Here is a 144179-nt window from a genome sequence, read left to right as displayed (position 1 = left end):
TTAAATATGATTTTAAGATCATTTACCAAATTCTAGATTTAATTTTTTAGCTGTAGTACATCATATTATTTCATAGAGGCAACAATCATGGCATGCACTGGGCACTATTTCACTTAATTACACCATTGTAGGTAACATACCATCCTCCATGCACCTCCATTCAACACATCAATAAGAAATTTTCACAGAGTTTAATCTACACATATAAACTCATCGCACCTCTTACATCAAGAAAGTGACTCTCACGTGATCACCAGTTTCCAAGTAAGAAATTCAGAAAATTTTGTGTGGAGCCCAGATATTCATTAGTATGTATCATCATCATGCCTAGAGAAACTGCTATGTGAAAATATTTCAGCTTAGAACTCTGATCAGAAAGATTCTGTCATCTAAAGATAAGTACTGCAAGAACTATATCAACAAATTTTGGTTCTAAGTGATACATGTGCTGCAGGTCAGTATTTCTCCCTCCAAAATTTTCACATAATGGTATTTTGAGGTGTAACAACAATATGTTTTTCACAATTTAAGTCTGAGGTTATTTAAAAGAATAAATATCTGTGGTGTACTGTAACTTACAGTATTTCTTTGTATGAATCTGTGTTTTTCACATTTCAGGTGATGCTATTACTTGTTTTATTGATGTTATTATGTTCACTTAAAGCTTTATTTAATAATTCACTTCCAATTATTCTAGTGTCACTTTTGCCATACAGTTCCTTATACTTCTCACAAAAGAAGAGTGTTATTTTGTATCACTTATGTTTCTGATTCTCCATGGAGCAAACTAACACATTCATAGGGCTCAGGTAATTCAAATTAATCTTCAAGAGACTAGTGACTCAACTTAAGAAACAAACTAAAACATATGGTGACAATTCTTGCTAAGTAAAGAACAAACTAACAGTTACAGTTCACCAACAATTTCATGATTTTAGACAGTCCTTTGTTTGGATGTACATTCTTTGACACTAACAAGACCAATGAATCTCCCAATCATTCAGAATCAAGTACAAGGAAGTATGTTGTGATCTGGTCACCTATTACAGTGAAATGAAATGGTGTATGGCTTTTAGCACCGGGAGTGTCCAAAGATATATTCGGCTCACCAGGTGCAGGTCTTTTGATTTGATGCATGCAGGTTACCTGCACATCATGATGAGGATGAAATGATAATGAAGATGACACATACACCTAGCCCCTCTGCCAGCAGAATTAACCAATGATGGTTAAAATTCTCAACCCTGCCGGGAATCGAACCCGGGATCCCCGGGACCAAAGGCCAGCACGCTAACCATTTAACCATGGAGCCGGACGTCACCTACACTAAAAGCTTCAGAAGCACAGACTTCATTGACTTGCTACTGGTTAGAGTAAGTGCCATTTCGCACTCTTGACATATGAGTTACTGAAATTAAAAAAACCGAGCTTGAAAGCTGCAGTCGCTTAAGTGTGGCCAGTATCCAGTATTCGGGAGATAGTGGGTTCGAACCTCTCTGTCGGCAGCCCTGGAGATGGTTTGCCATGGTTTCCCATTATCACAACATTCCTAGCCCTTTCCTGTCCCATCATTGCCATAAGACCTATCTGTGTCAGTGCGACATAAAGCAACTTGCAAAAAAATGGGTATATCAAACATTCTCAAAAGTTTCAGCTTCCTTAAGAAAATGAAAGTGTTAGAAATATTCCATTCATATGTAGGCCTAGCTGAATATATCTATCCAACAATTCATATATGAGGGTTATAAACAAAACAATAGTAACAGTGTCAGGACAATGACAGGCAGTAAAAGGCTTGTGTTAGTGCCTGAAGCAGTCCATACAGTGAGTGTTTGTGTCTCTGTGAGAAGTTGCATGCTGCAAAACCAATCAAACGCATGTTTATAAAGGTATAATAGTGATATTGGATTAAAATACAGGTGGTCTGTGACAAAAATGTGCAATAAAATTATCTAGGCCAACAAGAAGCATGTGACAATGAGGAAGTGTGTGTTTTGTGGGTGGAATGCATCCATGAATTTACCCTGTACAAGTCAGCTGTTGATTTATGAATACCAGATAAAGTTGTTGCAAGGCCCTTTTCCGTATATCACCAATGGATTGTCCAAGAATTATCCTTGGAAGTTGGGATAATTCATCAATCAGTGTGGCATGTGTTGAAGGGCAGCTTTAACCTGACAAAAATTGTATCCTCTTGGGCTCATCACCACCTCACTGAGAAATAGAAATGACACTATTCTGCCCTAGCTGGTGCCTATCTTGTCAGATACCACATTGAAAATGGTGCATGTCTCCAGTTTACTGTAGCCATCAGAAAAACATGGGCACGGGCGTATGAGCCCTAACTAAAGTGGCAGTATCTCGGTAGGGTGAGGTTCACTTTGACAGTTGCATATGATGTTGAAGGTTTCACTATTAGTCAACCTACACCCAAGATGCAACTCTTAGTGCAGTATACTATCACAGTTTCCTGCAGCATTAGTTTCATCCAGCTAAGCAGTTAAATTTCCACATTTTTTATGGGATAATCCATGTCACACCTTGCTTGGCAGTGCATATTATTAAGTGGCAGAATCTGTGCAAGTGGTGCTGGGAAATCGTGGCTCATCCCCTATATATCCCTGATGAGTTTTTTGTGATTTATTCCCTCAGTTGAAAGACTGATCTGAGACATCAGATTTCTTAATAATTCATTACTGCTCCAAACAGTAGGGTGCTCTTTTGCAGTAATAAACTGAAACCCTGCTGATGGCATAGTATGGCTGCATACAGTTGGAGGAATGTCCAGAACTTTGCCTATGATTACCATATCAAAAGGATGTAAAAGAATTTTCCTGATGACCACAAAATATCCCTGGTAGTATCTGTGTTGTCTGCCAAAAGGCCAAACCATCATTCATGTTGTGAGAAATGCACAATATTTAGAAGTAGGAGAGTGACCTGAAAATGTGAAGGATAATGGGGACCATAATGAAAGGTGTGAAGGCCTTACAGCAGCCCTGAAAGTAGTGGCTAATGCTACTCTGGTGAAGCTGCTGTCTTGCAGTATATGGAGGGATGAAGCTGTGACAGGATGTCAGAACACCTAAATGAAATAGGAGGCAACTCTCCCACTTGTCTGTGGAGCTGTGGGCTAATAACTTACATGTTTGAGCATGAATGTAGAATCACATACAGACATATAAAAGAGGGATATCTTGATGAAAGATAAATTTTGGAATGTAAACATGAATATGAATGGTTTTTATAAAATACAGACAGTATAGGAAGCAGAAAAGTCAGAACATATTTCAAGGGCAATAGACCATTATAAGATTATGGTTCTTGGAATGAGTGAAATACAACTGAGTACCTAGATTTAGATAGTACCAAGTAAGAGATGTTAAAATACTATTATATTCAGGAATGGAATAAGGTGATGACCATCAAAGCAGAAGCAGAGTGGGATTTTTGCTGATAAGAATGGAGAAAAGACTTCTAGACTGAAACACAGTTTCAGATCACATCATTATAGTATGAAAAGTGATAATTATTTACCTTGAACATTGCTATACTCCAACAGAAACAGAAACAGTGACGAGGATTATTTCAATGGACAGCTGAAAATTGTCCCAACAAAAGGACAGGAAAACGGAGATCAAAATGCTAATGGGAAATCTGAATGTCAAGATTGAATACAAAATAATGGGATGTGAAGAATGCTTGGGAAACTTGGAGTCCAGAATGAAAATGGGAAGTACCAAGTTAATTTTTGCCTGAATAAGAATCTCCTTATAGGTATATCAATGTTTCCTCAGAAGAATTGCTAGAAAATGACATGGAGTCACATCCAATGGAAATATATCAAATCAAAGCAACTATTTAACAATCAGCCAGATGTGGGGACATGCACACAATGGAGGCAGAGATTGTGGAGTTCACCATCACTTTGGAAAGGCCAAAGTTAAAATGAAGAGTGCTGGGAAAAGTAGGAGAAAGCAATGAAGTGGAGAGGAGAATTTCAGTACTAAATATCTGAAAGATACTGACAATAAAAGGAAATTTGTAAGGGTGCTGAAGAACAGATACAGTTTACTTGGGCTTGATGGCACAGGTGAAGACCTAAAAGAAATGAATCACAGATGGAAAAGATAAAATCAGCCTTCCATAGTACAAGCAGGATGATATTGGGATTTAAGCAACAACAAAAAAAGGGGAAAGCCTGGGATACTGTATAATACCCAGAAGAAGACAGAAGAAATATCATAGCACAGTTAAATCACTGCAAGGATGAAATGAAGAAGATGAGCATGATGAAACTTTAGAGAAAATTAAATTAGCAATTTAAAAAAGCAGCAAGAGGTGATAGAAGGAATGATGTAAATAGAGTAGTGGAGAGAGCTAAGTAGGCAGCACTCATTGGAGATTCATAGCAGCTCTATAACAGAAATCAGTTCTTGAAAAATGAATAAGTGTAGGCCAATAAAATTTAAGGAAGAAATTTCACAAATACTGAATAATGAATGAGAAGATGGAAGGAGTGTTCCAGTGAGGTGCTAAATATTGTTGTTATTGTTGTTTTTGTTGTATATGAGAATCAATGTGAGACAGACTGTCAAAGGGTCCTGGAACTGATCAACCTGGGATTTAAGCAAAAGAAAGAAAAGGGAAAGTGTGGGATATTGGATAATACCCAGAAGAAGAGAGAAGAAATATCATAGCATGAATGAAAAGAAGAAGACAAGCTTGATGAAACATTACAGAAAATTAAATCAGCAATTAAAAAGAACAGCAAGATATGATAGAAGGAATGACATAAATAGACTAGCAGAGACAGCTAATTGGGCAGTACTCAAGGGAGATTCATGGCAGCTCTACAACAGAAATCAGTTGTTTTGAAAACTGAGTAAGTGTAGGCCTATACAATCCAAGGAAGGAAGGCATTTCACGAATAGTGAAGAACAAATGAGAATATGGAAGGATTGTTTCAGTGATTTGCTAAAGGTTGTTGTTGTTGTCATGAGAACCAATGTAAGACAGGCTGTTAAGGGGTCCTTGAAATGATCAACATGCTAACAAAAAGTGAGATCATGAAGGTGCTATCAAGCTACAAGACTGGCAAAGCACCTGGCATGAATAACATTTTGACAGGGTTTCTGAAGGCAGGCTACATTGTGATTGTAGAGATGCTGTTGCCATTGTTTGAAAGTGCATGGAAGACAGAGATAATTCTGGAGAATTGGATGAAGGTCATTTTGACTTTCAGCAACTGGTGCAGAAATACACTCTTTTTTATACCAAGTAAAGTATTTTCCAAAATCAAACGAAATTGACCAAGAGAACCACTGGATGCTAATAGCTGAAAAGGGCAGGTAGATTTAAGAGAACACCAAACCTGTACAGACTAAATTAATAGCCTAAGAATCAAAGTGGTTCAGTCCTTGGAATATAAGTCCTTACTATACTTTATATTTGCTTTCTTTGGAAGTGGCTTTGGCAGTGTACATTGTCAAACGTACTGCAGAGCAATTCCATGGTTATTGGGTTCCATGAAAATAATTAACATGGTAAAAAGGTTTTACAGAAGTTGTAAGACTACCAGAGAAGCGGAACATGATTTAAACATTTCAGAGCCCTTTCAAGTATAGTCAGGAGTGAGAGAAGGATTACTTTCACCTATGCCATTGTTGCTGGCACTAGATCAGGTCATGAGGGATATTGTTGAAGGAAAACAAGAGGAATACAGAGGGGCTCACCAAATGTCTGGAAGGTTTTAACTTTTCACATGAGTTATTTGTACTATTGAAAGACACTGAAATGGAAACACATCATGTGAGACTCAAGAATAAACATTGCCAAGACCAAGTAGCTAAGGGTACTGGTACTAGAAACTTAGAGAGGGTGAGTTGACTACTTCTGTTGCCTAGGATGCATTATTTCCAGAAATAGAGGGGCAAAATAAATGGCCAAAGTGGCCAACACCCAGCTCCAATTATTGTGGTGGTCTGAAGAATGTAGGATGAAAATAAAATTGAGGACCTCAGAGTCGAACATAAAATCAGTACTCTTCTACTTGACAGCAGAGAGGAAGGTGCCTGGAGATATATCACGTAAAGTCCAGACTTTCATTAACAAATGTTTGAGGACCATCCTAGTAGTGCAATCGGCTTAAACTATTTCAAAATAATGATAGTGAGAGCACACCCAGCAATACATTCCTGAAATCCAGATAACCAAACATAAATGGAAATGGATAGTTCACACATTGCAATGAAGTATGGACTGCATTCTAAAACAAGCTCTTGAATGGAATCCCCAGGGAGCTAGAAGAAGGGGGAGACCAAGAGTAACATCCTGATAGACTGTGGAAGTGTAGGTAATGATGGTTGAGGAGTCCTGGAAGAACATCAAGGCAATTGCATCAAATCAAGTCATTTTCCATATGCTCTGCCCAGATGTGACAAGAATTAAGTCAAGTAAGTCAATATTTGTGTTGTCATTATTTTATTTACAACCCTTGTATACATTCATGTCAGATCAAACAACAGTTCTCTACAACCTGGAAGTAAATATGGCTATATCACTGGACTGTACAATATCTTGAACTGGGCAGTTCATCAAATAATGTAGATCTTGCATAGTACAAAATTTGCACTGAACGTCCGCATAAGCTGTTAGGAGACCCCACCTCTTCACGCTGGTCTTGAACTGTGCTGCATCCACTGGCATGTGGTTCAAAGTCATTCGCACGAGTAGAGTTGATCACCGCTGGGATCTAGTTCTTCTTCCTCCTGTATGTTGTAGTAGGTCAGTTCAATACTCCACTTCATGATGAGGTTCCTTTCATGCATTCCATCCAAAATCTGCATTGTAGATAGGAAATTCTTCCAAGATCTGAGTCACCGAGCTGAGGATTAGTGTCTATAAAGTGGATGGCAGGGATCTGTCTGCTGCTGCCTTCTCTCCACATCAGCAGAAATGTCTCTCTGTATAAGAGGTAGTTATATTCCAATCAGTGGATTTAGTTTCTGAAGAGAAGTTTGTATTGGTCAGCATAATCTGCAGCAGAAATACACTAAACAAGCGATGAGACTGTTAATGTTTGGGGATTAGTACACTTGTTCCTATTTGTTGGCTCCTTAATGATGTTATTTTGAGATACTACTTTCCCCTAGTACTGGCACAGAGATGTTTGAAAACTACAATGCAGTTCAGTACTTATTTTGTTGCCTGGTAGGGCTGGAGATGGTGCCTTGTTACACAATTTCTGGTCTTTTTAATCCAGAGTTAATCCAGAGCTTGCCTCAGTTTCACCTTGAATTCTGAAAAACATGAACCCTGAACAGCTACTGTATCATCATCATCTTGTATGTTTTGACAAGAGGCTGCTTGTTGGTGTGGTTATTGTAAGATGCTGGAAAAAGGTTACTCCTCTGAGGCAAGAAATTCTTATTTCTCCATTTATTCTTTTTCCTATTCAAGACAAAGTATGCTCTAGTATACTGGAAGGTACTAATCAATGAAGTAAGTCAATAGACTTCTATGGACTAATATACTTTCTACAAATATTTTCTGTGATTTACATTGATGTGACAAGACATAAGATCTAAAGAAACAACTATTGGGGCCTTCCATTTGTTTAAAAGATACTGAGTGAGATTTATGATCTGACCAACACAAAATCTTCTGGGTCAAAATTCTGCTTGCTAGTTGTAGATAGTTTCACATATTATCTTCCAAAATAATAAGCTGGAGAGACACAAGAGCTTTAATAAATGATTTACCTATTTCATTAATCATTTATCCAATTGCATTTACTTAATTTGTAACTTAATGTTATGAGGACACTTAGTCCTGGGTGGGAGCACCACGAACATAAGAACTTCGGCATTTAAGCAAGTCAACATTTAATAAACCTTTAAAATTAACTGGTAGGCCTATAGGGGTTAAGTTTGAAAGAACGTAACAGTTAGGTAGCAGTGAAACTTAAAATGAATATCAATAGTCATTTAGAAAACTGACAGCAAACTGAAATGAGTTATAAAGAGCTGTAAGGGATTAAATAAGTGACACTAATTTATAAACACAAGGATGAGAGAAACAAACATTAAATGGCATCAATTCTAATCCTAATGCAACGTATTTACCTTTGTTTTTCATCTCAATCTAATAAGTGCATTTTCAATTCACATTTCATCCAATTCATATGAAATTTTGTCATGTGAACAGACACTATAGTGCTATCATCTGGTATGTTTTGACAGTAACTGGTTATTGGTGTGGATGTTGTAAGAAGCTGGTGCAAGGTCACTTCTCAGGGAAAAGCCATTCTTCTTCAAGTGATTATACTAAATTAAAGTAGGCAACACTGAAAGAATTTATTTCTAACCAACAATGTGCCCAAATATCAGATATAAATTATTCAAAAGCCTCTCTTCTTGAGATGGAAGTTAGCTGTCTTATCTTTCTATTCTTCAAAGATATGATATTACATTATAGGCAATTGGACCTAAGAGGGTATAAATTATGACAATTATGTATTAAGGGCATTGAGCATAGCCTCATTCTCTCTCTATGTCTATAAACTTCAACTGTGTAATCCAGATTGTGATCTGCACCATCAAAAATTCCCAGAATATCTCTAAGTTCCTGATACATTTTCTTAATTCAAAGTTAGTAATAATATTGTAATGTGGTCATGAAAATGTCAGCCTTTGGTGTTTCCTGGAAGGGATGAGGAAGTAGGGATGCAGAGTTCTCAGCACGACTGAGGGCATGTGCCAGCCTCTGTTTGTCTTGCATCATCACGGATTTTATGAAAGGCGAAACTGGAATATTTGATTTCTGGCTGAAACCTGAAGACACTAGAACTTCATTATAAGATAACTTATATGAATCCAAGTTGCACGACAGGTAGTTGTCATTGTTCAGTGGTTGTAGCAGAGTAGTGTTAGAGAGTTGAGAAGTAGTTAAGTGAGTTGTTGCTGTATTATATTTTGTGTTGAGTATTATGTGCTTGCTAGTAGTAATTAAGAGTAGTAGTTAAAATTGAGGTGACTCCACTTTTTTATTACTGATCAATGTATTTACCTGCAGGAAGTACAATTATATTCTAATTATATTAATATGGGCTTTATCCTAATTTTTTGGGAAGTCTTCATCTATTAGAAGAATATTGTAAGATTCCAAAATATTATTTAAATACACGTTAAAAGAAATAGGTTAATAACTAATAAGTAAGCAATGTATTTAGGAAAACTTTGTCTGTTTAAATTTCCAATATTGTTAGAGATCTGATAGATTAATTAATTAAAATTCATTGTGGTTATTGATCTTGATGTAAGAGATGACAAATCATACATTTACAATTAAAAATACTTAATTCTCACACAAATGATTTAATCATCTTGTATCTTGCATAATTCAAAGTACCAAAATTCTTGTGTAGTACACAGTATTCCCTCCCTCTTATATATTCACAGAATACACTATCTATTTTCTCTTTATATTTTCACATTATCTAGTATTTCTGTGAAGAAGATGAATTAATGTCTTAGGGAGGCAACTGTAGTGAATGTGGCTGTGAGAGAGTATTAAGGAGAAAGGGAGGAGAGATAAAAAGTATGAGGAAGATAATTGGGCTTTCAACAGAGGGCAGGAATGATGGTAGGTCTCCCTCAATCAATGTACAGGGTATGGTAACTAGACAAGTGTGGAGAACTTGTAGAAAACAAGTGGACTAATGGTTTAAGAGGAAGGAAAATGAAGGCTAAGAGTATTCAGAAGAAAGTTAGTCAGGAGAAATGTCAGAAAGGAATCAGTATGAGTCATTGCAGGTAGAACAGTAGCGGGAAGTTTCACAGAGCAGGGTCTACACAATAGGAAAAAGAATGGCAGGAAAATGAAACAGAGTGGAGGATAGGAAGAAGGATGTGGAAGAATGGTCTTGAGAGGGAGAAAAGGGAGGAGGAAGTAAGTTCTGCATCCAACAGGGAAGTTAAGGGAGATCAAAGGAGGAGGGGGCCTAACTATTTGGGTGGGGATGAGGCTGTAGTCATGGGCAACTCTACAGTTAGGAATATGGGGAAAGAGAACCAGGAAAGTGTGTTCCCAGAAATTAGGTGAAGGCAGATGTTGAGGAAAGTAGAAGGAAAGGAATAGGGTAAGGAAAAGGTGGAAATTGTCCATGTTGGTAAAACTATGAGAGGCAAGCCATAACCACTCCAATTGGATAAGTGTGGGATCTGGTTACAGCAACATGGGAGAAGTTTAAGACAGTGAAGATTGTTATCAGAGGGATACAGTGTTGGAGGGATACTGACTGGAGTGTGATTATGGATTTAAATGAGACTACAAAGTGAATATTTGGGAAATTGGGAGTGAAATTTGTGGATCGTAAGCAGTGTGAAGGAAATATGGATCTACTCATATGGCCTTCACATAAACTGCAATGGTACATATAATTTAAGGGGTTTGTTTAAAAGGAAAATAGGGACATACATTAAGGGAAACAAGATGGACTAGGGAGTGGTGATGAGAGCTTATGGAGCTGGAAATTAAGGAAGAATGACATGAAGTTTTAGAGCTCAACTGTAGAAATATTTCAGAGAAAGGGATAGAATTTAATAGACATATATTTTCCAGATATAGTAACAGTATTTGAATCATGGCTGAGAAGTGATATTATATAAGCTGAAATATTCTCACGGGGCAGTACGAGGGAGAGTATTTGAACAGCTAAAAGAAGAATTTGTGAGCTACAAAAAGTTAAGGATGAGAAGCATGTACTTAAATATGTAAGGCTTACCCCTAAAATTAAAGACAACTTTGTGTTTTAGGGGTGTAAAGACCTGGAAATGTGACACCAATGCAAATTTTTTTTATAGGACGTGAGCTATGTTGGCAACGCCACAGAAAGGAAAGTTATCATAGCTGGTGATCTCAATTTATCAAACATCAACTGGGAAATTAATGCAAATGACAGAAAGCATGACCAACAAATATTAAGAAAAAGAGAATCTGGGAAAGATAGCTGAATCAGAAAGTGATGGAACTGACATGAGGGAAGAATATTCTAGATGCAGTGCTGATCAAACCATTTGAGCCCTACAGAGAAAGAGAAGTGATAGATGGTATATACTATCACCAAGCTGTTTTTGTTGTAGTTAAAAGTAAATGTGACAGAAGGGAATGTTGTAAGAATAGGACAGCCTGCCATAATCACATGGTTAATGAGAGAAGTGAGATTTTTAAAAAGCAATTGTGATCAGTGGAAAATAAAAAATATATATGTAAACAGTCTATGGGTTGGGATTAAAGTAATTGTTAATCAAACTCTTGTCCTTCTAGATGAACCTAGAACACTTGCTACAGTTCTGAATCACAGAAAACACTGGATTGAGATGGCAACTGTAATATAATCATCATTAATGGAGTTGGGATAGTGGCAAATAAATCCTAGTGTTATAGAACAGAAGGAATTGATGAAACTGAATCAAAAATTATAAAGTATAGTATCAAAATATTTATAAATTTGATTTGTACAGTGATGAGATTGGAATGGAATCTGGGGAAGCAGGCTGAAGAGAACATAATAGTACTATCTGATTGAACAAAACAGAAGTTAGATCAATTTATAAGCAATCAAATTGGAAGGTCTTCTTTAATTATCAATATATTCCTTTGACCGGAATAGAGGCAAGGAGTTTACTGGAAAATTGGAGTGTAAAATATCTTCTATGATAGAGAACTAAGATGGACAGTGCAGTTTTAAGACACATGTTTGTTAGGACCATATTTTCAGAATGAAGCATGCAAATGTGAAATTGGGAACAAAAAATGGGAGGAATTAATCATTTGAAGTCCTAAGGGTATATCTTATTAGAGAATGGGGAGAAAAACCATTCCAACTACAGCAAATCTAAAGTAGTGAGAAGGAAACACTTTTTTTGTAAGAAAGAAGTTAGTTATAACAAAATTATCATCAGAACTGTTTTCAAGTTGACTTTGCTGGATGAGAATGAAATTTGGAATGATATGGAAAATCATATACTGAAATAAAATCAACTAGAATTAATACTCATATATGTAGGAGGGAACAATGGCAGAAAAATATTTACAATAAAGAGACAGAGGTTTAAGAATAATAGTATTGGAAGAAGCTATGCATATTAACCAGCATTTATGATAGGGACTTACAAAGAGATCTGAGAAGTATTAACTCTACAGAAATAATGATTGAGGGTGGGAGATGTACTTGAGACCTAAAGAATGATGTGTGAGAAAATGAAAATCCATAGCCTGTTTCCAGTCATTCGACTGGGTCAGGAATGGAATGGATGAAGTCCTCATCCAGCGGCGAGGATAAAAATTGTGGCAGTTGCCGAAGCCTGTCGCACTCCTCTGGGGCAATGATTAATGACTGACAAATGAAATTATATTGGAAAGTGTCACTGGGAATGAAAGATGACAGAAAACCTGAAGTACCTGGATGAAAACCTATCTCGCCTATACTTTGTCCAGCACAAATCTTACATCAAGTGACCAGGATTTAAACCAAGGAATTCAGCAGTGAGAGGCCGGCATGCTGCTGCCTGAGCCACAGAGGCTACTGATGTGTAAGGTGCATAGAAATTCAATTGTTCATAGTACTATTTGCAAGCAGAATATTACAGAGGCTCTTATTTCATTCAAAGAGCTTAACATATAAAAAGTTAAAATGATCATTAAAAGTCATTATGTTCATCAGTACTTGTCCTGTATAGTGACAGGGTCTATTGTATGGCTCCAGGATATCCTGAGGGCTGTATTGGTATACTGACTTGCCATCCTCATATCATGCAGTTTATCAGCTCATTCCTTTATAGGTCGTTCTTTGGGTCACATTCTGGCAACATCCAATGGGGAGTCCATTTTTGCAGCACATATTATCCCCTGGATCAGCACATTACCAAATAGTTTTTCATATATCTATGGTGGTAACACAAACCTATCTAGTTACACCACCTGACCAACAATTACCTCTGTACTGTATTGTTGTTAGAAGGTGCAAAGCAATGTGATTGTCAGCCCCAGCATCTAGATATTCTTTCCTCTTTTTTCTTTGCTAAGGGCTTTACGTCGCACCAACACAGAAAGGTCTTAAGGCGACGATTTATTTCCTCTTCAATCTATTTCCTGCAGTGGAGAGGTGTTAACACCCCTCTTCAGAAGAGTATTTGGCTCTTCGTTCTATTGTTCAAAGTGCCAATGTTAAATGACAAAAAATAAAACAGAATATATGGTCAACTTGAGTAAATATCAGGATCTGTTTAAAGCTAAACCTTATATATTTATCACAGACATCTTTGTGCATTACTTACAGGGCATGCTCAAGCCTTTGACCGAAATATTTTAGACATCATTCTATAGAGACCTGCCAAAAAAAAAAATGTATGTTGAGTACTCAGTCTGAAGGCTTGTTTGATCCTCAACAACTCCACCATCAGCCGTCATAGATGGCCTAGGTGTCACAGATGAGGTACAGAATGGAAATGAGGTGTGAGGCAGTTTACTGCTGCTTTCCAGACAAGCTAGATATTGCTTCATAGACCTGGTTTGAAAATTGTAAATACTGGCAGTTGTCTGCTCCATGTGTCAGCACTAATGTTTGGATTCTGAAGGAGAAAGAAAATTGGCCTTCAAATATTTTATTGAAAATGATGTCTACCAACTTCAGTAAAATCTTCCAGTCTGCCATATACTGTAAAGACTGATGCACAATTTCTACTATTTCATCAGAAATTTTAGTGCATGTAGCAATAATACAATATTTGATATCATCTAGTGCAGTCAGAATGTCCTTGTAAACAGCGTCTTTCAGTATAAAGAAATAAATGATCTGGATTAAAGCCACCATATATATTTATTTAATAATAAATCCGAGCTTACAGCAAAATTACATTGGCCTTCAATAGGGCATGTGAAGTTCTGCCTCCGACAGTGAGCAAACAAATTCTTCCAAGGAACATGGAAGCCATGCCTGTACAATCCCCGGCCTACCCCACTAACTGGACTTAAGGATCATCGCACTGCGCTGTGGTGGTTGGGAGGGAAGTTACTGGTTCATCGCCCTCTGTTGACGGTTTCTTGAGTGGGTCCTGCTGTGCCATAGTGGTGTTATGCATGTATTTCTGCAGTACAGGTCTCCATGTATTTGATAATTTGAAGCCGTCTTCCCTGCTGATGTTATTTGGGCACAGCTCTATCTCCATGGCTTCCCTCACAAGTCAAGCACAGAAGTATTTTACAGGCATGATGACCTTCGCCTGGTCAAAGAGGATTTCATGGTCTGTACTGTAGAAATGTTCTGTTATGGCAGACTGGCTTATAGCATTCTCTGTGGAGGATGAAAGAGTGACATTCTTTACTGACCTGATGTGTTCTTTCACCCTGGTGCTAACAAGCCTTTTTTTCATGCCAATATATGAGCAATCACAACCACATGGAACTTCATACTTGCCCGGTGTTTTAAGATGTGGCCTTTTTTTGACTGATCGAAACAGGGATTTGAGCTTCCAGTCTGTGGTGGAAACTGGAATTATATTGTACTTCTTAAGAATGTGCCCTATTCTGTCAGATATACCTGCCATGTAAGGAAGGAATATTTTTTCTTTTTACTGTAGACCTGGTTGGTACTATCCCTCTTAGTCTCCTTGATCTTCACAGCTCGTGTTATGTCTCCAGATGGATAGCCTTTTTTTTTTTTTTTTCCTGCATGTTGTTAGTTCTCTTAATGCACTCGAGCGGTTATCATTGTCTGCAACAATATTCATCCTAGTAAATAACGTTCAAAGGAGAGCTGCTATTTGGCAGGGGTGATGATGTGAGGACTTATGAAGGTATCTTTCAGAATGTGTAGGTTTCTTGTACATTGCATGGCCTAGTGTACCATCATTCTTCTTGTATACTAATACATCAAGAAAAGGTAATTTACCTTCATTTTCTACTTCCACTGTGAACTTAAACTTACTATTAATGTAATTTAGGTGCACCAAAAATTCATTCAATGTTTCCCTTGCATGGGGCCAGACCAAAAATGTGTCATCCACATAACGATAGAAGCACTTAGGTTTCAATGGCGCTGTTGTTAATGCAGTAGACTCAAAGTGTTCCATAAAAATATTAGCAGCCACTGGTGTCAGAGGTGAACCCATTGCCACTCCTTCTGTCTGTTCATAATAATCCCTTTTGTAGTAGAAGTAAGTAAATTTTAAACAAACTGCTGCTAGATTGGTCATGTCCTCAGACAGGTATTGTCTGATGTAAGCAAGCATTTCTTTTACTGGTATGTTAGTAAAAAGTGATGTAACATCAAAGCTCACCAGGATGTCACCTTCGTCCAGCCATAGCTCTTGTAACTTCTACAAGAATTGTTTCAAATATTTAACGTGATGTTCTGTCTTCCCTGTTTCTGACTGTAGCAGTGATGTAATCTAGCGGCCTAACTCATGGGTCGCAGAACCAATGGCTCTCACGATTGGTCTTAGTGGCATGTAAATGTTGTTTCATCACTAAAAAAAGGTAACCCCAGTTGGTGGAGAACGCAGATGAAGAATACACGCATGATATCCCCTGCCTGTCATAAGAGGTGATGAAGAGGGGCCCCAGGTGCTCTCAACTTGGGAGCATGGGTGGCAACCACAACCACAGGTCCCTTAGCTGAGTTCTGGCATTGCTTCCATTTACTTGTGCCAGACTCCTCACTTTCATTTATTCTGTCCAACCTCCCTTAGTCAACACTTGTTCTTTTCCAACTCCAAAGGTATTGGTGTATTCGAGATGTGGGGAGCCCTTCATTTTCACACACCCTGTAGCTCTTCTTTTTCTTTTTTCGGTACTCCATTCTTCGAAGTGTCAGATCCTTTTCTTTCTACACCCTGTGGGTGGAGGGTGCAGATAAAGAATACACCCATGGTATCCCGTGCCTGTCATAAGAGGCAAATAAAATGGGCAATCAAGCAATGATACTTTGGGAACTATAAGACAATCTGTGATCAGTGCCATCATGTGATGAACACCATGGGTCAACTGTAGTTCAATTAATACTACTACACATGCCTGGTTGTGCTCCCTCTTAGAGCAGTAACCACTACTACCTGAGGAAAATGTACCACTACTACCTCCAGCTTGGTCTGTGGTTAGTATCACTGGGAGAAGATTACATTGGGAGTAGTACTATTATATGAAGGTCTGTGTTGTCTGTGGGTGGTGCCATAATATATGTTACACCATGGGTCTACATTGCCTATGATATGGTACCAGATGATTTGATCAGATGGCCATCGCTTCCCTACCACTATGCTAGCAACACCATAAATATACAAATCCTGTGATGAGTAGGCTACCACTATGTAAGCAACACCATGAGTATACATGGCCTGTGATTAGTACCACTATATGAAGAACACCATGGATCTAGCTGGTGCCCATGGTTAGTGCTCCTATGTGATGAACAATATGGATCTATGTTGCTTATGAGCAGTACCCTTATATGAGGAACCTCATGAATCTGTGTGCTTGTGAGTAGTGCCCTTATGTGTGGAACATCATGGGTCTCTGTTATCTGTGAGTAGTGCCATTATGTGTGATGTACCCTGTGATTAGTACCACCATGTGAGAATGCCATAATCCTTTGTTACCTGTGATTGTACCACTATAGGAGAAACATCATGTTTCAGCTTTACCAGTGATTAATACTATTCTGACGGGCTGGATTTTGTACCCCTTTAGACAACAAGCATCATCCCAGAAAATAAAGACATTGTGTATTGGATCCACTGATTGTTTTGGATCCATGGTAATTTTTTCATCATCATTCATTTTAGATTCTTGTCAGTGGATTCATTTTGAAGTTTTAATTATATTTCCTATTTGTTGCACCTCATATCATTAGGGGCCAATGATGTAGCTGTTAGGCCCCTTTAAACAACAAATGTCATCATCCACATCATCATCACTAAACAAGTGATAAATATGGTGTACCTTGTCTTAATGCCCATGTATAAAAGTTAGCATGATTTTCAAAACCATTTCCATGCAGCTCTTGATGGAGACATAATACAAATGGAAATTATGATGGTGGAGAATGTGTAGTAAACTTGCCTGACTCATGCCACTTCCTCATGCAATTGCATGGGAACTAACATGTGGATCTACAGCAACAGCTGCTAGAAAATTAATTTCAGCCAGTTCTGAAGTCACTCTTCTGTTTCTGTTACATTTTCTGTATTACACTTCCAGTTGGACATAATTGGTTAAAGGGGTTCACAAATAATTGTCGAGATAAGTGATGTGTATTGGAATATTGTTCCTCATACAGAGCACAGGAATGAACTGCTTTTTTTCCCAAAATTCTCCACACACCAATAAAATGTCAGTTCCTTTAACATTGGTAAACACCATCTTCCACCATATGTTACTATATGAACTATCACAAAGTAACTGACAAGGCAGTTGGAATGCAATCAAAATACTGTGAAGGAACCAACCTAAGAATATCATAGCCTCATAACTAAGCATTTGAATTGAGCAGACAATAAATTGTCAGTATTTACAATTTTAAACTACAATAGCTCATAAACTACTTTTACTAGAATCCTGAAGAAAAATGCCATTGACATTATTATTTACTCTAGTTTTATTTTATTCATGTCAGTAAGCATTGTTCCTTTTGAATAATGTGGCTTTCCAAAATAACATACATTTTAATAATTATTAGTATCCCTTTATGGGCTACAGTTATGTGCCCTTGGTTTACTTTATTTCAGGAATATTTGGGGTAAAATTTTTAGATGATTCACCCTGTATACCAAATGTAGTACCACGAATGCTAATATGGATGAATATGAATGGTCACAGCTCCAAACTAATATGCATGAAACATCAGTATTTTGTTGCAATAAGAGCTACTACATGTCATGGAATGGAATCAAACTGGTCTTGGATTTCTTACAGGTGCATTGCCTGCCTGGCTGCTTTTTTACTACTCCATAGTTCACTGGTGCTGGTAGCTAGAAGACTTAGACAGGATAGCTGTCAATTGACCATATCTCATACATGTTCAGTAGGTGACAAATTGGGCAAACTTGTCCAGCAAATAAGCTGGATCTGCTGAAATTCAAAGAATGTTTGAACACTCCAGGGTTGTATTGCTAGAATAAATTGTTTTAAGTTTCATGAATGTAAAGTATGACTTCTGCTGCTGCAACTTCAATAATGCACCTGTTGCTAGTGAAATTATCCTCAATATGTGGCAGCCAAGTTCATAAATGGTACCCAAAAGCACTCAACACCTTCACGCCTGGCATTTGGCCAGCTTGACATTGGACAGTACTATAAGATACCACTCATCATGATACTGTCCAATGCTTATATGACCACCAACATAATCCAAGTTAAAGTGGGATTCATCTGGAAACATGGCACAATGCCAGTCTGCGTGCCACTGTGTATGTTTTTCCATTGTCCCCGAGATATTGATGCTCAAGGGTATCTACCTCAAAGGAGTTTGTGTAACCTGTCCTCTCCAAAGCAAATGTTTTTGTAAAGTGGGAGCAGACCTGTTACAGTGCTCTACCATTCTTATGATAGATCTGAATGATCCAACCATTGCAACGCAGACAAGATGTCAATCATCTTGTGGGGTTGTCACAGTTAATGATCTGTTGTTACATTTTGGATATGCTTGGTTCTCTGCAGTTTACTGCTTCAACATTTGTACAACTGTTGTGGTTTTATGTCCCACTTCAGCAGCAGTGCTATCAAAACTTAATGATGGAAAGTACTTTCTAAATTTATTATAGATTACATGACGCACCCTGTCTGATCTGAAAAATTATATTTCTATAAAGAAGAAAGAACATGAAAGTATATATATATATATATATATATACATATAGGACTAGAGATGACAGTGAAATATCAATAAAAATCTCCTTTTACCACTTTACTGACAAATCTCTTTCAGAAATATATAAAATAGTTTCTCTTACCTCAATATAAGTATAGACTAATCTGTAATATTCAGAGAATAATTATATCCTCAAGCAATTAGCCTTTTCTAATGTCAAACTGAATTGGAATTAAACCAGTTTTCCATATAATTTTGCAGAAAATTCTATTTAAGCAGTAAAATGAATAGGAATAATGCTGAAAACATTAATATACATATACACTGAGCAGTCTGTCACAGACACCAGTGTTGCGAAGATGGCAACACCTCATGAGTTAACAGATTTTGAACATGGGATGATCATCACCGTATGGTCATAGCATTGTGGAGATTACACACAAATTCTGGTTTCTGAGGTCAACAGTGTTGAGGCTGGAACTTCAATATCGCAGAGTGAATGTCACCACCAGCATAAACTGCCACACAGGAAGACTACAAGTGTTTAACAAACGGACATCACGGCACCCCTGCAGAACCATACTGGGTGCTTGATGGGCTACTGTGAGTCAGATCACCACCCAGTTGAATGTTGGAAGTCAGGAACCCATTTCTACCAGGACTGTAAGGAAGCAACTGCACCGCATAGGCTTCACCAGCTGACAACTAACTTGTGTCCCTTTGCTAACACCTCAACACAGACCTCAACAACGTGCATGGGCTCGCAAACATTGTCAATGGATGATGCAACAGTGATGGGGTGTAGTATGGTCCGATGAATCCCAGTTCCAGTTCTATCGAGCTGATGTGAGAATGCGGGTGTGGCAGGAAGTAGCTCAATTCTGGCCTGGGCAGCATTTTATGGTCCCAAGTAGGCCCCATTGTCCGGCTGCAGGGAGTGCTGACATGTGCATGTTGTATGGATATTCTTTCAGACCATCTGCATCCTTTTCTGCCTCTAGAGAACCCTGATGGAGTTGCCAAGTTTCAACAGGACAATGTGCCATTTCACTGCTCTGTGGTGGCACACAGGTGGTTGGAAGAGCACTCCAGTGAAGTTACAACCATGGAATGGCCCTCCAGATCCCAATCTTAATTCAATCAATCATTTATGGGATGCTGTCATTGCTGGTATACACTCCATGAACCTCACACCAACTACAAAGGCCAATTGTGGGTAGCAGTGCAAGATGCAAGGCTTCAGGTCCCTCCAGAATTATTCCAATGCCTTGTAGAGTTGATGCCTCACCATATTGCTGCTGTTTTGAGGGCTCACGGAGTGTCTTCCCATGGCTTTTGGCCACTCAGTGTATTTTATATATGGAAAATCCTGAGCCAAAACTATGTTTTCCAAATAGCAATTAAAACCTCCCTCAGTGGTGAGTGAAATATATACCTGTATATGTTGAAAAATGGTCTAGAAAGCCAAGAATAATGGCTGAGAGGATTTGTTAAGCTGACCACATTAAGATCCCTCCAGAGCAATTCCAACACCCTGTAGAGTTGATGCTTGACCATATTGCTGCCATTTTGAGGGCTCGTAAAGTGCCTTTCCATGACTTCTAGCCACTCAGTGTATTTTATATATGGAAAATCTGTTTCAAAATAATCTTTTTCAAATAGCAATTAAAACCTCCCTCAGTGGTAAGTGAAATATATACCAGTATATATTAAAATGATCTAGAAAGCGAAGAATAATGACTGGGAGGATTTGTTGAGCTGACCATATGACATCTCGTAACCAGCAGGTGTTTGGGATAAGAAGCGGTTGTTTGGTAGGCCATAGCCCTTTGGTGCTGTTGCACCATGGGGTTTGGTCTGGATTTTATGTATAAAACCATGAGGTCTTTATGATGAGCTAACTTAATTTTCTCAAAGATTATATCAATAGCTAAGTTGGTAGCCACCATACAAGATTTATTTCACATGAAAACCTACAACCTCTTTTCCAGTCATTGACCGGGTCAGGGATGGAATGAAGAAGCAGACATAGGCTATTAGTATGATGGGGTCGCCACTCCCAAAGTGGTTTTTTATTAATGACTGATAGATGCTATGAAATGAGAATGGAGAGTGTTGCTAGAATGAAAGATGACAGGGAAAACCGGAGTACCCAGAGAAAAACCTGTCCCACCTCTGCTTTGTCCAGGACAAATCTCACATAGAACAACCGGGATTTGAGTCACGTTATCCAGTGGTGAGAGGCCGACGCACTGCCATCTGAGCCATGGAGCCTCGGTATTTAATTCACAAACTGGAGAAAATTATTTTGACATTCATGATAATAAGTCAAATCAATTACCTGACCTGATGTGCCACCTTGAGCAAAGTGACCTCCCTGCAGCCATCGTTCGTACGGAGAGATGCTTCCCGTGTTATAGGTGCTTGATCCATAGACAAAACTTTCAATTCTATTTTCATCCCATTTGCTCTTGGATTCCTAAAAATCAGAGATAATCTCATCAGTAATCACTTATGATATGGTCTGTTCACTGTGAAATTTGTTATTTATTCAGTCTACAGATTATTTAAACCTAAGAATTTCATGTTTTGTCCATATTGAACTGAGAATGGATGATAGGAAAACTTTAAAACGGTCCACCTTTTCAATACAAAAGGTGGACCGTTTTAAAGTTTTCCTATCGTCTACAGATTAAGCATAATCCGAATCTTACTGCAGGCCTTATGGGTACTTGGTCTGTTCACCAACAGCAGGCTTCCTTAGAAAAGGACGGGGTATCATTTGATCAGTAGGTCTCTATCAGTTTACTTTTAACGTTAGTAGTTCTAGCACCATGCAATGATCTAATTATCCTCACTAGGTCAAATGATAAATGATCAATTTTTGATACTAGAATAGTTGTGGTTATGACCTCTGGACTAACCAAATGGATCTACTTTTAGAAGTTGTGAAAATCTGACATTTTATAAACACCAAGAATAATTTTTGAGGAATACTTTTGAATAATGAATACTGCATACTGACAATGACAGTGGTAATTGTTGCTCTATAGGCCTAGATATGTAGGTTGCATTTAAATGGAGGAGTTAATGTGAATGTGGTGATCAGACATGTAGTTAAAAATAAGGATGGATATAGATTTATATGATGAATTGGACATACTTCCCTCATTGTTTACATTTTAAATATGACATAATTAATAATTAGCTTTATATATTCTAAAACCTTCCAAAATTTGCATGCAACTAATCAGCAAAATGTTCGTTTTTAACACCTTAGGTACTTGAGTAATTTACAAGCCCATTGACCATAATGTCAGGCCGTTGGTGATCTCCATTATTTTTTTACACCATCTTCAGTAAAGGGATTAGTTACTCCATGTCTCAGAGGCAAAGATCTTTGTATGACTATATCAGTTTCCATAGGACTTTGGGCATAAAATCTATTGACTAAGAACTGAAGAATTGATTCCAAAACTCACTCTGTCCATTTTTGTGAATTTTGTGTTTGATGTATCAATGCACTATACGTATAGTCTTGCTTCATTTGAATTGCCCTGTGTATCTCAAAACCAGACCAGAGTTTGCCTAAACATACAACGATTTTTGCATGGATCCTGAGAACTCAATCAGTCCATCAACTTTTGCACAAGACGACTTGCTCAGTCCTGAGTGCATGCGCAGTGCATGTTGTGACCAGCTGATTGTACTGGCATGCTTAGCAAGGAAGAAGATGGTTAGACTCGGTTTCTAACGATTTAAAGATAAGAGGTATAGAACTAAATGAGGCCACAACACTAGTTGCAAATTGAGGATTGTGGCGACGTTTAGTAAATTCGCAGAGGCTTGCAGACTGAATGCTGAAAGGCATAACATTCTATAATGATAATGTATGTATGTATATTAAAAATGAATTGGATATCAGTTTCCAAAAAACAATGGAATGATCAGTATTTGTGCAAAGTGCCAATAATGCACAGCCCTCTAGTGAAGCATCATCCAAGAAAGCAAGAAGTTTAGCAAAGCTGGTGAATTATTTTGTGGTAATACCTAATGGAGATGAATTCTACAAAATAGTTGCAAATGCTGCCTCCCATAATGACAGGAATTGCTGTGCTGTTTGGTACGCTGAAGATCAGCCTCTTGTGTAGAAATATATCCTTAGAAGCAGACAACACTGTTTGTTTGCGTATGACTTGGATGTTGATGTGGCGTCATCCTGTACGAGAATCCTGGCGTCCTCGAGGTCTGCGATGACTTGGTCCATCAGAGCCGATGGGCGCGTGGTGCGGAATGATGTGGGAGCGTGCAACGGACGGGGGAGGTGTACACCGTGTTGCATTATCTGAGTGGCATATTGCCCTAAAGGTGTGTCAAGGTATGGGACAGGATGTGCCAAGGGCACTGCTACTGAAGTATAGAACCGAGGAGGTGGTGGGGGCTGTAGCAGGGGAGGTTGAAGAGGATCTGGTTGGGGGAGGTGACGTGGGATAGGCCGAATAAAGCTGGGATCCCAGTCGAAGTCTTCCTCTTCGTCGTCTGAGTTGTCGGGGACACTGTGGGTGTCGTCTTCCCTCGTTGGGGATCCCGACCGCTCGGGGCTGCCCGAGCGGGAGCCTGGACGCGACGTCTCATCCGGTCCAATCTGAAGGTACCTTACCAACACTCCACGCTAATTTTACTACTCTATGAAGCCATTTCATCCCTGCCTTCCCACTATACTTCACCATTTCAGGTCTAATTTCATCTATTCCTGCTGCCTTATGACAATGGAGTTTATTTACCATCCTTTCCACTTCCTCAAGCGTAATTTCACCAACATCATTTTCCTCCTCCCCATGAGCTTGGCTATTTGCAACACCACCAGGATGATTTTCTTTTACATTAAGAAGATGTTCAAAATATTCCCTCCAGCTCTCCTGTGATTCCCTGGGATCTATTATGAGTTCACCTGAATTACTCAAAACACGGTTCATTTCTTTTTCCCTCCCTTCCTAAGATTCTTTATTACTGTCCAGAAAGGTTTCCCTGCTGCTTGACATAGCCTGTTCAGGTTATTACCAAAATCCTCCTGTGACTTCTTTTTGGATTCAACAACTATTTGTTTCGCTCTGTTTCTTTCATCTACGTACAAATCCCCGTCTGCCTCGGCTCTTGTTTGGAGCCATTTCTGATAAGCCTTCTTTTTATGATTACAGGCTGCTCTCATTTCATCATTCCACCAAGATGTTCGCCTTTTCCCATCTTTACACACACTTGTTCCTAGGCATTCTCTTGCTGTTTCTACTACAGCATCCCTGTATGCCACCCATTCACTTTCTATATCCTGAACCTGCTTACTGTCTACTGTTCAAAACTTCTCACTCATCATATCCATGTTCTTCTGTTTAATTTCCTCATCCTGGAGATTTTCTACCCTAGGCCTAGAGCTACTTAGTTCACTACAGATCAGATGGTGGTCTGTATCATCGAAAAATCTGCGAAAAACTCGTACATTCCTAACAGATTTCCTGAATTCAAAGTCTGTTAAGATATAGTCTATTATGGATCTAGTACCCCTAGCCTCCCACGTGTAGCAGTGAATAGCCTTATGCTTGAAGAATGTATTCGTAACAGCTAAACCCATACTAGCACAGAAGTCCAGCAAACACTTCCCGTTCCCATTGACTTTCATATCTTCCCCACATTTACCAATCACCCTTTCGTATCCTTCAGTTCTATTCCCAACTCTCGCATTGAAATTGCCTATTAGCACTATTCTATACTTGCTGGTGACCCTGACCACGATGTCACTCAATGCTTCATAAAACTTGTCAACTTCATCCTCATCTGCACCCTCACATGATGAATACACGGACACAATTCTTGTCCTAATTCCTCCAACTGACAAATCTACCCACATCATTCGTTCATTTACGTGCCTAAGAAACACTATGTTGCATGCAATTGTATTCCTGATTAAGAGCCCTACCCCAGACTCTGCCCTTCCCTTTCTAACACCCGTCAAGTACGAGTACAATTTATAATCTCCTATCTCTTCCTCATTATCTCCCCTTACCCAAATATCACTTACTCCTAGCACATCCAGATGCATCCTCTTTGCTGACTCAGCCAGTTCTACCTTCTTTCTTCCCTAAGCCCCATTAATATTGATAGCTCCCCATCGAATTCCATTTCGTTCGCCAAGTTGTTTCCAACGAGTCCCTCGCCTGTCAAATGGGAGTGGGACTCCACTACTCCCATAGGTCCGAGGCTTGCTTAAAATGTTCTGAGCTCGGTAAATTCATGAAGCAGGATGCTACCCTACTTGCAAGTACTCCAAGTGAGGATCTCTCCTCTAACGGGTTATGGACCACCGGTGAATTGTGTAGTCCTTGTCGCCTGAGCACAAAGAGGGCCATGACTCAGAATATGTCCGAGATGCCCACTCCCATTCCATAGCAACTGGTATCCCAACTCTCAGGACCACTTACTAGGCCACTCAGCCATTGCCATGGTTCACAATCTAGGACGTGACTACAGTAACCCACAAACATGAACCAATATGATAACTCCCTTTTATTTTTAGGATTAGCTTTAATTACTTTAACTATAATTCAATGATGACATGATATTACATGAGAAGAAACATATCAAGGCCTCCACACCCTACCAGTAAGTAAAGGATTACAATGAGGTATAATTTTATTTATTATTTCTGAAGTATTTTTCTTTATCTCCTTCTTCTGGGCTTTTTTTCATAGAAGCCTTTCACCCAGTATTGAATTAGGAAGACTTTGACCCCCTTTAGGTATTCAACCCTTTAATTCTCTCCAAATCCCTCTTCTCAATACTACCATTCTCCTTGCTTCAGGGGTAACTGTTACCTGAGAACACCATAGCCTAATAGAAGGAAATTATAGTCAAGCTACCCAAAGACTATTTTTCACAATCTTATTAGGTATCTACTTTACTATTCTACAAGCCTATGAATATATTGAAGCCCCTTTTACCATTAGTGATGCTGTATACTGATCAACTTTCTTCATAGCAACAGGATTCCATGGATTACATGTAATTATTGGAACTACATTCCTCTTAATTTGCTTATTACTACATTTAATATGTCATTTTTCAATTAATCGTCACTTTGGATTCGATGCTCCCACATGATATTGACACTTTGTTGACGTAGTATGATTATTCTTTTATATTTCTATCTACTGATGGGGAAGATAATTTATTTATTTATTTAGTATAAAAGTACATTTGTCTTCCAATCAAAAAGATTGTTTCATTCAAAATAAATAATCTGAATTATATTTATTGTATCATTGTTCACAATTATTCTAGCTTTAATTGTCATAGTTTTAGCCTCAACCCTCTCTAAAAAAAACCATTAATGATCGAGAAAAAGCTTCCCCCTTTGAGTGTGGATTTGATCCTAAAATTTCAGTCTGCGTTCCCTTCTCCTTACGATTCTTTCTAATTGCTGTAATTTTCCTTATTTTTGATGTAGAAATTGCCTTACTTCTTCCCATTATTATTATTATAAGTTGATCAAATATCCTATCATGATCAATTATTAGTACAATATTTTTACTTATCTTATTATTAGGATTATATCATGAATGAAATCAAGGTGCCTTAGAATGAGCATATTAGCATTGTAGTTAACTATAACATTTGATTTTCATTCAAAAAGTATTGATCTCTCAATCTACCTTAAATAAGAACGATTAATTGCAATCAGTTTCGACCTGATCTTAGATGATTACATCCTTATTTACCTTAATTGAAACCAAAATAGAGGTACCGTATATTACTGTTAATAATATTATTGAAATTAATTTCCAATTAAAGAAATGTGTTGATCAAATTAAAGCTGCTAACTTTTTATTTTAATGGTTTAATTCCATTAACATTTCTCATTTTATATAGTTTAGTAAAAACAGTATATTTTCATTGTATAAATAATATATTAGCCTACTATATTTATAAATACTTAAAAGTCAATAAACTTTCCCAACATCTTCAGTGTCGTGCTCTATATAAGCTATTTAAGTACAAAATCAACATAATCAGCATAATCATCCACAATACAAAACTAATTAAATAAATTTTAATACTATTATTTTGTCAATTTTGAATTATCATCGCTATATGACCTATCTGTGTCGGTGTGACATAAAGCAACTAGCAAAAAAAAAAAACCATTTGAATTTCCCGAGAAAATTGAACAGATTGATTATAAATTATCTGGCCACCCCAGTCCTCACTCAAAACTTGATCCATAGTCTTAAAGATTTGCTTCCCTAAAAATAAAGGTAGGTAACTTACCCCATAAGTTCTAATAAAAGGTATAAATCAAATTGATCCTAAAACATTAGATATCATAAATGTCTTCAGTGACAATAAATTATAAGACAAAGAAAACTTTGAAATCTCATATCCTAACCAACCTCCTAATACTCTTACAATCAATGCTAATAATTATAAAGTACCGGTAGTTGGTAAACAAATTATAGAAGGCAATGGAAATATAACCCAACTTAATATACATCCCCCTAAAATTGCTATTATAACCAATACTAGCATTCTCTTTAACAAAATTCACCTTTCATCATTTAATGGATGAAATGATGTAGAATTAAATTCACCTGTCATCGAATAATACACTAGTCATAAAGAATAATATACAGTTAAACCTGTAGAGAAAAAATATAGAAAAACTAAATAGATTAATATAAGATAACCCAACAATCTCTAAATCCTTGGAATAAAACCCGGCCAAAAAAGGTATGCCACAAAACGGAAGATTAGAAATATTAAAACAAACAGCCTTTAGTGGCATTTGATTACAAATATTTCCTATAAACCGAATATCCTGAGAATCCTTTATATTATGAATCAATGAACCAACACATATAAACAAAAGGGCCTTAAATAATGCATGTGATAAAAGATGGAAAAAAGCCAAATTAGGAAATCCTATAGCTAAAATTCTCATTATCAAAACCAATTGTCTTAAAGTTGATAAAGCAATAACCTTTCTTAAATCAAACTCAAAGTTAGCTCCTAGGTTCGCTATAAACATAGTAAGACCAGCTATAAGTAGTAAAAATTTAGATAATCAAGTATCAACGAATGCTCTATTAAACCAAATCAACAAGTAAACTCCCACCGTAACCAATTTTGATGAATGTACTAATGCTGATATGGTTTTTGGGAAGGCTATATCAGGAGCCCCAAATATTAGTAGAACTAATCAATTTCCAAAACCCCCAATTATAATAGGCACTACCATGAAGAAAATTATTACAAATGCATGGGCAGTGACAATTACATTATAAATTTGGTCATCACCAATCAAATAACCTGGTTGTCCTAATTCTGCTCGAATTAATAAGCTGAGAGATGTACACACCATTCCTGCTCAAGCACCAAAAATGAAGTATAATGTTCCAATATCCTTATGATTAGTTGAAAAAAGTCGTTGTTGCGGTAGGGTGGCTGAGATTATAGGCGGTAAACTGTAAATTAATTTAGGAGAATTTTCTCCCCTACCAGGCTTTATGGTCGATAATGACATTAGATTGCAATATTCTAAAGGAGTAGGTAAACTATGAAGACTTAAAGATTTCTGTCTTTATTTATAGCTTTGAAGCCTATTAGTTTCGTTAACTTAAAGCCTTAAAGCATAAAATAGATGACGGAGCTAAACGGTAATCCTACTGTTGAAATCCCGGTAAGGGTTAATACAAGAGTAAAAAAGTGCGATTAAAAGAACCAAGTAAGGTTAGTTTTAACTCAGTATAGGAGAACAGGAATGCAAGGAATGTTAATTGAAGATAATAAAATAGTGTCATGAGGGTTATAATTGCTATAATGATTATGATAAATTGATAATTTAAGTCAGTTTTAATAATAGTAACTAGGTTATTTCTAGAAAGTTATTACTATAAATATATAACTGTAGTCATTTAAACAAAGTTAGAAAATTAAAAATAATAATGAAAATGAATGGAAATCCTCAGCCTGTTTATGTACATTTAACCGGATCAGGAATGGAATGAATGAAGCCCTCATCTAGCAGCGAGGATAGGAATTGTGGTGGGTGCCAAAGCCTGTCGCACTCCTTTGGAGCAATGATTAATGACTGACAGATGAAATTATATTAGAGAGTAGCACTGGAATGAAAAATTACAGGGAAAACTGGATTACCCAGAGAAAAACCCATCCTGCTTTGTCCAGCACAAATCTCACATGAAGTGACTGGAATTTGAACTACAGAACCCAGGGGTGAGAGGCTGGTGTGCTGCCATCTGAGTAACAAAGGCTCAAATAATAATAATTATAATAATAATAATAATAATAATAATAATAATAATAATAATAATAATAATAATAATAATAATAATAATAATAATAATAATAATAATAATAATAATAATAATAATAATAACCTGAAGCATGATGCATGGAGGAAATGCCAGCCTGAGATGAATATTAAGTTCTCTCCAAGGCTTGCAACCTTGATAGTAACTTGGTTGGTGTCAAAACAACTGGTCCCAGTCAACATTTTTTCAACTGTCAAAAGCGCAGTGAAAAGTTCAGCGAAAGCTACTGCAGGTGGTAACAAATCCACCATCACTTTGAGTGACACATACAGGAATTTGGATTCTGTGCAGCATGCACTGACATGCTTGGAAGTATTGGAGACTCAAGGAATGTTCAGTTATAAACACCAGAATTTCATTGCTACGTGAATTTTTTTCTAAAGATTGGCAAGCTAAAGCAACTCAGTGATACCTTGTCCCAACATCAAATCTTAATAACAGCATTTCAGGAGACAAGATTGACAGATGAATGGGCCTTCAACTCACAAGGCTATAGAACATTCAAATGTAGGGATGGTAAACTTGTCATTAAATCTATCCCTGACCTAGATACTGGATTTGTAGTCAGCAGGAAGATTCCGTATTCAGTCACAGACTTCACATCACTCAACAACAGAGTTTCAATCCTTCCCATCCAAAGCACCAATAAAGGGTATACTATCATGAAAATGCATGCACAGATTAAACAGTAAAACAGAAAAGAACCCGAAGGAATGGATAAACTTTGAGAAGAGCTGAAAGACATCATATCTAAGATTCCAGACAAACATACAACAATCCAGGTTGGGGATTTCAGTATCCATCTCAGCAAACTGAAGAAGTTCCAGAACATTGTAGGTGATTATCTGGCTTACCAGAGAACAAATCACAATGGAGAGAGGCTTGTGAAACTACATAAAACCTGCAATCAAGTTCTGAAATGCATTCCAACACCTACCCAGAAAGCAGAAAACTTGAAAATCACAAAATCCATATCTTGGCAAGTTCCGAATAGACCACACTGCAATTGCTCAGAAGTCCAGAAAGAAATCCAAAATGTGAAAGTTCTAAGAAATGCTGTCCTAGTTCATATCACTATCTATCCAAAATCAAACGTAAGTTACTCCCATGCAACACTAGGAAGAGCCATCTATGGAAGATCATTAGATTTAATACAGAGAAACTGGAATCTAATAAGGAGTTTACCCAGAAGCTACAATCCATTGTCCCCTAGCAATGGGAAGAATTACAAGATGCCCTGGACATAACAGCTAAGGAGACAATCCCACTTAGTAAGCCATGAACACATGCCTGGGGGAACAGTAATTTCTATGCTGCAGTAAAGCAAAGACAGCTTGCGTGGCAGAATTGTAACTCTCAAGAGACTCTAACTGTGAAAGCTTCCTGAAATGACAGAAAACATGCTGTGAAAAATATCCCACCTTATTATAATAGAGAAATAAAGAGACTAAGGAGGAGAGGCAGATTGGAAAGAAATAGAGTTAGAAATGGCTGTGGAAGTAAGGAGAAATTGAAGGAACTTACTAGGAAACTGAATCCAGCAAAGAAGGCAGCTAAGGATAACATGATGGCAAGCATAATTGGCAGTCATACAATTTTTAGTTAAAAATGGAAGGATATGTATAGGTATTTTAAGATAGAAACAGATTCCAAGAGCAACATTCCAGGAATAATTAATGACAAGGGGAGTGTGTATGTGAAGATCTTCAAGAGTCAGAAGTATTCAGTCAGCAGTATGCAAAAATTGTTGGTTACAAGGTTAATGTCCAGATAGAGGAGGGGACTAATGCAAAAGATGTATTAAAATTTACATATGATAACAATGACATTTACAATAAGACACATAAGCTGAAAACTAGAAAAGCAGCTGGAATTGACAAGATTTCTGGGGATATACTAAAGACAATGGGTTGGGATATAGTACCATATCTGAAGTACTTATTTGATTATTGTTTCGTTGAAGGAGCTATTCCAAATGAATGGAGAGTTGCTATAGTAGCCCCTGCGTATGAAGGAAAGGGTGATAGACATAAAGCTGAAAATTACAGGCCAGTAAGTTTGACATGCATTGCATGTAAGCTTTGGGAAGGCATTCTTTCTGATTATACTAGACATGTTTGCAAAATTAATAACGGTTCGATAGAAGGCAGTTTGGTTTTAGGAAAGGTTATTCCAGTGAAGCTCAACTTGTAGGATGCCAGCAAGATATAGCAGATATCTTGGATTCAGGAGGTCAAATGGATTGTATTGGGACTGACCTGTCTAAAGTATTTGATAGGGTGGATCATGGGAGACTTCTGGCAAAAATGAGTGCAATTGGGCTAGACAAAAGAGTGACTGAATGGGTTGCTATATTTCTAGAAAATAGATCTCAGGGAATTAGAGTAGGTGAAGCTTTATCTGACCCTGTAATTATTAAGAGGGGAATTCCTCAAGGCAGTATTATTGGGACTTCGTGTTTTCATATATACATAAATGATATGAGTAAAGAAGTGGAATCAGAGGTAAGGCTTTCTGCAGATGATGTTATTCTGTATAGAGTAATAAATATGTTACAAGATTGTGAGCAACTGCAACGTGACCTCGATAATATTGTGAGATGAACAGCAGGCAATGCTATGTTAATAAACAGGGTTAAAAGTCAGGTTGTGAATTTCACAAATAGGAAAAGTCCTCTCAGTTTTAATTACTGCATTGATGGGATGAAAGTTCCTTTTGGGGATCATTGTAAGTATCTAGGTGTTAATATAAGGAAAGATCTTCATTGGGGTAATCACATAAATGGGATTGTAAATAAAGGGTACAGATCTCTGCACAAGGTTATGAGGGTATTTAGGGGTTGTAGTAAGGATGTAAAGTAGAGGGTACAAAGTCTCTGGTAAGACCCCAACTAGAGTATGGTTCCAGTGTATGGGACCCTCACCAGGATTACCTGATACAAGAACTGCAAAAAATTCCGAAGAAAAGCAGCTCGATTTGTTCTGGGTGATTTCCGACAAAACAGTAGCGTTACAAAAATGTTGCAAATTTTGGGCTGGGAAGAATTGTGAGAAAGAAGACGAGCTGCTCGACTATGTGGTATGTTACATGTGACACTTTCCATTTAATTTCCACTATTCAGCCCCTTAATTCCAATTATGGTCCTTCATTAAATTTTCAAAATAACTTTTTAATTACAGAATTTCATCACACACTTGGCTACCCACCGATTGACAACAATATTTCGTTTTGACTAGTATGCTCACCTCAACACATTCAACAATAAAGAGCCACACCTACCACAAACTCTTCCCACAAATACTACTTCAAAGAAGATGGCCCTATGACGTCTACACAAACTTCAGTATAGCCTACGACACCAGCATTCCAACTAATATTATCATCTTAAAAATAACCAGGCCATATGAAATTTATTCAAAATTTATACGCATATAAATGATAATCAATACTTTTTAACTTCAAGAACCAAAAACCACTACCAATGCTCAACTTTCCTCAAGTTTTGAACATGCCATTGATAATTAAATGGAATGTGCTTTCTAATTTTTATCTTTATTGTAATATCTTTTAATATCAGTGTTGTAATCTTCAAATGACTGTCATGTCTTTAGACTCAGATATTAACACAATAATGTTGAGTAATAATATACCACATTTTATTTTGTATTAATTGTTTAACAATCTCCAATCCATTTTACAAGACATACATAGTTTTCAACAGTATTCATAAGTCATTCCCAGTGAGGTACCTGATCTATTCCTAAGGTAAAAAATGGCTGATGATACCTACTATTAACAGGCGAAACATGTACCATCCAATGTATTAATTTATGTTAATATTTTGATAAGGACAAAGTCCTAGCTTTTAAGATTGTATTGTATTGTATTGAATAGGTGGGAGAACAATATAAACATTCTAGTGTTATTTGATAAGGGGTATGTTCCGAGCTGTCAGCGGAGATGTGGCATGGAATGACATTAGTAGATTAATAAGTTTGAGTGGTGCCTTTAAAAGTAGGAAAGATCACAATATGAAGATAAAGTTGGAAATTAAGAGGAAAAATTGAGGCAAACATTCATTTATAGGAAGGGGAGTTGGGGATTGGAATAACTTACCAAGGGATATGTTCAATAAATTTCAAATTTCTTTGAAATCATTTAAGAAAACGCTAGGAGAAGAACAGATAGGGAATCTGCCACATAGGTGATTGCCCTAAATGCAGATCAGTATTGATTGTATTGTATATCTACAGAGTGAAATGTGCATTTGACAAGAACCAGTTGGCACAGATTGAGTGGGATTTTAAGAAGAGCAAGGCACAAGACTTCCATAGAACATTCAGACAAAATCTAAACAGATATCATCCTCCTAACCTAAAGTTCACATACTCTAACAGGAAAACAGCACATAGTAACAAAGAAAGTTGCCCGATTCTGGCAGATTACTTTGAATCCCTCCTCAAATATGAAGCTCCAAATTTCACAATCACACTTGAAGAAAATGAACTTGTCCATCATGATACATCCCCACTCACAAAAGAAGAAATCAAATAGATCATCCACTCATTAAAGAACTATGTGGTAAGAGAACAGTTGAAGACTCAATAGTAGCTGAATTGTGGAAGTATACAAGAGAGAAAGTGACTGATAAACTCACAGCTATCATCCATGAGATTTGAGAAACAGAGAAACTTCTAAGAAACTGGAGTTCTGCACTGATTCACCTCCTTCATAAGTAAGGCAATAAAAGGAATGTTAACAACTATAATTGTATTTTCCTCCCCCTAATTACCTGCATGATTTTTTCAAAAGCCCTTCAGATTAGGGCACAAGAACAACTACATCCACAATAATTGGAAAAATAGTGGGTTCAGAGAAAAATGCCCTTGTACTGAGTTGATTATTATGAATCTAAAATCTACCCTTTCATATCTAAAGCTCAGGAACAAGAAATTCACAGTGATATTTGTTGATTTCAAAAAGGCTTATAACTTGATTGTTCAAAATGTCTAGTACAAATCCTAAAGGAATTTGGCTTGGACAACAAAACAAGAGTGATCATTCAGTAGACCCTGACAAACATTACTTCCTAAGTGAAGTTCAGAATAGCGGTTTCAAATGCCTTTGAAATCAGGACAGGAGTCAGGCATAGAGGCAGGCTTTCAATTGTGTTCTACAACTGCATTCTAGAAAATGGCATGAGGAAGTGAGAAATGAACGAGTTGACAGTGGGGTCAGACTGGGTTGCTGGAATATAAACCTTGCTTTTGCTGATGATTTAGCAATCTTTTCCAAATTGCTATACATACATATACATACATATCCCACGTCATTCCATCTTAAGCGATGGGTCGGCAAACGAGGCTTCTCCACCAGTTGCGGTCCCTGAACTTCTCTCCTTCTTCAATGCTTTCCAAAGTATGTTCTCTCTGTTGAATGTCAATCTTCACCATGTCCTTGTACCTGAGTCTTGGTCGCCCTCTTCGTCTTTTGTCTTCAAGTTTTAGATCATACATTTTTTTGGTAATCTGTTATCACCCATGTGTCGCATATGTCCATACCATCTCAGTCGCTGCACTGTTATTTTATCCTGCAGTCTTACAACTTGAGCCTGCTTGCGGATTTCCTCATTACGGACTCTGTCCCTCCGTGTTTTGCAGATCATGCTACGGACAAATTTCATTTCTGCTGCCTGGATTCTACTAACATCTTTATTTCTCATGGTCCATGTCCAGGGTCCATGTTTGTGAAACATGGTCCAAATTGCTACAGACAATTATAAAACAAATAAGGCAGCTTAACACACAGGTAGCAAAAGCAGGTCTTCAGATCTCCTTTGAGAATACACAATTTACAACAAATACAAATCTGGCATCAAAAGAGCTAAATATGGAACATGAAAAAGTTGAGTAGGTAGGAAAATTTGAATACGTAGGTGAGGGGATAGAATCCAACACATCTGTGAAAAAAGCCTTCATGTCACACATATATACAATGGAAATGGCATACCATCTAACCAAGGGTGTATACAACAAAGATCAATATTCTTGAACAAATTCAGATACTACTGCACTGTCATTCATTCAGAGGCCCCCTATGCAGTGGAATGCCTTGCAATTAATATAAATGGCCCTATTGAGAAACTTCATAATGAAGATAGAAATATTTTGAGGGAAATCTTGGGGCCATTCAAAGACAAAGGTGAATGTAGAAGAGAGCACAACCATGAGCTGTATTTCCATGTGGAAAAGGTAACTGATACAATAATAAAGAGAAGGATTTCTTTCTATGGTTATATGACAAGAAAGAGCCCTGCAAGGTCAACCAAGCAGATCTTCTCTTACTTCCAAGATAAGAAGACAAAATGGGCCTGGTTCAGGGAGGTAGAAAAAGATCTACAAGATGTGAGCATCACACATGATATTCTGGAGTGCAACACACTTAAGAAGAAACTTCAAGACTGCAAGAGTTTCCAAGAAAAACCAGAGCTGAAAACATGGAAGACATGGACTGAAGCAAGAAGGGAATAACACTCGCCAAAAATGTAGGAGTACTGGGAAAATACTGAAGCCTGGGAAAGGAGACATTTGAAATGATATGGTCCTTAGTTGGCTGAAACAACATTAATAAATAATAATAAGAAGAAGATTATTTCCATTTTATAATTAAGTGTATTTTAATTATGTTATTTCAGTCTAAGTGTCATGTAGAATAAATAACGTCTGTAGGTATATTACAATCTTCTCAAACATAATTCAGAAATACTCATGTGGTATTGTAAAAGTAAATTAAATTAATTAAGAATATGGAATGTGATATAATGTTAAGTGAGTGAAAACTCGATACGCCCATGGACATTGCCAGTTTTTCAAAATCACTCATCTTTTCAGATCATGATTATTGTATGAATATGACATCTAAGGTTTGAAAGATTGCTTTAAAACTAAGTAAATATATGTAATAAAATGACTAGTATTTGATATACCAATATCAGACTGTGAAGCTTCTCCATACATTGATTGCATTTCCTGTAAACTCACTCAGTTGGACTAGCACATTTTGGAGACTTACTTCTCAATTGTATACCACCTCATCTCCCACAATCTTGAACAACAATTTGATGGTAAATATTCTCTACCAACGGCGCTCACGTCAGCTAACTGTGGAGTCAGAACTAAGAACTTTATGCCTTAACAACTGTGACAGCCATGCAGGCTAGTCAGTAAAGGTATTATTTGGTGATGTATACTTAAATGTGCTGGTACTGTAATATATTTCTACATTGTACTGTACATTCCTGTATATTCAGATGCAAATACTGCTAATTCACTTCAGCAATTCATCCACACACATACACTATACATGCAATGCATTATTAAGCAATCAATTTAGAATGTAGGTAGGCTGTTTAGCAAGTCAAACACAGACAAAAAACTAAGATATAAAAGTTTAGAGATATATACTTTTACGTTATTAAACACAGAATGGCACATTTTGTCTACTCAAGTGGGTATTCTCAGGTACTTTATCTGTATCAAGGTTAAAAAGTCATAGGAAGAATACATTTCATTATCAGTGTTGTGAAGTAATTGACAAAAAGTAATTGAATTCCTTGTAAAGATTACATTCTTAGTAATTTTTACTGGTAATTATTACTTTCTACACAATAAAATTTTTACTTTTAATTTATTTCTTGAAATAAAATTTCTACGAAGTGATGATAGTCACTTAATGGTCATGTGCTAAAAACCACCCAAAATGAAGTGATATCTTCTACCTTGCAAACTTTTGTATTATTCCAGCCCCATGCAAAAATAATGTCAACATTTTCCTTAAGACTGCTCTTCTATGAAGCAATTGTAATTTTACTGATTAGTTATTCTAACAGTGATTTATGATTGGAATTAAGTAAAATATTTCTCATATAACTGTAGTGCAGCCCAACTTTTTTGAACGGAGAAATGATTTCTCCTTTAGCAGGTTAGCAAACTTGATTTGCTAACACAGCGAGGCCACGCAGTTTGGTCTGCTACTGCTAAGCAGAGTCCTGGAGGGGCGTGCCATTCCAGCTGATGAGTCCAAATGGCACGTCTGGACGAAACTCTGCATAATGCACACGGCCTAACCACCCAAAAGCGGGTTCTATTGCTGTGATTTTAAGATCTGCGGCTGTGAAAGCATTTTTTGACATTGTATCTCCAATGGGGGAGCATTTTTTGAATGGAGAAATGATTTCTCCTTTAGCAGGTTAGCAAACTTGATTTGCTAACACAGCGAGGCCACGCAGTTTGGTCTGCTACTGCTAAGCAGAGTCCTGGAGGGGCGTGCCATTCCAGCTGATGAGTCCAAATGGCACGTCTGGACGAAACTCTGCATAATGCACATGGCCTAACCACCCAAAAGCGGGTTCTATTGCTGTGATTTTAAGATCTGCGGCTGTGAAAGCATTTTTTGACATTTATTCATATATTTCCCACTGCTGATCAATATTAATGATCTCAATATTTACTTCAGTATTATGGCTTCTTGATTAGCCTGACTAGCAGACTAATGAGTTTATCATTGTTGATTTGTGAACAGAGAAAATGTGAACAATCTTGTCAGTTGGTCGATCGCAATGTATGATATGAAGAAAAAGTCAAGATATGAAAATGAATAAACATTGTGTCACATATAGCTCATTAACAGCCTTGGCCTGGAAAAAATGTCTAGTTGTCAGAAAATATTGTAGTCATGGAGACAACTTCCTCAGTAGCATTACTCGACTTTTCTGACCAAGTTCAAACAGCTTCTCAATTGCCCTCTTGAGGCTGAGTGAACCCTGTTCCAGCATTAAGTCCTGAAATGAAATCCTCAAAAGAGATGAGAATCAAATTCAGCACCTCCAGATAAAAAGTAGACATACTACTCCTTCATTTTAGGGCTGGCCCAAAGTCTCAAATGCTGAAAGAAATATTTTATACAACAACGAATGGTATTTCTTCTGATCAAAAAGGCAGATTGTATTCTTGCATCTAACAAGTTGACATGGCTCATTTATTGAAGGAAAGGGCTCAATAGCAACCATAATCATTTGCTCCAGAATTATAGCCACTGTTTGTTGCACCATAAGTATAATTTTCTCCAATTTTTAAGGTGACTGAGGAGACTTGTTCAGTCATACCCATAAAAGTCATATCCCTTTGGACCAGGAGGCTGCTAGGCCATTAAAAAGGTCAGAGTATCAGCTTGTCGATCAATCAATCAATCAATCAATCAATCAATCAATCAATCAATCAATCAATCAATCAATCAATCAATCAATCAATGATCTGCATTTAGCACTATTGCCCAAGTAGCAGATTCGCTATCAATTGTTTACCTAGCTGTTCAAAGAATTTGGAAATTTATCAAACACTTTTCTTGATAATTTAGTCCAATCCCTTATCCCTCATTGTATAAGTATTGTATTGTATAAGTGAATACTTGCCCCAATTTAAATTCCAACTTTATCTTCATTTATTATGATCATTTATACTTTTATAAGCTCTGCACAATCCTATTTGTCTACTAAAGTCATAAAAGCTGGAAAATGTATAATGTCCAATAACAGACCATTTATATTTCAGGTTCCCTATGGGAATCAACATCTATCTCATACTAAAGTATGATCTCTCCACTGATAGCTTGAAATATACCCAGCTTTTCCCTGCCCAAAGTCTGTAACATTTTTGTAACACTACATTTCTTTGGAAATCACCCAGAAAAAATCGTGCAGCTTTCCTCTGGATTTTTTCCACTTCTTGTGTTCAGAAGTTCTGGTGTGGGTCTGATACCCTTGTACCATACTCTAAATGGGGACTGATCACTAACTTGTTTGCCCTCTCCTTCACATCCTTACTACAAACCCTAAATACTCTCATAATCATGTGAAGAGTTCTGTAAACTTTCTTAACAACCTCATTAATATGATTACCACAATGAAGGTCATTCCTTATATTAACACTTGGGTAGTAACAGTGATCCCTATGATATACTATCACTCCATGAACACAGTAAATAAAACTGAGAGGACCTTTCATCTTCGTCAAACTTACAACCTGACTTTTCATCCTGTTTACCATCATGCTGTTGTCCACTGTCCATCTCACAAAAATACTGTATCTAGTTCCCCTTGCAGTCACTCTCAATCCTGCAACTCATGTACTATGCTATAAAGCATAACGTTACCCTCACATAGCCTTATCTGTGATTCCAGTACTTAACTCATATCATATATATATATATACATATATAAGAAAATATAATGTTCCAAAGACACTGTCTTGCAGGACCCCCCCTCTTAATCATTACAGGATCAGATAATACTTCAACCACTCTAATTCTCTGAATTCTATCTTCTAAAAATTTAGCCACCCATTCAACTACCCTTTTGTCTGATGCAATAGCCCCCATTCTTGTCAGTAATCTCTCATGATCTACCTTATCAAAAGCCTTTAATAGGTCAATAGCAATACTTTCCATTTGACCACCTGAATCTAAACTATTTGCTATATCTTGCTGGAATCCTACAAGTTGAGCTTCACTGGACTAACGTTTCCTAAACTCAAACTGAAATCTATCAAGCCAGTTAGTAATTTTGCAAACTCGTCTAACTGAGCAGGCACATTGACCACAACTATTAACAATTACAATTTCACAGTAATTCTGATAATATCATCTCAGCTGTATTCCTCAGTACATTATCAGATATGGTTGTGATGATAATTATAATGAATACAAAATGTTGTATATCACAAAGGATACCTAGCACTAAGTCATAAATTTGTTGATGAAGCATGATCTTTCCCAGCACAACATTGGCCTTAAACATTGATATTATGGGGTAAATGGAACACATGGTACAGCTACGCAGGCACACAAGTCAGTTGCAATAAATGATTACCAATTGCTTTTCATATATCATAGAGTGCCAAAATTGTATAAATTTAGTTAGGGTTCATCCAAATGATGAGGCGATCCTCTTCCACTATTATCCATCAGATTAGTCCCATGCCGAGTTTTACATGGCCATGTGTAGATGAATATTGTTACTTGGTAGTAGAATAACTAATGATGGCAGAATTAAGGGAGACATAAACTGCAGACTAGCACAAGCAAGGAAGGCCTTTCTTAAGAAAAGACATTTGCTTACTTTGAACACTGATAAAGGAATTAGAAAGGTGTTCCTGAAGACTTTTGTATGGAATATGGCATTGTATTAAAGTGAACCATGGATGATAACTATGTCGAAAAGAAAGAGAATAGAAGCTTTTGATATGTGGTGTTACAGATTAATGCTGAAGGTGAGATAGGTATATTGAATCACAAATGAAGTTGTAGAATGTAGTAGTTATGTAGAAATGAAAATTTTAACACAGAATAGGGTGCCATAGGGAACTGCATCAAATAAGTCTATGGACTGATGACCCAAACAAAAACGTGTCTTCCCTTGACTACTGCAATGATGAAATACATTGTTCTGTATGTACATATTAGCCAACTTGTCTGGATACGGTCTCACATACATATCAGTTAAATATCAGAACCCTCATATGCAGTCACAATTGATAATGTATTGCTCTCTGTTAGAAAATTCTGAATTCCCATGGAGGGAATTAGATATTATTCACCAATAGAGCATTTTAAAAACATCTGATATATTTTTGACATTTTTTAAATGCTCTATTGGTGAAAAATATCTAATTCCCTCTATGGGAATCTAAAATTTTCCATTCGGAATTGCTAGGTGGGCAATATTTCCATTGTGGAGATTTATCTCCCATATGCAGTTATCGGACTGTGCCTCTTATAAGGGCTTCTGATAAGTTCTCCTGCATACACCCCAGTGTCAGTGGGTTGGGTCTGACACTAGACTCATCAGAGTGGGATGTGTCAGACCCTACCCAATGACGCTGGTTAGCAAACACCTGAAAAGCCTTACATCTGATATGTTTTGACATTTTTTAAATGCTCTATTGGTGAAAAATAAATAATTCCCTCCATGGGAATTTAGAATTTTCCATTCAGAATTGCTAGGCAGGCAATAATTCCATTGTGGAGATTTATCTCCTGTATGCAGTTATTGGACTGTTCCTCTTATAAGGGCTTCTGATAAGTTCACCTGCATACACCCCAGCGTCAGTGGGTAGGGTCTGACACATCCCACTCTGATGAGTCTAGTGTCAGACCTAAGACGAAACGCTGGTTAATAGAGCAAACGCCTGAAAAGACATAGCTCTCTGTTGTCGAGGCATGTCTGACATGATATTGCTTCACTTCAGAGAGTGTTGCAGTGTGGTCCATAGAATGGAAGTGAGTTTTTCATTACCAATCATGAGGGGAGTGGCATATCATCCCTCCTCTGGCAAACTAGCTGAGAGAAGTACTAATTGTTATATTACCAGGAGAGCAGAAACAAGTTGAAATTTCTCAAGTAAAATATATAATATTTTAATAGTTGGTTTTAAGATTTTGCCACACAGAACAAACTCAAGATTCTAGACCTTGCCATAGGGAAGATCTTATATAAATAGTAAAATCTTGACCTTAATTCCAGAACTGCAGATTTGTTAATTGTGTCACTTTCATGTGGTTGCCAGATTGGGATGGTATAAATAATCCAAATTTTCTGAAATTCTATCACTACTTCATTGTACCATTTCCAGAATAAACACAAATGACCAGATCCTTTCTTGGTGGCATGATTCCCATTTTTAACAATGTCATACATGAGGAATGAAATAAGTTAAATTGTTTAAGAAAAGAGCAAATATTCATGAAATTACTGCCCTTACATATGGTTTACACCTCTTATGTTGACATGTAAAACAGTATTCTCATAGAATTAAGAATCCAAATTCCTACAATGGTGGGAGAAGGGGGTGAACACTATTTAACAGATACTGAGAAAGCAAACCTATTTAGCATGGAATTCAGAGATTCAGTAGATGATTGTCAGGAGTTGGAAACCGAAACAGAAGATAGAGAGGGAGAGACACAGGGGGAAACAAGAAGCTTCTCATTCAAAAATGAAGATATTTTCAGAGAAATCTAACTGCTTCAGCAAGGAAAAGCAGCAGGAAGTGTTCAAATTACTGGGGAGGTGTTAAAGACAATGGGGTGGTACATAGTGCCTTATCTAAAATTTCTCTTTGACTATGTCATAAATAATAGTATAATACAAAAGGAATGGAAGGAATCTATAATAATACCAATTTATAAAGGAGAGGGTGATAAAAGGAAACCAGAGAACTACAGACCAATCAGCCTGACCAGTATAGTTTGTAAAATACTGGAGAGTTTAATATCAAAGTACATCAGAGGGATATGGGATGATAAAAATTGGTTCATGAGGAGCCAGTATGGATTTAGAAAGAAATTTTCTTGTGAGGCACAACTGATGGGATTTCAGCAGGACATATCAGATCAATTGGATTCAGGAGGCCAGTTAGATTGCATAGCCACAGATCTTTCCAAAGCCTTTGATAGAGTGGAACATGGAACATTATTAAAGAAATTGGAGGGAATAGGATTGGAAGTAAGGGTTACACGTTGGATAAAAACATTTCTAAATTCAAGGGTTCAGAAAGTCAAAGTAGGAAATAATGTGTCACAGGAAGAGAAAGTTTGGAAGGGAATTGCACAGGGTAGTATAATAAGTCCGTTACTTTTCTTAATATACGTAAATGATTTAGGGAAAAATATAACATCAAAAATCAGAGTGTATGCAGATGACATAATTGTTTATAAGGAAATAAATAACATTGAGGATTGTTCAGAATTACAAAGGGACCTTGAGAGTACCCAGCAATGGGTTGAAGAGAATAATATGAAGCTTAATGGAGGCAAATCAACTGTTACAACATTTACAAACAGGAGTTTTAAAACTGAATTTGAATATATTTTGGATGAGGTAGTTATCCCGAAAGATGGCAAGTGCAAATACTTAGGTGTGAGATTTGAAAGTAATTTGCACTTGAAGGGTCATGTGGATGACATTGTTGAGAAAGCATACAGATCATTACATGTCATAAGGAGGGTACTTAAAGGATGCAAAAAAGAATTAAAAGAGAAAAGTTACTTAAGTATGGTTCATCCATTATTGGAATATGCAAACAGTGTTTGGGATCCTCACCAAGAATACCTAATAAAAGAAATAGATAGTGTGCAGAGGAAAGCAGTAAGATTTGTAACAGGGGATTTCAGGAGAAAGAGTAGTGTATCAGAAATGTTAAAGGAACTTGGGTGGGAAACTTTATGTAAGAGAAGGGAGAATTCTAGACTTATAGGATTATATAGAGCCTATACAGGAGAAGAAGCATGGGGAGATACTTGTGAGAGGATTCAGTTGGAAAAAATTATATCAGCAGGACTGACCACAAATACAAAATTAGAAGAAATTTTAGCAGAAGCGATTGGGGTAAATTTTCATTCATTTTGAAGGGTGTGAATGAGTGGAACAGTTTTCCAGGGGTAGTGTTTGATCCTTTTCCAAAATCTGTAAAGTTATTCAAGAAGAGAATAAACAGCAACAGAGAAAATAAATTAAATGTTAGGGGGCATTCGACCCGTGCAGGTTAATGTAAATAAAAAATGTGTGTGAATAAATTAATTCCATCCCCTGGTCTAAGAAGTTTGGACAGCCAAAGTAGGGGACTGCCTGTAGGGTTGAAGTACAGTGGGAACTTTGAAGGCTCTGGGACCGCTACGGTAGCTGTGAAGGCCCTTCAGGAACTCTGAAAAGTGGTGGCAAAAGGGGCTCTGGTTAAGACGCAGCAGGTCGTTATGCTACTTAGGTTCCAGAATGGGTAAAAAAAAAAAAAAGTTAATAAATGCAATGTAAATTTTAATCTTATACCGGTACCAGTTGTACAGTATCATTTGAAGTAATTCCACATACTGTATATCAGTTGACTATATTTGTAAGTAGTACAGGAGATATTATAAGTAGAATTTTGTAAACAATATAAATTTATTAAGGATGAGTTGTGTTTAATAGAAAAAAATTGTTAGCATAAATTGTATAATACTGTACTTTGGGAAAATTTTCTTCTCTTGTTAATTTAATATTTAGTGTTCAACAATAATGTATTTTAGTGTATCATTTGCAAATAAAGAGATTTTGATTTGATTTGATTTGAGTTATTCTTAGCAGTTAACCTGTTTTGAGTAATATTGCAAAAAAGAGTTGATACTTCCATAATAGACCTTCATGCTTTACAGTATTTCATTTCTTAGTTACCTGAGCTAATGTTTCCCCATGAGAAAATGAGGCAGCTGGATTTCCCTGAGGCAAATTTTTACCAGGAGTTTTACTACGTGTTGTACAGGAGCTTGATGCATAGGCTGAAGGAAGTAATTTGTTTTGCTCCCATCTGGCTGTTGATTCCTAAGATTTGGGATAAAATTATGTAAGTAATTATAAATATGTACAATTTTCCAAAACATTGCATCCTAAAAGCAGTGAGTCATTTCAGAAGTGATCTCCTTTATAGAGGTTAAGATAATTTTTAAATGAAGTAATCCCATTGCAGACCTACAAGTTACTGAAACAATGTATCTCCTTAATTTCAGTTTCATTTAGGAAGAATTGTTCAGCAGTACTGAGGGTAATGATTTACCTTTAAGAGCATAATTACATTTTCAATCGTCTTTTTAGAATGGAAGGGAATATTAGAATGTGGGAAGTTTAAACTACCAATGATTTTCTAATAGACTCAATTGCAATTTACAGAAATTATTAAACTTTTGAAAAATGCACTTCTACATAGATATTGAATGGTTTATTGATTTTCAGTCTCTAATTATACTGTATTTAGCATTCTGTTAAGGACGTGTCTGTTATTATGTAGGTACCAATGTTATAACTTGGTCCGTGATGCTATGATAGATTTACAGAATGTACTGATTCAAAATTTGGAATACTTCATTGAATCATTTGGTACATGTTGGCGGGATAGATAAATGGTAGCGTTTAACTTCTGAAATTTATTATCTAACTACTTAATCTAAGAAACTAGAATACAGGCATACCAGGACCACAAGTTACGTGACTCAGTACAGTGTACACAGTCTATATTTCATGCTCTCTCTCATTACACAGTGTTCACTCACAAAAATACACACTCAGCCTTCATTAACTAATGCTTACAGTCTCATTCAGACCCGCAGTTACTCTCACTAATTTCACAGTCCTCAGTTCACAGCACACAACAGTCGTACAGTTCACCAAGCTCGATAGCTTCAGTCGCTTATGTGCAGCCACTATCCAGTATTCAGGAGATAGTGGCTTCGAACCCCACTGTCGGCAGCCCTGAAGATGGTTTTCCGTGGTTTCACATTTTTACACCAGGCAAATGGTTGGTATATAACTTAACTAAGGCCACAGCTGCTTCCTTCCCACTCTTATCCCTTTCCTGTCCCATCATCGCCATAAGATGTATTTGTGTCGGTGCAACATAAAGCAACTCACAGTTCACAGTTTGGCATGACATATGCTGTCTGCTCATTGTAGTAGAACTTCGTTCACCCTCCCATGCTGATACCCAGTGTGCACTTCCACCCTGCTCCAGCACCCCAGGTTTGCTACACAGTGGCAGGCCCAAGAGACTCAAATCATGATGAGAGACACAGAATTACTGCACAGTTCGACGGACAGGTCACTCCACTGACTGCCTCAACAACTCAGGCTGTAACCGTCCACAGCAGCATTGACCCACACTAAGACTGACTGCACTCAACTCACTGACTGAGCTCAACTAAAGTGCACCGGCAAGTCTAGCCTGTCTGATATACCTGGGTGATCCTTCAAGGTAGATCAAGAACCAGAAGCTCATGGAAACCTCTGGAGATGGAAGTGTCTTGGTTCAACTGTTCCTCTATTTCCTGCACTATTCAAGACCTCCAGCTGCGTAACGGCCAATGACAGTAATAGTAATGTTGGATCTTTCTCGATTGGCTCACTGTGTAGTGAATTGTAAAGCTTCATGCAGTGATGTCACTCCCTATTTAAAGTATTTTAGGCTTAGCTGCTCCTACCTGTGACTTCCAACAAGATGGTGAATGCAAAGGTCTTACACATTGCACTGTCCACTCCTTAGCACAAGACATCTTGACTTGCTCCATGATATGGCACCAGACGATTTGATCAGATGGCCATCGCTTCCCAACGGGGGATCACTGGGTGCCGTCACCAACATCCTTGTTCCGTTTGATAATGATTCGCGTGTCCTCACATGGAGGACGAAGCTCCAGCGGTTTTACTCTCATTCGCTCCTTTGTCTACTTCCAGGGCCTGCGTGCCTTCATAGTCTTTTGGCAAAGTGCACATGACGGGCTCGCTCATCTCAGATTTGGCCATGCTGAGTCTCCATTTATTCCAAGGTGCCGAACTTGATGTTCACATCTGCACAGAGATTCATGCCAAGATGAGCATCCTGACCAGGTGGCGTTCTTGTTCATTGACCTGAGACCCAATTAGCACGCCTTATCCTACCCATGTTGTTACCATCACTACATTCTTATCTGGGGCCATCATCAGAGCCTATTCGATGTTCTGCTTCCTGCCGAACATCATCCCTGGACAGATTTTGGCACTGAATTACAGAGGTAATCCATCAGCATGCTGAGTCTTCCACTTAGCTGGAAATGGTAGGTGTCTTTTGGCTGGTGATCACCGCAGCACCCGCTGAGTACTCCCATAACTGCCTCGTAGGTTGAACCTGGCTGCAGACTGCGTAGTACCTCCATCTTCTGTACACGTAGTGCAGCAATAACGTATTCTACGTATTCTGCTCCCTCCTCTGATGTCAATCAGTTGTTCACACAGGTGTTCTAGAACTGGTTCCAGCACATTTGCCAGGAAGTGGTCTGGTCGTAACATGTAGTTTCCTCCGCCATGGCGCCGGAGGTGTCGTCACTGCTAGTAGGCTTCATTTGTGGCTCCATGGCAGTTATCCTTTCATTCATGGCACTCACTTCCTCCACCATGCCACGATGTGGAACCCACACCCTTGGGTAGTGATTCCGAATGCTTCTTGTCTAGTTCTTTAATGCCCTGCATGATGTCACACCTCAACTCTGTATTGAGAGAGAGTATTTTGTTCTCCGACTGTAACTGTCTACCCTTAAGTTCAATTGTAGCTGGTTTCAATTCACACTTACATTCTTCCTGACTTATTTCTAGTTCACTTCTGAGTCAGCCATGGCTAGATTCAAGGTCCATTGATCTAACATCTGAGTTGTTCATAGCCAGCTGGTCCTGAGTAGATTTAAGTTCATTCTTGATTTCTTTTGTGATCTTACTGAGAAAAGCCTGGAGCTGGTCGGTATCCATTTTATCAGATTTTGTCACCTGCAAAACATATTGCCACTTTCTTTTTTCTGACACCAGTTGTAATGTAACATACTAGCTTATCTCACTAGTTCATACCATTTGTTCAGCCTGCTTCTGATGCCATTGTTACAGGTTGGCAGGGTAGATAAATGACAATTACCTTTGGTAGTGCTTAATTTATAAAATTTATTATCTAACTACTCAGTCTTACAAACTAACACAAAGCCATACCAGGACCACAAGTCAGTCGACACAGTACAGAATACACAATTATTCAGTTCATGCTCCCTCTCAGTTCTCAGTATTCAGTCTTCATGAATACACACTCAGTCTTCGTTCACTAATGCTTCCCACAGTTACTCTTGCTGCTGTTTTCACAGTCCTCAGTTCAAAGCACATTATAGTTTTATAGTTCAGAATGATAAACACTGTCCACTCACTCCAATAGAACTTTGTTCCTGTCCTATGCTGATATCCAGTGTTTTCTTCCATGCCGCTCCAACACATGATGGCTCTGTACACAGCGGCTGGCCCAAGAGACTCAACTCACAGTGAAAGGCACGGAGAACGACCATCAGTTCTGCATATAGGATACTCCATAGACTGTCTCAGGCTATAACTGTCTACAGCAGCACTGACTCACACTGAGACTGACTGCAGTCAACTCACCAACTGAGCTCAGCTAGACCGCACTGGTAAGTCTTGCCTGCCTTACATACCTGGGCGGCCCTTTGAGATACATCGGGAACCAGAGCTATCAAACAAGAAATTTTTTTTGATTATTTAATGCAATGTAATAATAGATAAGAGTACTTCCTTTTACCTGAGCTGATTTTTCCTGTTGAGATAGTGAACCCACCTGATCTCTTAATGTCAAAAGATCAGTGGCCACTTTATGATCTGTAGTATATGAACCTGATCCATTGGTGGAATTTGGTATCAGATTTTCATCCCATCTTGTTCTTGATACCTAAAATTCAATACATGCATATCAGTGTTCTATTACAATTTATTAATGCTTGTTTGTTATCTCTGGGTTTGAAACTGACAATATCAAGCAATATTATTGGTATCAATGTTCTTTTCTGGCATTATCAATTTATACTTTGTGACTTTTATTTCAATAGCAAAATATTCTATCAAATGTGGTACTGCAACATTCCTACAAATCCTTAGCTTTATAATTTATATACTTGACATGGTGCCTTGCAACTGCAGGAGTTCCAGCATTTCTAAACTCACTATGAATTGTACATTGATTATTAGAATGTCATGATTGCAATATTAGTTTAAGTAGTAAAAGGTATATTTGGTAAAATGTAGAGGAAGCAGGGAGAATTCTGCACATTGGTTAATAGAGCACATTGTAGTATTATTTGTCTGGTGAGCAGAACAGAGGTCTAGTCTGTGTTGCCTCCTAGTGTGTAGCTCTGTAACTGCACTCTCCTTCACTCCTCCATTTAGTGTACAGATGGCATCAGGAGAGGAGTGTGTTGTGTTCTCTTGTTCTTAGTGAAATTCTGGCTCATTAAGGAATTTGTGGTGAGTGATGTCACTCATATTATTTATGTAGTTGTTATTTCAATGGCAAAACTAGGGAGTTTAAGCACTATTTGGACATAGTTTAATTTGCTTCATGCTATCATCATTGTTCAAGCTGTAAGATATTCAGGGTTACACACTTCAGGGTAATACCACACAGTAGTTGTAGGGTATAGTTGCACAGTGGGTGACCACAAGGAATTGCCCCATTGCAAGAGACAATTACACATACATGCTTTTTCAATTTATTATTCTTTTTGGTGCAAATGCCACAATGTTATGTGAGGAAATAAAAACCCAGTAGTCAGGAAAGCAAATGATGGCTGCAATTCAAGCTATCCAAACTGGGTATTCCATAAGCAGGACAAGCCTTTGATATTCCAGAATCCACTCTCCTTCCAGTTGAAAAGTGGATCTACAGAAACTTCAACACTTAGGCAGAAAGCCAGTATTTATAAAACACATGAAGGTGAATTAATTGATCACGTGCTACTTTTATCAGAACTGGCTTTCTGTTTGACACCTATTAAGCTTCAATGCTTGGCCTAAAACTTTGCAGAAGGCCATAATGTAAATAATTATTTTCATGCTGAATCCAAATGTGTAGACAAGGAATGGCTCCAGTTACAAAAACCTCAATTTATAAATTAGTTTGGGGAAACAGAATTGAACTAGCATTAACAAGATTATGGCTTTTAATGAAGGGGAAGATTGGCACTACTTCTCAAATGTTATTACCGTGTTAGATAAATACAAATTCCAGAGAAACAGAATATTTACCTTGGCTGAAATGGGCATTTCAACCGTGCACATATGTGGGAATAAACTGGGACCTAATGTCAAATGCAATTTGGCTCAGCTATTTCATGGATGAGAGAAAAGAATATTACTAAAGTGTCCACAGTAAATATCTGCAGTAACTTAATTCCACCCATGATGATTATTCCTTGGAACCGCATAAATATCCAACTGCCTATCTGGGCATTTTATACATGCTCAGAAGATGGATGGATCAATGAAGAATAAGTTTTCAAATGAGTAAAACCCTTTGATATGTATGTGAAGTTATCTGATAATGATCCAGTACTACTGATATTAGATAACCATGCTAGACAATTTTCCTTTAAAATACATAACAAGTGAAAGGGAAAGGGAACTGTCATGGTATCCATCCCTCCTCATACTTCCCACCAGCTGCAGCCACTAGACTTGACATTTTATTACTCGTTGATGAATCCTTTCAACTGAGAATGTAGTCTATATTTAAAGACTTATAGGTACGGGAATATAACTCACTATGAACTTGGAGAAATATTCAACAGAACTTACCTCGATGTTGCAACTATGGAGAAAAGAATCTCTGGATTTAGAGCAGCTTGTTTTTACCACTGAACCTGGACAAATTTTCCAAACAAGATTTTGTGCGATTTTGTGCCTGCATTCGATACCACTCCTAATACAGTTTCTTCTGTTATTGCAAATGGAGTTGAAAATGGAAGTGATGGAAGACTGAATTCAGGGACTTGGGAACGTAACTCATTTAAGAACCCTACCACAGCATCACAAGAGCTTCATTCCCCACAATCTCTGAATTGGGATTACAGTGCTTGTTGCCTAAAACTTCATGTAAGGCTGTAACATTAAGGATTATTTTCATGTTGAATCCAAACTTGCAGACAAAGATTGGCTCCAGTTATTTCTAAACCTCAATTAATTAGTTTTAGGTAACAAGAAGGAATACACTTAACAGGATTATGGCTTTTAATGAAGAAGTTAGGCACTATGTCTCAAACAAAAGTTTGAGACCTTTCAATTATTAACTTTCTTGTCGAACATAACCAGTTTTTTAAAAGTGTTTCAAAGTGTCAGATATTCTTGCTATTCACCAAAGTATTCCAAAAGCATCTGGTAAGTCAGGAAAAAAGATGAGAAACAGCATTCAAAAGTACTGACCAGCAGTCCCATAAAGAAAATGTTACTAGATACCGCGTCAAGGCAAAAGCAGAGGCCTCCTGACAGAATGAATTAGATATCACATATAAAATAGTTAAGGAAAAAGTATAGTGTCCAAAATCAAAGAGGAGATGCAGAAGAAGGTTACATTTGTATGAAACGGAATACGATGCGTCAGATGAAACTGATGGAAGGGAATTTTGGGATAATAATGAATTAGATGAAGTTAATCCCTTTCATGTTGATGTGTGCTTAATTTATGCTGAATACAGACAGCATAAGGAGCTTTGGTATTGATGCATATAATGGCATTTGTGGATCCATTTGGAGTGCAGTGGTTGTGACTCACCTGAAAATTATGCTTGTGTTTTATATCTACATAGCGAGAGGAAGAAAAGAAGAAACAGTGAAATAGTCAAGTGCTTCATATTATTAACTTTCTTATTGAACATTACCAGTTTCCTTAAAAGTGCAGATCAGCAATACTATAATATTTGACAGAAATTTTCACCAACAGTTTTTAAGTGATGTTGTTTTGATATTTTTTTGTAATATTTAATTTTTATAGTTTTGGGATTTCTACTTTATGCTATTATACACCTCATAAATGAATATTTCAGCATTTAGAAACATTTTGTTGTCAATTTCATGCAGTGATTCTCTGTTTCCTTCTGTTCACTATTGTCCTACTCTCTGAGTAGTTTAATCCTCTGGGTGGGGAGTACCAGGCAAAGATACCTTCAAATATTTATTTCAGTTATCAATAGAATTATGGTTTTATTCCAAAAACATGATGGTTCATATATAGGTAAGACCTCATATTTATTGAGTAAAACTGATGTCATCAATACAGATACCTCTTAAGTTCCTATTGAGATATTTCCTCAGATGCATGGTATTCCTCCTCCTTCCCTTAATAATTACAAGTAAAAATTACTAAAAATTATTTGTTAGAAGTATTCTGATTACTTTCATTCAATTACATCCCAACTGCAATTACTATGGCATTGTGATTTTCATAGTGAAGACAATGTCTTTAGTTAGCCTGCCTAATTTGTATTTTATATTTGCAGCTTTTGCAATTAAATAAAGGGAAGAAATTAATAGAAAACATTAATATGTATGGCATTAGTTGTTTTAGTTGATGGATAAATCTTGTCCTAGAAAAGTTCATAGATGAGAATATTACATCTTAGCATATCTAATTACCTGATTTGATGTTTTATGCTGCGTTATTACACTCTGTGGCAAAGATTCACTTGCAGTTTTGTTATCTGTAATGTAAGACTGTGATCCATATGCTTGCATCTGGTTTTCTTTACGCCTGGTTCTGGACTCCTGGAAACGGTTACTAAAGTGAGCACATTATTATGATATGACACATTTTTCCTATTACTCTCTTTATCATAACAGACACTTTATTTCTCCATCATGAAGGGAAATAAAAACTGTACTCTTTACTGGCTACCCTTTGAATAATCTAAGGACATTAAGTTAAAAGGAAGACATTTTTCTTAAAAACAGAAATTTTCCCACCTCAAAAATAGATACATACAATAGAAGGATGATTCTGAAGGATGTTTGAGTTGAGCATGGAATTTTATGGGAGTGAAACATATGAAGGAAAGAAAAAATTCCTACAGGAAATCAAGTAGGGATGACATAAAACTGTTGGTGCTCAACTGTAGAAGTATTGTAAAGGAAGGAATAGAATTAAGTAATTTAATAGATATATACTTACCAGATATTGTAATAGGAGTTGAATCATGGCTGAGAAATTATATAATGGATGCAGAAATTTTCTCACGGAACTGGAGGGTGTGTCGCAGAGATAGGATAGGAACAGTAGGAAGGGGAATATTCATTCTCGTGAAAGAAGAATTTGTAAGCTTTGAAAAAGTTAAAGATGACAAGCAAGAAATTCTAGGGTAGGCTCATTTCTAAAGATAATAGGCAACTTGATGTCTTTGAAGTGTACAGGCCAGGAAAGGGTAGCGCAGATGCTGATTCAATATTATTTGATAAGATAATCAGCTATATGGGAAACGATAAGGAAAGGAACGTGATTGTATTGGGTGACGTCAATTTACCAAATGTCAATTGGGAAGGTAATGTGAACGACAGGAAGCATGACCAACAAATGTCAAATAAGTTAATATGGGAAGGGCACCTGATTCAGAAAGTGATGGAACCAACTAGAGGGAAGAATATTCTGGATGTGGTGCTGATAAAACCAGATGAGCTCTATAGAGAAACCGAAGTAATAGATGGTATTAGTGATCAAGAAGCTTTTTTGTGGTAATTAAAAATAAATGTGAAGGAAAGGAAGAGATTAAAATTAGGACCGTTAGGCAGTACCATATGGCTAATAAAACAGGCATGAGGGAGTTTTTAATAAGTAACTATGATCAGTGGAAAACGGTAAATTAAAATGTAAACAGACTCGGGGATGGGTTTAAAGCAATTGTTGAGGAATGTGAAAATAGGTTTGTACCTTTAAAGGTGGTAAGGAATGGTAAAGATCCACTATATTATAACAGAGAAGTAAAGAGACTAAGAAGGAGGTGCAGGCTGGAAAGAAATAGAGTTAGAAATGGCTGTGGAAGTAAGAAGAATTTGAAGGAAGTTACTAGGAAATTGAATCTAGCAAAGATGTCAGCTAAGGATAACATGATGGCAAGCATAACTGGTGGCCACACTAATTTCAGTGAAAAATGGAAGAGTATGTATAGGTACTTTAAGGCAGAAACAGGTTCCAAGAAGGACATTCCAGGAATAATTAATGAACAAGGGGAGTATGTATGCGAGGGTCTTCAAAAGGCAGAAGTATTCAGTCAGCAGTATGTAAAGATTGTTGGTTACAAGGAAAATTTCCAGATAGAGGAGGTGACTGATACTAAAGAAGTATTAAAATTTACCTATGACAGCAATGACATTTACAGTAAGATACAAAAGTTGAAAACTAGAAAAGCAGCTGGAATTGATAAGGTTTTGGGGGATATACTAAAGACAATGGGTTGGGATATAGTACCATATCTGAAGTACTTGTATGATTATTGTTTGCATGAAGGAACTTTACCAAATGAATGGAGAGTTGCTATAGTAGCCCCTATATATAAAGGAAAGGGTGATAGACATAATTACAGGCCAGTGAGTTTGACATGCATTGTATGTAAGCTTTGGGAAAGCATTCTTTCTGATTATATTAGACATGTTTGCAAAATTAAGAACTGGTTTGATAGAAGGCAGTTTGAGTTTAGGAAAGGTTATTCCACTGAAGCCCAACTTGTAGGATTCCAGCAAGCTATAGCAGATATCCTGGATTCAAGAGGTCAATGTGACCGTATCGCGATTGACCTGTCTAAGGCATTTGATAGGGTAGATCATGGGAGACTACTGGCAAAAATGAGTGCAATTGGGCTTGACAAAAGAGTGACTGAATCGGTGGCTCTGTTTCTAGAAAATAGAACTCAGAGAATTAGAGTAGGTGAAGCTTTATCTGTCCCAGTAATAATTAAGAGGGGAATTCGTCAAGGCAGTATTATTGGACCTTTATGTTTCCTTGTATATATCAATGATATGTGTAAAGAAGAGGAATCAGAGATAAGGCTTTTTGCAGATGATGTTATTCTGTACAGAGTAATAAATAAGTTTAAAGATTGTGAGCAACTGCAAAATGACCTCAATAATATTGTGAGATGGACAGTAGGCAATGGTATGATGATAAACCTGGATAAACGTCAGGTTGTGAGTTTCACAATTAGGAAAAGTCCTCTCAGTTTTAATTACTGCATTGAAGGGGTGAAAGGTCCATTTGGGGATGATTGTAAATACCTAGGTATTAATACAAGGAAAGATCTTCATTGGGGTAATAACATAAATATGATTGTAAATAAAGGGTACAGATCTCTGCATATAGTTATGAGAGTATTTTGGGGTTGTAGTAGCTCTCACAGTGCATTGGCACTGCTGGTGGCTTCAGGTAGCCTATACAGTGGCCTCCACGATATGCACTAGCCTTGCGTCTTGGGAGGTGTGCTAAGTCCCAACTGACGAGCCCAACTTAGCACACGAGGGTGAAACGCAGGCAACCAAGAATGAGTTAGCTGGAAAATTTATGATGTCCAATAACGGACCATTATATTGGTATTATAAATTTATTCATTCAGGACAAAGATTTTTAAGTTCCCTATCGGAATCAACATCTATATCATCTGATGGAAAGGCAGGCATCAATTTTTGGAAATGAGACATAGCTCTCACAGTGCATTGGCACTGCTGGTGGCTTCAGGTAGCCTATGTAGTGGCCTCCATGATATGCACTAGCGTTGTGTCTTGGGAGGTGGTCTATGTCCCAACTGACGAGCCCAACTCAGCACACGAGGGAAAAATGCAGGCAACCAAGAATGAGTTAGCTGGAAAATTTATGATGTCCAATAACGGACCATTATATTGGTATTATAAATTTACTCATTCAAGACAAAGATTTTAAATTTCCCTATCGGAATCAACATCTATATCATCTGATGGCCAGGCAGGCATCAGATTTTGGAAATGAGACATAGCTCTCATTGTGCATTGGCACTGATGGTGGCTTGAGGTAGCCTATACAGTGGCCTCCACGATATGCACTAGCCTTGCGTCTTGGGAGGTGTGCTAAGTCCCAACTGACAAGCCCAACTTAGCACACGAGAGCAAAACGCAGGCAACCAAGAATGAGTTAGCTGGAAAATTTATGATGTCCAATAACGGACCTTATATTGGTATTATAAATTTACTCATTCAGGACAAATATATTAAGTTCCCTATGGGAATTAACATCTATATCATCTGATGGCCAGGCAGGCATCAATTTTTGGAAATGAGGCATAGCTCTCATAGTGCATTGGCACTGATTGTGGCTTCTGGTAGCCTATACAGTGGCCTCCACGATATGCACTAGCCTTGCGTCTTGGGAGGTGTGCTAAGTCCCAACTGACGAGCCCAACTTAGCACACGAGGGCAAAACGCAGGCAACCAAGAATGAGTTAGCTGGAAAATTTATGATGTCCAATAACGGACCTTATATTGGTATTATAAATTTACTCATTCAGGACAAATATTTTAAGTTCCCTATGGGAATCAACATGTATATCATCTGATGGCCAGGCAGGCATCAATTTTTGGAAATGAGACATAGCTCTCATAGTGCATCGGCACTGCTGGTGGCTTCACGTAGCCTATACAGTGGCCTCCATGATATGCACTAGCCTTGCGTCTTGGGAGGTGGTCTATGTCCCAACTGACAAGCCGAACTTAGCACACGAGGGCAAAACGCAGGCAACCAAGAATGAGTTAGCTGGAAAATTTATGATGTCCAATAACGGACCATTATATTGGTATTATAAGTGGTATGTTCCGAACTGTCAGTGGAGAGATGGCGTGGGAAAATATCAGTAGACGAATAAGTTTGGATGGTGTCTTTAAAAGTAGGAAAGATCACAATATGAAGATAAAGTTGGAATTCAAGGGGACAAATTGGGGCAAATGTTCATTTATAGGAAGGGGAATTAGGGATTGGAATAACTTACCAAGGCAGATGTTCAGTAAATTTCCAATTTCTTTGCAATCATTTAAGAAAAGGCTAGGAAAACAACAGATATGGAATCTGCCACCTGGCCGACTGCCCTAAATGCAGATCAGTAGTGATTTAGATTGAGTGATATTTTCACTCCCAAGTTCCTTCCAGCCTTACGCATGTCCCATACCAGATTTTTCACGATGGTTTGACAATATTTGAAATAGGCAAAACACGCCTTATATTTACACAGTTACTGAACACCTAAAGAATGACAACATTAGCAATCACTTTCTCTTTGTTCTTTTGCCAGAACTTGGCAATGGCATGATAAATATCTACAGCTTGTTTCACTGCAACTTATGTTCAGTATAATAACAAAAGTCAGGCTCATCATCATTTCCTAGTATGTCTAAAATATAACCTTCCTTCAGGCTTTCTGTTACACTTCTGCACACCCATCTCAGAAGACAGTTGTGAAAGCAAAACATAAGGCTCATGATTATCGTCAGAATGTGGTGAGGTGATATATGAATCGTCTGTCATTCGAACAAAGCATGTGATGAACAACAAAATTAGATCCTCAGACTGAACTCGGATTTGGAGAAGACTGCATTGCTTGAAATCGGAGTTAACTCGTTTTTGGGACAGTGGGAGACATGTTGACATCCGAGTTAACTTGGGCATAGGATGGAAAAGGTTAAATGTTTGATTAGAGAATAAAGGTGAGAAGGATATTTTAAATCACAAATGAAGAGATACTGAACCAAGTTGGTGAGAAGAAATATCTTAGCCTAATTCAGTTGGCTTTTGATGGAAGTGTAGGTGAGGCAATCAATCAATCAATCAATCAATCAATCAATCAATCAATCAATCAATCAATCAATCAATCAATCAATCAATCAATCAATCAATCAATAAAAACCAATCAGTCTGCATGTTAGCCGTTGCCCAGATGGCAGATTCCCCGTCAGCTCCTTATCTATTCTTTACTTAAATAATATGAAGGAAGTTAGAAATTTATTGAAGATTTTCCTTGGTAAATTATTTCAATCCCAAATTCCTCTTACAATAAATATTTACCCCAGTTTGTCCTCTGGAATTCCACTTTGGCTGATATGTAGGTAATAATAGTTTAGATAAAATTTTCTTGCCATTAGTACACATTAGATATGTAATGGTCTGAGGAATAAACAGAGTTAAATTTTTCAGAAATATTGTTTTTTGTCTTTTAAACCCTATTAGGTCATGATATTTTAGCTTCTTATAGTTCAGTATTTTCAGCATCATCCATGTTCCTGTAGTAGGGGATTTCTAGATTTCTGTCCATAGTAGTTCTATTTGATGTTGTGCAAAACAAGTAAGGTTCGTTGGGGTATATGGAACTGCTACTGGCAATACCTCAAATTCTTTGAGTAATTACTACCAGGTGTCAACAGGAATTTTAATTTTTTTATATAGATATATATGTTACATGTGTCACACAACTTCTGGTACATTTCAAGAAAGATAAGTATTACAGTTCTCAGTCTGCATTGCAAAATATATGAAGCAAATGAGATGTCTAATTTAATTTTTTCTTTATTACCAATTACTGGAGCTGGTAGGCATTTGATGATTCTGACGGACTGAGTGATACTCTTGTCTTCAATATCATGCCCTTGAAATGTGGATGTAGTACCAATTCCTCTATAAAATTTTGCTTCAAGAACACTATGCTTCTCTGTCAATTGGCTAAAATACATTTTAGTCTTTTTCTTTCTTTTTTTTTTTTTTTTTACAAATTTTGCAAAAATCCAGTCTCCTACTTCTACTGTATGTACATTATTTACCAAATTAATAAAAATGTTCTCACTGAGCATTTCAATGGCCTCATCTTCCAAGTCAGATTCCCCTGATTTTTTAACAAATATCTGAAGCCATTTTCTTTTCAGTTTCAACTCAATTATTTTATAACAGTTAGGTTCTTTGGTCTGATGAAATTAATTTTGAACAATACATTTTTAAACTACCTGCAAGAAAAAAAAATAGAAAAGAATATCTGAGTGTAATTTGGTAGTATCTGATTATGTTCTTTTAAGAATGAAACATGTCATTCTAATTACATTGTTCCTTTTTCAGCTATAATAAGTTACCATATGTTTTCTTGCAGATAGTTTACAAATTTATTACTCAAAATTAGCTTCCACAGACTGAAGAACCTAACAGTTATAAAATATGATTCCATAAGTGAACTTGCATATCATCACCATCATCATCGCTTAAAAGTTGAAAATATTCACCAATGACAAATGGATCTATACTCCATTTCCTGGCAACTTCTACACTTTGTGACTTTTTCAGATATTTTTTGAAAGTTTTGTAAATCTGTAGAAATAATCATCATTCTTGAATGGTGTGACAATATCATTTTCAGGCACAAATCATCCAATTGTTATAACAGTTCCTTCATTAAGAGTTCAAATCCTACTTTTCCATTGTCCTTACAAATATTCCATACTCTATTCAACTTCCTATGGAAGAGCTAGTAGGCCTAAGAATTGACTGGCTCAAAACTTTGTGGCCCTTTACATGTTTAAACAGCATAGCTTTCAGAATATTAATTGTTTTTCCTGATCCATGTTGGACCATGTTGTGCATAAAGGAACCACGTGCCAATTTTGCTGAAATTGAGTTATTAGCACCATCATGTAGAAAAAAAATTGAACTACATGTGCTGCAAATATGGTCTTTGTGCATGGAATAATTATTTTAAAATCTAAGATTGAAAAAAGTGTTACCCGGTATCGCACATTCGGGAAAATGCATGACAAAACCTAGAGCCAAGGAATCTCTATGGTGTTGTAAAATATGTGATTGGGTATTCTGCACAAAGGAACCAAGTGCCTTGTGCCAGATGTTTTATTGTGCTATTTACAAGATGTTAATTTAAATTTAATTTTTCTGCAATGAGCATTTTTTTTTAAATTGGACTAAACTTACAATGCAGTTAATAAATAATGAAATTGGTCATGACAAGCAAGGAGGCAACACAAAACAGGTTAGTATAAAGCATGATTATTAGGATGTGTAATATGAATAGAGTATTGAAGTTATAATAAGTTACCCTGCATTGTTATCTTTCCTAGACTATTGAAGGAACTCTGAGCTTAACTGAATCTGTAACCTGTTAGTGAAATGCCTCAAATAGCTGATACAATCAGTTATGATAACAATGATAGAATTAGTCAGTCTAAAGAAATGCCTGATGCGACAAGTACTGATGAGAGAGAAAAATATTACAAAACAAAATTTACACCTGGAAACAGCAGAAAATGCAAGGGAGAAGCTTAAAGAGGACCTGAAGAATGCTCATCAGTCAGACAAAAAGCACATTTCAGATATCCATACCTCCTTGAAAAAATATCTCTTCAATTTTTAATACCACAGAGTTCATTTTTGCTTAATGATTCTGAATTTGGAGATGTTGGAAGTGCCTTAAAAATCAACAATGACTCTACATGGAAGAAGATTACATTAATATTATGAGAACTTGTAGATGGAATAATCCATCCACAAATGTAATCTGAAGACTTCTTTCCTTTCAGTCTAATGGAGAAGGCTATTGCGAATAGAAAGAAAGATGCCAGCAATCAAAGAACCAACTGGCTAGACTTCCGAGAAGGTAAAGTGCACAAAGAAGGCACACGTTATTATATTTTTGTAAAGACCTGTTTTGAGGGTCTGAGAAATAATACTCCAGGAAGAATATCGACTGCACATTTTGCAATAGAGCCACCTCATCTGTGGCCCCAAACTAAACCTATTAACACAGCCCAAAGTGAAGGATGTAACATCCATCATGCAGTTAATTCCAAGTGACGCAAAATATTTCTACAGGAATTTCTTTGGTGATGAACATGTAGTTGATGGCATTGAGGGATTTAATGCTAGTATTGACTTCGAAGTAGAAGCTGACGATGAATGAACTGTGCAGCTTCCATTATAAATTTATAAGTAGAAGATTATTTACAATGTTCATATAATGTATGGTATACATTATTCATACGTATCAGCCCTCTTAAATATCAGCTATACTGTATATGTAAAAATGCATAATGGAATCAATTGCCAGGTTCCATTTAACATATTCAGTACAGTAAATACAAAAATCAATAGTGCATAAAGGAACCAAATACCAATAAATTTTCAATGTATTAAAGTACAGTAATTAGTAATCTATGTTCAAATAATATAGGTAATAACATTAAATACATCCCACTGTGTGTGATGAGGTTAAATTAAATGGTCCGGAGTATTACAGGAATTAAATATCAAAGGTTAACTCTGAGCTTCAACACCACAGTACCACCTTGATGGTGCTTGGTTCCTTTATAATTAACAATGTTCAATTATAAGGTTAACTCTCTTCTTCTAAAGAAAGCAAAACAGCTTTCTCAAAATCATCTTTTGAATATGGAGGATCAGCCTTTAGTCACATGTATGTTCAGATCATTTCATAAATAATAAGGAAATGTCACTTAACAGAGCTACAATAAGTAAATTCAAGAAATCAAAGCATTAAACTTCTACCGGGGACTGCAATGAAATGAAAATCCACAGCCTGTTTCCAGTCAATAATCAACCGGGTCAGGGATGGAATGAATAAGGCCCCCAACTAGTGGTGAGGATAGGATAGGGTTATACGTTGGATAAGAACATTTCTAAATTCATGGGTTCAGAAAGTCAAAGTATGAAATTATATATCGCAGGAAGAGAAAGTTTGGAAGGGAATTGCACAGGGTAGTAAAATCGGTCCGTTACTTTTCTTAATATGCGCAAATGATTTAGGGAACAATATAACATCGAAAATAAGATTGTATGCAGATGACATAATTGTTTATAGGGAAATAAATAACATTGAGGATTGCTCAGAATTACAAAGGGACATTGAGAGTATCCAAGAATGTGTTGAAGAAAATAATATGAAGGTTAATGGAGGCAAATCAACTGTTACAACATTTACAAACAGGAGCTTTAAAACTGAATTTGAATATACTTTGGATGAGGTAGTTATCCCTAAAGATGGCAAGTGCAAATACTTAGGTGTGAGATTTGAAAGTAATTTGCACTGGAAGGGTCATGTGGATGACATTGTTGGGAAAGCATACAGATCGTTACATGTCATAATGAGGCTACTTAAAGGATGCAACAAAGAATTAAAAGAAAAAGTTACTTAAGTATGGTTCGTCCTTTATTGGAATATGCAAACAGTGTTTGGGATCCTCACCAAGAATACCTAATAAAAGAACTAGATGGTGTGCAGAGGAAAGCAGCAAGGTTTGTAACAGGGGATTTCAGGAGAAAGAGTAGTGTATCAGAAATGTTAAAGGAACTTGGTTGGGAACCTTTAAGTCACAGAAGGGAGAAAACTAAACTTATAGGATTATATAGAGCCTATACAGGAGAAGAAGCATGGAGATATATCCGTGAGAGGCTTCAGTTGGAAAATAATTATATTGGTAGAACTGACCACAATTACAAAATTAGAAGGAATTTTAGCAGAAATGATTGGGGTAAATTTTCATTGATTGGGAAGGGCGTGAAGGAGTGGAACAGTTTACCAGGGGTAGTGTTTGATCCTTTTCCAAAATCTGTACAGATATTCAAGAAGAGAATAAACAACAACAGAGAAAATAAATGAAATGTTAGAGGGCATTCGACCAGTGCAGGATATTGTAAATAAAAAATGTGTGTGATTAAAATGAATTCCATCCCCTGGTCTATGGAGTTTGGACAGCCCAAGTAGGGGACTGCCTGTAGGGGTGAAGTACAGTGGGGACTTCGAGGGCCCTGGGACCGCTACGGTAGCTGTGAAGGCCCTTCAGGAACTCTGAAAAGTGGTAGCAAAAGGGGCTCTGGTTAAGACGCAGCAGGTCGTTATGCTACTTATGTTCCAAAATGGGTAAAATATAAATATGTAAATAAATTCAATGTTAATTTTAATCTTATACCAGTTGTATATTATTATTAGAAGTAATTTCACATACAGTATATGAGTTGACTATGTTTGTAAGATATTATAAGTAGAATTTTGTAAACAATATAAATTTATGAAGGATGATGTATGTGTTTAATAGAACAAATTATTAGCGTAAATTGTATAATATTGTATTCTAGGAAAATTTTCTTTGTCTCTTGTTAATTTAAAATTTAGTGCTTGACAATAATGTATTTTAGTGTACAATTTGCCACCGAGGTAGACACCTCATTTGCAAATAAAGAGATTTTGATTTGATTTGATTGTGCTGGCTGCCAAAGCCTGTCACACTCTACAATAGCAATGATTAATGACTGACAGATGAAATTAAATTATATAGGAGAGTGTTGCTGGAGTGAATGATATCAGGAAAAGCTGGAGTACCCAGATAAAAACCTGTCCTGCCTCTGCTATGTCCAGCACAAATCTCACATAGAGTGACCAGGATTTAAACCACAGAACCCAGCAGTGAGAGGCCGGTGTACTGCCACCTAAGCCATGAAGGCTACATGGGAACTGCAATATTAAATATAGTTAATAGGATCCATTTAACCTATAAGCAATATTATATGGCAGAAGTGGAACCCATGTTTTTTAATGGAGTAGGCCCCTAATAATGTAACTTCAGATCCACTTTAGAACATTAATGTATACTATATCTTATTCACTTACCATTTAAAGCAGATTAGTTTCAAAGAAATCCTTCAGTTACTTTCACTACAAATCATTTACAAGCTCAGCTTAGTAGTTAAAATGGAAGTCAAACAAACAAATGAGTATCAAAGAGCAAATAGGAGATTTAGGGCAGCCAGCTCTTTTATATTCATTGATACTGTTAATACCAAATATTGTTGCTAGGTGTCAGCACTTTATACACAATACATATCCCTAAATAATGGGTATAGGTTCCACTTTCTCAGGCTTACATTTCCCTCATGTAGGCCTATTTTATGTGGATGTCATCAAACACAGTTTTCAGTTGCAAAATTGTCTGAATGTAAACAAGCTCAGAGTTTTGTAGCCTAGGGCCTCTATTTTTATTTGGAATCTGGACGGTAGGGATATGATTTTTCATTTCGAAAATCCCACATGCACTAGTTAGGATTGGAACCACTGCCTCCTTGATAAGGTCACTTGTTTGTGTCCTTCCCACCTCCCTAAGGTGGATGGAGTCCAAGATATGAATATGACAGACAAATTATGGTGGTCATAGTGTACAGTAAAATCAAAGAGATTAGATAAGGCAACATGGACGACTGTATAGATCCAATCTATAAACTGATGACCATGAACAGTAATTCTCGTTGGTAACTTAAAATGATGTTTTATTGGGAACATACCTGTGGTGTATACTAAGGGCTATTGGTGAAGCCCAAATCTCACATGAGAATGATGGATAACTTATCTGAAACACATTTTAATGTGAGCATCTGGCACATTGTTCCATTTACAAAACTTGAACGCATGGAGAAAAAACGTCACTTGTATTTCAGCGTGCTAGGCAGCGGAGACTGATATTGCAGCTCAAGCACTGCTTCCCTCTCCTCTAAACTCACTTCACACGGCTTGCAGCTGAATGCCCTCTAGGTGCGGGGATCGGTTAGCTAGGTATGCTAGACCTTGTTCCGTCAAATCGCCCCTGCTAACGAATGAGAGATAGCTCAAAAACTCGAAGTTCTCCAGAAGTTTCCGAAATGGCACGCGTTCCTCTCCGTATGTAATACTTCCTCACCTCAAACTTTTCTTCTTCCTCTTTCTGGTACGTTTCTGCTTATGCAGGTCGTTCATTACCTCAAACATCTGACTTAATTATGCAGATAACAGAGTGCTGGTATTTCACCCCATTTTGTTTCTACATCCTTGTACAAAGGCAGTGCAGGGCTGCTGTTATAGGAGTAATATAGACATGATAAAGTATAGGCTTTTGGGCTTATGTCTCGTCAAGAAGGTAAGGTGAATTTTTTTACATTTTGCAGAGAACTGTGCTATCCATCCTCAGAAGAAATCTCGACTATCCACGAGAAAAGTTTCATAAACAAAGACTCTTTCAAATTTAGACGTTATAATGGAAGTGAAAATGGTACGTTCATTCGCCACCAGATAGCTCCCAGGACGTGGCACAACGCTAGCGTTCGAAGCGGAAGCTGACCGAACCATCAGAAACAGCCTAAGCGGTTCACATAACGTGTGTACGTAACATATGACATTGACAGGGACACAAGCCTTTAATGAAACATCTGGCGACGAGGAACGTACGGTTTTGGAAAACACCGAGACGAAATAACAATAGTGAAAGGACAGGGAAAGGAACTACCTACTTAAATTGTTAATGGCTGGCAACCAGGTATTACTTAATTGATAGCAGGTATCCCTGTTGAAATTTTAGGATTTCTACGTATTTCCGCAGCTTCCCCTATAATCCTGGAGCTGTAGTGTCTAGTGTGGGTAAGAGCTTGAGCACCTTGGAACATGACATTATGACCCGACAATAGAGCGTGCTCAGCTATTGCCGATTTGTCTGGTTGGTTGAGACGAATATTACGTTCGTGTCCTTTGAAACGAATACCGGCATGTTTGGCCGATGTATACCTTACCGCAAGTACAGGGAACTTCGTATACCCCAGGATGTAACAGTGGGGACAATTTGTCCTTGGTTTTACTCAGACTGTGAGCAATTTTAGTGGCGGTGCCAAACACGGTTTTTATATTGTGTTTGCAGAGGACCTTGGCAATTCAATCTGTGGTGTTGTGAATATAAGGCAAGTAGGCAGTTCCCTTCACTTCTTCGTTCTGTGAGCTTTGCTTGGTCGTTTCTCTGGAATGCAAGGCTCTATGAATCTGCAAATCGCTGTAACCATTACCCTTGAACGCCATTTTGAGCGTGTCCATCTTCACCTGGATATGTGATGGCTCACAAATTCGTCTCGCCCCATTGGCGAGTATCGTGAGAATGCCTTGTTTTTGAGCTGGATGGTGGTGAGAATCTGCATGAAAATAGCGATTTGTGTGGGTAAGCTTACGATAGACGGTATTTCCTAAGGAGCCGTCCGGTTTCTTTCTTCCTGGAACATCCAAGAAAGGAAGGCATCCGCGCGACTCCTTCTCCATAGTGTATTTTATTCAAGTATGTTGCTGATTTAGGTGGTTTAGAAATAGATGAAGTTTCTCAGGACCTTCTGTCCAGACCACAAATGCATCATCAACATACCTCCACCATACCTCCACGGGCGCCGTGAAAGCATCAATGGCAACAGGATTAACGTAGTTTTCTTTTTACTGGTAGGGCCGCTAAAATTAAATCTTTCAGGTTTAGTGTTTTCTTTGGATGGCTGGAGTCGAACCCGTGATCATGGGTCATACGCTACCACCGATTTACCAAGGAAGCTAATGTAAATCAGTGAATGACGGGTATGGCCACTGACAATTCTGTAGAATACAAAACTTTAATAATAATAACAATACGAAGGTCGATCAAATATAGATGGGTTTTTTGTTCCTGAACATCAACACTTGGTAGGACTGACCCCGCGCTTCTTCTATGCTTTGAAATCATTTAGGAAAAGGCTAGGAAAGCAACAGATAGGGAATCTGCCACCTGGGCGACTGCCCTAAATGCAGATCAGTATTCATTGATTGGAGAGCGTGCTATTGGATCTTTCCCGCCATTTCGTCAGTAACGCTCACGATGTCGGAGCAAAAAGTGCACCCCTGCACTGCGCAACGCATAATTATAAAATTTCTTGCTCGTGAAGGAGTTAGGGTTGCAGAAGTTTATCAGAGATTGACTGCGCAGTTCGGTGATCAAATACCGTCAAGGATACGTATGTGTTAGGAGTGGCGGAGGAAAGGGGAGGCAGCACCAGTGAAAGCCAAGATTTGACGTTCTTGCAACCGTTCTTTTTTCTATGGGGGAGGCATTTTGCTGATTGATTTTTTGCATGAGTGATGCACAATCAATGCTGCTTACTACTGTGAGCTGTTGAACAAGGCGAGGGTTACATATCGCCGCAAAAGACGAGACCAACTGATTCGACAAGTCATCCTCCTCCACGACAATGCGCAATCCCATACTGCAGCTCTGTTTCCATGCTACAGGAAATGCACTGAACTACACTTGAACATCCTCCTTACAGCCTGGACTTATCACCCTGAGAATTTTCATGTCTTCAGACTGCTTAAAGAAGCTCTAGGAGGGCAACAATTTGAAGAAGACAAGAGTGTGGAAGACTTTGTGCGCAACTGGCTGGTGGCACGACCCTGTTCTTTTTATGATGAGGGCATCAACAAGCTGCCCATACACAGGGACAAATGCATTTCCAAAGCAGGTAACTATTTGGAAAAATAAATTGTGTTTTTCAATAAATTAATTTAAATACAAAATAAAATCTTGGTTAAATTTGATCCCCCCTCGTAATAATAATAATCCATCGCATCTGTATAGGCTTGGTGGTAACCTGATGAGGATGAAATGAATGGCAAAGATGTATTAAACACTCAGTCCCTAAACCAGGGGAATTAATAGTATGGAGGGGGGTTAATTCTGAGAATTGGACTGGGCCCATCCAAGCAAAGGCAAGCATTCTATCCATTTCACCACAGAGCCAAACTTTAATTTGCTAAACCTTAGGCTAGCATCTCCACTGATCCGAGGTTGAGTATTGGCAGTAGCAGATGCCAGGGCAGTACCTTGTGAAACAGTCTTGACAACACAGCAGGCTACTCCGTTGGCTATTGGCTGCAGCTCAAAATGCTTAAGGATTGACTTTCACTAAAGCAACCATCGAAAAGGAGTAGCCTAAATCTAGTGGTAGCCAATGTCTTGATCCCAGCATATTCCACTGGGACATACCCATACTGGATAATTTTAAACATGGTTCAGTAAAACTTTGTTTCCGATTAAGGAAGAAATGCATTATGATATTTGCTTGTTACAGCTGGAATTTGCGTGAAAGACCTCAGAATTTGACTTTATGAAAAAACTACTACCTATTGCATCCACCAACTGGAATTATCACAATGTGTGGATCCTTCCAGGAGGCAGGTAGGATTTGTATGAACAATACACCTCCACCTGTTTCTGCCTGGATAAACTTTTCAATCTACAAAACCAAAGATCTGGTAATAAAATAACATTACATAATTAATTTTGTCAGCTTTATATAATAAGTACGGTACGTAAGCAAAACAATCAAATATTCCTTCTAGAATTTACTTACAGATGTAGAATTAATATAGAAGCACAGTACCAAATGTTACTTGCTCTCTCTCCTGGGTAATTTTATGACATTCACAAAAGATTTGTCAAAGTTATGAAATTGATGAAACTTGTCATATACATACTGGTAAAAAACTTACCTGAGCTGATAATGTTTCTGTCTGAGCCAAATGAGCATGATATTCTAGTGAAGAATAATGTTGAGATTTACTATGGTATGGTGTAATAAATCTGCTATGTCCAGCTGAAGCAGTGCCTGCCTGACCTCCTTTATGTCTGCCCATCATCTCCTAAAAAGGAAAATCATTTATTCTCTTGAGTGATTTCTGATTTAACTGCATGTGAACATTTGTGTGTTTCAATACATTTGAAATATGTATCTCACAAATATAGTGAAAGTTTTAGTCCATTGTCTCTCATAACAGACAGCTTCAAAATTAGTCTCATTCAGGGTAACGGAAATCATTCCAGCCCTCACTTCACAGAAAAGTCCATATGCGAAGTGAGAATACAGTTGAGGCTTCCACTTACGAAGTTATGTGCTACCCCAACATAAGGGGTCTGGCAGTAAAACAACACTATACAATTAATTTTGTTTCAGATTTTGGGCTATGTATGCAAAATAACCTAATGAGGTATCCAGTTGCACAACTCATTTTATCAATGAAACTAGAATTTGCACAAATCAGGAAAAACTGTAATTTGCTTGTCCCTAGCATTAGAAGAACGAATCTTTCACCAATTTACAGTACCCAATGGCAACAAATCTCTGACTTGTTCATTCAGAAATTTTAAATAAAATAGTTGGACATAACATGTTATCATGGAGATAACAATTTTTGCAACAGTTCAGATTAGCAAGATATCAAGTGCCAGGGAATGGAAATCAACACACTTTTAAATTAAAATGTAAGTAGGCCTATGTTAACATTTTTTACCATAATCAACTCAAATAAAAAAATAATATTCACTTGCCTTTTGCATTTGAAAAATGAGCCTGTCTTTCTAGCTGCATTGCTGGAAAAACTAATGTAACATTGTAGGAAAAAGTGAGATTCCATGTTATCATTTGCCTCTTAAGGTTTCCAGTTGTTCAAACAGTTACTTAAAATGTTGCATTAATCATTTTGCTTCCAATTTTCTTCAAAATATTTCGATAATAATGTCTTTTGATCAACAAGTCTTTGTTCTTTTTTGGTGTATCTCTCACTCTAAGATATTAGGAACAATATTCATATGCCATGCTCCATATTTTAAGGTAACATTTTCCTTTTCAAAATCATTGTTGTAATTCATTTCACCTTGCAGAACAAAAATTACTTGTTTTGTTTTTTGATAATACCCCTTTTAACTGGTTGTAACTTACAATGCCGTTAAATGGATTCATTAACCACTTTGGTAATGGCATGTTCCAATCTTGCATCAGACACGTCCGGTCTTCCAAACAAATGACAGTCGCACAAGATTCAAAAATTTTCAAATAACCATTGTCAGTAAGCAATGTTGAATGCCTTTTTTATATATATATATATCAGTCTCCATTCATTCAAATATCCAGTTCAGAGGGGTATAGGAGTGGCCTACTAAAGGAAACACTAATGTAACTTTCTTTACTGTTGGTGGAGCACCTTTACTCTGAAATTTGCCTAATATACCCATCAAGATTTTGTTCTTGTTTTGGCCACCACATTCATTGGCAACCAGTCTGACTGAATTGTAACCTGTAAGGTCTGTTTCTGCCATCTTATGATATAAGACAGATGCTATTTTATTTGCAACTTTTGAGTACTGTAATAATTTTCAAGCCAAATATAAGAAAAATTTCTCTCTGTACCTTGAGTGTCTTTTGATATTCCCTCACATACGGTGAAATTATAGAGTTATAGCTCGAGCAAACAGTATGCTGGCTGACCAGCAGTCTTTGGAATGGCTTGATTGTTTGACAGTCAAATCTGAATATACATTCACCTTCATTAGCATTATGTACGGTATTTGAAAATTTAACACATAGGCCTAATCTTATTTTTGTATGTTCAACTCCGTTTGGCAAATTTCCTTCTCCAGGGTGTCATGGCAGTGCTTCATCCTATCCTTAAGGGACAAGCACACAGAACAAAACATTTGTGGCTGGTGAGGTGAACCCTAGATTGTAATTACTAATGAAGATTTGCTGAAAAATTTCATAATTTACATGAAGGTCTGGTTTATGAATGCCATTGCATTGCAGTTAAAGAGCTTTGATTCTCAGTTCACTTGGTAAATATTTCCATTTTATATTTTTGCAATGATATTTATGTATTTTGAGGACTTATAATGATTCTGTACATGTTTTTACTGCTTTCCCAGGAATTGTACAGGCTCTATAAATGAATTTATTGCTTGTCACTGTCATGAAACTTAGTGATCCTCCTATCACCTAATCTCTCAGCAGGTATCACCCTTTATCCACAAACATTCAACACAATGCTTGTACCCCATCTCAAGATACGCGTGATGTTTTTGTAAATAGCTACTTGCAAACTGGTACATTTTCAATTTTATCATTCTTCATGCATGGCATGAAATATTTTGTGGTTACATTATTTCTGCAATATCCACTATTTCTGCTTCTTGGTCTGTTATGTTATTGAGTAGAAACTCTAATATGTCTTAATATGAAATAGTATTGAGATTGTCTGTCCAGATTGACATAAAATTTCTGATATATATATTACCTTACATCATAGTAGCCCACTTCACTGCATCCAAAAGCTTCCATGGTTTTGTATTGACGTGAGGGTGGCTGAGGAAATGATGGCATGGTATTGATTATTTGGCCAACAAGAATTTACAGTTTGAATGTGATTGAATAAGAAAATAATGCTCATTTGCAACTTTTGTTTTGTTTAAAAAATCTATAGGCATTGAGCTAACCTATACAACACACTTCTGCAAAAATTACCTCATTTTCTTTATCACATTTTGTTTGCATGGAGCCTTCCAGCTTGTCTTCTTTCTTCATTTTCCCAATTCTGATGCATTTAATTTAAGAGGATTCATATTTTACAATATGACAATATACTTAGTACACAGTTATATGACTGTGAGAATCTCCTGCAATTACTGCTTTGTTTAAAAAATTTGGAGGAAAATACTATGTCACATAACCAAGGTTGGCCAGTTTGTTGAAAATGAAATTTACCTATTATACTAAAAATTTTCACTATAAATAAATAACGATTTAAACAACCTGTGCTGCAAACTGGACTAAATGAGTTCTGCACTAGTTTTTTGTTATAACCAGCAGTTTGTGATAGGACAAAATGATTTTTGCATCAGTGGGCAGTGAACTGGTAAGGTGGACAGAAAGTAATAAGTATGGTACAGCAAATGGACAAAAGAAGTTACACAACAGTACCAATAATAAGAAGCCTCTTTTTAAGAGGATTAAACTGACTTTGCCACAAATATTTTACACTGGAGTTTGTTGCTGTAGGCCTATATGAAGAATTGATTAATGGGTCTATCTCATTTTCTAAAAAAAAAATTGATAAAACGAGTTTTACAACTGGGCTACACATATATTCGTTGTAGAATTTACTTACAGATGTAGAATTATTATAGAAGCACTTCACCAGACATTGCTTCCTTCTTTTTTTTTGGGGGGGGGGTTATTGTGTGACATTCAAAAATAATTTGATAACTCATGTGCATTTAACAATCCGATTCATTCCACACTGAGTAGATATGCATATAATTTATTAATTCCTGAGCAGGTTTAAAATATCCTTTCTGTTGTCCTCAAATAATATCCTTCTGTTCTTGACAAATGGATCAGCATTTAGTAGCTTGCTGATTGCTGCTGATGTACGGAAAATGCCATTCTACTGTATTAATTTGCCTGTTAGTTTGCTTGAAAAGAACTTGTTGTAAGATACTTCTGCGTACGGTATTCACCATATTTTCCATATATCATATCAGACATTAACATGTATTATACATACAATTCCTGACACAAACACTGTAGAATAACAGAGGAATCACAGTAAAATTTTAAATATCTCATTCTAAGGCATGGTCATTTGCAGTAGCGGCTCGCTCTAAAGGGCAGAGGGGCACGTGCCCCTCCAGCAAGGAAACTGTTAATGCATGGTTTTATAAATACTGGCAATTTGAATGGTGATACATTCAGTTTTGATATTAGACGCCGCATGCAGCTAGAGCGCCAATGTTTTCATCATACACGTACTTTGCTTCATCCGGCGGGCTCTACGCTGGCCGGTCATGCTGGGCCCTGTGCCCTTAGCTGCTGACTCTTTCTTAGGTAATTTTCGTTCACGCATGCGTGGAACTAACTAATTTTTAACATGCACTGAATAGGAGATTGGGTCATTGCCGAAGCCAGCCCGCTACGATTCCGAAAATACGCGAAGGCTTATCGCGACGAGCAGAACATCGTGTTCCAAGTCTGTCATCTGCGGTCTGATAAACATGCTGTACTGGCTAATGAAATTAGTCAGTATCCTATCTAGTAACATTTAGTGTGATGTCGTTAAAAGTAATCTGTCGTGTTTTGTGTGCGGACATACAGAATCCCTATGAAGAGTAGCTTAAGGTATATCACACAGGTATGATTAACTTGTAGGCTACGTACAATGAATTCTTTGAGTAATATTTTAAATAGATCTTTTTCTCAACTGTCCCTAACGGAAAAGACTGAGATAAAGACACTCAGTCGACCAACGTCTCATTTACAACTAGAGCAAGTCCGACAATAGAAAGGATTGAATATCGACGTAGATTCCAGCCAGGGGTGTATACAGAGTGGTTGTGTGGCTGTGGTTCAAGGAATGCGTTTTTCTGTTTTCCGTGCATGTTATTCGGACATGACCTGACGTGGACGAAAACCGGAGTAACAGATCTCAAACACTTGAAAGAAAAAATAAAAAATATGAAAGTTCCTCCCAACATATCAATTCATGCATGGAATTAGCTATGCTAGGGAAAGTTAATATAGTGATTCAACTGGATTCTGCTTATCGCCAATTCATTAACAAACACAATGATCAGGTTAGGAAAAACAGGCACATATTACGCAGAATTATTCAGTGCATAAATTTCTGTGGGGTATTTGAAGTGGCACTCCGTGGCCATGATGAGACCGAAAATTCTCTAAACCCTGGAATTTTCAAAGGTCTCATTAATTTTACGGCTGAAATAGACGTTGCTGTGAAAGAACACCTGGCCAAAGCTTCTGTATTTAAAGGTATTTCAAAGACCATTCAGAACGTGCTTCTTGACTGTATGTTGAATGTGTGCAGGGAACAAATTTCTTCAGAAATTGTGGAATCCCAATTAGTTGCAACAGAAGCAGATGAAACAACGGATGTTTCAAACAAATGCCAATTGGTACTTGTTTTTCGATATGCATTAGAGGGTCACGTCCATGAAAGATTCTGGGGGTTCATGAATCCAACCGACAGGACAGCGAATGGATTGAGTCAATGTCTGTTAGAGCAAATTAATCCCATATTAAGGGACACACCACATAAACCTATTTGTCAGAGTTATGACGGAGCCAGCGTAATGAGCGGAAGGACAGGGGGTTGCAGACGAAACTGAAAGTACACTACCCTAATGCACATTTCATTCATTGTTACGGACAGCGGCTAAATTTGACAATGCAGAAGACTTGTTCGTGCAATCCCCAAGTCAAATTATTTTTCTGTAACCTGTCCGCAATTCCAACATTTTTTTTTTCCAGCTCGTCTCACAGAAGTGACCTCTGGAATGAAATAATGAAGACTAGACTCCTTCGGACAATCACTACTCGCTGGAACTACAACATTCGTACGGTGAATATAGTTTACGAGAATAGAGATGAACTGATTGAGTGCTTTCGTAGAATAGAAGAAGAAGGTGAAACGTCTGTTAGCGTAAATTAAGCCAGTGGACTGCGACATGCTCTTGAGGATACCATATTCATGTTCTGGTTGTCTATTTTTCACAAATTAATGCCGCATGTTGACATTTTGTACACTCAGCTACAAAAACGTTTAACAATGTTTCATACTTTCATTTTCTGGTGTTGACGTATTTTCATAAAACTTTCACCTTTAACTTGGAGTACCTAAAATCTATATGATTATGTGTTGTTCATGTGCACTACTAATGATGAAGAAGAAAGTGATTCTTTACACCATATAAGTCCTTTAATTACAGGAAAACGTAATCAATGTAATGACGAACACAAGTATTCCTCAACTTGGTTATTGCTTTCTCTGTTTGGCGAATGTTGTCTTTCTCTTGTGGTACCGTAGTGTTTCTACTTTCTTTCCAGAATGCCAAAATGGAGTTGTAAGTTTACGGATGACCTTCGGAAAGAATATCCGTTTTTGAAATCACTGTATAATCAAGAAAGCAGAGTTACGTGTTCACATTATGGCACTACTATTCTATGGTACGTAGAGATCGATCTGATATCGTAGACAATGTGTGGAGTGTGAAGCACACATCTGCTTTATCAGAAGCATCCAATTTCAATATCAGCTCATATTTCAAGAGCATGGATCCTCAGAACAAGGAAGTTGCATTGGCTGCTAAAGAAGCAACTTTTGCTTAGCACACAGCCTCTCATGATTTCAGTTCCATATCAGCTGACTGTTGTTCGAAACTAATTTTGCAACTGTTTGACACAAAATTTGGTCTTACATGTACAAAATGTGAATCAGTGCTATGTGTTTGGGCCTTCGGAAATTAGGATCTGTAAAAAGTGTACGTCAACTAAAGTAAACAAATTCTCATCAGTTTTTAAATAGCCGAGAACCGCGACATAATTATGAAGTTTATATATCTTCCCAAAACCGGTACTAGGTAATAATCTTTGGTATTAGTTGAGTTCGAGTGTTTATTTAAAATTAAATATTTCAACTGATGATAATGTAATGATGATGATGATTTTAAAAAATGTCCTTACGTTTGACATTTCAAAGTGTCCCGGTTTGTGAAAAACAATATATGGTAAACCTAACTAGCCATAACTTCAGCACTAAGAAGGATAGAATGGTTAGCTCAATGCTTTAAAACATTTGCACCTAGGAATTAACATGGTACTAAGTTTTGGCGAGTGGACCTCACGGCAATGTGCAGTCCCTGAAGTCAAAGTCATGTTTCTTAAATGTTTGACATCAAACCCAGGTCCTTCCTGATGTACCTAATATCCCTTTACTGCCGTAGCTAGGCAGCCTCTATAATATAGGGCCTACCGAGGTTTTTAATATTTCAGTGTAATCATTAACATTTACAATAATTTTTTTGTATAGAATGTAAAAATGTATTGTTTATAAGATAGTGGTGTTTAGTAGCCAGGTATGTTGCAAAGGACAAGAAGTGTTCAGTAAGAACAACCCCTTTTGTCAATAGCCTGCTAGGGCTAGAAATAACATGTGAAAGGAGCTGGAACACGTACTATCTGCGCACTTTTTAGCGATAGATTTGTGTACAGGTTTGAGGAGTAAGAAGGGAGCGCTTCCGGTTCCGTTAGTACTGCCAACTGAATGGAAATAAAATCTGAATTGAATCGATAATATGATCGATCGATATGAATTTTCTAAACCTTTGTTATTTTAAGCCAACAACTGTGTCACACACACATTATATAACATTATATAACATTTCTCGATGCGAATCTTATTCCTAGAGCTAATTCTATAGTTTGGCTTTGATGTGTAAATAACAACAGTACTAGTACATAAATTGCACCCCAGACGTCGCACAGCGATGCATAAGCGATTCATAGTTTGTGTTTCAAAGATTGCCAGTACGAATCTCGAAGATTGCCAAGGTCGACCGCTTCAGCACTAGGGTGTAAATCTATCACTAAAAAGTAGTTGTCCCATCTCCTGAGGAAATGGACTTAGTCAGAACTTCGTATAATTGTATTTCTGTTTGGATTTTGTGTGGCATCCATTTATAATAAATCAAATGTTCATTGCTCAATATGAAAAGAAAATGTGGCTATTAATTGATGCTTAATGAAAAGATGTTATGAGTGTGCCCAGCTCCAGTCATGCTGACATTGTGCCGCTGCAAGGACTGAGGGGTTCAGAGTACAAGCGGCGTAACTTCAATTTTCGTTGAAAATTAGTTACTATATTTTAACAGAGAGACATGTACAGTTCAGACCTATAAGTATATACCTCCGAAGTTTCATCATCTGTGCATAGAGTGCTGCACTGTGTTAGTGCATCAACTGTTTTCCGCTTTTGTTCAGTTTACAAAGTATGTACGTATGTCTATGCGCATTAGGAGAAGATGGAATGTGAGGGTTCTTGTAGTGATAATGTACCCTTTCAAAGCCTGGGTCCGAACCAGCATTTATCTCAGCGGGGGGTTACGATTCGAATTTATCGCAACTAATAAACAATAAAAAATTATGAAGATACGGAATCTCCAATTAAATATCTGGGCGCTATCTAATCAGTACTACAGAGTTGAACGGGGCACTCAAATTATTAACATTAAGGCTAATCATAAAGCAAACAAAAAATCACATTAAATCCTGTCCAAGAGAAAAATTGGAGGCTCCGTCCTAGGAAATGGGGACGGATATTTTAAACGGTCACCAGGAGCAATTTATTAAAGATAAATAGGAACACACCCAACAGTTTGTTGACTCTTATTATGCCCATAATTTGGCAAATCATTCCTGAAAATTCACATATGAATATTTTACATTGTAGACCGCCCATCCATTTGGGTGGTTGAACCGTTGATTGCTGAGGGTTGAAATACGACTCTCATGACGACACCATGACCATAAATAAATGGTCATGGACCAATTACCTGTCGGCCAGGTGGGCGCGATCACATGAATCATGCCATCGCCTCCACCTTTATTGAGATAGTACCCGGAATAGTACAATACCGTCCCCGGGTCCCTAACCAAGATACGCTATCATTAACAGAAGGAAATGACAAAGAGACGCTAACCTAATGGTCCAGATGTAGGGATTTGCCATCACATTGAACATCACGAACTTAGCTTATTATTTACAACAACTTGACATTATTACGTAATTTCGCCAGCTGACGTCCCTAGTATCCGTCAACATCATCATCCGAAATAATAAAAACATATTTAATTTTATTATTATTATTATTAATATCATTATTATTATTAGTGGAGATCATCATTATCGCAACACTTAATCATCGTTGATTTAATATTTCTATTTCACTTTTCGCCATTATTATTATTCTCAAATTTAATATAATAAATTATCCTTCTTATGCTTCTTCAAATTATTATTATGAAAAATTAATTTCACTTGTTACACGGCAGTTAACTATTATTATATTTAATGCATATCCCTTTACAATTCCGGTCTTGTTTGGCACTAAGCAATCAGTTATGACACGATTTACTTGGAATGTTATTATTATTAATTTGAAATTTTATATTTTTAATTTCCAATCTTTAAAATTTAATCGCATATGCTAAATCCCATGTGACCACCAAGATCCGATTTCACATCGGTCGGGACACAATAACGGTTTTCTGACCGCAACCTTATTTCATTTCGTACTGTCGTTAATTTATGGGAACACCATGTCCTCCCAAGGCAAATCTCAAATCCCATAGCACTTCACGGCTGGGAATCTCCCTCCAGTCCCTGCGAGTTCTAAATTATTCCTTCCTTCTCATTTGAAGTCCATTTATTCCACTGGAACTCTTCAAAACATTTTATATAATAATCCTCGGTGCGTGGACTCTTCTCCCACGCATAAAACCGGAATCGGCATATAATATCGACGTAGGCCTCGGGATTCATCTAGTTCTTCATCGACATCAGTACGACTCAATTTTAACTCATGCCGGATTTTTGTCCCACTCGAGTTTCAAAATCAAAATTGGGCTTAAACCACTCTGGGCCTTCAACATAGCATGACCATTATTAACTAGTGCCTCTATCGCTTATAAACAAATTATTATGACTATTATAGAGTCCAAAAACGTTAAATCAACAATATTAATGTTAAAATCAAATTATCTCCCCGAATTATAGTCCTTCACACCACATGTTATCTCCACACTTGGATTACTTTAACTTGCAATCATTCTAGCAAACTAGGCACGTGCCATTGTTCACAAAGCGTTATTACTAAACATTAATTTAGACATTGCGTTCATTTATCACTCCGATACTTCTACTGATATTATTAATATTTGCTGCCCACTGGCGAAACTTCGCGGGACACATAATCATTGATATTTACAAACAAACAAACGGGCTTCAATCCAGTCCCACAACATTTAAATTCGCTGGCAACCCTCTACCTCTGGATAATCGTACAACATGCCTTAATACCTATAAAGTTTACGATAACTGACCTAAGTCAGACAAACACATTGGAGCACTTCGAAAATGAATATCAATTTATCGTTACGTGAAATGTGCTCCTATACAATCGTGAACACTTCAAGCACTTGAACAAACCAAAATCGACACTAATCTACTCTACTAAATTATCAAAAATATTATGAGTGCTTGATATAATTATTTACATATTAATTTGTCCCCTTGTCTACCTACATCTGAATTTGACGAGCCGGGAAGCGGCTTGTTTAACAATCAAGTTACCATAATTAAAGAATATGATCCCCTTCCATTTACGTTAGCAATCTACAAATTTACATTGATATGGTACTCATCTCAGCCTGTAGTCTGCCGAACCGGACAAGGAGCACATGCTCCATCCACTTTAGAACGCCATCCTGCTGGTCTCCATGTCAGCAAGTAGAGGTAATCCTTTACACTTTTCAATACGACACATTTTAAATGGTAGAAAAAGAAATAAACATTAACACTTGGAAGATTTTACACTATAATTTTAACAAATTAATTTTACACTGCTGGCTTTTTTTTATCTAGACCACTTAATGTAAACATACACTCTTCATTCCTTCCCGGCAATAAGGATTTAGTGATACAACGCTATCACCTTCAACGGCCCGGCGCGCACTTGAGTTCCAACCCGGCACTTCCGTGACTAGCTGCCTCTGTGGATCCGTGGTAGAGTGTCGGCCTCCGGATCCAAACATAGCGGGTTCAAACCTGGCAGAGGTAGTCGGATTTTTGAAGGGCGGTAAAAAGTCCATTCGGCACTCCATGTCGTACGATGTCGGCATGTAAAAGATCTCTGGTGATACATTTGGTATTTAACCGACAAAATTCATTAAATCTCAGCCATAGACGCCCAAGAGAGATCCGGTTTACTCGGTCTGCCATCTAGTGGGCCTAGAGTAAAACGGAACGTCGAAATTGACGAGCAGACAGCCAGATGGCGTCAAATCCAAATGTCTGCAAACGGTAGCTGAGGCCATACGATTATTATTATTATTATTATTATTATTATTATTATTATTATTATTATTACTTCCGTGACTGTTCGCGTTTCTCCCGGCTTACGTACATATGACTAACCAGGTATCAGTTTGTAATCGACTGTTCACTGGTGAAATTATGTCGAACACCCGCTACCGTTCTCGCGTAATATGCACTGTTCCGTAGATACAATATACCACTCCTACCCGTAGGTTTGTACTTAATTAGTTCCGTAAATATGTATAAATTTCGATGGATCTGTCGGTGGGCAACTACTTGTAACTTTCTTCGGTATTCTAACTCCTGATAATGTTGAATGTTCAAGTCCATAACGCGCTTTACTTCACTTACTGGATCACTGTGCTAACGAACGTATTAACAGCTCCAACAACCTTTTCAAAAGTATCTACGCGTACTGTTGTAGTAACAGCTCCAACAACTTTTACCAAGTGTCTACACCGTCATCCAGACCTGGCTTTTATGTGAATCTTATCCCCTCTCCAAGTTCACGAGGGGTCACCTTAGAGTGAGCATTACCAATCTCCCCCTATGACTATTTGTGGGCCTGCCAGTGGTTTGAACTTGGGATCCACTGATGTGATTATATTGTTCTAGCCTCTATTTCAAATCTCAACTAAATTCGATCGCTGGTAATTAATATAATTGTGAATTTAGCTCCTGTATTCAAGTCGGACAAATACGCGCTATTTGTGCCGTCTCTTACCTTTAACCTTTCAGCGAATACCGTCATTGATTTCTCAGAATTACGAGAGTCAATCTTCATTAATTAATAACTTTTAACATTTGGTTAGGCTTCTAAACTTCTATTTATCTCGAATTTATAATCAGTTTTCTTTTTTAAATTTCATCTGTGGAGTAACATTTGATAGCGCCTCCTGTAGTATGAGGTTGGCGTTGACTGCTTCTCCCAGCGAATTTTACTTTTGATCCTTAGCTAAGCGGGAGTGTGAACTTTCATATCTTTTGTCTTAAGTGCAAACAGCTCGCTTCACCCCCGGCTGCCATCCCGGTTTTTCCCTGACGTCATTTCCAGGAATCTTGCGCGCCGTAATTTCGTTGTCCTAAATATCACTTCGCTCTCAGGCTGGGGACTTTCCATTGACTCGCAAATGACCATTCCCTTCTCTTTCAAACTTGGCAATAATTTCTGAGAATACTGTTTTAGCTGGCCCTTATGTTTCCTAATTTCTAGTGGAGACAAGGGTCTGTGGTAGGTTTCACAATACCTTACGAACTGGCCAGTACTTACAATATATATTGTAAGATATTATTGCTTAGCGAATATGAAATATATTACTTAATAATTAATTACAATTTTAATGACGCAGCCGACATCCCCCTCAGGGTACAATCATATTATTGAGTGTTGTTTTGAATATCCACTAGACAGCAAAGAAATTGTTACTGATAATAATATTAACCAAATCGACGATACCTCAGCCAAGACCTCACAGTGAGAAAAATGTTTGAACTGTATACTGAACGGTGTAGGAAGACTGCCAAAGAACCGGTGAAAGAAAAATATTACTATCGTGTTTTCAGTTCAAAATTTAATCTACAAGCCTCCATCCAAAGATAATTGTAAAACGTGCGATGAACTATAATAGATGATTGCAACAGAGAACGATGTACAAAAGAGAAGTGGGTTCAAAAAAAGAAAATAACGAACACCTAGCACAGGCTAAAGAAGGAAGAAAGTCGATGCAACAAGACAGAAACTCAGTACTTAGTGACCACTATGCGTTTACCTTTTATTTACTAAAAGCACTACCCTTACCATAACTGAAGACTTCTGTTGCCTACTATAAGAGAAATTTATATGTGTATGATCTGGGATTCCATTCTTTTAATTATGAATACGGATACTTGTATATGTGGGATGAAACAGAAGGAGGTTGGGGTTCCCAAAATGTTGTGTCCTGTGTTGTGAAACACCTTAATGTATATGCAGAAACTAAAAAAAATATTAACTGCATATTCTGATTCATGTACAGTTCAAAACCAGAATTATAACATGTGCGTTTCCTTGATGAAATTAGTGCAGGATCCAGACATGAAAGTGGAAGTAATATACCACAAATTTGATACCTGGTCATAGCTACCTACCTAACGATGCAAACTTTGGTCTGATTGAATTAGCCAGTCACAAGAAAACAATATATTTACTCAGCAGGTGTTTGGGCACGTATGGTATTGTCCAAGGGTGTAAAAAATAAAAGCAATTCATTGTTCGCATAATGAAGAAAGACGACTTTGTGTCAACGAATGAGCTACTAGACAGCACAGTGATCAGGTAAAAAGGCTATTGATGGGCATCTGATACATTGGCTGCAAGTCAGATGGATGCAATTTGAACGGGCAGAACCATTTTCCATGAGGTTTAAATCAAGTTTCAGTCGAAGTGACGAATTTCATGACGTAGACTTTCATAAGCATACGTTAGGCAGACCTCTTGAAAGCCTCTTGAAAGACTCTACAAGACTAGGCACAATGTGACAACTGACAAGAAGAAGGATATGCTTGATGTTCTAAAATCTATTGCTCCTGTGTATCATGCATTCTTCAAGAACTTGCCTACGAAGGCATCTACTCAGAGTTCAGATTCCCAGGATCAGATTTCGGACAAGGACAATGACGAACCATTATTCACACAATGTACTTGAATTTACAGTGGATTCATTATACAAATTTTCAGTGCATAAACTAAGTAACTCCTTTCTGTTTTGTTTAAAGAGTCATTTAAAATGCATTTTCTGTAAGATATTCTGCTTTTTTGTACATTTAGACAGACATTAGTGCCTATTATTCTGTATTCACAAATAAACATTTCTTATTAACCTCAATAATTTTGTATACACTTCTTAATGAACGCCCCTTTTACTCAAAACAATCCTAAGTGAAGTTACACCACTTGTGCTCTGAACCCTTCATTACTGTTTGCCACTTCAATGAATGAAGGGTGTCACGAAGAATTTTGTTATAGTTACTTGTCAGAACAGTCATTTTATTAAATTTAAGTAGTATAATTTAATTCCTTTAAAAATTCCTGCTTGATTTCATTTAGGGGCACAAGTTGATCTGTCTGTTTATAAGCAGATGTCTGTAATTCACGTGTGTTGAATATATAAATTAAGGTGCTGTGCAAAGGGAAAGGTAGCATGGGCAACTTTAATGCCTTTAGGGGTGCAGCCATTGAGTTTAAGTTGTAATCATGCAGAATATTAACAGAATGACTGACTGCTCTTCTTTATCACCATATCCCTGATCATCATTTCAGATTCAGGAGGGGTCGATCTATATTGGATGCAGAGAGATGCCATATTGAAGACATAGAGGAAGCACTAAGCACTCCCAGAAGAAAGCCACATGTAATCTTTATTGATTTCTCCAAAGCATTCAACACTGTAAACAGGAAAATATTCATAACCAAACTGGGAAATCACATCACTTCATATCAGCCATTATAAAAGGTATACTGACAAAAAATGTTGTATGTATCCAGGACAGTGTATCCCAATTAGAGCAAATAGATCAGATGACTAGAGTCTTACAATGAGACCTCCTTAGCCAACTCCTCTTTTTAATTGACACATCAGATGTGACACACACCCTCCAGGGCAAGTCTAATCTGTACATGTATGCCAGTGTCAAGGCATTGACCACACTATTCGGTGAAGAGCAACAAGCCGATTTCAACAGACTAGCTATATGGGAAGAAGAAAATTCCTTAAAAGAGAATGAGAAAGAAACGTTCATATAATCTTTATAAGGGGAGGAAGACCAGCAGCGAAAGACAAGATTGTATTCTATAACAGAACAGTGACCAAAGTAAATAGTTTTAAATATTTATTAATTTTCTATGCCAACAGTGATAAAACTCTTCCAAAACAAAATTATCAACAGCTACCTATGGACTAGAATTTGTATGGGAATATCTCAATATAAACATCCTGAGGAAATGAGAGAAAGTAAAAGTAATGTACCTCAAAAACATCTGGCTTTTCTAAGTACACACTTTCACGCATGGTATGTGAGCTTACAAGGGAACTGTTCCTCTTAGAGGAGCTTTACCTGAAGCTGCCTTAGACTTCTACATCAAGAAACAACAAACTGCTAAATAAACTGTGACAGAAGAATTTGGTGATATGGCTAGACTTCCACAGTACTGATGTCATGACCTCAGAAGACTGGAAGAAGCCTAACAGTGAGTTGTGCCATCTACTGACCCAGCTAGCAGTACATGGATTCCACCATACAATAGGCAGACTGATAGAATTCCACAACCCAGGACCAGACTGTGTGTGCAAGTGATAAATACCATATGTTAAGATGTAAAAATAGAGGACCCTCTCAAACATATCTGTATTACTGTAACATATTGCTGTACCATTGACTGCAATACATCATATTATTATTATTATTATTATTATTATTATTATTATTATTATTATTATTATTATTATTATTATTATTATTATTATTATTATTATTATTATTATTATTATTATTATTATTATTATTATTATTCATATGAAAATCTTACCTTGATGATATATCTATATGTCAAGCCATTTACCCTTGGAACACTTGGGTATGATTCTCAGGAATTTTATGAAAGTGATATCCTGTTACTGTAAATACGTCAAGGCTATTTGAATATAAACTCAGTTCATTCACTTTAAATGTCTTGTAAAAATTATTAGCAGGTCTCAGTTAACCTAGTGGCACATTATTAATTACATTCAGTGAGAACTGCTCACCAGATATAATGATAATTATTATGTAAAGTGTAGATTATATTCTTCTGTAATTTCTGTTTGATCATTAACCTTTGAAGCATGTTTCCAATTATGCCTGGGGTAACATCTGCCATCAAAAGTGACTTCGCAAATAATTATACAGGACCTGAGAAAGTTAATCATGTTGTGTTATGACAAATTTAATTTAATTTTGAATTTATACGTAGCTCGAAGGTCATCTTCTTGGTGTCCAAAATATATTTTCCATGCTTTTAAGGTCACACAAAATTTCTTTAGTCACAGTAGTTCTATATCTTAATGCATGTTAGGTAGGCCTAATTCATTTCATAAGTTTTGATTTTCTACTAATGGAGAAAGTTGCTCCACTACTTTTAGAGTTACATCATGTTTCTCTGTCAAGTGACTCTCCTTTGAAAAACAATACAGAAAAAACAAGTACATAGTGATATCTGTTTCTGGTTTTAGTGCTTGGAAAGATTTACACTTTATGACAGCTATTAAAACCAGTGACTTACGAAGTATTGAGGATAAAATGATAATATGCTCCATTTATTTGGAGGAATTGTTTTTTAACATCCTACCATTATGAATGCATTCTCCCAATAGGTCCACTAATGCTATCAAACTTGTAAGTTAGAAAAATAACCCATCAAGAAAGGTATGCAGATTGTGAGGAAAATATATTTTCAGACACTTGGTGAAAAGGTATATGATGTGTTATTAAGTTACCTGAAGTGCAATTCTAGGATCACTAGCAGGAATCATGAGATATTCCTGCTGTGTGAGTTGTTGCAGAGATTTCTCAGTATCTTTATGGACGGGGGGTAATTTTCTCTTCTTTTGTCCAACATTCTTCTTTCCCTAAAACCAAAGAATATTGTCAGTACCTCTTGTAATGTTAAAAGAACCTCTATACATAATATAATTGTTGTTTTTCATGAAAACTAAAAATTAATTACATCAATGTAGTAACAAAAATTAATATGTGAAACAGTGAATTGCTTATGTTAAAGGACGTATTCAGGCATAGTTACTATGACGTAAACATCAGTTCAGTATAAAAACAATTATTTTCAATATTGGATTTCCTTTGTTTCTTAATAGATACAATATAGAATGAAAAAGATAGACTTCCCACTCTGTACATTATTTCAGTTCCTAACACATGAAGGAAACTTGAGTGACTTATTTTCTTTAAATTTACTAATATAAACATCAAGATAAGGGACCTATTAGTACAGTCATTCCTTTTTTCTTTTTGTTACCAATGTTAACCTATTTTAACATCAAAGGGACAAAAACATTAATAACATTATTTGGTACAGTCTTATATCTGCTATGGTATTTTCACAAATTATTATCCATTTACAGGAATAATATCCGGTGTGTATTTTTTGTTATTTTCAGTAGTTCTTTATCATCCAGGTCATTGATAGGCATCAGCTCGAAAGCCCTGAACCAGGCCACTCAAAAGGATACATGCAAAAATGAGTATCGGTAGTTCTTTATTAACATTTAAAATGGAGTTTTACTTTTCAGCATTTTCATTATTTTTGTCACTATATTTTACAGTAAAAAATTGTATATTCTGAAGAAAGGAAACATAGTAATTAACACCCTGTTTTCTTTTGATATTATGAATCACAACCCTAAATGGACCTTAACCATTGAAGCATTTTTTAACATTTGAGATTTTCCTCTTTACATGATTGTAAATGGATCATAATTTTTAACAGAAATATTGCAAACATGAGAAAGTAATATACAACCCTTATATTTTCAAAGTTGATAAAATAATATATATTCACCCTTAGTTCATTTTCACTATGTAAATAAGCATTTAATCTATTATGCATTATGTTGTATTATGTATTACGTTGTTTATTTTTTGGTTCTTTTGTTTTGGAAAAAACCTAAATCCATCTCAGTAAGATGTTGCATTACCAGATCATTATATCTTCTGGTGAAGGCTAGATCAAGTTTAATACTTTCATTTACCTATCTGTTTCAATATCTTCCTTGACTTTTACATTACAAAACTGCCTACTAAGATTTGGGCAATGGTAATAACACAATTCCTTCTGCAGCCAATCCCTGTGATTAATGATGTGGAAGTGTTGCTTCCCGGGTTTACTGTTGTTTTCATTTTTTTTTGGCTTAGCAAATTGATATGTAATAGCACCCTCTGCCTCAGTGAGGAAAGAAAAACAAACTCCTCACATCCCTGCTATGTACCTTTAATGATATCTGGGTTATCTATGACAGCTGATAGTGGATCTCTTAGGGTTCCAACCGGCCTTCCAGCTGAGGATACATTTGGGAAAAGTATGGAGTAATCATCACCATGAACATTTGCTGAACTTTGATTAAATCTTTTGAAAATACATGCCTAAAAATTGTTTACTGTTATCAAGAAGGTTCAGTTATTACAAAATTAAAGTATAGTATAAGCAATGAATAGCAAATAATCTTGACACACAGAGTACCCTCAAAACCAGATATTTGGAAGGTACCCAAAAATATTCCCATAAGAATATTTTCAAACTTAAAAATATAAAAACAATTTTCCTAATTAAATATTTAAAAAATGTTTCAAGTTATGGGTTACAGCAGTCATGTCCTAGTTCGTGAACCATAGCCAACAACTGAGCGGCTTAGTGAGTTGTCCTGAGAGTCGGGATACCAGTTGCTTTGGAACAGGTGTGAACATTTCGGGCATGTTCTGAATCATGGCTCAGATGGCTAGGACTATACAATCCACTTATGGTCCCTAACCCATTAGAGGAGATATTTTTCACCAGGATCATAATTTTTAACAGAAATATTGCAAACATGAGAAAGCAATACACAACCCTTACATTTTCAAAGTTGATAAAATAATATATATTCACCCTTAGTTCATTTTTGCTATGTAAATAAGCACCTAATCTATTACCGGTACGCGTTATGTAGTATTACGTATTACGTTGTTTATTTTTTGGTGCAGACTTAACCAATCTCAAAATATTTTAAGCCAGCCTTGGACCTGTGAAATAATGGAGGCCCATATTCACATGACAGGCAAAGGACTTCTTGAAAACAACTTGGAGAATGAAACTGAATTTGATGGGAAGCTAGCAATATTGATATGGCTTATAAAAGAATGAGAGCAGAACTGGCTGAGTCAGCAAGGAGGATGCATCTGGAATTGTTAGGAGTTAATGATATTCAAGTAAGAGGAGGTAACATGGAAGGAATAGGAGATTATAAAGTGTTTTTAACAGATATTAACAAGGGAAGGGCATAATGTGTGGTAAGACTGTTCATCATTAATGCAATTGCAAGTAACATAGTTTCTGATTGGCAAATAAATATTTTTGTTGTTGTTTAAAGGGGTCTAAGATCTAGGTCATCAGCCCCTGAAGTAAATAAATAAATAAATAAATGATTTAGCAGTTGAAGAATTATGATGAAAACTCTCTCAGTCTATTCATCATGTGATGGTGCAGATGTGGATGAAGTTGACAAGTCTTATAAAGCATTGAGTGACATCGTAGTCAGGGTCAGCATCAAGATTAATATAGTGCTAATAGGTGTTTTCAATGATTTGTACATAGAATTGAAGGATATGTGAAGGTGATGGTATGTGTTGGGAAGATATGGAACCTGATATGAATGGGTAGCATTTGCTGGACTTCTGTACTAGTATGGGATTAGCAGTCATGAATTTTAGCCCAATGAGATAAATTTAATATTGCTACTTCAACATTTATGGACTTTAATTTTATCATAATATATTTTCTTAAGAAATAAATATTTCATTGGAATAAATTGATTTTCAATCGTCTCAAATAATATTGTCAAAACATGGATTTAAGGGCTTTCAGAATTAGGGATCCTTAAGTAGTAAAATACTATGTTTCAACAAAAAACACAGTAATTTCTTGAAATAATATTCATTTATGAACATAGAAAATCAATACATAATATAAGAAGTTTAAATTACTTAAAAATGACCTTGATATAAATGCCCAATTTGTTCTTCAAAATAAATCACCAATTCACATGATATTATGAAAAGTCTATCTTTGACTGACAGTAGTTTCACTGTAAGCCTTTCTTGTATTTCTGTTTTAATTTTGACACAGTTCCTTATCTCTTCTCTTCTCTTCTCTTCTCTTCTCTTCTCTTCTCTTCTCTTCTCTTCTCTTCTCTTCTCTTCTCTTCTCTTCCTCTTCCTTTCCAAACAGTGCTTTTTCCATTCTTCTTCCCCTATATTGCCTGCTTGGTATAAAAAGTATATGTCACACTGATCCTTGTTTGTTTGGTGGAGAGCAATGTTCTATTGGTCTGCTAAGATGTAAAATGTGTGAAATCTTAACTGTTTCTTTCCATTGGATATGCATTTCTCTTTGTAAATATCAAATAGCTGTTGCTTGCTGTAAATTACCATTTCAAGATACAACTTTGTGCTGTTCTTCCAGTGATAGTGAACTGGAAGTTTTGTGATATCCTTCAGGATACTAACTGCATACCATACATCAATTAGTAATTCTTCCCACTATAGGTGGTAGTGTGTGTCTTAATGTGAATTACACCCTTACAAATCATTGACCAATTATGAACACACCATTCCTTCAGTGAATGAACATTTCCTTATGCACATGATGTCATTCTTACCCAGTTTTCATAAAATATTTCAAAGTATTGTCTTCCACTACCTGCACAATCCCTCTTTTGTTTTGTTGGAACATACTTCACTAACAAATTGATGTACTGTTTCTTTTCACTGAGGCTCATTTGTTTCCAAAAATTGGAATTCAGCTTTCTTCTGGCATCCTCAGGAATGAAATTACAATATCTCCATTTTAACTTTTCAAATTTTCAAATGTTGACCAAATTTTCTAGCAGGTCTTGGCACATTTTGAATTGATTTGTAGCCCATACTACAGTAGAGTTTCATCAATAGCCAATGTACTGTTCTGCTTTTATACAGAGCCTCTTACCCATCTCCCTCATATTTCTTGCAATATCGTCTTTCTTCCTTCGTTTCCTTACTTCACTGGCCGATTCATTCCAGATGTTGTTGGGTTCCCTTATATTACTCACGATAGGTGGATTAAGAGGCAACATTTTTTCATTTTGTAAGTCATTGTAGGTAAGAGAATAATCTGTATTTTCACCTTCGTTAGCAGCGAGGGTATTTTCAATATCTGAACGGGTGTTGGCACTTGGATTACCTTGTTCAATAGAATCACTGTCCTGATGAATGTTGACATTGCCAACGTCCCACTCATCATAGAATTTTTGATTAGTTATAAATTTTGCCAAGTTGAATTTTAAATCTACATTCACCATATCATTCCCTAACCCAACCATTTCAAGTATGAAGTCTTTTTTACCATTAAGTCTAGTGAGAGGATGTAACTGGTCTAATTGTGTGCTGTCCCAGAGGTTAATGATGTCATACCCATTGTTTCTCTTTTACTTGGGTGTACCTCCAGCTTATGAACATCACATCCCAATCTAGAATCTTCTTCAATAATGAGGCCACTGGCTTTAAGAAAATTTAGAAGTTGGTTAATTTTCTTATCATCAAACAGGTTCAACAAAGATGAATCACACTCTATCCTAAAAGCAAGATATTAAGCATGCTAAGGTATAGAATGACTAAAAACATAAACTATAAACAATTTAAACTATGAATAATATTTATTGATTTCTTACAGATAATTTTAAGTATATACTACACAAACACAACTGCATGCATTCACAAGAAAAGTTATGTATATTTATAAACTAACCAGAAACAACAGTTCAAAACAGTTTTTCTTCAATCTTCAGTGGAATGGCAATGTGTATAATGAAAGCTCAGCAACAATTCTTGAGCGAGCCACTAAAACTGACTTACAAGATATTTTTATGTGTCCACATGGACACATCACATACGAGTTATTGCAGTTGTAGACTTCTGAGGTATTTCTGTTCATGAATACATACAAGGTATCACCTACTATGCTGTTTTCAACTGAAATACATTTTTTTCTGTTTTACGAGGTGTTCATCATCTGAAATAATGCTTGTATTTACATAAGAAAACACAAAAAATTAAGAGTTGTCAAAAATTGACTTACAAGATGTTGCTTCTTAGCAATTAATATCTATGTCTAGGATAAAGAAAGTGGAATCCATCTGCAAACCAATAACAGCAGGGAATCTTCAGTATGGGGAAAATGGACAGTAGTATATGGATATGATTAGTGGAAATTTCCAAACAATCAAAAGTAAGCAGGTTCACAGTATAGAAAGGGAATGGGTGACATACAGGGATGCTGTCAGAGAAACAACAGGGGAATGACTAGGAATAACTGTGTATAAAGATGATTGAAAGCAAACATCTTGTTGGAATAATGAAGTGAGGGCAGGTAGTGCACACTAAAAGAAGGCATATAAGAAATAGCTCCAAACAAGGACTGATGCAGAGAGGGAAACTTAGATAAAAGAATTACAGTGACACAAGTAATTGTTGAATCCTAGAAGAAGTGAGGGGATGATTTGGGTAATAATCTGGAAAGATTTGGTCAAGCAGTAGGGACAGTAATAAAAAATCTTAGAAAAGAAGGGAGAAAAGAAATTAATCAGGTTCTTGGTAATTCGGATGAGTTCATATTATATCCAAGTGAATCACAGGACAGATGGAAGGAATATTTTTATACATCTTCTCTACATAAAATTAAATCTTACTCTTGCTGTCACGGAACAACCAACCTCATGGGGAGGAGAAATTACAGTTAAGGTACCGGTAGTGAAAAGGATGGTAAATAAACTCCATTGTCATAAATTGGCAGGAATAGATTAAAAATTACAACTGAAACTATGAAATTTAGTGGTAAGGCAGCAACAAAATGGCTTCACAGACTAAGAAAATGAGTACAGAATATTAGTAAGGTACCTTCTGATTGAATGTAAGCAATAATTACACCCACCTATAAGCAAGATAACAGTAAGGATAGCAGCCACTATTGAGGTATTTCAGTGATCAATATTCAAATTCCAGATCCTGTGTTAACCATGAGACATTATCATGGGGAGGAAGCTTGTGTGTCTCAATGGAATGGGTAGCTGAGCCACAGGTGCAACCATACCACTGGGTAACTGACGAGAGACCAGATTTTTCATTGAAAGTTGGGTATCAGCCTTTCGGATGCTGCAAGGGTGGCTGTCTGAATTGTTTACTGATGTGGCCTTGAAATAATATTTAACATGTCTTGGCTATGTTGATACTGCTACACAGATGAAACCAACAGGAAACTACAGCCATAGCTAACTCCCAAGGACATGCAGCTCTCCATGTATGAATGAACTATGTCCTGATGATATTTTCATCAGAGGTAAGATACTCCCGAGGTAAAATAGTTTCTCATTTGAATCTCCAGTTGGGAACTACCTGAGAGGGGGCAATCATCAGGAAGGTGAATACTGACATTTGGTGAGTCTGAGTATGGAATGTTAGAATTGTGAATCATTGTAGTAGGTGAGAGAACCTGAAAAGGGAGATGGATAGACTAAAATTACATGTAGCCGGTGTAAGTGCACTACATTGGCAGGAAGAACAGAATTTTCTGTTAGGTGACTACAGAATTATCAACACAAAATCCAACATAGGAAATGCAGGAGTTGGTTTAATAATGAAGAAATTTATGAAATTGATAAGTTACTGTTACCAGCATAGTAAAAGGATTACTTTTATCAAGATAGATCCAGAGCCAATGTTTACCACAATATGCCCAATAGTGAAGTGGATGATGAATACATCTGAAGAATATTTTAGAGATAGGAGATTTAATACAATATGTAAGAATGAAAGAGTGTTTAATTGTGATGGGAGACTGGATGCATTGGTAGGCTAGGGAAGGGAAGGTAGTGTAATATGTGAACTTGGACCGGGAAAAAGAAATAACAGTGGAAGCTGGCTGGAGGAATTCTGTACCAATTATAACTTAGTCTCAGGTAATACTTAGTTCAAACACCACAAACAAGAGCTGTAAATGTGGACAAGACTGAGAGACATTGGAAGTTATCAAATAGACTACAGTATGATCAAGCAGGTACTGAATAGCAAGACCTTTTCAGGAGCAGCTGTGAATTCTGACCACAAATTGTTGGTCGTGAAATACCATCTGAAATGAATAAATTGAAGAAGGAAGGAATGCAAGGAGACAGGATAAAGACAAATTGAAGGAAAAGAGAGTGAGAAATTGTTTCGAGGAACTCCTTCCCCAAGGACTGCATGAAAATTTTGTAGGGCACACATTAGATGAAGAGCGTAGAGTCATGAAGAATGAGATCAAGAGGGTTGATAAAGAAAGTTTAGGAATAAAGGCAAAATGAAGAAAGAATCAGCAGATAACTCAGGAGATAATAGATTCGACTGATGAACAATGAAAGTACAAGAATAAAAAGAAAATTGAGGAGGGCAGAAATAAATACAGGCAATTAAAAAATGAAGTACTGTTGACATAAAGTGCAGGACAGCTATAAGTGAAAGACTGGTGCAAGGATGTTGAAATTTGAATGCTTGTATGGAAAACAGAAGCTGTAAATAGGTAAATCAGGGAATCCATTGGAAAAAAGAAAATTAGGTGTATGAATAGTAAGAACTCAAATAGAAAAAAAAGAAGGGACATTGGGGAAAAGAAGGTAAAGGAGGCAAGACAGAAAGATATTCAACAATTGTATCAAGGAAATGTAGTAGTTGGTATAGCTCTGGAGCAAGAAGAGGCTATTGATGCTAATGAAATGGGGGACCTAACTCTGAAGTAAAAATTCAACAAAGCTTTTTTGAGAGACCTAAATAGGAACAAAGCACCTGGAATTGGTGACATACCCTCAGAATTACTGATCACCTTAATCTAGCTCCTTGGCTGAGTTTTTAGCATAGTGCTATTTGTTCAAAAGGCCCCAGGTTTAATTCCCGGTGAGTCGCGATATTTCAAGCTTAAATGGTGAATGCCCTGGAGACTGTTGCTAACATCCTTGCAACTCACTCACCAAATAAAACACTATCCTACATTACGACAACACACAGTGTCCTATACATGGCAGATGCCACCCACCCTCATTGGAGGGTCTCCCAACAAGAGCTGTGCAATGCTCAAAATAGCTACACAAATTTATTACAATACTGAACTTCCTTATGAGTTACCAGCATGGCAAGGTTTTTCCATTTAATGTGTAAGATGTATGACACAGAAGTAGCCCTTTGACTTTAGACAGAGTATTGTTATACTATTCCTAAGAAAATAGGTCCTGACAAGTGTAAAAACTACAACACCATTTAAGTTTAGTGTTTCATGCTTACCTGGTCCATGGGACTTTGTCTGCATGGTTAAGTCTTACCATGCATATTTGCAGTTTGGGGGAGACAATGGTATTCACAAATTTGTCATAAATTCAATGAAATGGGAAATGTTCAAGATAAGATGTGAAGAAGCTGTACAGTGCTCACACAACAAATATCTTAATGAAACTGCACAGCGTATGCAAAATTCCCCTAAGATAGCACTTGCCTATCTTTCTCAATAAATAAGAATTCTTACAGGGTTGTACAAAGGGTTAGGGCTACAAAGTTATTTTGGCTAAAGCCTTATGGTGCTACTGTGATTTAAACCTTTCCCTACCTCACTTCAGGACATACAACCTGGCTGATAATTGGCTCTGCAGTGATGTCTGTGCTTATGTGCACATATGAAACTTAATATAAAATGACTGTAGTCTGTATGTTGAGTACCAATCTGGTATTCGCTGAGAACTGAATTCAGGAACTACAGATCACTAGTTCTAGGTTGCCATGAATAGAACATGATTTTCAGTTAAGTTATCTAATACTAAGTATATCTCATGCCATCCACTTTCAAACTTGTTAGAAGGACAGAAATAAAAGACTGACCGATTGAATGAAAACTCCTACATCATGATGAAATACCATATAAAGAGTAAATTTTATATTTTACAACTGTACTGTTGATTTGGGACTGTTGTGAGTGAATAATTTTATCCTACTTCATATTTAAATATACTGCACTTAATTGGAATTATATATTCAGTGTCAATTGGTTCTGGAATTTAATGATAGTGATCTGCTGTATTTATTTCCCATTCCTAGAACTATTAAAGTCTTTCATGCTATATTTTTTGCTTGTGTGGAGGGTTGCACATAGAGCTGAAGAATTGCTCATAATGTTAAAACTATTCAACATATTTAACTAAACATTTACAGCTATATTCCATGCAATTCAGTAATATCCCAGGCCTACACTCACCTGCCTGGGGTTCCCAAATAAGCTTCAATTTCATCAAGAGTTTTATTATACAACTCACTATGAACCTTTCCCAATTGAGACTGCTTATACTCAGAACAGAATTTAGTGTAATTTGTAATGTTTTCATAGAGTTTACTTCCACTTACCATAAATTCAAAACATGCCAGTTCTGAAGAATCAGGGGGTAGATTGTGAATGGGTACTTTACTACCAGTAAGAGTACATGGCAGTGTAAATGGTGGTAAATAATGAATGTTTATATGTAAATGATCATTCACTCTTAGGTCTCAAAGAAAATTGGCCCCATATAAGCTTTCAAAATCAAAAAAAATTGTTTTAATACAACAATTGTAGTGGTCGTTCATGATGTGGCTTACTTAGGTCATGTAACATAGCCAATCGCTCAATGGCCAAGTAAGTTGCTCTGAGGTTCAGGGCACCAGTTGGTACTGAATAGGAGCAGGCAACTTGGACATATTCTGAGTCATGGCTTTCTTAGTGCTCATTAGAGGAGAGAATTTCATTGGGGCTATAGGTAAGTATGGCAGCATCCAGATTCACATAATTGACTAAGTTCAGAATATCTCAAGCAAGGCTCAGTTCTATTAGAGTAATGGAGTCCCACTTCCAATTGTCAGGTGCGGAACTCCTTGGAAACAACTTGGAGAATGAAAACGAAGTTACTAGGGAGCTATCAGTATCAGTGGGGCTTATGTATGAATGTAGAATTGGCTTAGTCAGCAAAGAGGATACATCAGGATATGTTAGGAGTTAATTATATTTGAGTAAGAGGAGATACTGAGGAGATTATGAAGTTTTACTAACAGGTGTTAAAGAGGGAAAGGCATATTATAGAGAAGGATTGTGTATCAGGAATACTTTTGAACAAAACATAGTTTCTGTTTGGCATGTAAATGAATGAAAGAAGTGGGTAGATTTAGCAGTTGGACAAATTAGGATGAAAATTGTCTCAGTGTCTGCAATAATTGAGTGTGCAGATAAGGATGAAACTGACAAGTTTTGTGAAGCACAGAATTATATCGTAGTCAGGGTTAACAGGAAGGATAGGACAATGCTATTAGGTGATATCAATGTGAGACTCGGAAATGGAACTGAAGAATATGAGTAAAGGTGGGGATTATACAGAAGCCGATGTCCGTGATAAATGAATCACTAACACAACAACCCATCAGTCTGTCACTAACACAGTCCTTGAGGATGTTTCATGTTTTTTTAACAGCAGTGTAAAATATATCATAACCGACTTTGAATTCAGGAAATCTTTTAGGAATGTGTGGGTATTCCAGGGAGTTTTCAATGATACAGACCACTTTCTGATCTGTAAAAAAATGAAATGGCGTATGGCTTTTAGTCCCGGGAGTGTCCGAGGACATGTTCGGCTCGCCAGGTGCAGGTCTTTTGAATTGACTCCCGTAGGCAACCTGCGCCTCGTGATGAGGATGAAATGATGATGAAGACAACACATACACCCAGCCCCCTTGCCAGCAAAATTAACCAATGATGGTTAAAATTCCTGACCCTGCCGGGAATCGAACCCGGGACCCCCGTGGCCAAAGGCCAGCACGCTAACCATTTAGCCATGGAGCCGGACTTTCTGATCTGTAGGGAACTATCTCTAGGCCTAGGACAGAGAAAGTGAAATCTGTCTGCACACCGTCAAGGGTAGAGGATTTCCAGGACAAGGAGAATAGACAAATGTACATGGATATGATTCGTGAAAAGTTCCAAACAATAGACAGTAAGCACGTTCAGGGTATATAAAGAGAATAGGTAACATACACGGTTGCTGTCATAGAAATAGCAAGGGAATGCGTTGGAACATAAAAAGAAGTGATGAAGGCAGGAGATTGTAAATAGATTAAGGAAACTGAGTGAAGCAATGAATTGTTGAACACAACATAGACTGTTCAGCACGGAAATGAGCGAAGTAAGTAGGCAGTTTTAAGAATTCGAGAAGTTAAGATGAGAATCGTCTTGGTGACTTTAACATTTGATGGTGCAGATGAGGATGAAGTTGTACTTTGTTATTATGGGATCAAGGGTCGATTATTGAAAGCAATCGACGGCATTTATGCTGATAATTGGACTAGGGTGAGGTATGGTGAAAGAAGAAGAAGTCGTGGGATGTTTCCGGTTATAAACTGTAATGGACTGGAAAGGGGCAGGGAAACCTTTCTTTGCATTAATAATCTTAGAAAGGGAGGCAAAAGGAAATTAATAGTGTTTTGCTAAATAGGATGAGTTCATACTATATCCCCGTGAATCACTGAACAGGAGTCCGGCTCCATCCTCATCACGACGTGCAAGTCGCCCACAAATAACCAACCTTATGGAGAGGACAACGATGTGAGTGAAATTGCACATGAGGGGAAGAGGAAAGGATGGAAAATAATTCCCATGGTCATAAAGCTGCAGGAATAGATGAAATTGGACCAGATACATTGAAATATAATGTGAAGGTAGGGGTGAAATAGCTTTGCAGAGTAATTAAATGTTAGTAAGGTATCTTCTCATCGGACATAAGCAGTAATTGCACCTATATATAAGCAAGGGAACAGAAAGGTTGCAACAACTATTGAGGTATTTCATTGATCAATATATCAGGCATAGCGTTCATTGGCATTTTGAAATAATGCTCGAGAATAAGTTGTATGAAAACAAATATGGTTTCAGACCACAAAGGGCTCTCAGGATCAGATTTTCAGTGTGTACCAGATAACTAAAAAATGCTGTGGGAGGAACAGACCGAAATGTTTATGTTTCTTCGATCTAGAGAAGGCACATGACGGAGGGAAAAGTTGTGGGATTAAGGATTGATTATTAAAAGCAATCAAATGCATTTATATTGGTAACTGGGCTACAGTGTTAATTGATGGTAGGATGAATTATTGGTTCAAAGTACTGTGGTTCACTTATGCTGCTCATAATTTACATGAATAATCTACTGAAAGTTATTAGGTGTCAGGGAGAGATTACGGTACGGTAGGTAGAAATGTAGTAACTAGTTTTAGCTAAGTGACGACGTGGTCGTAATGACAGAGTTTGTTGAAAGCTTGCAATCTAATGTATCGGAACTTAAAGAGAGGTGCAGTATAATAAAATTAGCATTTCCAGAACTGAAGTAATGTCAGTAGGGAAGAAAGCTAAGGGAATTAAATGTCAAGTTGGGAATACAGAAATGGAGCAGGTAAATAATTTCAAGTATTTAGGATGTGTACTTTTCTGGGATGGCAGAACGGTAAGTGAGACTGAGTGAAGATGTTGCAAACAGTGGCAGTGGTCTCTCAGGAGCACATGAGCGCGTGAACACCCAATTCTAATGCATATTCACATATTCATGGACAATTCAACATTCTTTAGTTGGTCTTGATTGTTTCCTTTGTTTCGACATGATTGAATCAATCTATTACAAGCATTCGACAAGCATTCGAAGCTCTGCTACACTGACAGTTGTGTGTTTCGACTGACAATGCAGCAAGCACACTGGCTGTTGTGCTATGAGTCTGAAGACTATACGCATGCCGATGACGTCACGGTTTATGCACAGACAACCCCCATGAGTGAGGAGCGCGGTAAGGTATGTGCCTTTCCGCCTGAGCCACCCTCCAACGAGAGATAGTAGTACAGTTAACCACAAGGGTCCGCATCCTCCCCAGTTACTGATGGCTGCAGCTCCCTGAAGTTACTAATGCATTACATCACCAAAAGATTTCGCCAGTAGATAATTCTAAACAGGTGTTCGTAATTGTGGGAAGAAGTTTGCTTTACGACATAGGTGGAGAATCGTTTCCAGCGAAATTAAATTGAGTACCGGTAAATGTGGTACCACTATGCATTATTTTTATGCTTGTTGTCATACCTAGGTGAGCTTGGTGCTATGTAAAACCAAGAATAGTGTTCGCATCTTCGCATCTTTTAATATTCCCTACAATAGCCTACAGCATTGTAGCAAAGTTGCTGTGAATTTTACTTTCACTGAGATGGGTAGCTTCGGCTGAGAGTGGCCACTGCCTTACTGTAGCTTTTCAGATCTACATTCGCGAGGCGGTGGGGTTGGTCTCCTCCTCCTGTCCGCTGTCCTGTGAAGGGTTTTCTGTGGTTTTCCAATCTCTTCTCTAAAGCGAATGATGATACATCAACAGTTCCTTCTATAAACCATGGCCGTTCCTCTCTCACGTTCTTCTCACCTCAAATCACCGCAGCACATCTAGAGGATGTCGCTCTCTAGGACGCCCATCATCAGGGTACAAAAAGAAAACATTTTAGTGGTAGTCGTAATTTTAATAATAATAATAATAATAATAATAATAATAATAATAATAATAATAATAATAATAATAATAATAATAATAATAATAATAATGGCGATATTATTGTTTTTACGTTTCACTAACTACCTTTACGGTTTTTGAAGAAGCTGAAGTGTTCTAATTTAGTCCCGCAGGATTTCTTTTACATGCAAGTCAATCTGCCGACACGGGACTGACGTATTTGAGCACTTTCAAATAACCCCGGACTGAGCCAGTATCGAACATGCCAAGTTGGGATCAGGGGGCCAGCGCTTAACCGTCTGAGCCACTCAGCCCAGCAGTGGTAATTTTATTTTTGTTGTACACTCACAGATTAATCTCGAAAAAATGCATCCTCGGTTGCAGTGGTTGTACCATATTGTGAGAGGAGAAGGAACCGTACAAGGAACTTCTAGTAAAATGATTTAAGTAAGTTATTTTGCACTGATTTGCATTCTACTTTGGTACATTTGAGGCGTTAATAAAAATGTTGCTGTGAACTCCCTGAAAATTTTGTTACGAGCTGTCACTGGCAGCAAAACTAATGCAGTGGGCTTGCAGTTGCGATCAACAGTATTCTTTAAAAAAAGAAGTAAGCTCCCGGGCAAAATTATCTTTACACCTGACTGTTTACATGCCAACTTTCCTGAATGGAAGTGAAAGCAGGGTGGATTTGGGATGTCTTATTCATAAGTTAGAGGTGACGGATATGAATGTAGTGAAAAATGATCGCTGGTACAAACAAGTGGTATCAATAGCAGGGGGAAACTGAGTATGAGGAGATAGAGTCTAATTTAGAAATGAACTTGAACTTGATGGATGTAGTGGTAGCCTACGCATTAACCAGCTTATGTGTTGGGGTCATGTTAGGCAAACGGTCACCTAGGAGGATACTGGTGTTGGTCATGGAAGGTAACAGAATTAGAGGTAAACCATGGTGAGATTAAGTTTCCAAATTTTTAAATACAAGAGGTTTGGAACTAAATGAGGACACAGAGCTAGTTAGAAATGGAGGATTTTGGAGGTGATTAATTAATTCACGGATGCTTACAGACTGGATGTTGAAAGGCATAATAATGCATAATGAAGGTATACGTATGCATGTATGTATGTATGTATGTATGTATGTATGTATGTATGCATTTATGTATGTATGTTTTTATGTATGTATGTATGTATGTATGTATGTACGTATGTATGTATTGTACCAGTAAAATAGCCTGACTTTATGAATTAATTTTTTTTTTTTGCTAGTTGCTTTACGTCGCACCGACACAGATAGGTATTATGGCGACGATGGGACAGGAAAGGGCTAGGAGTGGGAAGGAAGTGGCCGTGGCCTTAATTAAGGATACTGGATACTGGCCGCACTTAAGCGACTGCAGCTATCGAGCTGCACGAAGTAGATCTCAGGGCAGTACTGGGTGATTTCTAGCTAGGGCTTGGTACAGGAAGCAGGGTTCTACCTACAAGAATTTTTTTAAAATAGATTGAATAATAGTTTTTTATTCAGAAAATGCATTTTAAAGTGCACATCACCTTATTGTTGGTAGTCGCTGTCTTCAACATCGCCTTTTGATGACCCGTGATCCCAGTTCACCAGGCTGAAGTGGCCTGGAACCCGTTCGGCAGGTTGCCAATATTATGTGGAGATAAGGCCGGAACACCCAGGTCGATTTGATATGGATTTGAGTCTCGAACATTCGACGTTCTGGACGGTATCCGATGCTCACCGACGTTCTCCGACGATCTCCGTCGATGTTGCGGGGTAATCACTCGTCACATAACTTATACGACTGTCCAGAATTAAACAGTCCCCAGGCACTTCGGTTTAACAGCACTGTTTCATTTAATATGGTTGTGATATGCAGTCGAATTCACTGTTAATCTTGTAGACAGAATTTATCAGTTCACTAAAGATGAAGATGCGGGTAGCATCGAGAATGGAAGAAAATAAAGCACAGTTCATGAATAGAAATAATGAAACTGAAAATTATTCACGCACTTGGCACAGTTCTTGGTGATTTTCCAGTAAATAAAGTAGCACCTGATATTGAAGAAATGTATGACTGCTCTAGAGTTTATCAAATACACTGCTGTCAGTCATGAAATAATACTAAACACTTTGACGAAGAAATAAGGTTGAAATGAAAAGCACAGTTCGTTGTTAGGCGCACTTGACATTAAATAAAATAGGTGACTGTTCGAGAGTTTATCAAAGACACTGCTGTCAGTCGCACACAAATAATTTGCACACTGTTCAGGGAAATAATACACAATTTTGTTTGAATTGGATAAAGAACACAGTTTGAGTTCGGAGTGAAACACTGGTGTCGTAGCACACGATTATGATAATCCCTTGCAATAACATTCATGTGAAAGTTCGAACACTTTCATAAACACCCTTGTTTATTAATGAATTATGCTGACTGAGATTTAACAAAATGTCAGAGTTAATAGCATAACGTAGTAGTGTTGCACTGAAATTAATGATATGTGTTCAGAGATTAAGTTTTGCTGACTGAGATATAAAAAAGAACTATCACAATTCTTATTATATCGCAGTAGTGTCACATTGTAATTAATAATACCGTATTTGTTCAGAGACTAAGTTTCACACAGGCAACGCGGCAATGAACTCAGTTCTACAACAACGAAAGGAAGTTATATCGAGAAGTTTCTACATGCGCACAGAATATAAGTTCGACTTGACTGTTGTCACCTAAGTCCAATACACGACTTTTCATAATCAGAGTTCAAATACGCGCACAGATTATTAGTTCAACTTGATTGATAGACTCAATGTACATTATAAAGACTTTGTTATACCTTAGAATTCACACTCGCACAATTTTTAAGTTCAACACGACTGTCAGAGTTTAAGTCCCACATGAAGACTTTGAATCATTCGAAGTTAGACTCTGTCAGCACTTCGACGAACACTGCAGCGTGGAGAGTCAGGCTGGACACCCAGCTATAACTGTCTGATCAGGTCAAGTGAGCTCAGCTTATACTCAGTTTGGGGCTCCTACGTCATCAGATAACGTGATCTCTTCGAGATTGATTATATCGTGAATCCATCGACGGATTTTCTTGATATTCATAATTTGAGACGTTCATGTTGTCCTCTTCAAAATGGCGTATCGCTCAAGTCACTGCGATTATTATTAGAGATGTTTCAAAAAATTTCCACCGAATGTTCGCGAAGGGGTGACGTTCATATCCAGAACATACCAGGTCAGGCAGGCTACACGTGGGGTCAGGCGGGTAGTCTATCCTGTCCCTGCAGCTACGTCACACTCACAGCTGTCGCCGGCTCGCCTGCTCGCTCCTCCGAACGTAATGATTGTGATGATTGTATACAATTAAATGTCAAAAAATACGGCATGTACAGGTCGCAACCGGTACAGTATGTATGTATGTATGTATGTATGTATGTATGTATGTATGTATGTATGTATGTATGTATGTATGTATGTATGTATGTATGTATGTATGTATGTCTATCTACTTTGAGATTGACGTGTGAAAAAGCAGTCGTGTTTAAAAACAGAACAATGGGGTGTGATGGTCTTAAATACACTTTCATTATTCCCTCCTTGCAACAATCCTTAGCCTACTAAATCTTGTCTTGTGCTCACATTAGCAGAAGTTTAGAGTTAGTTTAGAGTTCGCAGAAATTACCTAACCATCCCAGAGATGTCAGAGTTTACTGGAAAGTACGTGAGCTCTTCTGGGCTCTAAGGCAATACTGTGACTTCCACTACTAAGTGCTTTCGGGCTTAGAGAGAAGGAATGGTTAAGAACTTAAAGTGGGTGATCCTGCTTGCATATTATATTTCTTGAATGGATTTTGAATTAAGTGCACTATGCTAAAATTGATCCTTTCCTTACTCTGTTTTCAGATTAAATATGTTTCTCATTGAACAGATGTGTTAATTTGCAAAACTGCAGACACTGTAATGCTGAAAAACCTAATCTGTCCATGAGGAACCCATTCTCAATTATTATAAAGTAGCAATACCGTGCGCAGTAAGCAGTGACAGAATAATAAACTCTATTATCATGCGAGGGAACAATAATTAATGGTGGAAAATATATGGAAATATTTTGTATTTTTTAGTTTGGCATTTTTCTAAAGGTTTCTATGAGGGCTCTGGATGACTATTAGACCCACTGTTATCTCATGAATTTTCCAGTTTTACTTTTTAGTATCACTGCTCGATGGTAGTAAAAGAGTACTGTATGCTAAGATCAATAAGTTACTTAAATTTACAAATGGACGTGGTAGCGTCTTGTAAAGGCCCCTTTACAGTTTTACGGGGAAAAGTGGTCAACATTTATGAAGATGTTGATTACAGTCATACCATATTCATCTTCCTTCTGTTTTTATTAATTGACAATGTGATTCTTAACATATGCACACTATACATGATTATTATATCCATTATCTATGAGCATTGAATGAGAAAATATGACTTAAAAAATACATACAATTAGTCACTTCCGGATAATAGTAAAGTAAACTTGTATTCTCATCCTGAGGTGGTGCAGCTTTTTCCAGGCACACCCCCAACTGAGGTGAACTGCATGTACCATCTTAACCACATATCTGCCCTTCTACCATTCTAAAATCTCTAGCAGTAAGGGAATCGAACCCTGGCCTCCGAGACCCTCAGCTAAGCGTGCTAACCGTTACACTATAGAGGAGAACTTCCCGATAATTATCATTCAGTAACAAATTTTATTAGACCTCAGGGTGCCTAAGAGGAAGATATAAGCAATAGATCACTTACATGTGGTGGCAGACTGTGCTGCTCGGTCATGTTATATTCCACAGTAGACGCGTTAGGTGCTTGGCCGAATGTAGTTGCATAAAATCCTTGCCAACTATCTCTTCTTTCCTAAAATCAGAGAAATGTAAAGGTTAAAGCCCCATATCAAAGAGAAAGGTAGTATCTGGGGAAGAGCTGCCTGCCTCCCTTTTTGCAGTTTTAATATACATACCCTTGATACTGAATATGGATTCCGACTCATTGACTGAATGTTCAGCATATTGCTCTCCAGTTCAGAGGGGATTTTAATCGCTTCTGATGAATTCTTCTGGCTCGGGGACTGGGTATTTTTGTATGTCCAACATTCCTCTTCATATTCAGAAAACATACTACACTACCAATCACCACAGAAATACGCAGTGGTAATTACATCCCTCCATATAGGGTTGGCGTCAGGTAGGGCATCCGATCGTCAAACAGGGCCAAATCCACATGTGCGACGCATTTCGCTCCTGTGACCCCACAGGTGTGGTGAAAGAGGTAGTAGAAGAAGAACAAAAGGTATTGAATATGGACCATACTTGAAAAACCATCGAAACAGGTACTGTTATTTGCTGGACTCACAATCATTGCTTTTTAGGAACGATGGTATGTTTGGAGATATACAGGAGAGAAAAAATGAAAAAAAAATATACATTTTGGAACACATGCCAATTTTCAGCGACCCACAAATAAAAGTTGGATATGTAATTATAGTCATTTATCAATGTTCTCATTTAATCACAAGCTGTCAAAGAAACGATGTCATACAATAGACTCAGTCTCTTAGCTAAAAGAGTTCAGAGTTATGGAGAATAACAGGATACACTATATAGATCGCCCATTCCACTGGTGACATGGCTTTCTATCACTACGTTTTATCACAGATTTTAAAATTGTAAGAACATATAATAATTATATTATTATCACAGGCATACATCTAATTAATAAGTTCAGTCACACCACTCATAATTATTTTCCTCAATTTTAACTATCAACCAGTTTTATGTTCAGGATGACAAGCTTTGCCTTCACGCCAGGACCAAGGATGAGTAATGGAGGAGAAAGACCACTCTAAGAAACCTTGGTCCAGCTAGCCTGGCTGGTGGTGTCTTGTTAGGGCTCCTTTCAAGGGTTACGAGAGAAAATGGGCAACATTTCTGAAGATGGATGAAGTCCCATACCCTAAAGGAGGAGAAAGCAGTACTGTCGTAAATTATCTCCTCACTGCATTGTGAGTCTACTCTGGGAGGGGTAAAGGCTAAGTCAGTTTACTTCTAAATAAAATGAGGGTTGGAGGCAGAAAGGCATTTGGATGACGTACTTGTCTTTCTTGACAACTTCTGCAGCGGTACCTTAAACAAATTTATTGCATCTGCCTTTTTGTTCAACACTACCCGCATGGCTGAGAGGGGGATTCTGTTCTGTGGGCAGCCCAGCGTCTACATACACTTCCACCCAGACTTAACACCCAGGAGAGGAAACTCCAGCCATGTCACAAGACATCGTTACAACATGGAAAGTGACAGTTAAGCGTTATAAGCTCTGTCTTTTTGACACAAGTCTTGAGTGACAGGGGTTAATTCTGACAGTGAGAGAGTCTGTTGGATCTCATTGGTCAGCTATTGATCGCCTTGTGTTGGGCAGCTACCAGCCAATTAAATGCTATCTCACTGCTACCTGCCTGCTTCATTGGGTATATGGAGATCAGAGGTAATCCTCATCAAGTAGGTTGATCTGATAGACCAGGACAATTAAAACAAGCATAATGATGTAACTACAACTCTGCATATGGCAACCCAGAACATCAAGGCTTTTTACCCAATATATATCAAAGACTTACAGGAGGTCAATGATGCATGCAAGACTGCTATACTTGATACAGAGGTACATACATACGAAGTGGACATGGCCTGCCTCCAGAAAAACTGGCTTCTAAATGGCAGACTTATCGGGGAGGCCAGCTTTCATTAATTTGGCAAGGCCGACCACTGGACCAATTGAGTCAATATGGAGTAGATTTTGCCATGAAAAGCAATCTTGTAGTTGTTGCTGATTCCCCAACTATGGGAACCAAACGAAGGATTGTTTCGTGCTTGTCTAAAATGACAGGTCCTGTCAAAGTTCTCAGTGCATATGCTTCTACTCAATGCTCCAGAGTAAGCAAAACGTCTTCTACATTGCATTGCCTGCAACAATGTTTACAGTACCTGGCCACATTATTAGACTCGAGGACCTTTTTAGCAATTCTTTTCACTTGACACCCTAATTCTTGGATTTATATGACAGCAAACCCATTGTTGATACTTATATTGTAGGACATGGTATTCTTGATTATAATATGAGTTTCGGAACTTATTATCTTTACAAATTCCCGCCTTTTTTACTTTATTAACTTAGTACCTACCTTGCCATAAACATATGAGGTAATAATTCCCGCGGGTTTTGTGTCAGATATGTGTTTGGTTTACTGATCATTAACTTTAACAGTTTGTCTTGCCGTATTTTAGATATTTACGCTAAATCTGTGTTTATAATGGGAACTTTATGAGATAGCAGTGGTCTTAAATTTGTTACTTGGGAAATCAAACAATTTCTTGATAACAGTTATAGGGAAGTCTCAGGACCTTTCTCCTTGCAAAATTGAGTTTGTGAAGGGACTTTTGCAGCATAGAAATCTGACAACGAGAAATTGCTGCCCATTTAGGAATATCGCAGACTTCTGTGTGTCGTATAAGCAATACAAACAAAACTGATAGAGATTACCCGATGAACAGAAGAGGGAAATGTGGTAGGAAAAATATTCTGACTCCAAGAGCAGAACGTTTGCTCGTCAAAATTGTCAAAGGAAACAGAAGGGCATCTTATGCTACTATAACCCAAGAACTGAACAACAGTGGTATCAAGGTTTCTGAGGGAACAGTGCGTCGACGTACTTGCAGTTGGGGTACCGATGTCGTCGACTAGCTAAGAAAGCCAAACTTACTGAGCGAATGATGAAATGGAGGCTACAGTGGGCAAGAAAACACCAACATTTCACAGCAGAAGACTGGAAAAGGTTAAGTTCCTTTTATAAATTCCTTAACAAATGATGTTTTAGCTAGGAAAATTCCAACGAGTATTTACAACTTTAAATTTCATACACATCATCTTAATTTCTAGGTTTGCTTCAGTGATGAATCAACTTTTGAGCTGTCAAGTGAGATATCCAGGTTTGTAAGAAGATTGTCTAGTGAAAAGTATGAGAAGAATTGCGTCCAGCAAACAGTAAAACATCCTACCAAGGTCATGATTTGGTCAGTGATAAGTGGAAAGGAAATGGGACGTCTGCAGGTTGTGGAGAGTATAATGCGTCAGGATCAGTACAGACAAATACTTGAAAAGAGACTGATCCCGCAATTTAGTGAAGGTGAAAACAAGATTTTCATGCAAAATGGGGCTCCATGCCACACGGCAAAATCTATTAAAGCTTTTCTGAAAGAGAAAGAAATTCCTCTTTTGGATTGGCCTGGTAATTCACCCGATTTGAACCCGACTGAGAATATGTGGCAATGTCTGAAACGTGAAATCGGTAAAGAGTGTATTACTACCAAGCTTCAGTACTTGAAGAGATCATATTTCATTGGAACCATAATGAAAAGTTGTCAGCAGCAGCTTCATCTTGCATTGCAAGTATGCCTCGCAGGGTGCAAGCAGTCATAAAAGCTAAGGGTGGACTGACTAAATATTAGAATTGCAGTCATAAAACTGTGTATGGCATCGTAAATTAAACATACTGTAATGCTATCCATTAGTGAATGTGTAATATTCCATTAAAAGTCTGTTAATATAACATTTTGTTAGAAAAATGAAGATTTTTATGTTGAGTCTAATAAAGTGGCCAGGTACTGTAAAACACCTCAGTCTAACGTTTTGTTCATCCTAGGTTACTTTGATGCCCATGTTGTATCAGGCAGTGATGCGTAGTCTAGTTGGCAACAATCTCAAAGAGTAGATAAAATGAATGAAATGAGACAGCTAGAAATGTGCTTCTCCTGCACTATATACTCCATGCATCACTAACGCATATTTTGCAGTGCAATGACATCCACAATGATTTCTGGAAGTATCCTTGAACCATCATTTGCACCACATAGGCCTGGTTCTCACTAGACATGCTGATCTAACATCCTGATGACTTGCAGGTATCACAGTGCAGACTGTGACTTAGCCTTGTGATTAACAAGGTGAGCTTGGCATTAAAGGCCATCTACCATCGTAAGAAGAGAGGCTGATAATGAATCAAAACATCCTTTGAACTCAGTATGGATAGAATGAAGAAGAACATTTGCAACATCCAAACCCTACTATCAAACATTACACAAGTTGACATGAACATCTGGGCCTGGTGGTGCAAGATTTGAGTTGCCACCTACAACTCCGCTACTACTACCTATAAGAAGAAAGAGAACAGGAATGCAGACCGGTACAAAACCAGTACTGAGGGGATTGGACCATTCATACACAGTGCAATGTCTACCTTGCATACAAAATTTGAAGGTAGCACATTGTGAAATTAATAGATAACTCCTCAATGACCAGCTTAAACAAACTGTTACTGAGCTTCAATGTCAGGTGGAGATGCAGCCTAGGATGACTGCTAAAATTAGGCCTACATAATCTACCTTTAAAAACTTATCGGCTTACCTGACTGAAGTGTGTGATAAATTTAGGGTTCTATGTGAATGAAATCCGGAAGAAGAAGAAGAAGAATCCACTGAGAAGGAAAATGCATAGTACCGGAGGGAAGACAAATAAAGAAGAATTCCAGTGAAATAACGGATACGAACATGCTGATCGTCGCCGACAGTCATGGAATGATGATTAATAAAACTCTACCATCCAGACTGCCCCCATGTAATAGAGGTTAGAGCATTATCGAAACAAATGCTCCAGTGAGAGAGGTAGTGGTAAGTATTGAAATTAAGACTGATAAGTTAGGTTTGAACTATATATTAGTTGTTATAGCTGATGGAAATGATCTAGGACAGTCTAGTGAAAACGTTTGTAAAGAAGTAGATTATACCTTGGATAAGTTTTTACCTTTAACACTTAAGACTAATGTAATTTTCCACTCTATACCATGGAGGTATGACTTTCCAGAGTTTAATGATCTAATTGAGAGATATAATAATCACATTGTGAAAACAGTAAATGCTTCAAAAACAGTCAAGTGGAAAAGAGAGGGTATTGACTTTGAACCTGAGATATTATGCAGATTCCAGTTTCCTAGGCACAGGCTTCATATGAAGAAAGAGAGTAAACTTCTAATATGCATCAGCTAGAAAATTTAATTAAGGGATTTAATGTAACTGGTAGGAAAAAGAAAAGTTAACTCAGTCCACACTACTACATTCAAGTTCTTACCATGCTGAGGTTATAGACTAACATATTTCCAATCACAGTGTTCAGACAATAGATATATCATGTAAAATTCCTACCCAACATAATAACATAAATAAATGCACATATTATATGATGTCACAGAAGCAAACATACAATTTGGAAGATCCTAGGGATATAGAAGCTGTTCAAAAACTAATTTTAGATGAGGTTGGCGGATGTTCTGCGCTGGAAGATTTTGAAGACGAGGCGGACACAGATGTAGAAGATGGACCGGAATAACGGAGAATAAGCGATTCTGAGTCTGAAGAAAGTGTCAGAGATCAAGCATGTTATCCTAACGGCAATTAGTGTGATCTTGGTAAAGACAAAATTATAACCTGGCTAAAAGTACCTCATCAAGAGAAGCTCAGCACACATACACAAAACATCAACCGCCTCGCAGGTGTCATTCATGATGCACGACAAGCTAAGTTACCTGTAGAATGCTGGAGCAACTTGTTTTCTGACGACATGCTTCAGAGCACTGTTGCGCACACGAATCTGTATATTTATTTTGAAGCAAAGAATCACTTCGCAGAGAACGTGATGCAAATCTTACAGATTTTACTGAAATAAATTCTTTCATCGGTCTTCTGACTGCTGACTGAATACTTGTGCCATCTGAAATTCCTTGCATACACATTCCCCATGTTCATTAATGATTCCTGGAACGGCTTCTTGGAACCTGTTTCTGCCTTGTAGGCAGAAGTATTCAATCAGCAATATGTAAAGATTGTTGATTACAAAGATAATGTCCAGATAGGGCGCAGATGGACGTGGAGATGAAATATTTCAGTGGACAATGAATCTCTGGAGGTTCAAGTTTATTATGAGATGCCTTCGTCTTGACTATCCCAGCAACCGACGCGAATGGAAAGCCATTGATAACATAGCGCAAATTCGAGAAATTTTCGAGTTTTTTGTTGACAATTGCAAAAAGAGTTACTCTCCTGGACAGTGTGTAACCACTGATGAAAAGCTTGAGCGGTTTCGTGGACTGTGTCGTTTCAAGCAATTTATTCCTTCCGAGTCGCCAAAGTACGGCGTAAAAATATATGCCATTTGCAATGCTGCAGTCTTTTACACTTACAAGCTTGAGGTGTATGCTGGAGAACAGCTCGAAGGACCTTATTAACAGAGAAACAAACCGGTGGATGTTGTTAAGAAATTAGCACAAGCAATTCACGGGACTGGGCGAAATAGAACTGCTAATATCTGGTTTTCGGATGTCTATTTGGTTACCGAGTTGAAGAAAAATAGGATCTCATTTGTAGAAACCATGAAGGAAAATAAGAGGGAGCTCCCACCCGATTTATTGAATGTGAAGAAACCACCTGTGAACCCGAGCATATTTGGCTTTGGGAAGGGTTGTACGATTGTGTTCTATGTGTCAAGGAATTTCGAAATGTTATTGTTACATCCTCTCAGCACTTTGGTGATTCCATAGACGAAGTATCAGGTGAATCTTCCAAACCAGTGATGATTACATATTATAATAGCACTAAATCAGGAGTCGACGTAGTGGACAAACTCAGTGCTGCGTACGACGTTGCCAGAAACACATGATGTTGGCCAATGGTAGTCGTTTCTTTTCTATGCTGAACGGCGCAGGTATCAACGCACAAGTTTTGTATAGGAGATGGGCAGGAAAATATGTGATGCAGACTGTTCCTTTGACGGCATGGTCACGAACTATTACTAACCCAGCTACAGTGGAGAAGTCTTTAGACTCAAGGTATCACTCGCTCTCTTCCTGAAGGTCTTAAGAGGTTCAGTCCACCCGAAGAACAATCAGAAGAAGCTGGAATATCGATTGAAGAAAATGCTGGTTTCACAACAAAGCGCCGTCGTTGCATTGTCTGCTACAAATCGCGGAAAACCAGACTGACCAAGACTGTTTGTAAGACTTGTAAATGGTACATCTGTGGGGAACATACCACTGCAGTCTGCACAGGGTGTTACCCTCAACTTCAAAACAGCTTGAGTGAAGAGTCGGCATAGAGGATAGAGTGCGATGAACAGAAAAGGCAAGTTCAGCAATTACTCTGCCATATGGACTGAATACTCAAAAAACTGATCTTTTTTCAGCATTGTTGTGATGTATGGTTTACTTCAAATTCAATGTATGGTTTAGTTTTATTGAAGATTTAGCTTGTAGTTCCTTTTTATAGTTACTTGTGATTATTTTTTACTCGCATTGTATGATATTTACAGAAAACTGTATTTTAGGAATAAGTAATAAATAAATGTTTACATTGAAATATAAAGAAAACAAACAACAGTACCAGAAATGAAAATGCGTGTAGTGGGCTCAACTACCCTATTACAAAACTTATGTATCAGACTGATACATTGCGACCGACGCCGCAACTCATCTTTTCACAAAATGTGTTTTGATAAAGGAAATGTGTATTGCGCAAGTCCAAAATAACAGGTAGCATCGATATATAGTAGGTACCTGAAAGGAAACACGATACGGCATATCTCCAGAACAGCTGCCAGAAAAAGATGACAGTGCTTAATTGTCTTCTATATTCAGTGTTGTTTTCGCCACATGAAGAGCCTTTAGAACTTGCTTTCTTTCCAAATAGCAGGTCTAATTGAACCACTTTTTGGATTTCCGCGGAGTTATTGTGATGAAGGCAGATTTGAAGATGTCTTCTAAAACAGAAGCTGCAGTATCCAATTCATTTTCCATTATTTTGTGGTTTAAGTCAATGATTTTATCGGTGCTTTGCAGGAGGACACTCTCATTAAGTTTTCGAGCTATAGGCTTCATAACGATTGGTGCATTCCATGGGTGAGAAAGAACATCCAAATCAAAGATCGCCGAGACTGGACAGTGCTTCTTTAATATTGACTCTGGAGATGAGTAGCATACCTTATAATAAATTAATTTAAGTCCAGCACCTTTGAAAAATAAAACATCAATTATACTGCTTCCATTGTGGACAAAGTACGTCTTGTCAGATTTGCTGTTGACAAGAGTGAATCCTTCTTCTTCCAACGTTTGAAGCAATTCATGACCTCGATATTCATTGTTGTCTATCCTGCAATTTAAGTCTCCAGCAATGATTGTATTATTTTCTTGATTCACCTTCGATAGAGCAATGATAAGAATATATAATACGTCTTCCATTGCTGAGGAAGGATCGACGTATAATCATATTACCGATAATTTGTTAGATTCCATTATGATGATGTTCTTATCTCTGTAAGTACATGACAACTTTCCAGCAACGGGTTTAAAGAAGCAGGCAATACCACTCATGTGTCTGCCTCGTTGCCCTTGCATGGCGAGTACTTGCTCTGAGTAGAATCCGGGTATGTTTTTTTCGGTGGTTGCGAATGTTTCAGTCATAATAATAATGTCTTGATTGTCGATGAGATTTCCCGAAGCTAAAGTCAAAGTGCTTTTAAGCCCTTCCACATTCCAAAGGAGGAAATTGAGTGTTATATTTTCTTCTTTCCCTGTTGTCGAAAAAGACGATATCTCCTCACTATGACATATTCTGGCCAGAGTTCCGGATCGATGACCTTTCCAAGATCGTTGAGAGGGATAACCACTTTGTATGATTTAAATATGCCTTTTGTTTGGAGTTGTTCACATTCTATGACCTCCTCTACTTTCAAGTTTTTCAAGTGATTCTTTATCATCTCTAATGATGTATTTTGATCCAGTCGGCCTATGTAGAGCTATGCTCTTCGGGAGCCGCACGAAGTTCCATGTTCTGTTTATCTTTCTCTTTTTCTAAATCGTTCCGCTTTGTTCCAATGAAAGTTGGAGTTTTTATTGATGTTAAATAAGATCTCCGTCTATTTTTGACGGCATCGACCTATTCTGCGTTGTGTAGTATGGTGTAGTATCTTTACTGCAATGAGGAAGTTCTTCTCTACCACCTCCATTTCCCTGGACCCTTTGGGTTGGAACACTTGTTAATTCCAAGACCCTCTTTGGCTTAAGGTTATGATCGGTCGTGGGAGTTGCTTTATGTCGCTTCATTTCTTCAGATTCTTTACATGACGTCATCTCTCTTGAGTTTGTGTCAGGTAGCATATCAGTATCTACTGAGTTAACCTTATTGGGCACAAACAGTGTCCGAGACGTGGTGAGTGAGCGAATATGGCAACGGTGGAGGTCAGCAAGCCCATAAGGCCTGTAATCTTTTCTTAACTCTGGATGCTCTATAGTTTTCAACTTTTTCACCTTTAAATACATCTATTCATTATCATAGGTAAATTTCAATATTTCGCTAAGACATTATCTTTATATTGAACTACCTTCACATATCGCTGACTGAACACTTCTGACTTCTGTAAATCCTCGCATATACACTCCCCGTGTTCATTAATGATCCCTGGAATGTCCTTCCTGGAACCTATTTCTGTCTTAAAGTATCTATACATGACATTCCCTCTCCTGCAAACCATGTGAGATTGGCATGGTGGGGAGGCTTGCGCGTCCCAATGAAGCATATAGCCGAGCCGCAGGTGCAACCATATCGGATGGGTACCTATCTGATAAGAGACCAGAGTAACGAATGGATCATCGAAAGGGGAGTAGCAACCTTTCGGGAGTTGCACGGGCGCCAGTCTACATGATTGACTGACATGGCCTTGTAATAATACTCAACATGGCTTAGTTGTGTTGATACTGCTACACGGCTGAAAGCAACGGGAATCTACAGCTGTAACTAACTCCCGAGGACATGCAGCTCCCTCTGTATTAATGGTGTACTGGTGATGGCTTCCTCCCGCGTAAAATATTCCGGAGGTAATATAACCCCCATCCGGATCTCCGGGTGGGGACTACACGAGAGGGGACGATCATAAGGAAGATGGATACTGACATTATCTGAGTCGGAGCGTGAAATGTTAGAAGTTTGAATCGCTGTGATGGGTTATAGAATCTGAAAAGGGAGATGGGTTGACCAAAGTTAGATGCAGTTAGTGTAAGTGAAGTACGTTGGGAGGAAGAACAGGATATTTGGTCATGCGACTACAGAATTATCAACACAACATCAAACAGGGGAAATTGCAGGAGTTGGTTTAATAATGAAAAAGGAAATAGGACAGAGGGTAAGCTACCACGACCAACATAGTGGAAGAATTATTGGTGACAAGATAGACATCAAACCAGTGCCCACCACAATAGTGCATATCTATATACCTACTAGTTCAGCGGATGATGACGGAATCGAAAGTATATATGAAGAGATAGAAAACTTAATACAATATATAAAAGTGACGAGAATCTAATTGTGATGGGAGACTGGAGTGCAGTGGTAGGCCAAGGAAGGGAAGGTAATACATTAGCAGAATTCGGATTGGGACAAAGGAATGAAAGAGGAAGTCGGCTGGTTGAATTATGCACTGATCATAATTTAGTCCTTGCAAATACTCAGTTCAAACACCACAAACGTGTATACGAGGATGAGACCTGGAGATACAGAAAGGTATCAAATAGACTTAATTATGATTAGGCAGAGATTCGGAAACCAGGTGTTGGATTGTAAAACTTTCGCCGGAGCAGACGTGAACTCTGACCACATCTGAAATGCCATCTGAAACGGAAGAAATTGAAGAAAGGAAGAAATGCAAGGAGATGGAATCTAGACAAGTTGAAATAAAACAGTGTGAGGGATTGTTTCAAGGAACATGCTGCGCAATTACTAAATGACAAGGCTGAAGGAAACACAATACAAGAAGAATGGATAGCCATGAAAAATGAGGTCCGTAGGGCTGCTGAAGAAATGTTAGGAAGGATGAAAAAATCAACTAAGAATCAGTGGATAACTCATGAGGTACTAGATCTGATTGCTGAACAACGAAAATACACAGGCGATCAAAGAATTAAGCGGATAAAAAGTGCAAGATAGCTAAGAAAGAATGGCTGAAGGAGAAGTGCAACGGTGTTTAAGGTTGTTTGGTCCTAGGAATGGTAGTTGATGAATACAGGAGAATCAAGGAAACCTATGGAGAAAGGAAATCTACGTGTATGCATATTAAGAGCTCAGATTGAAAGCCACTTCTAGGAAAAGAAGACAAAGCAGGAGATAAAGACAAAGCAGGAACATACCCAGCAGTTGTATCAAGGTAAGACGTAGATGATATTGAACGATTCTGTTGATGGTCAAAGGACGTTGATAAAATGATAATTATGGTAATCATATGAGACCGCAAAGAATGGACATTAGATGGCATTTTATTGTGCAGTAGTGTCTCACATTGCGCGCTTCTCAAGAGAACTTAGCGTCAGAAGCGAGCTGAAGTTCCCAAGATGCTTATTAAAATGTATTATTTACTAAGCGAACCTCTTGACTTTCAGCGTGGGGACGCGAACTACACCGTGAGAACCGAGGGGAAGCTTATATTGGAGGGAAAAGAATTTAGTCAATATCTCCGCTCACAAGAGAAATATAGAACATTGGATGTAATATTGGCAATGAGCATATTTTTCTGAAAATTTTGATATGCTACATGACGCTAATTGTAATCACAATAAAGGAATGAGTAATTGCGCGGGATACCGTGGGAGAATTTTTCTCTCCGCGGGCACGCTCCCGCGAGCCCACACACGTAGCTCTGCAGCGTGGGTGCGCGATTGCTAATGTATACGGCCTCCGAGGGCGCGAGCCTCATTTACTGGGTGTATCGCTGTCAAGAAGGTGTCTGTCACGGAGCGACGCAGCGAAGGGAAGATTGCCTTTGTCTACAAGCATCGCACTCAGAGTCTACTTTGTCCTATGGACTTGTAAGTAACAACCATTTGCAATATAGATAATAATTTTGTACAGCAACTATTGACCTGATTTTCTGTGAGAACATTTCTCTGCTAGTAATTTGTTCACACCAAGTCGCCTAGCATAATCTGAGGCTAACATTGTTCTAAACTAATGTTACATGCTAGTGTAGGCTCGGAAGGTGGATATTAATTCAATTCGGTCAGTATAAATATCAGTCATGGGTGATGTAAAGTGCTGCTGAAAATTGTGTAACTGTCTAGAAGGATAATGATAAGAACGAGTCCTGACATTACGGGATCAAATAAAAGGCTAGAGGGGAGACCTAGGCATCGAAGTAAGAACACATTGTAATATGGTTTTCCTTACAGTTTCTCTTACGCCACGTGTGGACCGGACGCTGCTCATCCATCACGTTGAGGCAGTAATTTGGAGCGAAGCTACAAGAACATCCTTCACGGCATCGAAGTACGACCGTGGACATCAGCGACGTCCAATCAGCACACCGACCACATCGAGGAGGCGGCGATCGAGTCACCTGAACGAGTCGCAGTTGAACGTCACAGCAGACCAAGATGTCACCAGTCATCCAACTACGATTGCTGTCGCCTGCCCACAACATTGACATGATGGCTTAAGTTAACAACGTCCATTGGGGAACTGTTCAGATGCGATCAAAAGACACAGGTCAGACAATTCTAATTCTCAGCATGCAGCAGTCAGGTTATGGTTAGGCCAGCTGCAAATGAATTAGGCCTTTCGCCAACATGTAAATAAGTAGGTGTCTAAGGACACATGTAAATAGAATTTATGCCCAGGACTCAGGCTTAGTTAGATTGTTTGTGTTTGCATGTTGTTGTTCTCATTTATTTTCGTTAGAGTCATTATTTTATAGATACTATGTTCAGTATAGGGAAACTAAGCTCGTGTACTTTCATTTACCCATGACTTACGCAGTCGCATATGAGTCTAGCTTGAACAAGTTGTTAGGTACTAGCTAAATGCATGGAGCATGGTAGACTGTAGTGTTAATTTGTGAGACGACGAAAACCATAAGATCTTCTATGTTTCTTTAATGCACTCGGAGTGGGGTATCAATGTGAGCGGTTCAGGTACTGAGAAGCCCATAAGTAATGAGAAATATATTTGTTATGTCCTAAATAGCCTGAGGAATGAAGGCTTAAGTGGTAATTTGATAATTTGTGTGTCAGTGAGAGCGCCAATGTGTATTTCTGAATGTGCCAGTTAGTGCACCAGTGTAAGTTAATATATGGGCCAGTTGCATTTAAGTCATAAATGGAATAGAATGTTGAATGGTTGAACTCTAAGGAATAAATTGGCATGTAATAATTATTATATAATAAGAGGGCAAAATGAAGGGTAGATAAATGGGCCAAAGCGAGGGAGAAACGTCCTTCAGCTATGTTTACATGTTGTAAACAGTGAGAGAGATTTATGGGGGTAGAACATGGCCGCTCCATTTACACAAAAGCCGTGGTATGTTGGAGTATAAAAGTAGGTCCTTTTGACGTCACAACCCGAAGGTATGCAGGAAGGAACAATACTGTGTCTGTTAAGGGAAAAGGGAGAGCAGTGACCTTTTAATACTGCGGTCTGGAAGATAAAATTCTATACACGATTACATGTGTCATTTAAAGATATATGTAACTATTCATTTGTCTCAGCATAATGTAAATAATTTTTTATACTTGAAGTCATATGGTTGTAGGATATGGGGATAGTCCTGTGTTCGATTCCCGGACGGTAGTGTGTGTATTGCATGCTTAATTTAGAGCTTATATTAATCACGAGTACTGTGGCATAGATTCATGTTAGGAGTATGTTTTGTTCCTTGTAAATATGACATGGGTATTCTCCGATCTAAGATTTAATTTATTTTTTGACGGAGCCATTAGGCTGGCTGTTGCAGTACTGGCTATTTCCACGGGCTAAGAATCTCCTCCACATGGACGTTAACTCCCGATGAGATGCCTCTTTACTTCAAGAACTCATTTATATATTTTGATGACAAGATTGTCATCAGATAAATTTTCATTGATGATTTTCATTTAAAATCACATTTTTTAATATTATTGTAATAAATTTGTATAGTATAGCGAACGTGCAGCTCAGTTTTAGTTTTCATTTTGCTCGAGTTAGTTCACACCATGCTCATCTTATTCCTCTTCATTTATTTTATTTGTCACGCTGACCCTTTTGTACCCGTAACCCCTGTTGTTGCTGTTGCTGCCGGAGCTGATGAAGGGGATATTCGAGCAAGGTAAGCTATGTGCCAAAGGTGGTGAGGGTATTGTACACTATTATGTCCTTGGTCAGATCTCAGCATTTGCTTGACGTTGACGAAGGCATTATAGGGCACAATATGGTTCTGGAACAAGAAGTGACTATTGATGCTGATGAAATGGGAGACCCAGTGTTGAGGTCAGAGTTTGACAGACCTATGAGAGACCTAAATAGGAACAAGGCACCTGGAATTGTTGAAATACCCTCTGCATTACTGACTGCCTTAGGAGAAACCAGCATGGCAATGCTATTCCATTTAGCGAGTAAGATGTATGAGACTGGATAATTGCTATCCGATTTTCGGTAGAATGTTGTTATACCTATTCTCAAGAAAGCCGGTGATGGCAAGTGTGAAAACTACCTCAAGGTTAGTTTGGTATACCATGCCTGCAAAATGTTAACACGTATTATTTAGAGAAGAATGAGAAGACAAGTTGAAGCTGAGTTGGGATAAGATCGCTTTGGCTTCAGAAGAAATGTAGGAACACGTGAAGCAATCCTGACTTAACGTCTGATCTTAGACGGTCGAATTAAGATGGACAAGCCCACGTACATGGCGTTCGTAGATCTAGAACAGGCATTCCATAATGTTAATTGGACCAAGCTATTTGAGATTCTGAAGGCGATTGGGATCAGACATCAAGAACGAAGAATTATTTACAATCTGTATAAAAATCAGTCTGCAGTGATAAGAATCGAGGCTTTGAAAAAGAAGCAGCAATGCAGAAATGAGTGAGGCAAGGTTGCAGTTTTCCCCCTCTTTTTCAATGTTCATATAGAACAGGCAGTACAGGAAATCAAACAGGAATGTGGAAAAGGAATCGCAATGCAAGGAGACGAAATCAAAACCTTGAGATTTACCCATTATGTTATTATTTTATAAAGAATGCAGAAAATAAAAATACGTAAGTCCAAAACAAAAGTAATGGAGTGCAGTCGAACGAAGTCAGGTATTGCAGGTAATATTAGATTAAGATGTGGAGTCTTAAAGGAAGTAGATAAATATTTTTACTTGGGTAGTAAAACAACTGACTTTGGCAGAAGTAGGGAGGACATAAAATGCAGACTAGCACAAGCAAGGAAGAGCTTTCTTAAGAATTGAAACTTGCTCACTTCAAACATTGATATAGGAATTAGGAAGATGTTTCTGAAAACTTTCTTCTGGAGCGTGGCATTGTATGGAAGTGAAACATTTACGATAACTAGCTCAGAAAGAAAGAAAATAAAAGCGTTTGAAATGTGGTGTTACAGAAGAATGCTGGAGGTGATATGGATAGATCGATTCACAAATGAAGGGATACTGAATCAAATTGGTGAGAGGAGACCGATTTAGCTAAATTTGACGAGAAGAAGTGATTGAATGATAAGACATTTTTAAGGCACTCAGGACTTCTTCAGTTGGTTTTTGAAGGAAGTGTAGGCGGTAAGAACGGTAGGGGTATGAATATGACAAGCAGATTAGAGCAGATGTAGGATGCGATAGATACGTAGAAATGAAAATTTTAGCACGGGATAGGGTGGCATTGAGGGCTGCATCAAACCAGTCGTTGGACTGTTGACTCTAACAACAAGAACAACAACACATGTCATTCCATTGTTCCCTAAAATTCATGTGGCTCCCAATTATATTTGCCTTAATATTATCCTTCGCCGAATTCAATTTCCTAGTGAGCTCCTTCATCCTTCAATCCCTCCTTATTCCCACAACCATTCCTAACTCTATTTCTTTCTCATCTGTACTTCGTTCTTAATCTCTCTATTTTCCTGTTATATTATAATATGTCTTTAGAATTCCTTGCCACGTTTAAAGGCACATATCTATTTTCACATTCCTCAACAAGTGCTTTAAACCAATCCCATACGCTGTTTAAATTTTCATTTACCACTTATCAGCCCTATGGTATTGCTTAATAGACCAACTTTTACAACATTCCTTTCTAACACATTTATTGTTAACTCTGACGAAGACAGCTTCATGATTACATATACCATCCATTACTTTAGTTTCCCTATAGAGCTCATCTGGTTTTATCAGCATCACGTCTAGGTTACTTTTCCATCTAGTTGGTTCAATCACTTTCTGATTAAACTGTCCTTCCCATAATAACTCTTTCTCCATTTGTTGGTCATGCTTCCTGTCATTCTCATTCCCTTCCCAGTTAACATTTGGCAAGTTCAGATCACCTGCTACAACAACATTATTTTTGTGCCGTTCCCCACATAGCTGATTATATTATCAAATGATTCTGCATCAGCGTCAGTGCCAGCCTTGCCAGGTCTGTATACCCCAAAAGCATCAAGTTGCCTATTGTCTTTAGAGATGAGTCTTTCACCTAGAATTTCATGTTCCTCAGTCTTAACTCTATTTGCTATTTTAAGTATTACCTCTAGCACTCGTCTGGCCTCAGGCAAGCGATCCGTTTGCCGTTCTGCTTGAAGACTGCCTGAAGTGACAGTACAGCTGGCTACTTGACCGGTGGTAGTGGTTCTTCCTTGTCTGATATATCCCCAGTTCTGAAATTGGACACACACATATTACTACTCTGATTAATGTTCTTTTTTTAAGACTGTGCAAATAAAGGTTAATACTAGTCATGGATAAAGAAGGAACATTTCTTTATAATGCACAAGGTCCCTTGATTGGTAAAAAAGTAAAATCTTCCATTGTACTGTACTTAACTTTGGCTGTCATGCGACGTAGAAAGATTAGCCACATTTGCTCTCCAGGTCCACTGTGTATTGAGCATTCGGATTATTACAAACGGTCTTGTTATTGCTTGGTATTAATAATGAGAGTTAATTATTATCAGTATAATTAATTGTAATAATATAAATAGTAACTAATAATAAAAATAAAATTATTATTCTTATTATATGATTTGAATGTTATTATTATGAAATATGGGGGATGAAAATTCCCTGACGCCCCTCTATACCGTCGTGAAAATAAACTGCAGGACCCTGTTCCTCTCCAGAAGAGTTGCTATCACGTAGAGTTATGGATTGACGATAGTGTCGTTCAATGATTCCACCTTACAAACGCAATATTATAGCTTCATGACCCATACCATGTAACCAAGTCCCTTGTGAAGATGGGAGAGAGTGTTTAGCTCTATTCCCTGTAATATTTGCCCATAAGGATCAGCCTACTATTCATTTCTGTTGCAGGCTAAGAGAAACTCGAGGGCATGTGCTCCACTAGCATGGAAGGTTTAATTCAAAATTTGTTAAGACTCTGGTCGGAAATTCAACCTACGTCCTTCCAGGATAATACACCATATCTGCACTGACTCAGCAAACTCCAATCCTAACAGAAACAGCTCTAATATTGATTTATATCATATTCCAAGTTTTTTCAAGGAAACAATAGTACAAACAGCTGGATTGGCCACATCATAAACAATTGTCAGCACCATGCTATGGAAGGTTGTCCAGTTTACCAGGAAGGCCTTATATTAAAGATGTGCAATTACGTTTAAGATATATTGTCCAAATTCAAGATTTAAGGAAAATAGAAGACAAACTACTTCTCCAACATTCAGTACCTGCTGTCAACTGGCTACTTGAAATTTTTACAACCTTCAAATCATATTTCCCATCCCAAGAGCATCTTCCAGTTAGCCTAAAACAGTTCCTTGATTACTCATTAAGTAAATTTCATCTGTATTTCTCGTGTTCCTTAATATTTGTTTGCACATATGCACGCGTATGCACACAGATACACAGTAATAATAATAATAATAGTAATAATAATAATAATAATAATAATAATAATAATAGAAATATATAACTAAATGAACGTTCACAAGAAACGTAGTATGACCCTCTTCAATTCCTATTAATAATCATAAATAGTTCAAACCAGGAGTTATTGTTAAATATGATAATAAAACTATGATATGTACTAACTTAACACCTCAGTGACGCGGAATATTTGGGTGCCACTTTACCCAGCGGACATACAAGGTTCAGGTTGGGACTGTAAGAAAAAGCAGCGAGATATTTAAAAAATCATCCTTACAGTATGTTTTTCTCCTCCTCCTCTTCCTAGTACCTGCTACTACAGGAAGCCTCTCAGTCCTATCGCTCCTGATAGGGGCGAAACCCATAGGCGTTTGAGTGTGAGATCTTGATATTGAAGTAGGGAGAGGGTAAAAACCTGGTGTCGGCACATAGGCTACTCTTATCGAATATTATTAAATGGCTTGCTGAAAGCTTAATATTCTAATCTAAACGACGAATCACTCAATATGAACAGTGTAGAGAGGTTTAGAATGGAATCCAAGTGAATAACATCACTTTTCCTACCCTACCAGTTGGTAAAATTATCTCTACTAACAGGACTCTCAATAAGGGCTACTTGCATGGTGTTGACGACCATCTCATCTCACTCGTTACACATAGTCATTTCAGTAGTTTCAGGTTACAAGAGGGTTCTGAACATAAAGGTTCAATCCTTGACTGATGTAAAAACTACTGTAGCCTACTACAACTTTCTAGAGTTCAAATCTATAAGTTCAAATGTTAGAATCACACAAAACAGTAAATCAGCACTCACAAATACCGAAAAACTGAGCTGCTAACTAGAGCTCAAGGGGCCAGCGCCTTATCGCCAAGTTACTCAGCCTAGCACTAGAAGATAGTTCATGAGTCAGAAATCCGCAGCCTAGTTGTAGCACGGTGAGCCTTCGGTTCTCAACACAAGTGATCGACTCCCGAATCATGCAAAAACTACTGTACGCTGCTACAAGTTTCTAAGAGTTCAAATCTGTAAGTTTGAAACTTTTAAATCAGCAACTGAGTGTTCCAGTCATTAAAAAACATAGTCACGCGTAATTGACTCTGCGGTCTGAAATACTAGTGCACTCGAAGTGGTCATGTACTCTTCTCATTTGCTAGTTATGTGCCCCTAAAGTATCTCTCCAGAGTTAGCCCCATAGGAGCAATGTATAGCAATTATCCTCTGAGCCAACTCTCCAAAGTTAGTACCTCGGAGGATCGTACAACAGCTTCCTTCCAGTAACAAGATTAGCTGAAGTATACAAAAATCGAACCCTTGAACTCAAGCTGATGATGAAATTAAAGCCCTTCCCAGGAGCAGAATTAGTTAAAGCATGCAAGAATTGAACGCCTGAACTCAAGCTCAGAAAGCGATAACCACTAAACTATTTCAGCCATGGATCGAACTCAAGCTCAAAAGACCAATAAATTCAGAGTTACAAGTTGTTGCACTCTTAGCCCGCACATCAATGAATAGGAGGTAAACACTCAGGCGCGTGATGAGGAGGTGGTGGTAGAACTGCAAGTTGTGATCCCCTGCGGTAGCTCTTCAGAGTTAGTCCCGTATAAGCAACGTACAGCGGACATCTTGCCTAGTAGCCCATGCGTCATTTCCCTACATTTAATCCGATAAAACCAATAGGTCCTATCGTTACGAGTTGTGAGCTCCTTAGATAGGTCTCCAGAATTATCCCAATAATAGCAATATATAGCAGCCATGTTGCCTATTAGCCCTTGCATCAGCTCCCCAAAGCTAGTCCAATAACACTAGTCGGTCCTATGTTTGAAGCTGTGAGCCCCTGAGGTAGCTCTCCATAGGACGTCCCCAAAGAGCAATGTATAGCAACCATCTTGCATAGTATTTTACGTTTAGCACAGCACTCTTCTCTTATTCAGTGTTAATTTATTACGTCATGTTAGGTTAAGCGCGCACTGTTAGCCGCGCATTCATGACGAAGAGGCCTCCTTCCCGGTACGGAAGGAGGAGGAGCTGTCGATGCACTGCATTTCTCTTAGTCATGTGCAATGTTACAGAAGGTTACCGAGGAGGTTTTTCCAGGAGTTAAAGGGGTATTAATTTCTTAGATGACATAGTTGTAATAGGTAAAGAAGAATATTTGAGGAATTCAAGTGAGGTTTTCGAGAGGCTTTGCACGTTGTGGAATTTCTACCATTGTTATCACATAGAATGGTAGCCAGTTCACTTCAATAGAATTTTAAATTTCCTGTGAGGGAAATGGGATTATCCTCAGAACATCTAAACCATTTCAACCCTCAACAAATGAAAGTGCTGTAAACAGCGTAAACATTTCGAAGAGTGTTTAAATTAGCATAGAAGCAAAAAAATATATTCTTTAATAAGTAAATATATATTCTCGTTCCGTACCACACCTCACTATGCTCCGAGTAAAACCCCATCTAAACGTATGTTAGGTCACGAAGTAAAAACTAGCTTAGATTTTCTGTCTTAGTCCTTTGTCAAACAATACCGAGAAAAGCAAATTCAGTTTCATCGTGGCACGGGAGGTGTAGCTTTCTATGAATGGGAGGTAGTATACGTAAGGGATTATCGAAACTTAAATAAGGTATTATGGATTAGAGCAATTATCACTAACATTTTAGGTAGAAGAACTTATTTGTGTGATCTTGTAAATCTCCAAAATGTAACTTGAAATAGGCACATTGATCAGATCATTAAAATAGAAGAATTTTACAGTGATGTTGAATTAAGAAATAAAGATGAAGGTGATGATAATGATGATGATGATAACAGTGATTCAAATAACCCTGGAATTACTGACGTTGATTCAAAGGGATCAACTTCAAATCAAGACATGCCAGTTAATCCGCAAGTGAAGGGCGAGAAGTGCAAAACGGGTGTAGCCAAGACTAAAGATACAAGTGTTCGGAATATACTGTCAAAGCCACTCAGAGTTATACAACTACTTAATAGTATACTAATGTAATTGAAAAATGATATATTAAAGCTTTATTATTATTATTATTATTATTATTATTATTATTATTATTATTATTATTATTATTATTATTATTATTATTTGCTTTACGTCCCACTAACTACTTTCTAAGGTCTTCGGGGACGCCGAGATGCCGGAATTTAGTCCCGCAGGAGTTCTTTTACGTGCCAGTAAATCTACCGACACGGGGCTGTCGTATTTGAGCACCTTCAAATACCACCGGACTGAGCCAGGATCGAACCTGCCAAGTTGGGGTTAGAAGGCCAGCGCCTTAACCGTCTGAGCCACTCAGCCCGGCATTATTATTATTATTATTATTATTATTATTATTATTATTATTATTATTATTATTATGATTATTTTGTTTTAAACTGGTGATGGAAGGAATGTAGTGTATTTGTTTACTAAGTTTATGTTGTTTAGTGATGTTCTATTTATTTTATGATTCCTAATTCCTATTGTTTTTACTCCATGTCTGATGAAAGGAAAGCTATGTAAAGAGTGTTGTATTAATTTATTACAGTTACAAGCATAAAGCCGACGATGGCGTGTTTTTATGCCGAGGCTACTAAATCGGTTTGAAGCAAAGCATGCACAGTGATTTACGGTTCCTCAAGCTACTAACGCTATCCACTATACCATAAGTACCTAAAGCAGTGTCAATTTAATTTTATTGTCACGAATAGAGTTTTAGAAAATACCTGTTGTATGGTCCTCTTAATCCCCACTCCCATAACATAATAAGCTACGTAAAAGTGGTTTACCCAAGACGCCCCGTAGCTCATAGCATCTCCTTGCTCGTCCTTCCCTTGCCGAGACACTCGTATCGGATGTTTCTGTGGAGCGACAGCTTGCTCCTAGTGTGCTGACTTCTTGCAAAAATGACTGCGGATTTCAGTGCTTGCGATATTATGTTTGCTACGAGTACAATTTCGAACTGATAACTGCACCTCCACGGGGATAATTAATGAATAAATGGAGCGTCACTAGAATGAATGGGACGTGGGTAACTGAAAATCCCGGTGAAAGCCTGTTCAACCTCCACTATATTCAGCACAATGTGTGCATGTAATCACCGGGTTTGAACCAAGGACCAGCGTTAAAGACCGACGTTTTACCGCTTTAGACAATAATAAGCCACCAGACTGTAATGAAAATAAAAATGATATTTGAAAAATGAAACCACACCTCAAAATAAACATCTTATTCAGGTAATCCGTAGAAGGCCTAGTTTGATCTTGTTGAATACTATTAATTGGATTTGTTACTGTTGCCGAGTCTTAAAATGTTAACCTATAAAACAGTATTAAATTATTAATTTATTGGAAGGCTAATTTGAAATCAAGTGGAATCTGGCACCATTTCAGCAAGGCGGCTTTAACTCGCGTTCGAGCGTCTACATATGTGTCACCGTCAGCTGTTATGCGGGAGCTAAGGTGGAACGCAGATGTCTTCAGTAGTGGAATATCGTCGACCAATTCTGTCCCATTTGTCTGGGTGCCGCACTCCAGGTATTCTATTTCTGCGAAATTTAGCCGCAATTCAAATGTTTCCAGCCTTGTTTTCCAGTGGGTAACCAATGCATTAAGCCTGTTTCATTAGTCGCTAGACAGCATAAGGTAATCTTCATAGAGAAGGGTCCACGGATGGGGTGTTTGTAATTCCGCGGCTACTGTCTATGCACATGATGAATAGAAGTGGCGACAGAGCGTATCCTCGATGAAATCCCTCTCAAATGTAGAAAGGTGCCTTGACGCCAACTGCATAGCGGGCAGAGTTTACAGAGCTGTGCAGAGGAGCTGAACTAAACGGACATATTTATCTGCGACAACATGCGAATCACAGAAGAGTTCAAGGGTGATCCGATCAAATGTCTTTCCTATATGTAGAAAGGCCATATGGACCGTTCATCTCTTCTCTCTGTGCCTCTCTCCCAGCAACCGGACATCATGGAGGGCAGCTATTGTTCTGCGGACTTTAATGAATTCACACTGGTACGATGAGACAGTAATGATGTTTTTAGATGTGCGTGTGTGTCAGTCACCCATTCAAAGATGTTCGTGGTGTGGCAGACGAGACGAATAGGTTGGTCGTTGACGCAGACAGTAATATCAACCTTGACTTTCCAGATTGGCACGGTGACACTGATCTTCCAGGTAGATGTATGCCATTGTCTTCACACTGTCCCATCTTCTTCCAGACATCAACAAGGATGTCACAACGTGCAATTGCTCTCCTGTTTCTCATTACGCGGATGACTTTTGCAACCTCAGTAGACGTGATGGGTGGTATTGCACTCTGTACTGGGATGACTGTGAGGATAGTTGGATGTGGGAACTCCTCGTTTCAAAGGGCATTAAAGTGTTCTCGCCAGCACCTAAGTATATTCACCGAGTTTCGAAGGAACTGTCCATGTTCATCCTTGATGTGGATGATATGACTAATATCTTCAATGGCACGATGAGGATATCTGCTGATCCTATATACAGCATTGGCTCCTCCGGTTTGATCTAATTGTTCATAGATTACATGAAAGTAATTGTCATTGGCGGTTCTTACATTTCGTTTGGTGACAGATTTGAGTTCGCTACAGTGGATCAGATTGGTGTCAGTACATTTTGGCGATCTTCTTGGACTTCAATGCGCACTGGGCCTTCTCAATACACCACCAGACCAGTTTGTCTACAGAACGCTTCCCAGGTTTCGTCACTCCTTATTCAAAATCCTTATGCTAGGCATCCTATCTGTGGTGTATAACGAGAGACACGGCAAGTGTCATGGTATTTCAGTAGGAGGCTGTGGGATATTACAAGAGCTTGTATCCTTAACCAATTTCAAAGGCTTTCGCACCTTTCCACTTCGTCTGCAGAATGCGGGTAACGTCCACCCTTGGGTGATTCGCCCAACACACAGCTGCTTCTAATCATTGTCCCAACGTTAATCGTCTCAAAACGGGATATTTAGCCTCGCTTCTTTAACCTGTTCCGGCCTAGGACAGATTTCTCACACCGATTGAACGGCATCAGTTTTCTGAAGGCTACAAAAGAGTGTACTTACCAGGCGGCCCGCGAGCGCCGTACTTTCTACTTACAAAGGTCTCGCATGCAATAGCGATGCACGGGATGCCTTATCACTTGTTTTCGAAGGAGCGCTACGACGTGCTGTATTTCGGATGTTGTGAAACAATTAGCATTAATTTTACTGCACAAGTTCTATAAGAGGGTGCATTTGTAAATACGCTAAAGATGCAGAAAAGAAAATTTAATAACAGATTAAGTTATACACGTGCATACATTCCATAAAATAGTTATTTACCGAGCTCGATAGCTGCAGTCGCTTAAGTGTGGACAGCATCCAGTATTTGGAAGATAGTGGGTTCGAAACCCACTGTCGGCAGCCTCGAAGATGGTATTCGGTTGTTTCCCATTTTCACACCAGGCAAATGCTGGGGCTGTGCCTTAATTAAGGCCACGGCCGCTTCCTTCCCACTCCTAGCCCTTTCCTGTCCCATCGTCGCTATACGACCTATCTCTGTCGGTGCGACGGAAAGCAACTTGTAAAAAATGTAGTTGTTTGTGTGAAACAAAAACTAATACTGTTCGGCAAAATACGTGTGTAGAAGGCAGACCGATGTTTGGAAACTGCTATGCATACCGTCTGTGAGCTTCGGCTGCATTCCGACCAGATTTTCCTTAGATTAAAATGATGTCTGTGTATTCGTCGTTGCTGAACACACGAGCCATTGCCGATATTTGGAGAGCAAATGTAGTGCTGCTGTGTCATACACCAGCCTAGTACTGTACGGTCGAAGACGATGCTTACTAATGCAAGGGGTAGCGCTGCGGAATATGATGCGGGCGACGGTCCGGTTGTTATTTCTTCAAATTCTGACGTAACCTGCCTGCTGATAGGAGTGCCCCTGTGAAAATCAACTAGTAGACATCCCATTTACCATTAGTGCATGCGGGACATTTATAAGTAGAATATACGGTGCTCGTGGGCCGCCTGCTAAACATGCATATCCTTTGTACTCAATGCCGTACGATGTTGGCATCTCTGGTGGCACATTTGGTGTCTAGCCGAGAATATTCAATACAATTTCAGCAATACCCCACCCAATAGAATTTCTGTTCACTATTGCAATATGGCGGAGTAGAACGGTATGTCGAAATTGGCATGCTGGCAGCCTAAATGGTGACGCCTCAATGTGCCGGCACCTGGTGGCTGAAGCCATTCAATTACTATTTTCATGATTATTTTACTTGAGATTTGGCGGTAGGGGTAACACCTCTATTTGCAAAAGAAATTGATTAACCAATTAATGTATGTACTTTCTGGCGTCTAGAAGCAATTTCAAAGCGTAAAATTAAATGTACTTTCGGACTACCTCGAAACCCCTCCTGCCAAATTTTCGTGCCCACTAGGGTTGACGGTCGAATTCTCCGCCCCCAGAAAAGAAACTGCTCCCTGGATCGGCCTCTGATCGCACGTCATCTTCAATCATATCTTTTGTCAAAATTGGAGGTGGACCCATGGGGTACTAGAGTCTCCATTCGAGTGTTAATTTGTCTGCAATAAACTATCCCTTTACATCGATATTGCAACAACTTGCTTACATCAATGTTGCAGTCAACCATAAGTTCCTTGTGAATTCGGCAACAACTTGGTGCGTCATTTATTTTGACGTTGTTGATGGTGATTCATCCTTAGGGTGGCGACGTTAATTCTTGAGCAGACGTCTTGGTGTTATTCCACAGGAGAAGGTGATGTGCCGACATCGGGTTTCACTCTCTCTCAATATCATGATGATGATGATCATCATCATCATGTGTGTCATCGTTCCATATCCAGACTTGCAAGTCGCCAATGGGAATCAAATTGAAGGACATCCACCAGGCGAACGTACAGTTGATAATATGCGAGATATCAGACACTCGCCATCAGCATATTCTGCACTCTCTAGTCTCCCTATTTGTCCCCACTTTATGCCTCTAATTTGTCTGCTGCACAGTCCATTTATGATGTAATCATAAAACCAGAAACAAATAATATTGGTGATAAGAACCCGTACTAATGACTTTTTCAGACATTACAATTTGTTCCATTTTCCGCATACTTTTCCTGTTCAATGAATCAAGAAATTTAAAAAAGTCTACTCATACTAAACGCAATGGGCTATTCCATTCTAACGACTGTTCCATAATTTTTTCTCATTATATTTATAAGGCCCATCCAGGTTCTTTTAAACAACATGGTGTTTCCCTCAATTTTTGTATCTACCTCCCCTATGTTTCAATAGAGTAACACTCTCACAAAGATTTTGCTATGAATAGATAGCGGAGTAATACCATGCCAGCTTTTATAAATAGGAAAATCACCTACCTGGTACCTTACAGTGTTCAGACGGAAAGTCTCCACAATCTGCAACTTTCAACTAGACCTGTGACCTCGTCTAGTTTAAGACCTCTTGTGAGTAAATATCTAAAAACGGAGACTAACCATCGACACTCCGATCTGCCCTATTTCTCCTAACCTCCATGGCCAAGCCTGTTGTTCTTCTAGGTAACCTATCCTCCTCCATTCACTTCATATGACGCCATCATCAAAGTCGGTTTATATGTATAGATTCATCCATCAACTTCATTATTAATGGAAATGTATCTCCTCATTCTGAGAACCCTCTTGCCATTGTTCCCACCTGTTTGTACCGGCTACCATTCTCGCAACGTTCATGTCCGTAACTTCCAACTTATGAATATTATAACACGAGGCCATGAATCTTTCACTCCCGTACAGTCAAGATGGTCTAAGAAACTGACCAATGTGAACACAGTTTCAACTCGGAGCTAATTTCTTTAGTATAAAATACTGTTGATCCCAGCTACGAGTTCACTACGTTAACTTTGCTGCATCTTGATCCATTTTCACTTATTTTATTACCACCTCGGCAGAATACACATCCTAAGAACTTGAAACGATCCACCTGTTACAGTTTCCTACTTCCTACTTAGCGTTCAGTCCTCTTAGGTTTCTTCCCTACTAACGTTTATTTCATTTTAGAAATTCTAATTTTCATATCATAGTCGCTGCACCTGCTTTCAAACTACAAAATATTACATTGCAGGCTTTCAGCCGAGTCTGCCATTAAAATAAAGTCTTCAAAATAGGCCAAACTGCTTACATTATTATTATTATTATTATTATTATTATTATTATTATTATTATTATTATTATTATTATTATCTAACTGAATACCTCCCAGCCATTTCATACCTTTTTATAATAGGCTACATGCATTCATCTTTATTGTAGGCTGTTCAGTCTCGAAGCCCCCAGATTCCTCTATTTTCAACTAGCTGGAATTGAAATGACAATATTGGTTGATATATGAGATTACCTTAAGGAATTCCACCTCAAACGCTAGTTGCTGATAGCAATATTGTCGCCATAGATGGCCAGTTGGTGATATTCTACCCTCGATCGTACTAGATGCATTTTGCCGAATGTTCTTACGCTCCTGTAAACAGTCAAAATTTTCATCAATATTTAAATCACAATTCGACAATGGATTATTTGTTGAAGAAACCACAACTGTAAATTATATTTCATATATATGTACAGTATATAGGAATTGAATTCGAAATCTAATGTATCAGTCATGATGGGACAGAATCTTCAGTCTAATTTAAATGTTGCTGACAAAATTAACTTACAAACAAACAAAAAAACTCTATTACTTAGTACATCTAAGATGTGTTCCTATGGACAGAGGAGAAAGATGGGTTTCAACCTTACAAAGATCCGTAATTGGAGGTGTTTTCCACGGTTTCGCACTTGAACTCTACGTAAAATGCCGAGATGGTACATTATTCATATTTCAAAGTTGCAATTGCTTCATTCCCATTCCCAGACTCCATTAATACAAAACACGTAACTAATTATGCTGTTTGCAGTACTATGGATATCAGTATTCCCCTCTAGCATGTATCAGTTTAATGTAGTATATCTTACTTTATTTAATTTTTTTTGTAACGTATAGGTTTCAGGCTTTCTGCAACCACGCATGTTGATGTCATGTAATTTTTAAGGATGTACGACTGTTAACTCTCGTTTCCCTTGTTCACTTTGCTCTTGGTGACTAGGTTTTTACAATATTCTAGGTTTTCTTCTTGCATTTCGGTTAGTAAGTTTATTTCCCGTCTTATTCACTAACGTAGCGCGAAGGTTAACCAGAGACAATGTCGATTAATAAAATGTAACACATTCAACAATTTTTGGGTGCATATTTTGGGAACTGATCGTTTAGAATGAAGGGTGTATTACGTCAAGCTCAAGTGTTAGAAGCTATCGAAGTTGCTGATTTTGCTACAAAAACAGAAAATGCCGGTGTGGAAGCAAACGCCCAGACGTTACTCATCGTTGTTGTAATAGTCATCTTAATTATCTGAAACAGCACAATTCAGCTTACGCAAAGTTCAAGAGTTTAGAAGATAATTTTAAAAGTAAAGGGGCAAGAAGTCGCTTATATTTGAGGAGAGTTTTGAATGAAACTATGTATTATGGTTGTAGTTCATGAGCAGGAAGACTATTTCTCACAATCGAAGGACGCTGATAGTGAGTTATCAGAGGATGATAAAATTAATTTGCTGTTAGTTTCAATGCCTCGTAGTTATGATTCAGTCGTGACAGCTCTTCAAACTCGTCTGTTAGGAGAAGAAGGAAAACAGAAGAAAATTCAAAATTATGTTACCAGAAGCAATCACATTTTTCTGTGCTTTCGATGTGGTAAACCAGGTCATATACAACATCAGTGTAAAGAACATTCCGATTCATGTAGAAGCTTCTACAGATGAAGAGGAAAGTTCACAGCAGACAGAGGAAGAGGATCTTCAACGTCAAGAGGACATGGTCGAGCACATCCTCGTACTCCAGTTTCGACGAGTCGTGGAAATACTTAATGGAAAATGGACAGCAGGGAAAATAACTTCAACACTGAAGAAGACGGCAATGTTACATTTTATGCAGAAGATGAAAATGAAGTTCAAAGGGAAAGTGAGTTAGAGAAAGGTTTAAATTCATGTATCTCTGATAACATTGTATGCAATGCAGAGGAAAATAAGCAAGTTAATACTGTTATTGATCTTGTTTTGTGTGTGGATGCGGATTTTTCTGATCATTTTGTGTCTGAATTAGATGATTTTGATACCTATGTGAAATTAAGATATACAAAGAAGATAAGTGTAGCCAAAAATAATTGCATAAACATTGAGGCAATTGGTATACGGAATATTCATTCTAATATGTATGTAAATCTCAAAATTGTTCCTTGTACTATTAAAATGTGTATTATGTAATAGAATTCATTAAAAACCTATTGTCGGTGTCAAAGTTGGAACAGGTTGGCTGAAAAGTGATATTTTACAGGAGCAATGTCAAAACTTTCTTGAATAATAGATTAACACTTTTAGGACAGAAAGATGGTTCACTGTACACTGCTAAGAATAAAGTTGAAAACTCTAATGCTGGCTATGGTAATTCTTTGAAGAATTGTAAGGTTAATTAAGAATTAGAAATATGGCATAGAAAGTTAGATCACTTGAATTACAAAAATATAAGTACCGTACTTTAAGAAGGAAAGATATAGTTGACGGATTAAGTAACTTACGAGATGTTATATTCGTTAATTATAATTGTGAGAAGTTCATTCTTGGAAAGATGACTAGACAACAGTTCCACACAATCCAGAATTGAATCCATTGTCAGAAAGAATGAATTGAACCTTAATAGAAAAGCCTAGAACTTTACTGAGTGAATCTTAGTTACCCAAAGAAATGTGGGGAGAAGCAACTTATTGTTCAAATTATTTAACAAAGAGAAGTCCAACTGTTTATTGTAACAAAACTCCTAGTGAACTATGGGAAGGTAGAAAACCCGATTTATGTAAACTTAGAGCTACATGTACCTAAACAGTTCAGGAGAAAACTAGATCCATGATGTGAAATGCTAGTTATGGTAGGGTATGCTCCAGCTGGAAGTTGGAGGTTAAGGATTGCTAAAAAGAGAAATATAGTTCTAGGTTGCAATGTGATTTTTGTTGAACACACATTAGGAAATAAGAATGTAGTAACTGAATCAGTCCAGTCTCAACCTCAAGAAGTTACAGTTCAATCAGTTAAAGTCAGTGTTGGGAATGAATACAAATGTAAAACAGATAGTTCAGATCAAACTGGAGAAGAGAAGGGAGTTAAGAGAAAACGACGGTGGCATGATGATTATGTCACAGATGTGGATAAGGTGGTTGAAGAAGCAAAGAAAGGGATGCTATTTGCATTATTTGTTCAGTCAGAGAGAGATGTAGACGTTACAGTGAAGTTAAATTTTGGATGGATAGAATACAATGGAAAAGGGCTATTGAGGAAGAGCTACATTCACTTAAAGAAAATGATACATGAGTAAAAATAAAGGAACCAATGTTGAAACGTTCATATATACTATGTGGGTATTTACTAAGAAAGAAGTAGGCGGTTCAATGGTGTACAAAGCAAGACGAGTTGCACGTGTTTTTTGACAGAGTACCATAAATGAGGATACTTATTCACCCGTTGCGAAATTAGAAATTTAAGAATATTGTTATCAGTTTCAAATCAAAATAATTTGGAAATTCATCAAATGGATGTAAACATTGCTTTTATGTACGGAGAAATCAAGGAAAATGTCTTTTTGAAACCCCCACCCGGTGTAGAAGCTTAGTCAGGTTCTGTACTCAAATTGAAAGATCTCTATATGACTCTGTAAATCACCAAAATATTGGTATGAATAATTTAAGGAGAAAATGGAAGAGAATGGGTTACATAGGTCGGGGAATGATTATTGTTTGTACATCAAAGATAAATTATATGTGTTAGTTTATATAGTTGACTTGGAAATTTGTTGTAGTGATTCGGCAGAAATCAACAAACTGAAAAATTCTTAAGCCTGAATTTTAAGATGAAGTATCTAGGATCCAATAAACTTAAATACCTATGTATGTGGATTGAAAAAATTAACAACTGTCTGTACATTGATAAAAAAGCCATTTGAGGAGTTTCTTGCACGGATTTTATATGTCTGAGTATAGATCGGTACGAACAACTATGGACAATAATTTTAGAATCAGTGAAGACTGTGTAATTACTCCTGATTAGGAAAAATTTTATAGATCATACATTAGTTCACTCATGTATGCAGAAAATGGTTCAATACCTGACTCAGCTTTTGCGATGTCCTATTTAAGTACATTTCAAAACAAGCCATCTGATGAGCTATAGTTAACGTTAAAAGGAGTACTTAAGGTATATAAAAGGAACTTTGGATATGAAGTGAAGTATTGTAAATCAAACAACTGTGATGTGTTGACTGGATATTCAGATGCTGACTTTGCTAGAGACGTTGATCCTAAGTCAACTCCTGGATGTATATTTAAGGTGTTTAATAACAAGGTAGTTTGGAAATATAAGAAGCAAAGTGTTGTGGTGTTAATCACTGCAGAAGCAGAATTAATCTCATTATGTCAAGCTGCTGAAATGCAATGTTTTTGATAAAAGGTTTAGTGGACTTAAATATTGATACAGTTTCTATCACCATATTTGAAGATAATCAGAGTACAATAAAGATTGTGAATAATCCGGATCAGAAGCGAATGAAACACATAGACATTAAGTATAACGATGTAAAACATCAAGTGGAAAAGAGGCATGTATATGTAGAATATATTGAAACGGACAAGGAACTAGTTGATATGTTAAGTAAGCCTGTAAACCATGTAATTCTTGACAATTTTATGAACGGTTTTGGTTTGTTAAAATGTTGAGATGTTCAGGTTATGTAAATGTAAATATGAGTCTAATGTTGAGGAGAGAATTCTAGGGATCAATGTTCACTTATACTGAGGATTCTTTGGAAGAGGCATTTACCCTGTGGTGTAATCTAAAGTCTGTGGACTCAGTCAGCTGTGTTTAAGTATATGAGCTGTGTCCCAGTCACTCTCAGTGTGTATCATTTGGATGTAGCACTCAGTTGGAAGTCAGTCGTAGCACAGATGTTTCAGGATGTAGTAAGCCGATTGAACTGTGTGTATTTGAAGAGAGGACTTGCACAGTTACATAGTATGTCCTTTAATGTTGAATAAACCAGTATTTTAACTAAATAAGTGGTATTTCATCTTGGTTATGTTACTCCTTGCATAGCCCGATAGATAGTTCGCCTACACATTCATCATAATGTGGAGTTTCTTATTTTATTAGCTTCATTCTTTATCATAAGTTCTCACTTTTCATATATTTAATGAAACTTAATTTTCAGAAATTTCATTTTACACTGCTTTATCACTGGCCATATCATAACAATTCCTTGTAGATACGGAACCTTGTGCATCATTTCTTTAACCTTCTTTGGGATATCTTTGTCATATAGCATTAGTGAACCACCTGATCGGAAATATTGCTACATCCTCCTCCCAAATTATGATTATTCCTTTCGTTAATTACTTGAAACCTCAATCACTTCGTCTCCAAATATATTCTTCATTTTTCTATTTCCCGTCCTCATTCCTGCAACTTTATCTCACTTTTACCACTGTGATTCCATTCTCAGTTCATCTGATTTTTCATTTACAGCATCAGGTTGTTTCTAGAACACCTTTATCATCCTATCCTCTAATCACAATATCATCAGAAAACTGTATTTTGTTCACTCTTATACCATCATGAGTTCCTTTTGTTGCCTGTTATGATATCACCCATCACAACTATAAACAGTAAATCTGACAATACACCTGTCATTTTAATAACTTCAAGTCACTTCAATAAACTAGTTGACCATGGTCTCCAGCATTGATAGAGAATAAGAAGAAACTTATTTTAAAAGATTTTATTATTTTACTATGTGATTGACTTGGTCAATTTCATCTATACATTCTTTAATGACAATACATTTCTTATATTTTATTCAATTTGATTGGATGATTTTTGCTGAGTTTAAATTATTTTTTACAGATAAATACCGAACATTCCACCTCTCAGTAATCTGACCAACTCAGCAGTTTTTGAACACCACGATCTTAGGACCCAGAAGTAAACATTCCAACACCTATCTGCAAAGGAAGCTTAAAGAGTGACAGAAATTACATATGCTGTTAAAAATGTATAATTACAATAAAAGTTGGATTGATCTCTTACTACAAAGTAGATATGTTGAAGTATAGCAGACATATACGAGAGACATTATCTACAGTTCATTAATAGTACTTGCTACCCACCCCAGCCTCGCACGGGAGCAGGTACGAATTTAAGGTGATAGTGTTCTTTTAACCGAGGACTTATAAGATTTCCTTTTATACGGCGTCAGTCGCCTTTCCTCCAGTAGTTGACAAGAAAAGATTTAGTTTTAATATAACACACAAAAATGCCTCGTAAAGCCATCCATGATAAAAATATCTTCACAGAGGTCAACTCCAGCCACGCTAAGTGTCTAACCGTGTGCTTTGTTTATTGTCATGCCAAAGAAGACTCTTACCGGAAATTGGACTCGTTTGAAATCAAAAGGCAAATCTGAACGAATCATAACTATTTGCGGTATTAAAACCATTTATCCTGTGCCACAGCCATTTAAATCAGTAGCTTCAGTCAAACTGTTATTCACATTTTCACTACCAATCACTTCCCAATGCATACTTTGGCGGGTGTAGATTACGTAACATTGTAATAGACATCCCCACTTTCAAGATCAGCTTGTGAGGTGTCCAGTCGTATGGATGTAAAGAATTTAGAAATTCTATAGGGTAATGGACAGCTTCTTCACTATCGACTATTGTGTTTACAGAGTGAAATTCTTGAGCTTGGGCAGTGAAGTCATTAACTTGATCAACTTGTTCGTTTGTCGGCGATAACATTGCCCTTACCTTAAGCCATAAAAGCGACTTCTTAGATAGGTCATGGATTTCTGGATAAACGTTATCAATCAATTCTTGAATGTTGTTTACTAAAACACGTACATCACATTGAGGGTAATTTGTTTCTTCAGTGTTTGATAATTCTACATGTCCGATTTTAGGTAACATTTCAGCAAAACGGTAAGATTACTCTCAAGTTAGTTCTGAGTGCCCATTTTGTTATATCCAGTCAGACGTAAGATCGTTTTAATAAAGTGTTCACTTCGTTAGCTCTCGTAACAACTGGTACGATTTGATGGAAATATCGGAGTAACAAATGTCTACAGCCACTCATAGGTGTGTTCATATTCCCCAGATATCTAGAGCTTCAATTGAAGCTTTGTGCGACATTTTAGCCTCATCCTATACTACTAATAAACAATGGTATGGCTTAAATTGCAGTGTTAGGCCACATTGTTTCGAAATACTACATGCGCCTGCATCCGGTACTTTTAAGACGAAGATCGAATGTTGCATGAGCTGTTCTTTTCCCTTCCAAAATAGCGACTACTATTCCAGACGACGCAACGGCAAGAGCAATATTACCACCAGGTCTCACTTTGGCGAACAACAAATTAATCAAAAACGTTTAGCCTATGCCTCCAGAGGTACTGAGGAAAAACAATTCACCTTCCTTCCTTCCTTGTGACGATAGTTATGATGGTGTTATAAACTTTTTTCTGATCGGAATTCAGACGGTGTTGTTCTTGAGCAACAGTTTGCAGTAGCCTAGAACGATTATCACCCTGAAGTCCCCATTGTTTTTCGGCTGTAAGTTATTGTTATCAGAGGTAGGAAGTCCAAATTGTCTGACAGATTTGCTTGCAAGTGATTGTACTATTTTGTTGACTTCAGTCAGCACTTCATGGAATATATTTTGGTCATAGGTTAATTCATCTGATGCTATCTCTCCCTTTCTCCGTTTTCTTTGTAAGTTGTCTTCCTATATGCTCTCCCGGTGATTGTTACAAAGACACAATAGATCAGGAACTTGGTAAATTACGATAACTATGGAAAGGAATTATCCAAAGACCGATGGTTGTTACGATCAAGAGATGACTCCCTTTGTCTTCCTCAAGTATATTTTTCTCTGTCCTGTTACAATCGAAATTCTCTTTGTTGGTCAGTTTCAATGTTACTTGATAAATTCACCATTTTCGAGTGCAATGTTCTAAGACCTATGTTATTTTTCCGTCTCAGTATGGTGGGTTCAACAGTTTTTATATAGATAGGGGTGAATCACTGGAAAAGTAAATGATTTATCCTAGTGTGTGCAACGAAATGTTCACAGACGGAATTTGAGAAAGCCGAGGTGCATGAAATTAACTGTGAAACTCCAAACATATCCCCCTCCCGTCAATCTCAACGTGACTGTGTAGCCCGCAAAACGACATTTTCAAAGACTGAATGAAGAAAATTCGAGGTGCAACAAAGTACAGTAGAAACTCTAAACAGACTATGGAACGAAATATTTACAGACGGAACACAGAAACTCCAAGTGAATGAAATTAATAGAGAAAATCCCAGCACTCCGACACTTCCATTTAAGTCTTACTCGACTCTGTTTAAATCTTAACTCGAATGTTTTAGAGTATTAGCTGCTGGCAGAACCCGTTTGCTCATAGATGAATGTATTCGTAAACCTTTCTCGAGGAATGCGCGATAGAAATGTAAAAACCGCATCACAATCCATCCACTGGTTTTGAGAATAGCCGTTCCAGACAGACAGGATAGAGGAAGTTATTTTATACAATATGTAGATAAGTTTACATTGATGGTGTGTCATCCAGTTACATGAAAGTCAAGTTAGTGGTATGGCATTCGATGTGTATACTGTGATGACAGTTTGAGCTTAAACTTACAGTATACTGTATGTTGGAACATGAATATACTCGCACATCCTGACAATAGAGTACGAAAATAAAAATGTTTAAGTACTAAAGCATGTCATAAGGGAATAAATCTAATAAGACTGTATCCAGTTAGGACCTTTCAAGTTAATTATTTGGACTATCTTAAGTCATTCGGCACTACATTCTACCTACAGTAGATGTTACTATAAGATGGATTAAACCCTACACTTCCCGTAAACAAATCTTACCTACTTGAATGATTTCTGTAACGTATTGTGACAATCGGTATACAGTTGTGCAACATGATAGTGATCTCGGGTTCATGCATCTGCTTTATGAATGTATAGGTGTATATTTCAAGTAACGTTCATTGTGAAATGACTTCAAGTAAGAACGATATTGGTCAGCATTGGACAGATCTAATTTACATGCGTACCATATCTTTCAGTAGTTTTTTTAAGAAGAGGCACCTGAACGATCAAGCTGTGAAAATTATTACAGGAAAGGCAGAGGTCGTTCCATTGCAGAGTGAACTTAACTTACAGGAGACAATGCTAAGGCTAAAGAGGACAAACAGTGGCTTTACTAAGAGCAGTGGTAGGAAATTCAAGCACTTTGGCTATATCAGTGTATGAAAGAAGAGAGTTATCTACGATTGCGAAATTGAAATCAACATGAATTGCTCACTAAAAGGAAGCGTAACTCGGTGCTCTCAAGGCAAGTGCAAATAACAGACAATGTGTGCATCTGACATGCTGCAATATTAACCTTATAAGAACATCGAAGTGACAAATGATCGTGAAGCTCATTTCTGTGAGGTTTTGATACCAAGAATGCTATTTCGTACCTCAATCCCATCTCTCCTTGAAGATACATAAGTCTAATAGCTGTACGTTCATTGCACCCAAGGAGTAAGCGAAGAGACCGACACTTGTTTAAGGGGTGTAAAATATTTATTATTATAATTATTATTTTTATTATTATTATTATTACTATACATGTATTTGGCCCCCTAAGGAGCAAGTCTTCTTGATCTTCTTATCTTCCCTAAACTTCGTTATCCTTTCGCTATGGGCATATCGTCTAAATTGCGTCCACGCGTTTATGAGTTTCAAATTTCTTGCGGTCGGTTCTTTTGGTGTGAACTTGAGTGAGTTAATTTTTTGTACATATGTAGTCTATGTAGTCGCCAGTGATCTGTGAGATCCTTCTGGGTATCTTCTAGCCAGCGTTCACGCTTCATTGACGATGAGGGAGGTTTTCTTGGTCAGTCGTGAGTGGTCATTTTTGTTATATTCCCATAGAACTCCATAGATTTTTTTCCATACGACTGAGTTTTATCGTTCGGTCTGTGAGTCCATTATTCCCGATCTTTTCCGCATCCAGATTCCACCTTGGACCTCGGGTACAAATATTTGCCTCCCTACCAGGCATTCCATTTTCTCAATTTCTTTGATGCTGACGGTTAATGATGATATCTCAATCGGGTAAAGCATGGGTTCTAAACCCGCGGCACGCCCCTGTTGGAGAGGAGCATAGGTGAATTTCAGGGAAAGCGTGATAAAGAATGAATGAAATTTATACAAATTAGGCAAACAAGAAATATTCCTGACAAACCCAAACCTTTCGTATAAGGCCTTAGAAGAAAAAATCTGCAGAGAGTTCTCTCCGTCACTACTAGATTTTACTTAATTCAGTCACACGTCTTATGTACCGGCCTGTTCCGAAATATTCCACCCCAAATCCGCTAGATACCTCCGCATCTAAGTTGGAAGCAGAAGAGCATTGTTTCTATCTAGGATGAACTTCTACCGTAAATTTACTGCCGGTTGGTTGCTATACTGCTCGGAACAGCCCATTCATTGTTATTATTGTGTTTCAGTTTTATGAGATTGTAGTGCGTCGTAGTCTTAAACATGTCTAAATTATTATCTAAGAAAAGACTGTACAGTGATGGTTATATAAATTTAAGCTTTACGTACATTGAGAAAAACGATTTTCTTATGCCTCAGTGTGTAATTTATCACAATGTTCTGAGAAATGACGCAGTGCGATGAAGGAGTTTAAAACGCTATTTGACTACCAATCATTCCCGCTTGAAAGACAAACTAAACGAGTTTTTTTGTGGGAAGGAAAACTCGTTTAAACAAACAAAACTTGATTCAACCAGAAGTTTTTAAATGTAGAACGAAAAGGCTGTTGTAGCTTCTTAAAATCTCGCTTTACTTATAGTAAAATATAAGAAACCACATACCCATGGTGAGTCACTTGTAGAACTATGTTTATTAACTGCATGCAACACTTTACTTGGAGAGGAAAGTTTCAGTAAAATCGTGAAAATATCACTTTCAAATGACAAAGTAGAACGTAGATTAGATGAAATGGTACAACATTCAAAAATGCCGGGCTGAGTGGCTCAGAAGGTTGAGGCGTTGGCCTTTTGACCCCAACTTGGCAGGTTCAATCCTTTCTCAGTCCGGTGGTATTTGAACGTGCTCAAATACGTCAGCATCGTGTCGGTAGATTTACTGGCACGTAAGAGAAATCATGCGGAACTAAACTCCGGCCCCTCGGCGTCTGCGAAGACCGTAAGAATGTAGTTACTGGGACGTAAAGCCAATAAAATTATTTAAAATGATTAAAACTACCAATAAGAGAAAAAGTTTTCTCTGCAATTTGGTTGGACAACTAATATATTTAAGCACTCTCAGTTGTTGTTTTACAGTAGACACATTGACGGAAAACGTTTCATCGAGGAAATGTTATTTTCCTAAACTCTTCAGACAACCACAAAATCTGAGGTTGTCTTTTTTGCTCTGTGTACTTTCTTTGCAGCTTACAAACTTGCCTGTGTGAACGTTGATGGGATATACGCTGACGGGGAAAAAACGACGACAGAACGCCAGTCTGTGTTTGTTGTTTGTTAAGTTTGCAAAAAAAAAAAAGGCAACCCTAAAATCATTGGTACTCAATGTGTCATGCACAGACAGCCTTTGATTTGTAAGACTCCGATTTGTAAATCTTAACACTGTTTGGGAGCTTGCAATCAAAGTAGTCAACCGTGTCAAATCAAGCGCCCCGAATTGGTTTAGGCTTTATGTCAAGATTCGAATAGTGATCAACAGACTCTGCTTTAAAACACTGAAATTTGTCAGCTCTCAAAAGGTAACGCTCGCTAGGCTATTCAATCTGAAAATTGACATTGTTTAATTTTATGAGTTGAAACAAATATCTGTGTTTATGCATCATTAAATATAATGTTTTAGTGCATCTATTCCCAGAATGTGGTGACGGAGCCCTGGGGAACCTGGGATCCGCGAGAATAATGTGATTTATACTTACAGAGCGAAATTTTATTGCGCGCACACACACTTCATAGATCATCATTTTAACTTTACGAAGTATGTCTTCACAGTTTTATAACTTACATGCAGTATTTGTGACTCTTAACTTAGCCGATGGATGATACAAGCTAGCAGTAGACTGTTAGTAGCTCTTAAAGTGGCGGATATATGTCATTGGGGGTGTCATCATTGGTAACTTGGTGTGGTATACATGCAGTTGCGCCAACGCAGTCATTCGTGTCAATTGATGCCATTCATTTCATATTAGTATAAAGACTCTTCCATGTACTCAAATTGCAGGAATCGAGAAGCGAACAGTAATGAAGTGTAAGTATAATAGTACCGTAGATGCAGATGAGAATATGGATCACTGGTTGAAGAGCGGTTCACTGAAAGAGCTCCGCTAGAATAAAAATTTTAGTAGTTAGTGTGCGTCCCATGCGAAAAATGATGCAACTGAATGCGTTCTAGAAACGTGATCCGCGAGCCGGAAAACTGTTCAACAAGAGTAAAAACATATTAAATATGAATATAAATACCTCTACTGGGATTTACTGTAATGCATATTGGATATGATCAGAAGCCCCATTGTGTGTCGTATGACGATTTTTTATCTAACGAAGCAGCACATACCCGCAGCTTCGCCCGCGTTAAGACTGGGTAAGTTGAAAGAAAGTACAGTTCGCGTTTTATTGCTGGTATACTAGAACCCTCTTATTACCTGATGATGATGATGCTTGTTGTTTTAAGGGGCCTAACATCGAAGGTCATCGGCCCTCTTATTACCTAAAAGTTTAAGTGAATGAAACATGTCTCCCACTGTATAAATATTCGTCTAGGAATACGCCTACGTTAAAAATGTCAAGTCTTCGCGTGCCGTAGAATTGGCTGTGCATCGCACACGTACACACAGACAAAACACCTCAGGATATTGCGAGCTGCATATCGCTCCTCGTGTCGGGGACCGAAAACGGCTTCCTACACCATGGACTTGAAACGGTTTCATGACTTGTATTACCTATCCCGACCTATCTTATGTGCGTTGCATAGCGACAGTGAATCTATGCATTAAATCCAGCTAACAACACGTTGGACTTTCATATCCTAATACACGTTTTTCGCCAGTTTTTCGTTCATAACTCACCAAAGAACGCGAAAATTAAGAATTCGGCTTCGAGGTGCATTTGAATCCCTTTCCATTTACGTATATTAAAAATTTTAGATGTCTGTGTGCCGTAGATTTGCCCGGACATCGCATACACACACACACACACACACACACACACACACACACACACACACACACACACACACACTCTCTCTCTC

This window comes from Anabrus simplex, chromosome 2 (genome assembly GCF_040414725.1).
Source record: "Anabrus simplex isolate iqAnaSimp1 chromosome 2, ASM4041472v1, whole genome shotgun sequence".
Lineage (NCBI taxonomy): Eukaryota > Metazoa > Arthropoda > Insecta > Orthoptera > Tettigoniidae > Anabrus > Anabrus simplex.
This window is presented reverse-complemented; position numbering follows the sequence as displayed.